The 120,817-nt window shown below is 38.9% G+C and overlaps 4 protein-coding genes and 8 gene segments (V, D, J or C); all 12 read left to right on the forward strand.

Moving 5' to 3' along the window:
* Nucleotides 1-10,456: 10,456 nt before the first annotated feature.
* LOC120300479 lies at nt 10,457-10,944 on the forward strand. The segment is given in 2 exon segments: nt 10,457-10,519; nt 10,634-10,944. Coding segments are annotated over 2 exon segments (360 nt in total).
* A 1,503-nt stretch (nt 10,945-12,447) lies between these two features.
* Nucleotides 12,448-16,476, forward strand: LOC120300484. Its single transcript, XM_039326588.1, has 4 exons — nt 12,448-12,528; nt 12,643-12,969; nt 14,948-15,328; nt 16,463-16,476. The coding sequence occupies exons 1-4, from the start codon at nt 12,480-12,482 to the stop codon at nt 16,474-16,476; spliced, it is 771 nt and encodes a 256-aa protein (XP_039182522.1). The 5' UTR covers nt 12,448-12,479.
* Nucleotides 16,477-16,610: 134 nt separating this feature from the next.
* Nucleotides 16,611-17,227, forward strand: LOC120300489. The segment is given in 2 exon segments: nt 16,611-16,673; nt 16,788-17,227. Coding segments are annotated over 2 exon segments (489 nt in total).
* A 12,921-nt stretch (nt 17,228-30,148) lies between these two features.
* Nucleotides 30,149-42,918, forward strand: LOC120300495 (immunoglobulin alpha-2 heavy chain-like). The gene is made up of 5 exons (XM_039326612.1): nt 30,149-30,170; nt 30,285-30,398; nt 31,853-31,972; nt 42,075-42,418; nt 42,685-42,918. Exons 1-5 carry the CDS (start codon nt 30,149-30,151, stop codon nt 42,826-42,828), a joined length of 744 nt encoding a protein of 247 aa, XP_039182546.1. The 3' UTR covers nt 42,829-42,918.
* A 390-nt stretch (nt 42,919-43,308) lies between these two features.
* On the forward strand, nt 43,309-45,525 carry LOC120300887. The segment is given in 2 exon segments: nt 43,309-44,806; nt 44,920-45,525. Coding segments are annotated over 2 exon segments (447 nt in total).
* A 1,991-nt stretch (nt 45,526-47,516) lies between these two features.
* LOC120300499 lies at nt 47,517-48,091 on the forward strand. The segment is given in 2 exon segments: nt 47,517-47,592; nt 47,682-48,091. Coding segments are annotated over 2 exon segments (462 nt in total).
* Nucleotides 48,092-55,310: 7,219 nt separating this feature from the next.
* LOC120300895 lies at nt 55,311-55,981 on the forward strand. The segment is given in 2 exon segments: nt 55,311-55,509; nt 55,625-55,981. Coding segments are annotated over 2 exon segments (399 nt in total).
* A 2,724-nt stretch (nt 55,982-58,705) lies between these two features.
* Nucleotides 58,706-59,229, forward strand: LOC120300901. The segment is given in 2 exon segments: nt 58,706-58,757; nt 58,873-59,229. Coding segments are annotated over 2 exon segments (399 nt in total).
* Nucleotides 59,230-61,951: 2,722 nt separating this feature from the next.
* On the forward strand, nt 61,952-62,475 carry LOC120300909. The segment is given in 2 exon segments: nt 61,952-62,003; nt 62,119-62,475. Coding segments are annotated over 2 exon segments (399 nt in total).
* Nucleotides 62,476-90,056: 27,581 nt separating this feature from the next.
* Nucleotides 90,057-90,635, forward strand: LOC120300501. The segment is given in 2 exon segments: nt 90,057-90,149; nt 90,235-90,635. Coding segments are annotated over 2 exon segments (438 nt in total).
* A 2,600-nt stretch (nt 90,636-93,235) lies between these two features.
* On the forward strand, nt 93,236-101,649 carry LOC120300504 (vomeronasal type-2 receptor 26-like). The gene is made up of 7 exons (XM_039326655.1): nt 93,236-93,393; nt 93,936-94,227; nt 95,108-95,129; nt 96,237-97,093; nt 98,427-98,576; nt 99,873-99,999; nt 100,748-101,649. Exons 1-7 carry the CDS (start codon nt 93,236-93,238, stop codon nt 101,647-101,649), a joined length of 2,508 nt encoding a protein of 835 aa, XP_039182589.1.
* Nucleotides 101,650-117,422: 15,773 nt separating this feature from the next.
* On the forward strand, nt 117,423-118,322 carry LOC120300510 (vomeronasal type-2 receptor 26-like). Its single transcript, XM_039326668.1, has one exon. The coding sequence runs from the start codon at nt 117,423-117,425 to the stop codon at nt 118,320-118,322; it is 900 nt and encodes a 299-aa protein (XP_039182602.1).
* Nucleotides 118,323-120,817: the final 2,495 nt, after the last annotated feature.

A 120,817-nucleotide genomic window follows, 5' to 3' on the forward strand; every position in this document is an offset into this window, starting at 1 on the left:
CCAGTATAAGTATATGCTGAGGCACATGGAATGCTGCTACCTTCCCATTGAAGTGGTACCCATTTATCTACTTGCATTTGAAAGGTTTAGAACTGCTATGTAGACAGAAGCTAGGGCAAGTAATGGGAGCTCACCCCATAACATGGTGCTCAGATCTTGAACCTGGACTGCCAGCTGGCAAGGTTAGCATCTTTAACTGCTGCACCATTGCACCCCCAAAACTGTTGTAAGTTGATTGAAATTCATCAGCAAAATGGGAACTGCATGTATTTCTGGAAGAAAAGTGTCCCACAGGGTGGGAACATCCAGAAAAGGCCCGCCATTCTACCACTCCCAACATACCTTGTAATGAAGGAGGATGTAGAATAAGTCTTCTCTAGATGACTAGAACAGATGAACAGATTCAATTTTTCATGAAATTGCTTAATAGATTCTGGTGTGTTGCCATATATATGGCTTCAAAAGTAATAATTACTACTCTGAATTGGGCCTTGAAACCTACTAACCACTAATGCAGAAACTTGAATATAAGTGCAATTTTACCTTGTTGCTTATCACACCAGAAACCTGGTTGCCACATAACAAAGATGTTCTCTACATCTTCACCTTTTTTGTTTAGATGAAGATCTAGTTATGTACATTCAGAACCCAACAGCAAAGTCCAGATGCCCTTATAAAAAGAAGACTATGCAAATTAGTTGAACCAATTCACCTTCTTAAAGAATGATGTTTCCAATCCAACCTTGCAGTCTCCAAAACCAATAAGCCTTCAGATCTGGAAAATTAAACAGATGAAACCTCACAGTCTTCCTCCCAACCCAGTCGGGGAGATGACATTTTGGATAAAACTTCTCCTGCTCTCTGCTGCTTTCTCGGGTAGATCCTTTTTTCCCCCAGAATATTCAGTATAAATTGTACATTTTCTGCCCGTTTCTCCTGATGCTCATTAGGCTTCTCGTTTTTAGGCTGCCACTCTGAAATTCAGATGATACAATCTGGAGGAGGGATTAAAGCACCTGGAGGTTCACTCACCATCGTCTGTAAGACTTCTGGATTTGGCTTTACAAACTATTACATGAGTTGGGTTCGTAAACAGCCAGAGAAAGGACTGGAATGGCTATGCCGAATGCCTAGTTTGGGCACCAACCCTTGGTACAATCCTGCAATTGTAGGAAGATTCATCCAAACTAGAGATAATGCCAAAGCTTCAACCACTCTGCAGCTGAACGACTTAAAGCTTGAAGACTCTGCTGTCTATTATTGTACCAGAGACACAGTGAGACAATCTGCATTCCCACTTGTACAATAACCTCAGAGGACTCTTCAGAGCAGAAACCAGAGGCCAAAAGTCCATTCCTGCTGCCTCTGCAGCTGGATAGAGGAGACAGACAAGTAGTCAAGGTCTTAAATAGCCAAGCACTGAGAGAGTCCAAGAATGAAGATGAAGGGAGAAACCCAGCAACTTAAAAGTCAATGGATGCTTATATTCCCTATAAATTATTTGTCTATGACATTATTTCCCTCAACTATCTTTTTGATTGAAGACATGTTGTCATTTGTTAATAAAGGAGTGGTTTTCTACTGAAGACCTCAAGCAAAATTATATAGTATTGGATTTTCAACAAACAAAGTGTTGTCCTTTTTCACTTGAGAAAATTTGAGCTACACAACAGTGTTGCATACTAATAAGATATAAAACATAAATTACAATAATACTTTAGCTGTATAACCTGTGATGATGTTTCATTTTGGAATGATGGTATATTTGTCATAAACATTGTTCTGTGGGGTCCTTAGTACTCTCTGAATTTGCCTATTTTCCTAAAGACATTTAATTGCCCAACTGGGAAATGCATATCAGTGCTGGAAGATGGTGGTGGTGGTGGTGGTGGTGGTGGGAGGAGGAGGAGGAGGAGGAGGAGGAAGACTGTGGAGTCCTTGGTGCTCTCTGAGCTTGGTTGTTTTCTTACAAATGTTTCATTACCAACTAAGTAAAATCATCAGTGCTAGGAGGGGATTGGTATTATATTGTTCTTTGGCTAAGCAGTGTACTGGGTGGCTTATAATATAATATTATATTCATATTAGGATTAGAAATAAGAAAATACATAAAACATACATTTTCTTATGATTGTTTTTATTTAAGAAAGTTGGGTATGTAAGCCAAGTCAACAATTGGAGTAACATATATACTTAGTAAAATGGATTTTTTCTAGTAATAAGCTTTAAAATAATAGCATATGAAAGATCACAATTGTTAACCTCAGTAAAGAGATAAGGGAAAAGAAAATGGAAGGAAAACTAAGGACATACAGTAAATGGTAAAACTGAGTAAAAACAGGAGTGAAAATAAACATTCCATCTTGACATGAACATCCTAGATTTTCTCTGTCAATTTTACTGTTTCAGTTCTCCACAGATTGGTCTGTGATTGATGTTCTGACATACTGGTCAAAACTCACCTACCTATATCTTTCATGTGTTAAAATGATGGAGCCAGGAACAAAGTGAATGAGATCATCAACCATTCCAGGTCTTTGTCCACAAAGAGTCACTTAGAAGGGGTGGACAACTTTGTCTCCTCATGGAAGGCATGAACTTGGAGAGTGAGGAGCTGCATACAATGATACACAAATGGGGCTAAGTCAGTATTCTGAAATGGGATCTTAAATCACCTATCATTGATTGAAGAGAAAGACATTGAACATAGAATAATAGATTTGGAAGGGACCTTGGAGGTCTTCTAGTCCAAACACCTGCTCAAGCAGGAGACTCTATACCATTTCAGACAAATGGTTGTTCAGTTTTTTTTTTTGAATGCCTTCAGTGATGGAGCACCCACAACTTCTGGGTTCTCCATCACTGGAGGCTTCCACAAGATAGAGACAGAGATGAAAAGATCCATGATCAAGCTCTTATTTTACTTCTCATCAGCCCCTGGAGGAGGAGCTCATGCAAATTCCCACAGAAGTCACTAGAAACATTCCACCTGAAAAAGAATTTCATGCAGAAGGACAGCTTGAATTCATCTTGAGTTGAAAGGCTTCACTGAAACATCTTGACATCATGCCACTATGGCTATTTGTATTATCTTTCACAGTACTTCCAAGATGTAAGCATACAGTTATTGTAGGAAACGAAGAAACATTTGTTTGGTTAATGATGTGGTCTGTTGACTGAAAATTGTTCTTTTTCATTTTATCTGTTTTGTTACATAATTATAAAATATATCTTTATATTACATTAATTATATTGTATTATTTTATACTTTTATTATGTTATATTATGTTTATTTTATGTTATGTTATGTTACATTACATTATATTGCATTGTTATGTTATGTTATGTTGTGTTGTGTTGGGCTGGACTGGGCTTGCTAGGTTAGGCTAGGCTAGGCTAGGCGAGGTGAGGCTAGGCTAGGCTAGGCTAGGATAGCATAGGATAGGATAGGATAGGATAAGTTAGGTTAGGCTATGCCATGCCATGACATGCCATGCCGTGCCATACCATGCCATGTCATGTTATATTCTGGAATCAGGAAGGGCATCTGGCCAATAAATGATCAGCTCCGTCCAGCCTTCCTGACTTTACCCTGAATTAAGGGATTACAGAGTCATAAAAGGGAGTTTTATATTATATTATTATGATGGTATTTATGCAGTATTGAGTATTAACACTCTAATGTTTACATAACTTAGACTCTTAAAGAGGGGGGGGGAGATAACCATTTTTTGTAAGTGTGAATTATGTTTTGAAATGTCAGTGTTAATCAGCCTAGGAATGTTTAGCTTTTACACCCAAAGCTGAATACATCACTAACAAACAACTGCAAATTACAATAAAAAATTTGTTGTGAAACTTTCTACCTTAAGCCAAAATTTCAATGCCAAAGTTTCCACTGTATAGTGACTTATTGTTTGGGCAAAAAATGTTCAAAGCAAAATTGGTGACAGCAACTAAAAAAAGGAAGAAAGCAAAAAGGAACAAAATAGACTGGTTTCTAACTTTCTAACTTCTCCTGATTTTTGTGTTTCTCCTAATTTGTAATGTTTATAAGCAACTGCTGTCTTTTTTTTTCCCCAAGGGGTCTTATCAAATATTCAGTTCACTGAATCTGGACCAGCGGTGGTGAGACCTGGAGATGTTCTCAACTTAGTTTGCAAAGTGACAGGTGTCTTAATCTCTGTGCCTATTGAATGGCATTGGGTGAGAAAGCCACTTGGGAAGGGTCTCGAATGGGTCTCAGCCATAAATGTCAACAGTGGAGGCAAATGGTATGCTGCCTCTGTAAAAAACCGGGCCACAATTTCTGCAGATGAGACCAGAAATGAATTCTACCTCCAGATCAATTCTGTGACAGCTGCTGACTCATCTCTGTATTTCTGTACCCGGCTCTGCACATTGAGACAAAAGCTATTGGAGCTGTGTAAAAAATGATGAAATAGATTCAGCAATACAAATTTTATCCCACAAGGAAGGAGTGGGCCATGAAGATGGAACAACTTGCTGAAATTGCTATATTGACTTCTTTGATTAGGGAAAGAAAAAGAGCTGCTTTTATAAAGAACCGGAAAGCCTTGATATGTTTTTTTTTTCCCCCTGAAAATGGATAAAAACGAATGACAATTTCTGGATTTACCAATTTAAAAGGGTTGTATCAGGGAAAGGGGGAATTATATAATTTAATTCCGAGGGGAGGAAATGTATCAAGCAGGTTTATAATGGCTGAACAGAAGATCAGAAGATACTTCTTTAGCTATCCTTTTCTTTGTTTTATATTGTTTTGAATACATTTTTCTTTATCGATCTCTCCTTATTTTCTTCTACCGTATATTCCGGTGTATAAGACGACTTTCTAAGACGTAGAAATTGGGGGTCGTCTTATACGCTGAGTCGTCTTATACACTGGAAATAACGGTAGTTTCCAGCGTATAAGATGACTTTCTAGGCATGCAACTCGGCACTGAAGTCAGAGGTCGTCTTATATTCCGGGTCGCCTTATATGCTGGAAAATACGGTACATTCTTTTTGTGTTTATATTTTAATTTTGTAAAGAAAACATCTTTATAGACACATATACAAAAATAAACATTTTACCATATATATGTCATGGTTCCGATAAATGAGACCAGTAGAAATAAGAACTCTGAGGCAATTGCTTTCCTCAAAGAACACTTTTAATGGCTATATAATATCAGCATGAACACAAAGGTGAAGCAAAGCTTGAAAGTCCCCCCCCCAAAAAAAGTTACAAACTAAAAGTTGAACTTCCCATTTGTTTAGTGTGTCATACTGTAAATCACAATCCCCAATTAAGACCTTTGGTGAGCTTTCTAATGGTAGCTCCAGCCCGCCAAACACTAAGGCTACTTGACCTTGGTTCCCACAAGAAAGTTATTGTTTTGACTAAACTATAAGAATGCATCTCTCCCCTCCCATTGCTGTGGCAACCGAAAAATGAAAAAAAATGTGGCTGAATTCAGAGTGTTTTGAAGATTTGACAGTATACTAATATATACCAAAAACCTGTGAGAAGAGGACTCAGAAAACTATCCAAAAAAAGGTCTCATATTGGAAAATGGGATGATGTATAGAACATTTGATGGATATTGGCTGAACAATTTAAGATGTTTAATGAAATAGACGTACTTTTCATTTTTAGTTCAATATCTTGAAAAGTAGCATGCATATTACTTCAACATTGTTGATCAGTATTAGCTGCTTATTTTATCACCCTAAATTCTTTGTATTTTGACAAACAAAATTCCAGGAATTGGATTAACTATTTATTTATTTATTTATTTATTTAATTTATTTATGAGACTTATATACCGCTTTAAGTGCAAGCACTCTCTAAGCGGTGTACACCAGTAAGCAATGTATATATATATTTACATTGCCCCCAACAATCTGGGTCCTCATTTTACCTACCCCGGAAGGATGGAAGGCTGAGTCAACCTTGAGCCGGTGAGATTTGAACCGCTGACCTACTGAACACAGTCAACTAAAGTGGCCTGCAGTACTGCACTCTAACTGCTGCGCCCCCTCGACTAGGGGGAAACATCCCACTTATTCTTTCTCCTCTATTTCTTTTGAAAAATAATACAGTGTATTTTCATGGATATCCTTGTAAACTGAACTAATACTTCAGGTTCTAAATTCTATGTTGTGTTTGTTGTTTGTTTTTCAATCCATGGTAGAAGAAAACTCAAAAGAATTCTCCCCTTTAGAAGCTAGGCTAAAAAGTCACTTTCAGGTCATTTTGTCTTTAATTCAAAGTTCTGTACAAACCTCTTTTACTTTAGGTTTCATTGAATGATTTGAGGGCTTGATGCTTTCCTGGTAGCTCAAGGAAAGGAGTAGAAGCTTTTTGTGTGATATCCCTTGACTTTTAGTCCAGTACAAAGTTCTGATATTTCCTTATAGGACCCTGTCTATAGTTCTATCATCTGCAACAGAATTTTTCTTTCAATTTAAGCAAAGAAATTGCCTTCTGTGGCAAATGAATCAATACAAAAAATGATCAAATCAGTTTGGGACATTACTTAATTTCTTTTATAATGAAAGGGAGAAGTTTGGAATAGATATCATCTGCTTTGGAGCGCATCACACATATTAGAAGTATTGAGATTTCACAACTTTGGGATTGTTTCTTGTGATCTTCCCTAAAGTAAATCCAAAAAACTCTAATGTTGATTTTCTTTTCTCTCCATTATGTTTTTACTTTCCTTACCTTCCCCAAATGATGTAAAAACATAACACTGATTCATGCAGATATGACTGAAGGATCTGCAAATAAAATTTGATTAGGGACATCAAATAAGATGTGAGGTTCTAATTTCTCTCCATCTCAGTTTATCAAAAGAAACAGAAAGAGTTCATGACCTAACCTTGTAATAAAGTCTGGTTTTAAGACTGAATTTATTTTTCTGCCATGCAATGGAGGAGGAGTTCATGCAAAACTTTATGAAGATGTAGTGCTGATGCTTCTCTTCAAAATAATCCTATCCAGTATGAGTTCCTCACTTCCTTTGAAGTTCAGAGACCTCACTGGGACATCCTAAATGGCCATCATGGCATTGTGGTTCTTTGCACTTTGTTTTACAGCTCTCCCAAGATGTAAGAATATTTAATGGAAAATTAGGAGACCTTTATTTGGTTAGTGATGTTGTTTAGTGATCACAATCCTTTATTTTTTTTTTCAAGGGGTCTTCTCGGACATTCAGCTTGTAGAATCTGGGCCAGGACTGGTGAGACCTGGAAGTCAACTCAACCTACTTTGTAAAGTCTCAGGTTCCTTCATTGCTTCTTCATCAGCTGCTTGGCATTGGGTCAGGCAACCATCTGGAAAAGGTCTTGAATGGGTCTCAGCAATACATCCCAGCAGTGGGGGCAAATGGTATGGCAATTCTGTAAAAGGCCGTGCCATCATCTCTACAGATCAGTCCAGGAATGAGATCTCTCTCCAACTGAATTCTGTCACAGATGCAGACTTCTCTGTGTATTTCTGTGCCCAAGACTACACAGTGAGACAGGATCTATTTGGACTCTGTAAAAAAAAAAAAAAAAAAGAGGAAATTGTATTCACAAAGCTTAATGCTATGCAAATGGAGAGGGAGGGAGGATGGCAGACTTAGAGAAATGGTTGACAGAACAATGTAAAACTAAAGTCATTTTGAAAAATGGAATTAGTTTTATTAGTTCAATATTGACAGAGCTTTATAGAGATAAATCTGAAGTTTCATGTAGATAGACACATACTAACTTTATTTTCAATGAGAAGATGCTGAAAGGTACTTTTCAGTTATTAAAGAGCCACTGATCTCTTTTAACATTATCACATTTATTGTTTTGCAGGCAAGATAAATGGGAAGGGACTTAGTCAGGAATATTCCTACATGTTCTGTCCTTCGTCTGTCTTGTAAAATAACCGGGAGACACTGAGTGACCATCATTGACTGAGTGACCATCATTGTGAACTGGAGAAAGCCTTTAGGATCTTGGTTCTAGAGGGTTTATTAGAGAAATTAAACATTAAATGAATACAAAAAATAAAGTCCCACACTTTATCAGTGGAAAAGTATTTACTTTCACTAGTATTTTCATAGAAGAAAATGTTAATAACACTCTCAATTTAAGAGCCCTTTACATCTATACACTAAAATGGCCCATCATATCTCCTGGACATTGTAACTTTCTTTGGCTCCAAGCAGGGGCTTTCACAGGTGGAGTGGTGGTTTCACTGACTTTTTCAAAGTTACACCTCTCAAACAAGCCTATGTCATTCCACCACAAAGCAGTAAGTAAGCTCAAAAACCAAACCTATTTCCCTCTCTCCTCCTTTAAAAAAAAACCCTCTAGGAAATTGATTGGCAGGGCTGTCTTCACTTCCATACTTTTACCGAAATAATTGAATGGGTGTATCTAGGGATTTACCAGGAACTCCACCAAGAAGTTTACCTTCTGATGCAATAGATATATATAGGTTTATTTTTCTAGAAACCAGAAGGAACTGATTGGAAGCTTCAGGATGAAAAAAAGCAAACAAAAACATAATAATAATAATAATAACAACAACAACAACAACAACAACAACAATAATAATAGTAAAGTTGGAAGGGACCTTGGAGGTCATCAGATCCAACCTCTTTGTTGGGGCAGCCCCTGAGATATTGGAAGACTGCTATCATGTCCCCCCTGGTCCTTTTCTTCATTAGACTAGACATCCCCAATTCCAGCAGCCGTTCCTTATATCTTTTAGCCTCCAGTGCCCTGATCATCTTTGTTGCTCATGGTGGAGAAGGAAGAATTGCCCTTTGCGAAGCCTGAATTGCAAGGAACACCCAGGTCATTTTTTTCCCTCTAACACTTCACCATTTTTTTCAGTCTATGATTTTGAATCTGCCATGCTTTCCTCCAAATTTAGATTAAATTTGAACTCTGACATTTTTTGGCTTAGAAGGATTATATTCCTTTATTCCTTTATTTATTCTGCAAAAGTACCATTCCTTCTTACGATTTCTTTACATATCCAGTGCTGCTGTTGTTATCTCTTCTCATCCTCATATGATATCCATTTCTCTTTTACAGGGAATGAGAAAACAGAGCATCAAATACAAGTTACCCAAGACTTCAGATATCTGTTCAAAATATGTAGGTAGTCTTTGACTTACAACAGTTCATTTAGTGACCTTTCGAAGTTACAACAGCACTGAAAAAGTGACTTACGGCCATTTGTCACACTTAAAACCATTACGGCAGCCCCATGGGCATGTGATCAAAATTCAGATGCTTGGCAACTGACTCATATTTATGACATTTTCAATATCCCAGGGTCACATGATCCCCTTTTGTGAACTTTTGTCAAGCAAGGTCAGTGGGCCAGCCAGATTCACTTAACAACCATGTTACTAATTTATCAACTGCAGTGATTCCCTTAACAACAGTGGCAAGAAAGGTTGTAAAATGGGGCAAAACTCATTTAACAAATGTCTCACTTAGCAACATAAATTTTCGGCTTAATTGTGGTTGTAAGTCAATAATGTACTCTCTTTGTAGAATAAATTAGCTTTTAGTTGTCAATGCCTCTGGATATTAATGTCATAATTATGTAGGGCTCATATGGATTTATGAGAAGCAGACATTTTTTTCATATCTCATTTAATTTTGGGAGATAAGGAATAAAAGAATCATTAATTAGGTAATAGGTAATAGTAGTAAAGTTGGAAGGGACCTTGGAGGTCATCTAGTCCAACCCCCTGCTCAGACAGGAAACCCTACACCATTTCGGACAAATGGCTGTCCAGTCTCTTCTTAAAAACTTCCAGTGTTGGAATATTCACCGCTTCTGGAGGCAGGTTGTTCCACTGGTTAATTGTTCTCACTGTCAGGAAGTTTCTACTTAGTTCTAGGTTGCTTCTCTCCTTGATTAATTTCCACCCATTGCTTCTTCTCCTGCCTTCAGGTGCTTTGGAAAATAGCTTAATTCCCTCTTCTTTATGGCATATCATATCAGAGATCATTAAGCCTAAACCACAAAATGAGGAGGGCATAAAATTTTGTCTTTAAGTCCTGAGTTTTTTTTACTGATGCTACACATGACCATATCCAAAAATTGTTGCAAAACTTCATTTTAACCAGAAATGCTTTCTTATTCATAAAATTGGCATATAAATACCTAAGGAATGGGCATTCATAAGAAATGGATGAATCCTTTTATTCCATCATTATCCTTGTATATATGTATATATGTATGTATGTATGTATGTATGTATGCATGCATGTATGCATGCATGCATATATGTATGTATATATTGCCTACTAGATTTGAATTCACTTTTGGACTTCATCTCATATTTATACAGGTCCTGGCAAAATTTATGCAAAGTCAACAAGACTTTCACTTTCTATTTAAACTGAGTCACCTTCTTCAGTCTCATTTGAAAACACATCCCTCCAAACTTCTACACAATGACACCCCATTTCTTAACTCTCATCATGCTGGCTGCCTTCTCCAAAGGTCTGTAATTTGGTCCATACTAAGCTTTTTCTAGCAGTCAAGAAAATTTCATGTCTTAATTATTGCTCTTACTTTCTAACTGTTATCCAATTGTGTGTTGTCTTTTCTCATTAGGAGGCTTCTCCCAGGTAGTCCTGACCCAGTCAGATCCAGTGCTGAAGAAACCCGCAGAAGCCCATAAACTGACTTGTGCGGCCACTGGATTCAATGTTAACAGCTACAGTATGTATTGGATCAGACAGAAACCTGGCCAAGGACTGGAATGGATTGTTAACTATTATTCATCTAGTGACAATGCTTATTCGCCAACAATCCAAGGACGATTTACTGCCTCCAAAGACAGTTCCAACCTCTATCTGCAAATGAACAACCTAAAAGCTGAGGACACGGCTGTCTATTACTGTGCAAGACACACAGTGAAATAGATCTTAAGGGATCTCATGCAAAAACCTTTCCTTTAATTACTGAAATGTCTCCAGAGGTGGCACCAGAGAACCACAGAATGAGTTGTCTACCATCTGGAACAGAATCATCCAAGCCAAGAAGAGATGGAAATGAAAAGGCAAAACAAAAATAGCCCAAAAGATAATATTACTCCATAGTTAATGTGGTTGAACATCTTTCACTTATTGATTTCTAACAAATTTGCTCTGGTGTCCTCCTCCTACTCTTCTTCTTTTCTTCTTTCTTCTTTCTTTTTCTATCTTTGCCAGAAGACATCTCCAAGTCTGCTGTTTCCCTCTTCAAGTATTCGTTTCAGAAGGATTCCTGGGATTTCTTCCATTAGAAGCCATTTTTGTCTTTAAATGTTTTGACTGGTATGGGATTTCCTCTCCTGCTGTTTTCCCAAGTGAAGTTATATTTTGAAAAGATATAGTGGACATAACCAATATAAAGAAAAGACAGGCAGCTTTGAACTATAGCTCTCTTTTCTCAATGTAAAAACCAACCAACCAAACAAACAAACAAACCAAAAAAACTGAAATAGCAAAATCTTCCCAGCCTGATCCTGCTATACTTCTCATCCTCCTTACTCCCCAGGGAAACAGGGGGGGTACTTGTCTGAATTGTTTTCTGAATATTTGATGATCAATCCTGATCCTCAAAATACCTTTCAGCTCCATTTTCCATTTTGACAGGTTTTGTTTAATTCTATCAAAGTGACATTTGCATTGATACTTTCATTGCTTCTTCTTTGCAAATTTTCCTCATTTTTAGATTAAGTGACTGCATCCGTATACAGTTGTTCTCAGACCTCCAAGTTAGACAGATTAGGAAACCAAAGCCATGTAGAACAATACTGGTTTTGTTAGAAGGATATAGCAATAGTGTCTTTCAAATCCCAATGCTTTTGCCCCACCCTCCTTTTAGCTTTGTGAGATGGAGGGGGGTGGGTTTGCCTGAGATGTTTTCTCAGGTGACACTTCTGGAACCAGACTCAGGTTTCTTTTCTCTGATTCTTATCCTGTTAGTAGCTCCTCTTCCTACCATTCAAGACCATTTCCTTCACCCTCTGCAGTTGGATTACTGTATAGTACTCTGCCTGGGACAGCCCTTGAATTTCTAATCTGAATTGCTCCAGAATGGAGAGGGATGGGAAGTTTGGGCAATATAAAACATCTGATCTCCGACTACCACTTCTAAGTGACCAAATGTTGTTTGAATTCTTTCCAGTCAAGCAGATACTTCTACTTACGACAGCATTGACTTACTACCAAAATTATGGTCCAAATTATGGTCAAAAGGTGAGGACTGCCTGCATTCAGATACACTCCACTTTTTTGTGAAAAAAAAATAGTCTACTAGATTTCTAAACAGTCCTGGACTTCATCTCAAATTTATACAGGTCTCAGCAAATTTTATGCAAAACCAAGATGACTTTCACTTCCTATTTAAACACTCATTATCCTTCTTCAGGCTACCTCGAGGTGTAAAAGTCATCCCTCTAAATTTCTCCACAATGACACCCTACTTCTTGAGTCTCATTATGCTGGCTGCCTTCTCCAAAGGTCTGTAATTTGGTCCATATTAAGCTTTTTCCAGCACTAAAGGAAATTTCATATCTTAATTATGGCTCTTCCTTTCTAACTGTTACCCAATTGTGTGTTGTCTTTTCTCATTAGGAGGCCTCTCCCAGGTAGTCCTGACCCAGTCAGATCCAGTGCTGAAGAAACCCGGAGAAGCCCATAAACTGACTTGCGCTGTCACTGGATTCGATGTTAACAGCTACACTATGTATTGGATAAGACAGAAACCTGGCCAAGGGCTGGAATGGATTGTTTACTATTATTCATCTAGTAGCAATGCTTATTCGCCAACAATCCAAGGACGATTTACTGCCTCCAAGGACAGTCCCAACTTCTATCTGCAAATGAACAACCTAAAAGCTGAGGACACGGCTGTCTATTACTGTGCAAGAGACACAGTGAAAGATCACTTAAGGATGTCAAGCAAAAACCTTTCCTTTAAATAACAAGTGAAATGTCTCGTGAGGGATCAGCAGAGAACCACAACATGAGTTGTGAATCATCTGGGACAAAATCACCCAGGCAGAAAAGAGATGAAACAAAAAAGCGAAACAAATATACTCCCAAAGATATTATTACTCCATATTTAGTGTGGTTGAATATCTTTCACTTATTTGTTTCTAAATATTTTGCTGTGGTTTCAGGTTCTTCTTCTGCCAGGGCCAGATGACACCTGAAAATGTCTTCCCTTCCCTCTTCAGGGATTCAGTTCAGAAAGATTCCTGGGATTTCTTCCATGAAAGGCCAAATTCTCCATTAATTGTATGGAATTTCATGTCCTGCTGTTTTTCCCAAATCAAGTTCTATTTTGAGAAGATCTGCTAGACCCAACAAAGTATAAACCAAAGGCAGGCAGTGTGAATTCTAGCTCTTTTTTAGGATTGCAAAGGAAGGAGTCAGCTAAAATAGCAGAATCTTGCAAATCGGATTCTGCTGTACTTCCCATCATTCTTATACCTCAATCAATCAGCAGGGAAGTTGTCTGAATTGTCTCCTAATATTATTCTGGTCCTCAAAATATGTTTTGGCTCCCTTTTTGTGTAATTCTGTCAAAGTCACATTTGCATTTACATTTGCCTTGTTTCTTCTTTGCAAACTGTTTTCATTTCAGGATCAAGTGACTCCATCAGCTTCCAGTTGTTGTCAGACCTTCAAGCTAGAACAGACTAGGAAACCAAAGCCATGTAGAGCAATGTGGATGTTAGTAGAGAGACATGGTAGTAGTGCCTTTCAAGCCTCAATGTGCTTGCCCCATCTTTCTTTCATTTTGTGAGAATGAGGGAGGCTTTTGTCTGAGATGTTTTCTCAGGTGACACTTCTGACCCAGACTCAGGTTTCTTTTCTCCTACTGTTATTCTGGTAGTGGCTCTTTCTCTTTTCCCGCAAGACCATTCTCATAGCCATCTGCAGTTGGATTACTGTAAAGTACTCTGCCTGGGACTGCTTTGGCAGATGATTTCTAATCTGCATCAGTCGAGAATGTGGGTGGATAGACAGTTTGGGTATTATAAAACTTCTAATCTATGAGTTGTCTGAACTCTCACTTCACAGTGCTGGTTATCAGCTATACATCTCTTCATGCCATAGGGCCAGTTTACCTGCATGGCTTCTTTCTCTCTGATTATCTCCTAATGCTCGGTAGATCTGGCTGCAAAGGCATTCTACAGGATGGGACATGTGCAGGATAGGACCAATCTGCAGAAGAAAGGATCAGATCATTGATGTGTGGCATCTTTGCTTATATTCACATGGAAAGGATAATGTTGGGTATACAATAGATCTAATAGGTCTAGGATGCATCACAAATTTGGAGATAATGAGTACTCCCAATTACAATTTCACTTATTTGAGATTATTTTTATTTTATGATTGCTCCTGAAAGTAAGCCTCCCAAAACATTAGGTGTTGGTATTTTTGCTCCAGAATATTCTTACTTTTTCTCTTCCCCCACATTAGGCCAAAAGGTAAACTGATTCATGCTGATATGACTGAACTGTCTACAAATAAAATTTCATCAGGAACCTCACACAGACCCAAGATTTCAATTTCTGTCCATATCAGTTTATCAAAAGGAAGAGACAGTTGCTCATGAGCCAACCTTGTAACAAAATCAGGTTTTAAGACTGAATTTATTTTTCTACAGTCAATATAGGAGGAGCTTATGCAAAACTTTATGAGACACAGTGCTGAAGCTTCGCTTCAAAATAAATCCATTCAGTATGAGATTCTCATTTATTTTGAAATTCAAAGACCTTCCTAAATGACCACCATGGCATTATGGTTCTTTGCATTTTGTTTTACAGCACTTCCAAGATGTAAGAATATTTAACAGAAAATTAGAAGATCTTTATTTGGTCGGTGATGTTGTTCACTATTTGCAATCCTTTCTCTTTTTTTCAAGGGGTCTTCTCGGAGATTCAGCTTGTAGAATCTGGTCCAGGATTGGTGAGACCTGGAAGTCAACTCAACCTAGTTTGTAAAGTCACAGGTTTCTCCATTGCTACTTCTTCATCTTATGCTTGGGATTGGGTCAGGCAACCACCTGGGAAAGGTCTCGAATGGCTTGCATCCATAAATGTCAATAATGGAGGCAAGTGGTATGGAAACTCTGTAAAAGGTCGTGCCACCATTTCTGCAGATCAGTCCAGGAACGAGTTCTCCCTCCAACTGAATTCAGTCTTAGCTGCAGACTCATCTGTATATTTCTGTGCCCGAGAATACACATTGAAACAACCTCTATTTGGACTCTGTACAAAAAAAGAGGAAATCATTTTCATGAAGTGTAATGCCAAGCAGATGGAGAGGGGGAGAGAGAAGGAGGAGGAGGAGGAGAGAAAGAGATAGAGGCAGAGATGGATAGATAGATAGATAGATAGATAGATAGATAGATAGATAGATAGATAGATAGATAGATAGATAGATAGATAGATAGACAGATAGAAATATGATATAGATGTTCTGGAAGAAGATGACTAGATGATTCAATTATTAAAGAGTTACTGATCTCCATTACCATCACCACTTTCATTGTTTTGCATGCAAGGCAAATAGGAAGCTGTTTAGCCTGCAAAACTCCACCTGTCCTGTCCTTCCTCTTTGTTCTGAAAAAGATGGGAGGACACTGAATGGCCATCATTGGGAACAGGACAAAGCATTTAGGATCTTCATTACAGAGGTTTTACAAAGTGTTTGTATCTAAGTTGGTCTGTGATATTTTCTTGTCCAACTTGTTTAAATTTGTCCCAAGCAAGGGATTTGATGTGGAGGAAGGGGTGTCATTAGCTTATTCAAAGATACTCACTTTATATAAGCTTAAGATAATTTACCATACAACAGCAAATAAGCTTCAAAATCTCCTGATTTCCCCATTTCCCTCAAAAAGGATCTAGGAATTCTATCGATGGGGCTGCTATCACTTCCCAACTTTTGCCAAAATAATTGAATGAATGTATCTATGGAGTCACCAGGAATTGACTTCACCTTCTTATATAACAGATGTAAACACGTGTAACATCACGGAAACCAGAAGGAGCTGATCTGAAAAACTTCGCGGTCTTTGTTCAAGAATAAAAGCAACTTTGCCACTATTTTAAATGATTGTAGTTAGTTTCAGAAATACATAGATAAGCCCTGATCATTTTGTGTGACAAATCCTATTAAACCGGTTCTCAGTCAAGTATTTCTTCTAGACCCTGGGTGTCAAACACACGACATCATGTGATATGTCGTGACATATCACAACTTTTTCCCCATTGCCGGCAATGGAGTGGTCAAGGTTTTAACTTGACACATCCAGCCCATGGGCCCGTAGATGACAATCCTGTTCTAGACAGTCATGACTTACTACCAAGCTTGTGATGAAATTGCAGTCATACGTTTACTTGTATCTAGATACACTCCATCAATTTTGTGAAAGGTATTCTCTACTAAATTCAAATACATTTCTGGACTTCATTTCATATTTATATTAGTCCCAGCAAGATTTATGCAAAGCAAACATTACTTTCACTTCCTATTTAAATTCACAGTCACCTTCTTCAGGCTCATCTCAAAACTCATCTCTCTAAACCTCTTCACAATGGCAACCCACTTCTTAATTCTCGTCATGCTGGTTGCCTTCTCCAAAGGTTTGTAGTTTGGTCCATGTTAAGCTTTTTCTAGCATTTAAGGAAATTTCATATCTTAACTATGGATCTTACTTTCTAACCCTTATCCAATTATGCTTGGTGCTTTTTCATTAGGTGGTCTCTCCCAGGTAGCTCTGACCCAGTCAGATCCAGTGCTGAAGAAACCAGGAGAATCCCATAAATTGACTTGCGCTGTCACTGGATTTGACGTTAACAGTGATTACATGGACTGGATCAGACAGAAACCTGGCCAAGGACTGGAATGGCTTGTAGACTATTACGATTCTAGTGAGAATACTTATTCACCAACAATCCAAGGACGATTTACTGCCTCCAAGGACAGTTCCAACTTCTATCTGCAAATGAACAACCTAAAAGCTGAGGACACAGCTGTCTATTACTGTGCAAGAGACACAGTGAAAGATCTCTTAAGTGATCTCAAGCAAAAACCTTTCCTTTATATAAGTATTGAAATGTCTCAAGAGGGGTCAGCAGAGAACCACAAAATGAGCATCTGGAACAAAATCACTCAGGCAGAGAAGAGATGTAAATGAAAAGACAAAACAAGAATACCCCCAAATATATTATTGTTCTACACTTAATGTGGTTGAACATCTTTCACTCAATGGTTGCAGTGGTTTCCTGCAGGTTCTTCTTCCGATGCCAGATGACATCTCAAAATGGGTTCCTTTCCCTCTTTTGGAAGTATTCCTGGGATTTTTTCCATGACAAGCCATATTCTTCATTAAATGTTTTGAATTGTATGGAATTTCCTTTCCTGCTTCCCCTCCCCCCAAATCAAATTGTATTTTGAGAAGATCTGCTAGATTGTGCAAAGTATAAACTAGCAGGGGTGTCAAACTGCTGGCCCGCGGGCTGGACTCGTCATTCGGAAGCTGCACCCAACCTATTGCCAGCAATGGCAAAACCGTCCCAATATGTTGCGCAACGTCACGTGATGTCGCGGGTTTGACATGTCTGAACTAAAGGAAGGCACCGTGAATTCTATCTCTCTTTTGGAATGTTATAAAAAAAGTCAGCTAAAATTACAAAATGTTGCAAGTCTGACTCAGCTATACTTCCCATACTTCTTTTTTTTTATTACTAAAAAAATAGTAATAAAAGCTGATTACAGGGTTAAAAATAAACAATCATAATCTCAATAAAATTACCCAACTATATTAGCAATCAAGTCCATAACATACTTTAACTCCTTTTCAAGATAAATATTAACAAATTCAAAAACAAAAATAATAATATAATTAAATCATAATGCTAGAAATAATATAAATTCAACCATATTAAACTATTAATAATAATCTAAAATTTACTCATAAGCTAAATAGTACTTCCAATACTTCTTATTACTCCAGTGAATCAACAGGGTAGTTGTCTGAATTGCTTCCGAATATTATCTGGTGATTCTGGACATCCAAAACTGCTTCAGATCCCTTTTTCCTTTGTAACAATGATGGTGTAATTTTGTCAAAGCATTGATGGTTGCATGGCTTGGTCTTGGCGGCAAACCAAACTTATGTCTGAATCAGGTGACTCATACCTTATTTAACATCCACTTGTTATACTCCAACCTAGAACAGATGAGAAAACAGAACCCATACATAGAGCAACAGTATTTTCATTAGAAAGATACAGTAATAGAGTCTTCATCTCTGAATGCACTTTCCTCTTCCTCCTTTTACATTGTGAGAATGAGGAAGGGTCTTGTAAGAAGTTTTCTCAGGTGACCCTTCCTGCACACACTCAAGTCCTTTCCTCTGATTGTTGTTCTGGCAGAGGCTGCTCTTGAAAGTGATTTTTAATCTGCATTGTTTGAGAATTTAGAGGGATGTGCAGTTTGAACATTATAAAATTTCTAATGTGCCAGTTGCACTAGCTTCCACTTTCAAAGCAGTAGTTATTACCCATAATGCTGTACAATAAGATTACTTTCCTTACTTCATTCTCTTTGATTGTCGCTTAATGCCCACCTGAACTGACAGTGCAGGCCTGCTCCAGGACGGGACCTAGATTCTAGTATTTGTGTCACAACTTCAACCTAATGGAACAACACTCCCTAGGATATCTGAATGGCCCTAATTTCATTGATATTGTAAGAAATAAACATGAAAGCCAGAATTTTCCCATGGAATTTTGGTTCTAAGAATTAAATGAGTCTGTTCTTAATTACTTAATATCCACATCAAGTTTTAGACTAGGAGGGAAATGATTTTGGATCTCATGATTAGTATTGTTGTATCTTGAAAAAGGCTGAGAAGCTAAACATTCTTTATTTTGGGGTTAGAGAATTATCAGGATTCCTAGGGCCCAGTTGTGAATTTAAATTAAATTTTCACTTTATCTGCAAGCATTAGACAAGGTTTGTCTGCACAGACTGAGTTACATTTTATTTCTTCAATTAAATTAAAAACTTCATTGATTTTTAAAGAAAATAACAAAACATATGAATGTAATATTAGGCAGAGCTTTTTTTTTTGTCACTGAACGCACGGAATGGCGTTCCGGCACCTTTTTTCAACGGAATTTGTGGAACTAAAAAAAGTTCAGTCAGACCTTCCAACTTCTTGTGAGAAAAAATAAGATCTCACAAGGAGTTGGAAGGTCTGACTCAACTTTTATTAGTACCACAAACTCTGTTTCACTAAAGCAGAAGTTTAATGAACAAATCCCTAATTCTCTTTCCTAATTTAGGAGCATGAAAAATGCTGTACACATCACTTTAACATTATTGATTAGGATCACCTTTGTATTTTTTCACCCCAAATTCTTTATATTTTAAACAGAAAAACTCAAGGAATTGGATGAACTAAGAAACAATCCGACCTGTCCATTCTCCTCTATTTCTTTAGAAAAAGACTGTAGTGTTGTTTAATGCATATCCTTCCCTTTTGTTGAAAACCAATCTACAATATACAATCCCTTAGTGGGTTGTATATTTACTTATTTTCTTTTTATAAGGAAATAAATATGTTGGGTAAGCAGTAGATGTGGTCTGTTTACAGATGCATCACAAATATGGGAGATGTTGAGTTTTCCTAGTCATTGTTGTTGTTGTTAATTGCGAAGTCGTGTCCGACCCATCGCGACCCCATGGACAGCGTTCCTCCAGGTCTTCCTGTCCTCTACCATCTTCTGGAGTCCATTTAAGTTCACACCTACTTCTTCAGTGACTCCATCCAGCCATCTCATTCTCTGTCGTCCCCTTCTTCTATGGCCCTCAATCTTTCCCAGCATTAGGCCCTTTTCCAGTGAGTCCTTCCTTCTCATTAGATGGCCAAAGTATTTGAGTTTCAACTTCAGGATCTGGCCTTCTAAAGAGCAGTCAGGGTTGATCTCTTCTAGGACTGACCAGTTTGAATGCCTTGCAGGAGTCTTCTCCAGCACCATAGTTCAAACGCCTCAATTCTTTTGCGCTCAGCCTTTCTTATGGTCCAACTTTCACAGCCATACATTGCAACTGGGAAAACCATGGCCTGGACTATACGCACTTTTGTTGGCAGGGTGATATCTCTGCTTTTTAGTATGCTGTCTAGATTTGCCATAGCTTTCCTTCCCAGGAGCAAGCGTCTTTTAATTTCTTGGCTGCAGTCCCCATCTGAGGTGATCTTGGAGCCTAGAAAAATAAAATCTGTCCCTACCTCCATTTCTTCCCCATCTATTTGCCAGGAATTGAGTGGGCCGGATGCCATGATTTTGGTTTTCTTAATGTTGAGTTTCAAGCCAACTTTTGCACTCTTCCTTCTTCACCCGCATCAAGAGGCTCTTTAGTTCTCTTCACTTTCTGCCATTAGAGTGGTATCATCTGCATATCTTAGGTTGTTGATATTTCTCCCGGCAATCTTAATTCCAACTTTTGATTCATCTAGCCCTGCCTTTCTCATGATGTGCTCTGCATATAAGTTAAATAGGCAGGGCGACAGTATACAGCCTTGCCGGACTCCTTTTCCAATTTTAAACCAATCAGTGGTTCCGTGTCCAGTTCTCACTGTTGCTTCTTGACCCACATATAGGTTTCTCAAGAGACAAATGAGATGGTCTGGTACTCCCATCTCTTTAAGAACTTGCCACAATTTGTTGTGATCCACACAATCAAAGGCTTTAGCATAGTCAATGAAGCAGAAGTAGATGTTTTTCTGGAACTCCCTAGCTTTCTCCATGATCCAGCGTATGTTGGCAATTTGATCTCTAGTTCCTCTGCCTCTTCGAAATCCTGCCTGTACTTCTGGTAGTTCTCGATCCACATACTGCTGGAGTCTAGCTTGTAGGATTTTAAGCATAACTTTACTAGCATGTGAAATGAGTGCAATGGTGCGATAGTTTGAACATTCTTTGGCATTGCCTTTCTTTGGAATTGGAATGTAAACTGACCTTTTCCAATCCTGTGGCCACTGTTGAGTTTTCCAAATTTGCTGGCAAATTGAGTGTAGCACTTTTACTGCATCGTCTTTTAAGATTTTGAATAGCTCAGCTGGAATACTGTCACCTCCACTAGCTTTGTTGTTGCTCAGATTTTCTAAGGCCCATTTCACTTCACATTCTAGGATGTCTGGTTCGAGGTCAGTGACCATCTCATTGTGGTTATCTGGGATGTTAAGCTCATTCTTGTATAGTTCTTCTGTGTAGTTTTGCCATCTCTTCTTAATCTCTTCTGCCTCTGTTAGGTCCCTGCCATTTTGGTCCTTTATCATGCCCATCTTTGCATGAAACGTTCCCTTCATATCTCCAATTTTCTTGAAGAGATCTCTGGTCCTCCCTATTCTGTTGTTTTTCTTCTATTTCTTTGCACTGTTCATTTAAGAAGGCATTCTTATCTCTTCTAGCTACTCTCTGGAATTCTGCATTCAATTGGGTGTATCTTTCTCTTTCTCCCTTGCCTTTCACTTCCCTTCTTTCCTCAGCTATTTGCAAAGCTCCTCAGACAGCCATTTTGCTTTCTTGCATTTCTTTTTCTTTGGGATGGTTTTAGTTGCTACCTCTTGTACAATGTTGCAAACTTCCATCCATAGTTCTTCAGGCACTCTGTCTATCAAATCTAATTCCTTAAATCTATTTGTCACCTCTACTGTATATTCATCAGGAATATGATTTAGTTCATACCTGAGTGGCCTAGTGCTCTAGTACTAGTACTAGCCCTCTGCTCTTCCCCAGTAGCATATTGGACACCTTCCGACCTGAGGGGCTCATCTTCCAGCGTTATATCTTTTTGCTTTTTAGTACTGTCCATGGGGTTGTTTCTATTTTTTCTCAATTATATTTTCCCTTTCTTCCCTTTCATAAATTAAACATGACAACAGCATGACAACAGAATAGAATGGGATACAGTGGGACGGAGTGGGAAAGGATGGAATGGAACTGGAGAGAAGAGAAGAGAAGAGAAGAGAAGAGAAGAGAAGAGAAGAGAAGAGAAGAGAAGAGAAAGGCAACACAACCAGGACAGGACTGGACAAGACAGGATAGGATAGGATAAGATAGGATAGGATAGGATAGGATAGGATAGGATAGGATAGGATAGGATAGGATAGGATAGGACAGGACAGGGTAGGGTAGAGTAGGGTAGGATAGGGTAGGGTAGAACAGAACAGAACAGAACAGAATAGAATAGAATAGAATAGAATAGAATAGAATAGAATATTTGGCCAAGTAATAACAACAACAACAACAACAACAACAACAATAACAACGTTGGAAGGGACCTTGGAGGTCATTTAGTCCAGCCCCCTGCTCAGGCAGGAAACCCTATACCATTTCAGACAAATGGCTTTCCAGTTTCTTCTTAAGAACTTCCAGTGTTGGAACATTTACACCTTCTGGAGGCAGGTTGTTATAAGTATTGTGAAGATTAGATGCTCAGCAGAGTGATGGCACAAGTGAAAAACTGCCCCTGTGTCTAGTTGTTTTTGCATGTAATGCTATAGGACAGGGGTGTCAAACTCGCCACATCACAAGATGTGTCATGACATATCATGACTTTTTCCCCATTGCTGGAGCTGGGGTGGGCGTGGTTTTGGCATGATGCATCCAGCCTGCAGGCTGGCAGTTTGACACCCCCGCTATAGAACATGAAGTGTCTGCATGAACGTAATGCCCTATATTCATGCAGACATGAAGTGTCTGCATTTAATATTTCATCAGGGACTTCATGCAGAACTGAGATTTCAATTTCTCTCCATCTCCCTTTATCATAAGAAAGACAAAGAGGTCCATGAGCAACTTTGTAACAAATTCAGGTTTTAAGACTGAATTTATTTCCCCCCACTCAATAGAGGTGGAACTCATGCAAAGTTTATGAGATGCAATGCTGATGCTTCTCTTCAAAATAAGCCTATCCACTATGGGTTCCTCACTTCCTTTGAAGTTCAAAGATCTCACTGGGACATCCTAGATGGCCATCAGGGCATTGTGGTTCTTTGCATTTTGGTTTACAGTGCTTCCAAGATGTAAGAATATTTAATGAAATATTAGGAGATCTTAATTTGGTCAGTGATGTTGTTTATTGATCACAATCCTTTCTGTTTTCCTAAGGGGTCTTCTCAGCCGTTCAGCTTGTAGAATCTGAACCAGGAATAGTGAGACCTGGAAGTCAACTCAACCTACTTTGTAAAGTCACAGATTTCTCCATTGCTACTTCTTCACAATACGCTTGGCATTGGATCAGGCAACCAAATGGAAAAGGTCTCCAATGGCTTTCAGCCATAAATGTCAATAATGGAGGCAAATGGTATACTAATTCTGTAAAAAGCCGTGCCACCATTTCTGCAGATCAGTCCAGGAATGAGTTCTCCCTCCAGCTGAATTCGGTCATAGCTGAAGATTCATCTGTGTATTTCTGTTTCCGAGAGCACACAGCGACATATCTTCTATTTGTGGTCTGTAAAAAACAAGAGGGGGGGGGAAGAGAAAGAGAGAACTGATAGAACAATGTATAAGTATTTTCTTTTTATAAAATGGGATTAGTTTTATTAGATCAAAATTTACAGAGTTTCATAGGGAGACACCAGAGGTCTGGTGGGAATAGATGCATACTAATTTTCTTTTCTTTTCTAATATAAGAGGCTGAAAAGTGCTTCAATTTTTAAAGAGTTAAAGTTCTCCATTACCATCACCCCTTTTTTTTTTTTGTTTGCAGATAAGAGAAATAGGAAGTTGTTTAGCCTGGAAAACTCCTACCTGTCCTGTCTTTCCTCTTTCTTCTGAAAAAGCAGAGAGGACACTGAATGGCCTTCCTTGGAACTGGACAAAGCCTCTAGGAGCCTCATTGCAGAAGGCTTGATATTTTTTGCTATTTTTTTTCTCTATTATATTTTTACTTCCTTCCCTTCCACAAATTAAGCAAAAACAAAGTATTGATCCATGCTGATATGACAATAGACTAGACTAGACTAGACTAGACTAGACTAGACTATAGACTAGACTAGACTAGACTAGACTGGAATGGAATGGAATGGACTGGAATGGAATGGACTGGAATGGACTGGAATGGAATGGACTGGAATGGAAGGAAAGGGAAAGGAAGGGAAGGGAAGGGAAAGGAAGGGAATGGAATGGAATGGAATGCAACGGAACGCAATGGAATGGAATGGAATAGAATAACAAGAGAGAAGAGAAGAGAAGAGAAGAGAAGAGAAGAGAAGAGAAGAGAAGAGAAGAGAAGAGAAATATGATGGGATAGGATAGGATAGGATAGGATAGGATAGGATAGGATAGGATAGGATAGGATAGGATAGGATAGGATAGGATAGGATATTTGGCCAAGTGTGATTAGACACATAAGGAATTTGTGTGTGGTTCAGAAGCTTTCAGTGTACCTGCAAGGCAACAGAGTTATAATAATCATAATAATGTCACCGATAAGAGAGGTATGAGAGAAGATGACAAGGAGAATAATGGTACAACCATGCAATAGGAGTGAATATATTTAGATATAAGACAGTATTATAAGGATTAGGTGCTTAGCAGAGTGATGGCAAAATGGAAAAAACACCTGCCCCTGTGTCTAGTTGTTTTGGCATATAATGCTACAGGACAGGAAGTGTCAGCATGAATGTAATGACCTATGTTCATGCAGACATGAAATGTCTGCACGTAAAATTTCAACAGGGAGTTCATACAGAACTGAGATTTCAATTTCTATCCATCTCACTTTATCAAAAGAAAGACCAGGAGCCAACCTTATAACACATTCAGGTATTAAATCTTCATTTATTTTTTCACCACTCAATAGAGGAGGAAATCATGCAAATTTTATGAGATGCAATGCAAAGCATCCAATATGAGGGGCTCATTTCTTCTGAAGTTCAAAGACCTCACTAAGACACCCTAGATGGCATTTTCCACGAGAAGCCATATTTTTTCATTACATGTTTTGAATTGTATGGAATTTCCTCTCCTTCTGTTTTTTTCTCCAAATCAAGTTTTATTTTGAGAAGATCTGTAGACACAGCAAAGTATAAATTAAAGGCAGGCAGTGTGAATTCTAGCTGTCTCTTAGAAATATTAAAAAAAAATCAGCTAAAATAGGAACATCTTGCAAGTCTGATTCTGCTGTATTTCCCATCCTTCTTATACCCCAAAGAATCAGGGGGTAGTTGTCCCAATTGTTTTTGAATATTTGAGGAGTGATTCTGGTCCTCAAAATAACTTTCAGTTCGCTTTCCAATTGTAACAGCTTCTCTGTAATTCTGTCAAAATTACCAGCACCAAGATACAATCTTCTTTGCAAAAAAATGAAATGAAATAACCAGTCACAGTGCATGGCAGTCATTTGAACTATTTTTTGCCAGTCTCTGACATTTTTGGCCAGTTTTGGATTTGCTTCACAACTGAAAGACTCTCTTATCAATCACTGAAAATAATGGTTGAAAAAATGTGCCCAACAATGTGGTTGCCTCTATTTATGACAGCACTGACTTACAACCAATATTCCGGTCGATGTGTCAAGGACTACTTGCATCCAGATACACTCAATTATCTTTGTGAAAATAGCAGAGAATTCTCTACTAAATTTCAGTACACTTCTAGATTTCATCTCATATTTATACAGGTCCCAGCAAGATTTATGCAAAGTCAGCATGACTTTCACTTCCTATTCAAACTCTCATTCATCTTCTTTACACTTAACCCAAGGTGCAAAAGTATTTTCTACTAAATTTCACAACACGTAAGGACTTCATCTCCTATTTATACAGGTTCTGGCAAAATTTATGCAAAGCCAACATGACTTTCACTTCCTATTTAAACTCTTGTTCTCCTTTTTCAGGCTCAACTTGAGGTGTAAATCTTATCGTTCCAAACTTCTTCACAATGGCAATCCACGTCTTAATTCTCATCATGCTGGCTACCTTCCCCAACGGTTTGTAGTTTGGTCCATGCTAAGCTTTTTTTAGCACTCAAGAAAATGTCATATATTAACTATGGATCTTACTTTCTAACCATTACCCAACTGTGCTTTCTCTTTTTCATTAGGAGGCCTCTCCCAGGTAGTCCTGACCCAGTCAGATCCAGTGCTGAAGAAACCTGGAGAAGCCCATAAACTGACTTGTGCTGCCAGTGGATTCGATGTTAACAGCTACACTATGTATTGGATCAGACAGAAACCTGGCCAAGGGCTGGAATGGATTGTTTCCTATTATTCATCTAGTAGCAATGCTTATTCGCCAACAATCCAAGGATGATTTACTGCCTCCAAAGACAGTTCCAACTTCTATCTGCAAATGAACAACCTAAAAGCTGAGGACACAGCTGTCTATTACTGTGCAAGAGACACAGTGAAAGATCTCTTAAGGATCTCAAGCAAAAACCTTTCCTTTAAATAACTACTAAAATATCTCGAGCGGGAACAGCAGAGAACCACAAAATGAATTGTGAATCATCTGAAACAAAATCACCCAGGCAGAAAAGAAATGAAACAAAAAGGCGAAACAAATATACTCCCAAAGATATTATTACTCCATATTTATTGTGGTTGAATATCTTTCACTTATTTGTTTCTAAATATTTTGCTGTGGTTTCAGGTTCTTCTTCTGCCAGGGCCAGATGACACCTGAAAATGTCTTCCCTTCCCTCTTCAGGGATTCAGTTCAGAAAGATTCCTGGGATTTCTTCCATGAAAGGCCAAATTCTCCATTAATTGTATGGAATTTCATGTCCTGCTGTTTTTCCCAAATCAAGTTCTATTTTGAGAAGATCTGCTAGACACAGCAAAGTATAAACCAAAGGCAGGCAGTGGGAATTCTAGCTCTTTTTTAGGATTGCAAAGGAAAAAGTCAGCTAAAATAGCAGAATCTTGAAAATTGGATTCTGCTGTACTTCCCATCATTCTTATACCTCAATCAATCAGCAGGGAAGTTGTCTGAATTTTCTCCTAATATTATTCTGGTCCTCAAAATATGTTTTGGCTCCCTTTTTGTGTAATTCTGTCAAAGTCACATTTGCATTTACATTTGCATTGTTTCTTCTTTGCAAACTGTTTTCATTTCTGGATCAAGTGACTCCATCAGCTTCCAGTTGTTGTCAGACTTTCAAGCTAGAAGAGACTAGGAAGCCAAAGCCATATAGAGCAATATGGATTTTATTAGAAAGACATGGTAGTAGTGCCTTTGAAGCCTCAATGTGCTTGCCCCATCTTTCTTTTATCTTTGTGAGAACGAGGGAGGCTTTTGTCTGAGATGTTTTCTCAGGTGACACTTCTGACCCAGACTCAGGTTTCTTTTCTCCTACTGTTATTCTGGTACTGGCTCTTTCTCTTTTCCTGCAAGACCATTTCCATAGCCATCTGCAGTTGGATTACTGTAAAGTACTCTGCCTGGGACTGCTTTGGCAGATGATTTCTAATCTGTATCAGTCGAGAATGTGGATGGATAGACAGTTTGGGTGTTATAAAATTTCTAATCTATGAGTTGTCTGAACTTCCACTTCACAGTGCTGGTTATCAGCTATACATGTCTACGTGCCATAGGGCCAGTTTACCTGCATGGCTTCTTTCTCTCTGATTATTTCTTAATGCTTGGTAGATGTGGTCATGAAGGCATTCTATAGGATGGGACCTATGCAGAATGGGACCAATCTATAGAAGAAAGGATCAGATCATTGATGTGTGGCACCTTTGCTTATATTCTAATGGAAAGGATAACATTGGGTATACAATAGATCTAATAGGTTTAGGGATTCATCACAAATTTGGAGATAATGAATATTCCCAGTTATAATTTCACTTATTTGAGATTATTTTTATTTTATGGTCACTCCTGAAAGTAAGCCTCCCAAAACTTTAGGTGTTGGTATTTTTGCCCCCACAATATTCCTACTTTTTCTCTTCCCCCACATTAGGCTAAAAGGTAAACTGATTCATGCTGATATAATTGAACTATCTACAAATAAAATTTCATCAGGAACCTCACAAAGACCCAAGATTTCAATTTCTGTCCATCTCAGTTTATCAAAAGGAAGAGACAGTTGCTCATGAGCCATCCTTGTAACAAAATCAGGTTTTAAGACTGAATTTATTTTTCTACAATCAATATAGGAGGAGCTTATGCAAAACTTTATGAGACACAGTGCGGATGCTTCACTTCAAAATAAACCCATTCAGTATGAGATTCTCATTTATTTTGAAGTTCAAAGGCCTTCCTAAATGACCACCATGGCATTATGGTTCTTTGCATTTTGTTTTACAGCACTTCCAAGATGTAAGAATATTTAACAGAAAATTAGAAGATCTTTATTTGGTCGGTGATGTTGTTCACTATTTGCAATCCTTTCTCTTTTTTTCAAGGGGTCTTCTCGGAGATTCAGCTTGTAGAATCTGGGCCAGGATTGGTGAGACCTGGAAGTCAACTCAACCTAGTTTGTAAAGTCACAGGTTTCTCCATTGCTACTTCTTCATCTTATGCTTGGCATTGGATCAGGCAACCACCTGGGAAAGGTCTCGAATGGCTTGCAGCCATAAATGTCAACAGTGGAGGCAAGTCGTATGGAACCTCTGTAAAAGGCCGTGCCACCATTTCTGCAGATCAATCCAGGAACGAGTTCTCCCTCCAGCTGAATTCAGTCTTAGCTGCAGACTCATCTGTATATTTCTGTGCCCGAGAATACACATTGAGACAACCTCTATTTGGACTCTGTACAAAAAAAGAGGAAATTGTTTTCATAAAGTGTAATGCGAAGCAGATGGAGAGGAGGAGAGAGGAGGAGGAGGAGAGAAAGAGACAGAGGCAAAGATAGATAGATAGATAGATAGATAGATAGATAGATAGATAGATAGATAGATAGACAGATAGACAGATAGACAGATAGAAATATGATATAGATGTTCTGGAAGAAGATGACTAGATGATTCAATTATTAAAGAGTTACTGATCTCCATTACCATCACCACTTTCATTGTTTTGCATGCAAGGCAAATAGGAAGCTGTTTAGCCTGCAAAACTCCACCTGTCCTGTCCTTCCTCTTTGTTCTGAAAAAGATGGGAGGACACTGAATGGCCATCATTGGGAACAGGACAAAGCATTTAGGATCTTCATTACAGAGGTTTTACAAAGTGTTTGTATCTAAGTTGGTCTGTGATATTTTCTTGTCCAACTTGTTTAAATTTGTCCCAAGCAAGGGATTTGATGTGGAGGAAGGGGTGTCATTAGCTTATTCAAAGATACTCACTTTATATAAGCTTAAGATAATTTACCATACAACAGCAAATAAGCTTCAAAATCTCCTGATTTCCCCCTTTCCCTCAAAAAGGATCTAGGAATTCTATCGATGGGGCTGCTATCACTTCCCAACTTTTGCCAAAATAATTGAATGAATGTATCTATGGAGTCACCAGGAATTGACTTCACCTTCTTATATAACAGACGAAAATATGTGTAACATCATAGAAACCAGAAGGAGCTGATCTGAAAGACTTCACCGTCTTTGTTCAAGAATAAAAGCAACTTTGCCACTATTTTAAATGATTGTAGTTAGTTTCAGAAATACATAGATAAGCCCTGATCATTTTGTGTGACAAATCCTATTAAACCTGTTCTCACTCAAGTATTTCTTCTAGACCCTGGGTATCAAACACACTACATCATGTGATATGTCGTGACATATCACAACTTTTTCCCCATTGCCGGCAATGGGGTGGGCACAGTTTTAGCTTGACACATCCAGCCCATGGGCCCATATTTTGACAATCCTGTTCTAGACAGTCATGACTTACTACCAAGCTTGTGGTGAAATTGTAGTCATAAGTTTACTTGTACCCAGATACACTCCATCATCTTTGTGAAAGGTATTCTCTACTAAATTCAAATATATTTCTGGACTTCATTTCATATTTATATTAGTCCCAGCAAGATTTATGCAAAGTCAACATTACTTCCACTTCCTATTTAAACTCACAGTCACCTTCTTCAGGTTCATCTCAAAACTCATCTCTCTAAACGTCTTCACAATGGCAACCCACTTCTTAATTCTCGTCATGCTGGTTGCCTTCTCCAAAGGTTTGTAGTTTGGTCCATGTTAAGCTTTTTCTAGCATTTAAGGAAATTTCATATCTTAACTATGGATCTTACTTTCTAACCCATATCCAATTATGCTTGGTGTTTTTTCATTAGGTGGTCTCTCCCAGGTAGCTCTGACCCAGTCAGATCCAGTGCTGAAGAAACCAGGAGAATCCCATAAATTGGCTTGCGCTGTCACTGGATTCGATGTTAACAGCTATACCATGGGTTGGATCAGACAGAAACCTGGCCAAGGACTGGAATGGCTTGTAGACTATTACGATTCTAGTAGCAACGATTATTGACCAACAATCCAAGGACGATTTACTGCCTCCAAGGACAGTTCCAACTTCTATCTGCAAATGAACAATCTAAAAGCTGATGACTCGGCTGTCTATTATTGTGCAAGAGACACAGTGAAATAGATCTTAACGGATCTCATGCAAAAACCTTTCCTTTCAGTACTGAAATGTGTCAAGAGGGGACAGCAGAGAACCACAAAATGAGTTGTCTAGCATTTGAACAAAATCACTCAGGCAGAGAAGAGATGGAAATGAAAAGACAAAACAAGAATACCCCCAAATATATTATTGTTCTACACTTAGTGTGGCTGAACATCTTTCACTCAATGGTTGCAGTGGTTTCCTGCAGATTCTTCTTCCGATGCCAGATGACATCTGAAGATGTGTTCCTTTCCCTCTTTTGGAAGGATTCCTGGGATTTTTTCCATGACAAGCCATATTCTTCATTAAATGTTTTGAATTGTATGGAATTTCCTTTCCTGCTTCCCCCCAAATCAAATTCTATTTTGAGAAGATGTGCTAGATAAACTAGCAGGGGTGTCAAACTGCTGGCCCATGAGCTGGACGTGTTATTCGGAAGGTGCACCCACCCCATTGCCGGCAATGGCAAAACCATCCCGATATGTTGTGCAACGACACGTGATGTCACAAGTTTGACATGTCTGAACTAAAGGAAGGCATCATGAATTCTATCTCTCTTTTGGAATGTTAGAAAAAAAAAAGTCAGTTAAAATTACAAAATGTTGCAAGTCTGACTCAGCTATACTTCCCATACTTCTTATTACTCTAGTGAATCAAGGGGGTAATTGTCTGAATTGCTTCCGAATATTATCTGGTGATTCTGGACGTCCAAAACTGCTTCAGATGCCTTTTTCCTTTGTAACAATGATGGTGTAATTTTGTCAAAGCATTGATGGTTGCATGGCTTGGTCTTGGCGGCAAACCAAACTTATGTCTGAATCAGGTGACTCATACCTTATTTAACATCCACTTGTTAAACTCCAGCCTAGAACAGATGAGGAAACAAAACCCATACATAGAGCAACAGTATTCTCCAGCATGATTGGATGGAGAACCCACGGATGGGTTGTCTTAATCTATCTGCTCCAATTGGACTAAGTCTGAAATTGGTAACGCCCCCTCTGTGCCAAGTGCACCCCAGTTTTAGACTTAGTCGTTTTGCTCTAAGACGCGTTTTGTCTTCGCTCCTGGAGCAGAAGACTGTTTAATTCTATTTAATTACTTAGCTCAGGCTATTATTATTGTTATTTTATTATTGATTCAGAATCGATTATATCTAGAAGAAAGATCAATTATCCCAGTCTGAAGCCTATTCAGGCTGACAGACTCACAACCCTCTCCCTCTGGGGGGGGGGAAAACTTTCCCCTTGTTTGTTTTCCCTCAGTTAGGGACAGCAAGATCAAACCTTCGATTTAAGGAGCCTCGTCAGGCCTGCAGGGAGCCTTCCCAGGTACCTCAGCCCCAGCAGACAGCAGCAGGTGAGAATTTGGGCCTGTCAGGCTTTGGACAACAGCTTTTCCAGCCGGCCTAATCACATGCCACCAGCTGCTTTAGGAGCCCAGCGATTCACCCGAACGAGGGCTCGTCGCAGCTTAGACCATAGGCCTCAAGGCCTTCTTCCGGTGGCCATTTTGGGTGTGGCTGAAGCCCCCGGAGGCCATTTTGTATGTGGTTGAGGCCCTCAGCGGCCATTTTGTGAGTGGCGGAAGTCACTGGCGGCCATTTTGTGTGGGGCTGAAGCCTCGGCGGCCATTTTGTTTGTGGCTGAGGCCCTCGGCGGCCATTTTGAGTGGGGCTGAAGCCTTGGTGGCCATTTTGTTTGTGGCTGAAGCCTCGGCGGCCATTTTGTTTGTAACTGAAGTCATCGGCGGCCATTTTGTGTGTGGCTGAAGCCCTCGGAGGCCCTTTTTGTGCGTGGCTAAAGCCCTCGGCGGCCATTTTGTGTGTGACTGGGACCCAGACTGCCTGGAACTTTCTCCTGAAGGCAGTATTCGATCATCGGTGGCCAGCTCTTCGAGAGAGCAGCTTCGACCGGGGAGGGCCTGATCGATCCCAAGTGATCGGGGTGCCCATCAATTCCCTGCCCTCCCCCCTCTTGGGCTGAATTATCTTTGTAGACTCCCTTGGTGAAGTACAGCACCAAGGGGGGGCGTTTTGCCAAGGTTGAGACCAGAGCAACTCATCATGGCAGAGAGAGGCAGCGAGCCGGCCAAGAGGAGTCTCCAATCAGAGGCAAGTGGAAAGAGCACCACGAAGCGAGCCCGGCCAAGCAGGGAGCCACAGAGGGAGGAAGGGTGCCAAAGACTGAGAGCGGTCTCCCCAGATCTGGCAGGCACGATGGGAAGGTCTATTTTTGAGCCCCTTTCTTCACATAGTGCCTCAGCCCCAGGGGCTTGGTCTCCCCCCAGGGGAATTCCTGAGTCAGATTCAAACCTAACAGTGGCTTCAGGGAGGTGTATAACCGGTCAGGACACCTCAGGGCCCCAGGCCACATTCACCCCCACTGCATCAGGGCTTCGCCCTCCTGAGAACCAGGCCCTGAACTCGAACTTCCTCCAGTCCATGATAGCCCAGGCTGTGGCTCAATTTATGGCCTCCAACACCCCACAGCCACCCCCCCAGACCACAAATCATGCACAATCTCCGGACTGGATGGATGATCCCACATCAGATCTGGAATCTACAGGAGCTGAACAACCTGGCCTGATTTTGTCTGATGACGAGGGCCTCGCCCCATCCGAACCCACCCCTCCTGTCGGTCTCTTTGACCATTCCTTCTTCAATTCCCTGCTACTCAAGGCCTGCACTACTGCAAACCTCGCTCAAGAACAGGAGACCCCACCAACATCCCAGGGTCCCCATGCCATATACACTGAGCCCTCTGTCTCACAGAATCATATTCCCTGCCCTCCCCTTTTTCTAAATATAGTCCAGAAACAATAGGAGAACCTAGGATCCCCCTCGAGCCCTGGTGCAGTAGAGAGAACATTGTTCAATGTTGCTCCTTCCCTGTCCTCCCTTTTGGAGATTCCTGAGATTGATGAGCCCTTGAACTCATTGTTTCCCAAGTCCAACATCCCTGGGGACATAAATGAGGCACTAAGGGCAGAGGACAAGAAGATCTAGTCCGCCCTATGCAGAGCCCACCAGGCATCAGCCTGGGCAACGAGGGCAGCAACCTCCATGGCCTTCTTTGCCAGGGCTTCGGTCCTGTGGTTACGGGAGCTCCAGGACATGATCCCTCTGGACCAGCTCAGAGCCCACCAGAATCTGGGTAAGTTGGTGGCCACGTCCCAGTATCTAGTCGATACCTCCTTACACACGGCCAGATACACTGCCCGGACCATCGCGGCAGACATTTCAGCACGAAGGCTCCTCTGGCTCAGAAACTGGCGAGCAGACACCAAGGCCAAGTGGCATCTGGCCTCTAAACCTTACACAGGTGGACATCTCTTTGGTAAGGCGCTAGAGCCATACCTAACCGAAGGTAAGGATAAACGCAAGACCTTGGTTAATACATCAAGGAGGGGAGATAGACGTTGGGGGAACTTGTCACAGAGTAACTACTGAGGGCAGCCCTTTCGGCCAGCGCCATCCTGGGACTGGGCCCAGGCTTCTCGCCCCTCCTTTCAGAGACAGGAACGACAACAAGATCGCTCAGCATACAGAGGCAGATCACAGTTCCAGACCAAGCGGTCCTTTCGAGGCACAGGGAGCCGCTCCTTCAAGCGAGGCAAGTGAACCTGCAGCCTAACCTCCCATAGGAGGCCGGCTGGCCCTCTATTCCAGCATTTGGGCGGCCACTACTACGGATGCATGGGTGTTAGACATTGTCTCCCAAGGTCTGAGACTAGAATTTTGTTCCCATCCACCTGACAGGTTCCGCTCTTGTCCTATTTCAACGAACAGGGCCAGAGCTGAACTTATGTCAGAGGCAATAGCCCACTTATTGCAGATACAAGCAATTGAACCAGTTCCACAAGAACAAGAAGGACGAGGGTTTTACTCAAACCTCTTCGTCATTTCCAAGACTTCAGGGGGCTGGAGGGCAATCTTGGACTTAAAAGGTCTAAACTTCTACTTGAAGTATAAAAAATTTAAGATGCAATCACTTCAATCAATCCTGGCTAGCGTCAGGCGAGGTGACTTTCTTACCTCCATAGACCTGACTGAGGCATATTTGCACATTCCCATTTTTCCTGGACACCACAAATTCCTCAGATTCAGTTATGCCCGATGCCACTACCAGTACAGAGCCCTTCCATTTGGCCTCTCATCTGCACCGAGAGTATTTACAAAGGTACTGGCAGTGATTGCAGCCCACCTTAGACAAATTCCCATCAGAGTTCAATGCTATTTAGATGACATTCTAATTCAGTCATCATCATGGCAAAGTGCCCAAGCAGACCTCGCCCTAGCCATCAAAGTTTTGCAGGAGCATGGTTTTTCTGTTAATTTCCAGGAAAGTCATACTGTACCAACAACTCGGCTCCTCCATTTGGGTGCAGTTATAGACACAGACAACTGCACGGTCTACCTATCTCAGGACCGACGGAACTCTATCCAGACTCTTCTACGTCGGATCCGAAGGGACAGAGTAGTCACAACTACTAGGGAAGATGGTGTCCTGCATGCAAATTGCGCCATGGGCACGTCTCCATGCCAGAGAATTACAGTGGCTTCTCCTTCCATTCCAGAGACTTCATACCAGCACATCCCACCAGAAGGTCCGAGTTCCACAGTCGGTGTTGAACTCCCTTTGTTGGTGGGACTCTCCGGCACTGTCACGGGGAGCAGAATTCAAAGAACCAGACAGGATCACCATCACCACAGACGCAAGCCTATTTGGGTGGGGGGCACACCTCCATACACACTGGGCCCAAGGTCAGTGGTCCAGGCAGAATCTAAAGAACAATATAAACTGGCTGGAACTAAGAGCCATACACATGGCCCTAAAGAGATTCAGCAGCTTAGTACAGGGCCAGCACGTCCTGGTCTTAACCGACAACATCACAGCCAAGGCCCATATCAACAGACAGGGGGGAACAAGGTCCAAGCCTCTCATGCAGGAGGCCAGATTGCTGGGGTCTTGGGCGGAAATGAATCTTGCCTCCATCAGGGCGGAGCACATATCCAGAGTGGCCAACCAGCAGGCGGACTCACTGAGCAGAGCCACCGTGGACCATTCCGAATGGCAGCTGAATCCGGAGATCTTCAGAGAGATCGTGGACAGGTTTGGTTCCCCAACCCTAGATCTGTTTGCCTCCCCAGCCAACTCACAGCTTCCCAGGTTCCTTTCCAGGTTCCCGTCTCCATCAGCGGAGGGAACAGATGCACTCCGCAGTCCCTGGCCCAGGGAACTGCTCTATGCCTTTCCTCCCCTGCCCCTTCTACCTGCCACGATCAGGAAGATCCTTCGCGAACAAGCAGAGGTCCTCCTGGTCGCCCCGCATTGGCCGAGACGATTTTGGTTCGCCGACCTGATGGAGCTCTCCGCATCCCCTCCATGGAGGATTCCAACCAATCGGATCTCCCTCATTCAGGGGGAGTTACATCATCTGGACCCTCAATGGCTCCAGTTAACCGTCTGGCACTTGAGAGGCAGGCCTTAGGCCTAGACGCATATTCGTCAAGGGTCATAGCCATGATCCAGCAATCCAGGCGACCCTTGACAAATAGAATATACGATGCCATGTGGAAAAGCTTCTGTAATTGGTGTTTAGCTCACAAAATTGAACTCTTACAGGCTGCAGTGCCAGTTATCTTGGAGTCCCTGATGGGTGGTCTGGACAAAGGGCTTTCCACAAGCACCATCCGTAGGCAGGTAGCAGCACTTGCCACAGTTATTTCCTGTGGCAAGGAATCCTTAACACAGCACCCTATGATACGCTCCTTCCTAAAGGGAGCTAACAATGCCAGACCACCAACGGTACATAGGTATCCCTCCTGGGACCTTCATCAGGTTCTACAGGCTCTTGTCTCACCACCCTTTGAGCCTATTGACACTTGTTTGCTCAAACAATTATCAATGAAGGTAGCATTTCTGGTTGCTATAACTTCAGCCAGAAGGATCTCTGAGCTGGCTACCCTGTCAGTAAGAAAGGACCTGTGTATTTTCCATATGGACAGGGTTACTCTCAGGTTAGATCCCTCTTTCGTGCCCAAGGTCAACTCCTTGTATCATAAGTCCCAGGACATAGTTTTGCCGGACTTCTGTCCGAACCCATCTAATGACACAGAGGCTCAGTGGAACAGATTGGATGTTCGCAGGGCCTTATATTGCTATATACAGAGGACCTCATCCTTCCGCAAGACTGAGGCTCTGTTTGTGTCATTTCACCCTTCGTCGTTAGGACAAAAGGTTTCCTCACCCACTATAGGCAGGTGGATTAGAGCTTGTATTTCTTTGGCATACCAGACTCAGTCACTTCAAGCTCCCAGCCATATCACGGCCCATTCCACCAGGGGCGCAGCCACTACAGCAGCCTGGTCTACCCAGGCATCCATAGAGGAAGTTTGTAGGGCAGCAACATGGGCATCGCCCTCCTCCTTTGTCCGTCACTACAAGATGGATGTATACGCATCTTCTACGGCTTCATTTGGCCACAAGGTACTAGAACACGCATTAACATTGGATAGGACCCAGGCCCAATCTAATTCCCCACCCTAGGGACACAGGGCTTTGGTATGTCCCATCCGTGGGTTCTCCATCCAATCATGCTGGAGAAAGGGGCGTTGTCTTACCTGAACGCCTTTTCTCAGCATGATGATGGAGAATCCACTCCCTCCCATTAGGTCAGTTGGCCTGGTTCCCATTTGTTCAGACGCGTCGGTCTAAAGTCTGGGTATCGCCTTAGTCTAAAACTGGGGTGCACTTGGCACAGAGGGGGCGTTACCAATTTCAGACTTAGTCCAATTGGAGCAGATAGATTAAGACAACCCATCCGTGGATTCTTCATCATCATGCTGAGAAAAGGCATTCAGGTAAGACAACGCCCCTTTTTCATTAGAAAGATACAGTAATAGAGTCTTCATCTCTGAATGCACTTTCCTCTTCCTCCTTTTACATTGTAAGAATGAGGGAGCTTGTAAGAACTTTTCTCAGGTGACCCTTCCTGCACACACTCAAGTCCTTTCCTCTGATTGTTGTTCTGGCAGAGGCTGCTCTTGAAAGTGATTTTTAATCTGCATTGTTTGAGAATTTAGAGGGATGTGCAGTTTGAACATTATGAAATTTCTAATGTGCCAATTGCACTAGCTTCCACTTTCAAAGCAGTAGTTATTACCCATAATGCCATACAATAAAATTACTTTCCTTACTTCATTCTCTTTGATTGTCGCTTATTGCCCACCTGAACTGACAGTGCAGGCCTGCTCCAGGACGGGACCTAGATTCTAGTATTTGTGTCACAACTTCAACCTAATGGAACAAAACTCCCCAGGATATCTGAATGGCCCTAATTTCATTGACATTGTAAGAAATAAACATGAAAGCCAGAATTTTCCCACAGAATTTTGGTTCTAAGGATTAAATGAGTCTGTTCTTAATTACTTAATATCCACATCAAGTTTTAGACTAGGAGGAAAATGATTTTGGATCTCATGATTAGTATTGTTGTATCTTGAAAAAGGCTGAGAAGCTAAACATTCTTTATTTTTGGGTTAGAGAATTATCAGGATTCCTAGGGCCCAGTTGTGAATTTAAATTAATTTTTTACTTTATCTGCAAGCATTAGACAAGGTTTGTCTGTACAGACTGAGTTACTTTTTATTTCTTCAATTAAATTAAAAACTTCATTGATTTTTAATGAAAATGACAAAACATATGAATGTAATATTAGGCAGAGCTTTTTTTGTCATTGAATGCATGGAATGGCGTTCGGGCACCTTTTTTCAACGGAATTTGTGGAACTAAAAAAAGTTCATTCAGACCTTCCAACTTCTTGTGAGAAAAAATAAGATCTCACAAGGAGTTGGAAGGTCTGACTCAACTTTTCTTAGTACAACAAACTCCATTTCCCTGCAGCAGAAGTTTAATGAACAAATCCCAAATTCTCTTTCCTAATTTAGGAGCATGAAAAATGCTGTACACATCACTTTAACATTATTGATTAGGATCACCTTTGTATTTTTTCACCCCAAATTCTTTATATTTTAAACAGAAAAACTCCAGGAATTGGATGAACTAGGAAACAATCCCACTTGTCCATTCTCCTCTATTTCTTTAGAAAAAGACTGTAGTGTTGTTTAATGCATATCCTTCCCTTTTGTTGAAAACCAGTCTATAAAAACATGATCAGTTCCTCAATGGATTCTATATTTACTTATTTTCTTTTCATAAGGAAATAGATATGTTGGATAACCAGTAGATGTGGTCTGTTTAGAGATGCATCACAAATATGGGAGATATTGAGTTTTCCTAGTCATAACTTCTCTTATTTGTGAATGTTTTCTATGAACACCCCTCAATGTAATTTTTTAAAAAAAAGTTATTTGTATTTTTTCTCTATTATATTTTTACTTTCTTCCCTTTCATAAATTAAGCATACAACAGCATGACAACAGAATAGAATGGGATACAGTGGGATGGAGTGGGAAAGGATGGAATGGAACTAGAGAGCAGAGGAGAGGAGAGGAGAGGAGAGGAGAGGAGAAGAGAAGAGAAGAGAAGAGAAGAGAAGAGAAGAGAAGAGAAGAGAAGAGAAGAGAAGAGAAGAGAAGAGAAAGGCAACACAACCAGGACAGGACTGGACAAGACAGGATAGGATAGGATAGGATAGGATAGGATAGGATAGGGTAGGGTAGGGTAGGGTAGGGTAGGGTAGGGTAGGATAGGGTAGGATAGGATAGAGTAGGGTAGGGTAGGGTAGGATAGGGTAAGAATAGAACAGAACAGAACAGAACAGAACAGAACAGAACAGAACAGAACAGAACAGAACAGAATAGAATAGAATAGAATAGAATAGAATAGAATAGAATAGAATAGAATATTTGGCCAAGTATGATCAGAAACACAAGCAATTTGTCTTTAATTCAGCAGCTCTCAATGTAGATGCAAGGCAACAGTGTAATAATAATAATACTGAATAACTCAGGACATGGTTATCAAACATCAAAAACATCTGCTAGACTATCCCACCTCCTTTACATGGATGATCTGAAGCTGTATGGAAAAACATCATCTGAAATAGAATCGCTGCTCAACACTGTCCGTATATATAGCAAGATATTGTAATGGAGTTTGGCTTGGACAAATGTGCCACACTTACTATCAAACAAGGAAAAATAGTGAAAACTGAAGGAATCAAGATGCCCCACGAAAATAACATTAAAAGTCTGGATGAGGAAGAGTACTACAAATACTTGGGTATCCTTCAAGCTGACAACATCAAGCACACTGAAGTCAAGAAAAAGGTTAGAGGTGAATACATCAAGAGAGTGAAGAAGATCTTAAAGTCCAAACTCAATGGAGGAAATACCATAAAGGCAATCAACACCTGGGCAATCACAGTCATTAGATACACAGCTGGAATAGTGGACTGGACTCAAGCAGAACTAAAAGCAATGGATAGGCAGACCAGAAAAATAATGACAATGAATCACGCCCTTCATCCACGCAGTGACATTGATAGACTTGATCTACCAAGGCAAATAGGTGGGCGTGGAATGCTACAAGTACATCAGATGGTTGAAGAAGAAAAAATGGCTTTGGAAGATTATCTGAAGAACAATGATGAAGATGCACTGAAATTAGTATATCAGGAAGGCTTACTGACTACTGGAGAGACCAAACTGGCCTACAAGAAAGACCAAATGAAGAACAGAATAGAGGCATGGGAAGACAAAGCACTACATGGCCAATACATTCAAAAAAATAGCTGGGAAAGCAGATAATAACAAGACCTGGCAATGGCTAAGAGCAGGAAAATTGAAGAAAGAGACCGAGGGACTAATTCTGGCTGCACAAGACCAAGCCTTAAGGACAAATGCATACAAAGTCAAAATTGAGAAGACAGCAACAGACAGTAAGTGCCGCCTCTGCAAAGAAGCTGACGAAACAGTGGACCACTTGGTAAGCTGTTGCAAGAAGATTGCACAAACTGATTACAAGCAGCGGCATGACAAAGTAGCAACAATGGTGCATTGGAAGATCTGCAAAAAATATCATTTGCCTGTAAGCAAAAACTGGTGGGATCATAAAATAGAGAAAGTCATAGAAAATGATAAAATTAAACTGCTCTGGGACTTCAGAATTCAAACAGACAAGCACCTGCAACATAAAACACCAGACTTAACAATTGTCGATAAGAAAGACAAAAAAGTCTGGATAGTGGACGTGGCAGTGCCTGGAGACAGCAGAATAGAAGAGAAAGAACTGGAGAAGATAACAAAATACAAAGACCTACAAATAGAAATAGAAAGACTGTGGCAAAAGCAAGCAAGGGTCGTACCAATAGTCATAGGCTCCTTGGGCGCAATCCCAAAACAACTGGAGCACCACTTGAACACCATTGGCATTGACAAATTTGATATTAGTCAATTGCAAAAGGCGGCCTTATTAGGAACTGCTTCCATCCTGCGACGATACCTGTAATACCATCAAACATCCACATCTGCCTATCCCAGGTCCTGGGTAAGGACTCGATAGGTAGACAAAATACCAAATCCAGTCTGAACATCTGGCTGACTGTGCGATGATTGAGAATAATAATAATAACAACAACAACAACAACAACAATGTTGGAAGGGACCTTGGAAGTCATCTAGTCCAGCTCCCTGCTCAGGCAGGAAACCCTATACCATTTCAGACAAATGGCTGTCCAGTCTCTTCTTAAAAACTTCCAGTGTTGGAACATTCACACCTTCTGGAGGCAGGTTGTTATAAGTACTGTGAGGATTAGATGCTCAGCAGAGTGATGGCACAAGTGAAAAACTGTCCCTGTGTCTAGTTGTTTTCGCATGTAATGCTATAGGACAGGGGTGTCAAACTCGCCACATCACACGATGTGTCATGACATATCTTGACTTTTTCCCCATTGCTGGAGCTGGGGTGGGCGTGGTTTTGGTATGATGCATCCAGCCTGCAGGCTGGCAGTTTGACACCCCTGCTATAGAACATGAAGTGTTTGCATGAACGTAATGCCCTATATTCATGCAGACATGAAGTGTCTGCATTTAATATCTCATCAGGGACTTCATGCAGAACTGAGATTTCAATTTCTCTCCATCTCACTTTATCATAAGAAAGACAAAGAGGTCCATGAGCAACTTTGTAACAAATTTAGGTTTTAACACTGAATTTATTTCCCCCCACTCAATAGAGGTGGAACTCATGCAAAGTTTATGAGATGCAATGCTGATGCTTCTCTTCAAAATAAGCCTATCCACTATGAGTTCCTCACTTCCTTTGAAGTTCAAAGATCTCACTGGGACATCCTAGATGGCCATCAGGGCATTGTGGTTCTTTGCATTTTGGTTTACAGTGCTTCCAAGATGTAAGAATATTTAATGAAATATTAGGAGATATTAATTTGGTCAGTGATGTTGTTTATTGATCACAATCCTTTCTGTTTTCCCAAGGGGTCTTCTCAGCCGTTCAACTTGTAGAATCTGAACCAGGAATAGTGAGACCTGGAAGTCAACTCAACCTACTTTGTAAAGTCACAGATTTCTCCATTGCTACTTCTTCACAATACGCTTGGCATTGGATCAGGCAACCAAATGGAAAAGGTCTCCAATGGCTTTCAGCCATAAATGTCAATAATGGAGGCAAATGGTATACTAATTCTGTAAAAAGCCGTGCCACCATTTCTGCAGATCAGTCCAGGAACGAGTTCTCCCTCCAGCTGAATTTGGTCATAGCTGAAGATTCATCTGTGTATTTCTGTTTCCGAGAGCACACAGCAACATATCTTCTATTTGTGGTCTGTAAAAAACAAGCGAGCGAGAGAGAGAGGGGTGGGGGAGAGAAAGGGAGAACTGATAGAACAATGTATAAGTATTTTCTTTTTGTAAAATGGGATTAGTTTTATTAGATCAAAATTTACAGAGTTTCATAGGGAGACACCAGAGGTCTGGTGAGAATAGATGCATACTAATTTTCTTTTCTAATATAAGAGGCTGAAAAGTGCTTCAATTTTTAAAGAGTTAAAGTTCTCCATTACCATCACCCCTTTTTTTTTGTTTGCAGATAAGAGAAATAGGAAGTTGTTTAGCCTGGAAAACTCCTACCTGTCCTGTCTTTCCTCTTTCTTCTGAAAAAGCAGAGAGGACACTGAATGGCCTTCCTTGGAACTGGACGAAGCCTCTAGGAGCCTCATTGCAGAAGGCTTGATATTTTTTGCTATTTTTTTCTCTATTATATTTTTACTTCCTTCCCTTCCACAAATTAAGCAAAAACAAAGTATTGATCCATGCTGATATGACAATAGACTACACTAGACTAGACTAGACTAGACTAGACTATAGACTAGACTAGATTAGACTAGACTAGACTAGACTGGACTGGAATGGACTGGACTGAAATGGACTGGACTGGACTGGAATGGAACGGAATGGAATGGAATGGAATGGAATGGAAGGAAAGGGAAAGGAAGGGAAGGGAAAGGAAGGGAATGGAATGGAATGGAATGCAACGGAATACAATGGAACGCAATGGAACTCAATGGAACGCAATGGAATAGAATAACAAGAGAGAAGAGAAGAGAAGAGAAGAGAAGAGAAGAGAAGAGAAGAGAAGAGAAGAGAAGAGAAATAGGATAGGATAGGATAGGATAGGATAGGATAGGATAGGATAGGATAGGATAGGATAGGATAGGATAGGATAGGATAGGATAGGATAGGATAGGATATTTGGCCAAGTGTGATTAGACACATAAGGAATTTGTGTGTGGTTCAGAAGCTTTCATTGTACCTGCAAGGCAACAGAGTTATAATAATCATAATAATGTCACCGATAAGAGAAGTATGAGAGAAGATGACAAGGATAATAATGTTACAACCATACAATAGGAGTGAATATATTTAGATATAAGACAGTATTATAAGGATTAGATGCTCAGCAGAGTGATGGCAAAATGGAAAAAACACCTGCCCCTGTGTCTAGTTGATTTGGCATATAATGCTACAGGACAGGAAGTGTCAGCATGAATGTAATGACCTATGTTCATGCAGACATGAAATGTCTGCACGTAAAATTTCAACAGGGAGTTCATACAGAACTGAGATTTCAATTTCTATCCATCTCACTTTATCAAAAGAAAGACTAGGAGCCAGCCTTAAAACACATTCAGGTTTTAAATCTTCATTTATTTTTTTCACCACTCAATAGAGGAGGAACTCATGCAAATTTTATGAGATGCAATGCAAAGCATCCAGTATGAGAGCCTCATTTCTTCTGAAGTTCAAAGACCTCACTAAGACACCCTAGATGGCATTTTCCACGAGAAGCCATATTTTTTCATTACATGTTTTGAATTGTATGGAATTTCCTCTCCTTCTGTTTTTTTCTCCAAATCAAGTTCTATTTTGAGAAGATCTGTAGACACAGCAAAGTATAAATTAAAGGCAGGAAGTGTGAATTCTAGCTGTCTCTTAGAAATATTAAAAAAAAATCAGCTAAAATAGGAAAATCTTGCAAGTCTGATTCTGCTGTATTTCCCATCCTTCTTATACCCCAATGAATCAGGGGGTAGTTGTCTTAATTGTTTTTGAATATTTGAGGATTGAGTCTGGTCCTCAAAATAACTTTCAGTTCCCTTTCCCATTGTAACAGTTTCTGCGTAATTCTGTCAAAATTACCAGCACCAAGATATAATCTTCTTTGCAAAAAAATAAAATGAAATAACCAGTCACAGTGTATGGCAGTCATTTGAAATATTTTTTGCCAGTCTCTGACTTTTTTGGCCAGTTTTGGATTTGCTTCACAACTGAAAGACTCTCTTATCAATCACTGAAAATAATGGTTGAAAAAATGCGCCTAGCAATGTGGTTGCCTCTATTTATGACAGCACTGACTTACAACCAATATTCTAGTCGATATGTCAAGGACTACTTGCATCCAGATACACTCAATTATCTTTGTGAAAATAGCAGAGAATTTTCTACTAAATTTCACAACACTTAAGGACTTCATCTCCTATTTATACAGTCCTGGCAAAATTTATGCAAAGCCAATATGACTTTCACTTCCTATTTAAACTCTTGTTCTCCTTTTTCAGGCTCAACTCAAGGTGTAAATCTTATCCTTCCAAACTTCTTCACAATGGCAATCCACTTCTTAACTCTCATCACGCTGGCTGCCTTCCCCAAAGGTTTGTAGTTTGGTCCATGCAAAGCTTTTTTTAGCACTCAAGAAAATGTCATATATTAACTGTGGATCTTACTTTCTAACCATTACCCAATTGTGCTTTGTCTTTTTCATTAGGTGGCCTCTCTCAGATAGCTCTGACACAGTCAGATCCAGTGCTGAAGAAACCAGGAGAATCCCATAAATTGACTTGCGCTGTCACTGGATTCAATGTTAACAGCTACTACATGGATTGGATCAGACAGAAACCTGGCCAAGGACTGGAATGGCTTGTTCACTATTACTCATCTAGTATCAACTATTATTCACCAACAATCCAAGGACGTTTTGCTGCTTCCAAGGACAGTTCCAACTTCTATCTGCAAATGAACAACCTAAAAGCTGATGACTCGTCTGTCTATTATTGTGCAAGAGACACAGTGAAATAGATCTTAAGGGATCCTAACGTAAAAACGTTTCACTACTGAAATATCTCAAGAGGGGACACCAGAGAACCACAAAATGAGTTGTCTAGCATGTGGAACAAAACCACGCAGGCAGAGAAGAGATGGAAATGAAAAGAGAAAACAAAAATACCCCCAAATATATTATTACTCTACACTTAGTGTGTTTGAACATCTTTCACTTATTGGTTGCTGTGGTTTCCTGCAGGTTCTTCTTCCAATGCCAGATGACATCTCAAAATGGGTTCGCCATAGGTTCACAACCACTGATCTATAATGCCGTATAATCAGATTACTTGCCTTCATTTTGTTTGATTGTCATTATTTTTACTATTTTCAAAACTTTTTGCTTTATTGCTCTTTCTTAGTTTTCTTTTATATTCTATTTTACATTTATCCTTTAAATTTGCATCAAAATCAGTGAGAGGGGGGGGAGAGAGGGAGAGAGAGAGATTTGTACGTACGTATGTACGTATGTATAGAATTGCTACACTAATGATGGCGAATCTTTTAGAGGCCGAGTGCCAAAAATGCAACCCATAACCCACTTATGCATTGTCAGGTGCCAGGTGTGTGGCCCATTGGCTGGGTATGGCCAATTGGGTGGGAGTGGCTGTGGTGGTAATGGCAGACTTGGTGGGACTAAAAGTTCAATCAATCAATTCTAACTTTGCAAGATCTTTTTTTTTTTTGCCCACGAGAAATTGAAATTGACTGATTGAACCTTTTTTTTTTTTTTTTTGCACATAGCAGCGGAGGCCTAAAATGAAAAGGTTTTATAAAACCCAGGTGAAGGCCTAGGACTGGGGCAACAGTGTGCGTGCCCACAGAGAGGGCTCTGAGTGCAGCCTCTGGCACCCTTGCCATAGGTTTGCCACCACTGGGCTACACCAACTAATATGAAAAACCTATGAAAATAGAATTCAGTGAATATCTGAAAGATTCTTATATTGGAAAACGGGATTACATATTAGATGCCTAATAATTATTCACTTAGCTTAATGCTATTTAATGAAAACATACCTAGTTCACTAATTCAGGAGTATGAAAAATGTCCTACACATCACTTTAACATTATTGATTAGTATCACTTTCTTATTTTTTCACCCTAAATTCTTTATACAGTATTTTAAGCTGAAAAACTCCAGGAATTGGATGAACTAGGGAAAAAAAAACCTTCACCTGTTCTTTCTCCTCTGTTTCTTTAGAAAAAGACTGGGGGCTGCCCTTGAAGGTGATTTCTAATCTGCATTGTTTGAGAATTTAGAGGGATGTGCAGTTTGGACATTATAAAACTTCTAATGCAGTGGTTCTCAACCTTTCTAATTCCGTGACCCCATAATACAGTTCTCTATGTTGTGGTGACCCCCAACCACTTATACATCACTGGGTGCCAGGGGCGTGGCCAAAGAAAAGGGGAAAAAATGGCTGACAGCCTTGTTTGGCGACCCACAGGTTGAGAACCACTGTTCTAATGTATCAACTACACTAGCTTCCACTTCAAAATTCTAGTATTACCTATAGAACAGTAGGATCAGATTATTTGCCTTACTTCATTGTGTTAGATTGTCGATTAATGACTACCTGAACTGACAGTACAGGCCTCCTCCAAGATGGGGCCCGGATTCTAAAATGTGTGTCACCACTCCAATCTAATGGAACAACATTCCCCAGGACATCTGAATGATCCTAACTTCATTGACATTTTAAAAAATAAACATGAAAATCAGAATTTTCCCACATAATTTTGGTTCTGAGGATTGAATGAGTCTGTTGCTTAATTGTTTAATATCTACTTTGAATTGTAGACTAGGAATAAAATGAGTTTGGGCTTTGTGATTAGTATTGTTTGATCTTGAAAAGGCTGAGAAGCTAACAACTCATTATTTTTGGGTGAGAGGATTATCAAGATTCCCAGGGCCAAGCCTATATGGACACTTTTGAATTTAAATTAATTTTTCAGTTTATCTGTGAGCCTATAGATTGAGTTAAATTTTATTTCTTAAATTAAATTAAAAAGTTCATGGAGTTTTAATGAAAATGACAAAACATATGAATTTAATATTCTCTTCAGTATCTTTATCTAAAAGTGCCAAGTTACAGGAAAAGGAGTTAGTTCGGTTGACCTTAAGCTGAAAATGTTCTCCTAATTTTGCAGTCCCCAAGAAAGGACCACATCCTTATAATATGGAGATGATGCAAATTAATTCCACTGCTTCATCTTCTTAAAAGCAGTTCTTGCAAACTTACATCTGCAGAGCCAATCATTAGTTAGCCTCAAGAAAGTCAAGCGGAATGGTAGATATGCTTCTTTGGGCTTTCCTCCTGTTCCTTCTTCATCTTTCAGGTAGATCTCCTCTCATAACGAAAAGTAGGAGGTAATAAACGTTACTCCTCAGGTTTCCTTCTGATTCCCTGTTGATGTTTGATTTTCAGGCTGCTACTCAGAGGTGAAGTTGGTGGAGACTGGAGGAGGTGTTGTAGTCCCTGGAGGTTCCCTCCGCCTAATCTGTAAAGCATCTGGATTCAACTTTACTGGCTATACAATGCACTGGATCCGTCAGTCTCCAGGAAAAGGATTGGAGTGGGTGGCTGGTGTAAGCCAACCAGAAGGAACTAAACAATGGTATAACTCTAAAGTGGAGGGAAGATTCACTGTCTCTAGGGACAATTCACAGACTTCAGCTTATCTCCAGATGAACAACTTGAAGCCTGAAGACTCTGCCTTGTATTATTGTGCAAGGCGCACAGTGATTCCATCTGCTTTCCTCCTTGTACAATTTCTCTATGGGTCTCTTGCAAGGAGAAGCCGAGAGCAAAAAGCAGAAACATTCAGCCTTCTTTAAGAATCTTTTTGTTTTGTTTTTGTTTTCCTTTTTACTGTTTTTAATACTTGTTTTTTTTATTGCTGTTTGTTTTCTATCTTTCTTCCATATTCTATTTTGCATTTACCTTTTAACTTTGCATAAAAGTCATGTGTACATACTGTGAGAAGTTTTATATCAAAATATATTTTATTTTTATACTTTTTCCATTTTCCCTTAAAACATTAACAGAATCCACAATGGACTGAGAACCTGTGTTTCCACTAGATAATTGACAATCAAGCTAAAACTAAATTAATCAAGTAAAAATAGCAAACAGGAGAAAATCTTTAACTCAAACTTCCTCAATCCCCCAAATAAGTTATCCAGACAAAATCCACATATCAAAGGATAAGGTTTGTAAATACAAATAGTGTGAATTAAATTAGATTTCCCAGTGGAACTGCATGTTTAAAAGAATAAACATCATAGACATACCTACACACACACACACACAAACACACACACACACACACACACACAGAGAGAGAGAGAGAGAGAGAGAGAGAGAGAGAGAGAGAGAGAGAGAGAGAGAGAGAGAGAGAGAGAGAGAGAGAGCTCAAGTGTCATCTTAGAATCAGGATGTAGACACTTCCACATCAGGACAACCTCCCCTATATGTCTGTTGCTGTTCCCCATTTCTTTGCAACTGCCCCTAAAAGCAAACTCTTTGCTTTTAGGAATAAATATTATTTCTTCTTCTTCTTCTTCTTCTTCTTCCTCTTCTTCTTCTTCTTCTTCTTCTTCTTCTTCTTCTTCTTCTTCTTCTTCTTCTTCTTCTTCTTCTTCTTCTTCTTCTTCTTCTTCTTCTTCTTCTTCTACAGTTGTCTGGATCTCATTTTTATTCATTCTTGTGCAACTCTGTCTCAGGTTGGAATCCCCAATTATTCTTCTGAAAATATAAATTCAGAAAAAAATAGTAAGTGTTGGTATTTTGTTCTCTATTATATTTTCCCTTTGTTGCTTCCACAAATTAAGCAAAAAGGTAAGCACTGATTCATTCTGATATCAAAATAGAATGAAACAGAACATAATGGAATGGAGAGGTTAGAAAAAAAGAGAAGGTAAGGGAACATGACTATTTAGGATAGGATAGGATAGGATAGGATAGGATGGGATGGGATGGGATGGGATGGGATGGGATGGGATGGGATGGGATGGGATGGGATGGGACGGGACCGAACGGAATGGAACAGAAAGGAACAGAACAGAACAGAACAGAACAGAATAGAATAGAGTAGAATACTTTATTGGCTAATATGATTAGACACATAAGGAATTTGTCTCCGATTCAGAAGCTCTCTGTGTAATGCAAAGCAACAGAGTAATAATAATTCATAATAATGATACAAATAAGAGGAGATAGTAGAGAAGTTGAGAAAAAGAAGAATAGAGCCATACAACATGGGTGAATATACTTAGACATTAGAGCCATGGTGGTGCAGTGGTTAGAATTTAGAATTGCAGGCTGATTCTGCTGTCAGCAGTTCGATTCTGGCTGGTTCAAGATTGACTCAGCCTTCCATCCTTCCAAAGTCACTAAAATGAGGACCCAGATTATTGGGGGCAATATGCTGACTCTGTAAACTGCTTAGAAAGGTTGTAAAGCATTGTGAAATGATATATAAGTCTAAGTGCTATTGCTACTGTGAGGGTTAGGTGCTCAGCAGAGTGATAGCTCAATGAAAAAAACTATCCCGGTGTCTAGGTGTTTTGACATGTAATGCTATAGGACATGTAATGCCCTACATTCATGCAGACATAAAATGTCTGCAAGTAAAATTTCATCAAAGACTTCATGCAGAACTGAGATTTAAATTTCTCTCCATCTCACTTTATCAAAAGAAAGAGAAAGAGGTCCATGAGCCAACCGGGTAACAGATTCAGGTTTTAAGTCTTCATTTATTTCTCACCAATCAATAGAAGAGGAACTCATGCAAAGTTTATGAGATGCAATGCTGATGCTTCTCTTCAAAATAAGCCTATCCAGTGTGAGTTCCTCACTTCCTCTGAACTTCAAAGACCTCACTGGGACATCCTAGATGGCCATCATGGGATTATGGTTCTTTGCATATTGTTTTATAGTCCTCCCAAGATGTAAGAATTTTTAATGGAAAATTAGGAGATCTTTATTGAGTCAGTGATGTTGTTTACTGATTGCAATTCTTTCTTTCTTTTTTTCCAAAGGGGTCTTCTCAGAAATTCAGCTTATAGAATCTGGGCCAGGAATGGTGAGACCTGGAAATCAATTCAACCTAGTTTGTAAATTGTCAAGTTCCTCCATTGTTAGTTCTTCATCTTATGCTTGACATTGGATCAGGCAACCACCTGGGAAAGGTCTTGAATGGCTTTCAGTCATAAATGTCAACCATGGAGGCAAATGGTATGCCAATTCTGTAAAAGACCATGCCACCATTTCTGCAGATCAGTCCAGTTCAGTTTTCCCTCCAACTGAATTCTGTCACAGCGGCAGACTCATCTGTGTAATTCTGTGCCCAAGAACGCATAATGATAAATATTTATTATGGTGGGTCAAAACAGGGTTTTGTTATGGAGGAAACACAGCGAAATAGGTCTTAAGGTAACTTGTGCAAAAACATTTCCTTTAATTACTGAAATGTCTCAAGAGGGGACATCAGAGAAACACTAAATGAGTTGTCTAAGCATCTGGAACAAAATCATCCAGGCAGAAAAAGGATGGAGGTCAAAAGACAAAACAAATATACTCCCAAATATATTACTCCATATTTACTATAGTTCAACATCATTCATTGAGTGGTTTCTTATTAGTTTGCTATGGTTTCCTGCGGTGTCATCTTTTTGCAGCATCAAAAGACAGCTCAAAACAAGTTCCTTTCCTTCTTCAGGACTTTCTTTCGGAGGGTTTCCTGAGTTGCCTTCCATGGGAAGCCATATTTTTCATTAAACATTTTGAATTGTATAGAATTGCCTCTCCTTTTTTCACCCCCAGATAATTTTAATTTGAGAATATGTGCCACACAATAATAATGTACAAACATAAGGCAGGCATCCATGCACTTTAGCTATCTTTTCAGAATAAATGAATTAATAAATAAAGGAGGGAGGGAGGAAGAAAAGAGGGAGAAATGAGGGGAAAAGAAAGAAAGAAAGAAAGAAAGAAAGAAAGAAAGAAAGAAAGAAAGAAAGAAAGAAAGAAAGAAAAGATCAGCCACAATAGCAGAAGTCTGATTCTGGTGTGGTTCCCACCCTTCTTATTGTATATCCCAATGAATTGGAGAGCTTCTTGTCTGAACCACTTCCAAATATTATTTGGCCATTCTGGACTTTACAAAATTGTTTGGTTCCCCTTTGTAACAGTTTCTGTGTAATTCCACCAAAGTTACCTTTCCCTTTCCCTTTACTTTTGAGAATGGGAGAGATGAAGCCCAAGACCACCCTATTTTGAGAGCAGGTAACAGGATTTCATTTTTAACGTGGGCCAGTGTGCTCAAAGCAAAAAATGACAGTAAAGGTTATCTTATCTTATGTCTTATCTAGATGTCTTTGTTAGTGACTGTCTGGCTGGCAAATTCAATATTGAAGAAACTCTATGGTCTTGAGATGCCATAAGAGATCATCTTTATTGAATACACCTCGCAGTAATGAAGAAGCAAAATCAACTCTAGTTTTCCCATGTGAAAATCTGGTTAGTTAACAATAGCTTTTCATAACTCCCACCCACCAAGTGTTCACATTGCCCAATCACATCTCTTTGTTTGTTATGGGAACAATCCACTTCTCTGTCTGACACCTGCTTTCGACGACCTTGGGTCTCCCGGTCCGTGGATGGCTTCTTGAAACTCCCATCTTTTTTCCAGGTTCTCCCTCCCCTCTGTTTCTATGGCAAGTTAAGTAGCAACAGAGATTAGCAAGCATCTTAGCAATTCAACCTTGTTAAGGCATCTCTGCAGTCACCAAGAGTCAACTTTGCCATTCATCTCACATTTATACAGTTTCCACCTGGCTTTATGCAAAATCATCCTCACTTTCACTTCTCATTTAAACCTTCAAAGGTTCCCCTCTCTGGTAAACAGAAAAGTTCCCCTCACAGAAGCCTTCAGAGAGCCAGCCATTCTTCTACTATGTTGTCCTTCTTTCCAGTTCTGCTCACACTGGCAGTCTTCTCTTCCCGTGTGTTCATTTTGCCATTTTATTCTATTTCCTTCAATGAAATGAACTGTCAGTTCTTAACAATGGCTATCATGTCTTCACTGTCATCCAGTTCTGTTCTTTCTCCTCTGTTTAGGAAGTGACTCCCAGATATTCTTGCCCCAGTCGAATTCAGTGAATAAACCAGGAGAAGCTCATAAACTGACTTGCGATCTCACTGGATTTGATGTTAACAACTACTGGATGAGTTGGATCAGACAGAAACCTGGTCAAGGACTGGAATGGCTTGTTCACTATTACTCCTCTATTAACAACTATTATTCACCGACAATCCAAGGACGCTTTACTGCCTCCAAGGACGGATCCAAGTTCTATCTGCAAATGAACAACCTCAAAGCTGAGGACACGGCTGTGTATTATTGTGCAAGAAACACAGTGAAAGAAATCCTAGGAAATTTCATGCAAAAACTCTTCCTTTAAATTGCTGAAATATCTTAAAAGGGGATGTCAGAGAACCACTCAATGATTTGCTTAGCCTATGAAACAAACTCAGTGAGGCAGAGAGATGTGGGATAAAAAGACAAAACAAATACACAAACCAGTGAAAGATTATTCACCCACACTTAAAATGGTTCAAAACCTTTGCTTGTTAAGCTCCATCTGGACTGCTGTGGCTTTTGTGGTCATCAGCTCCAGATTTCTTTATAAAACAGAAAATAATTCTCACTGTAACTGTTGCTTTATGGACAGTTTGTTTTTGTTTTATTTTTGAATCCTCAATTTTGGTATTTTAGTAATCTCTATAATCTTATTTCTGTTCATAATCTCTATCTTCTTATTCATGCCGAAATACCATAGATTGGGACATCAGCACGATGTTCTGCATCCTATGGTAATTGAGGATGGATAGGAGAAAATAGAAAAGTGTGGGCAGAATTTGAAGAAGACAAATGGAAATAGTCTGTTCCTTGTGGGAGATTAACAGTAAGAAAATTCATACATCCACACTATATATGCTGTATATGCCACACTATATAAAAACAGAAGAATGAAGCTCATATTTACAATTCCACTCACTTTTAAATAAGAATATGGAAGTATCCTGTGTCCAGAAGTATATGATCACATGCACTTCAAAAATGCCATCAGACCCTGGCTTGCATTCGCAGGGCAACAAAATAAAAGAGGGTCATATGTCATTTCCTCAAGGATGGAGACACCAAGAGATATACAGAGATTTACCCTATATTATCAGGCTGACATTCAGTTACAATATAATGAGAAATTGGGTAGTGAGAGAGCATTAGGTCCTAAGGACATTCCAAACACATTACACTATAATTAAATAGCATATGGAACACAAAGAAAGAACAATTTAAGAAAGGAATGATCAAGTCAGATGCATCTTGGGGATTGGGAGAAAACATTGATGGAAAGGCACAAAATGAAAAAGTTGTGGATTCATCTTGTATTTATACAGTTCACATCTGGATTTATGCAAAACTGGCATCACTTCTTCTTTTCATTTAAACCATGACAACTTCTCAGCTCACACAAACTGACAGGCTTATTTCAAAGAAGGCCTCAAAAATCCAGCCATTCTTCCACTATGGTGTCCTTCTATTCAGTTCTCCTCACACTGGTCATCTTCTCTTCTCGTCCATTTCTTTTTCCATGTCATTCTTTGTGGCACTCCATTGAAGCTGAGTTCCTCAGCCGTAGCTGTGATGTTGTAACCCCCCTCCAATTCTGTTGTTTCTTCTCTGTTTAGGTGGCCTCTCTCAGAAAGTTCTGAACCAGTCAGATCCAGTGCTGAAGAAACCAGGAGAAGCTCATAAACCTACTTGATCTGTCACTGGATTCAACATTCACAGCTACGGGATGGATTGGGTCAGAAAGAAACTCAGTCAAAGACTGGAATGGATAGTTTACCATCACACCTCTAGTAGCAACCTTTATTCTCCCACAATCCAAGGAAGGTTTACTAGCTCCAAAGACAATTCCAACTTCTATTTGCAAATGAACAACCTAAAAATAGAAGAGACAGCCATATATTACTATGCAGGGGAGGCAGAGTGAAAGGAGTCCCAAAAGATGTCATACAAAATCTCTTCACTGTATTAATAATGTGACCCTAAAGGGGTCACCAGAGATCCACTAAATGATTGCTTCACATTTGGAAGTGAATCACCAATGAAATAGCTAATCAAAAGAAATTACAAAGAAGAAATATTATAGTGCACATTTAATATGGTTCAATAGCTTTTACTTATTGATTTCCAACTAGACTGCTGTGGTTTTTCTTTTCTAATGCAAGATGTCATTTCAAATTGTGTTTATGTTTGCCTTCATGCTTACATCTGTGTTTAATCTGTCTTTGAATTCTCTTCCTTCCTTCCCCAAACTATGGATAAGTTTAATTATAACTATGCCAAAGGTACTTTTTCACGAGGCAACTGGACTTTCTGACTTTTCAAGAAAGTCCAGTTGCCTTGAGAAAAATCACATTTGGGGTAACCATGACCTCAATGACTAAGAATCTCCATAGATGTTCTAATATAACTACTGTATTTCATTCTGGGCCTTCCCATCATTATTGTATCCCAAAATGACTTCAATCTTGGCTGGAGACTCTTGAGAATTCTAGAGTTGTACTCTACATTGCCAAGCTGAAAAACTTCTCATGGAAAGAGAATGGCAATCCATTTCCTTAGAATTGCCTAAAACCCTGCAGGATTGTTTATACACAATCACTGAAGAGTTAAAGTCAGCTGTAGTTTTCTGTGCACATTGATTCAATAGGACTTCAAAATAAAATGGTGGACTTTCTAAGTTTAGCATTTAGAAATCTTGGTGACTATGTAAAAAGAGGCTAGCTAGTTTAAGATAGAGAATTTAAGCTCAAGCACCCCTATCTTGGACCCTAAGGGAACACATTCTAAAATACATTACATTACACTTAAATAAGAAATGAAACAAAATGTACAATTGTGTCATCTGGGTGGATATGTTAAAATAGTGCAATGGCTTCAATTTGCAGAAGAGATTAGTGTATACTGGGCAAGACACCCTGATATTCATCTCAGATTTATACAGTTTCCATCAGGATTTATGCAAATTTGGCATCATTTTCACTTCTCATTTATATCCTCAGAGCTCCCCATCTCACTAGACAGATTCACCTCACAGAAGCCATCAAAGATCTAACCATTCCTCCACTATGCCGTACTTCCTTCCAGTTCTCTTCACATTGGCTGTCTTCTCTTCCCGTGTGTTCATTTTGCCATTTTATTCTATTGCTTTTATTCCTTGAAGTGAAGTTTCAATTCTTAACTGTGGCTGTGATGTCCTAACTCTCCTCCAATTCTGCTCTTCTTTATTTAGGAAGCCTCTCCCAGATAGTCCTGACCCAGTCAGATCCAGTGCTGAAAAAAACAGGAGAAGCCCATAAACTGACGTGTGTTGTCACTGGATTTAATGTTAACAGCTACTGGATGGGTTGGATCAGACAGAAACCTGGCCAAGGACTGGAATGGCTTGTTTGGTACTATGACCCTAGGAATACCATCTATTATTCAACAACAATCCAAGGACGCTTTACTCCCTCCAAGGACAGTTCCAATTTCTATCTGCAAATGAACAACCTGAAAACTGAAGACACGGCTGTGTATTATTGTGCAAGAGACACAGTGAAAGGAGTCCTAGGAGAACTCATGCAAAAACCCTTTCTTTAATGACTGAATTATCTTGAAACAGGATGCCAGAGAATCACTCAATGATTTGTCTAGTCTATGAATGAACTCAGCCAGGCAGAATGGAGTGGGATAAATAGGCAAAAAACATACATGAAACAGAGAGAGATTAATCATCCATACTTAATATAGTTCAGCAACTTTTGCTTATTAGTCTCCATCTGAACTGCTGTGGCTTTCTTCTTCAGATGCAAAGAAGCAACACAATACACGTTCTTTATCATCTTCATGCTTCCAACTAACCGTGTGCATGTGTCTTCTTCCATGTGAATTGTTATCACTCATTAAACATTTGGAGTTATGTAATCTTTTGTTTCTTGCCATTTTCCGTGTACCAAGTTGTATTTCTCAAAAGCGTGGTGCGCAGTTATGAATTATATCCAAACATTTGTGGTCATAAGACCTAGAATTTTTTTTTGTATTATAAAACATCAAAAAATTCTTACTATACCATTCATTTATGGACAAATATTTTCTTTCTATCCTCAGTTTTGGCATATTAGTGGTTGATTTTCTCTCTACTTTTTTCATAATGATCTTTTTGTTTTTCCCTATGTTCTCATTCATGTCAAAATACCAGCAATGGGTGGAGGAAAGATTATTGCTTTTTATGTTTTTATTTTTGGTTTTTATCCTTGTAAACTGCCCAGTATCATTGAGAGGGAGTTGGTTGGACATAAACATTTAATTAAATAAATACTTTATGGAGACCAGCAGAGAAATCCAGAGATGTTCCCTATGTTACCAGGCTGACATTTAGCTACAGTGCAAATAACAAGGTGGATAGTTGAAGTGAGAGAGCATTAGATCCTAAGGACATTCCCAAGCACATTACATTTTAATTAAATAGCAAACGGAAGAAAAAGAACAATTTAGAGAAAGGAGTTATCCAATCAGATGTATAAAACATTTAATAGCTTCTTTTGCAGATCAGATTAACTTAGATATTTTAATACTCTTGGCTATTCATCATGCATTTAGACAATTTCCATCTGGTTTTATGCAAAGCTGGCATACTTCCACTTTTCATTTAAACCATGACAACTTCTCAGCTCACATAAACTGACAAACTCATTTCACAGAAGCCCTCAAAGATCCAGCCATTCTTCCACTATGGTGTCCTTCTGTTCAATTCTCCTCACACTGGTCATCTTCTCTTCTCGTCCATTTCTTTTTCCATGTCATTCTTTGTGGCACTCCATTGAAGCTGAGTTCCTCAGCCGTAGTTGTAACCCCCCTCCAATTCTGTTGTTTCTTCTCTGTTTAGGTGGCCTCTCTCAGAAAGTTCTGAACCAGTCAGATCCAGTGCTGAAGAAACCAGGAGAAGCTCATAAACCTACTTGATCTGTCACTGGATTCAACATTCACAGCTACGGGATGGATTGGGTCAGAAAGAAACTCAGTCAAAGACTGGAATGGATAGTTTACCATCACACCTCTAGTAGCAACCTTTATTCTCCCACAATCCAAGGAAGGTTTACTAGCTCCAAAGACAATTCCAACTTCTATTTGCAAATGAACAACCTAAAAATAGAAGAGACAGCCATATATTACTATGCAGGGGAGGCAGAGTGAAAGGAGTCCCAAAAGATGTCATACAAAATCTCTTCACTGTATTAATAATGTGACCCTAAAGGGGTCACCAGAGATCCACTAAATGATTGCTTCACATTTGGAAGTGAATCACCAATGAAATAGCTAATCAAAAGAAATTACAAAGAAGAAATATTATAGTGCACATTTAATATGGTTCAATAGCTTTTACTTATTGATTTCCAACTAGATTGCTGTGGTTTTTCTTTTCTAATGCAAGATGTCATTTCAAATTGTGTTTATGTTTGCCTTCATGCTTACATCTGTGTTTAATCTGTCTTTGAATTCTCTTCCTTCCTTCCCCAAACTATGGATAAGTTTAATTATAACTATGCCAAAGGTACTTTTTCACGAGGCAACTGGACTTTCTGACTTTTCAAGAAAGTCCAGTTGCCTTGAGAAAAATCACATTTGGGGTAACCATGACCTCAATGACTAAGAATCTCCATAGATGTTCTAATATAACTACTGTATTTCATTCTGGGCCTTCCCATCATTATTGTATCCCAAAATGACTTCAATCTTGGCTGGAGACTCTTGAGAATTCTAGAGTTGTACTCTACATTGCCAAGCTGAAAAACTTCTCATGGAAAGAGAATGGCAATCCATTTCCTTAGAATTGCCTAAAACCCTGCAGGATTGTTTATACACAATCACTGAAGAGTTAAAGTCAGCTGTAGTTTTCTGTGCACATTGATTCAATAGGACTTCAAAATAAAATGGTGGACTTTCTAAGTTTAGCATTTAGAAATCTTGGTGACTATGTAAAAAGAGGCTAGCTAGTTTAAGATAGAGAATTTAAGCTCAAGCACCCCTATCTTGGACCCTAAGGGAACACATTCTAAAATACATTACATTACACTTAAATAAGAAATGAAACAAAATGTACAATTGTGTCATCTGGGTGGATATGTTAAAATAGTGCAATGGCTTCAATTTGCAGAAGAGATTAGTGTATACTGGGCAAGACACCCTGATATTCATCTCAGATTTATACAGTTTCCATCAGGATTTATGCAAATTTGGCATCATTTTCACTTCTCATTTATATCCTCAGAGCTCCCCATCTCACTAGACAGATTCACCTCACAGAAGCCATCAAAGATCTAACCAGTCCTCCACTATGCCGTACTTCCTTCCAGTTCTCTTCACATTGGCTGTCTTCTCTTCCCGTGTGTTCATTTTGCCATTTTATTCTATTGCTTTTATTCCTTGAAGTGAAGTTTCAATTCTTAACTGTGGCTGTGATGTCCTAACTCTCCTCCAATTCTGCTCTTCTTTATTTAGGAAGCCTCTCCCAGATAGTCCTGACCCAGTCAGATCCAGTGCTGAAAAAAACAGGAGAAGCCCATAAACTGACGTGTGTTGTCACTGGATTTAATGTTAACAGCTACTGGATGGGTTGGATCAGACAGAAACCTGGCCAAGGACTGGAATGGCTTGTTTGGTACTATGACCCTAGGAATACCATCTATTATTCAACAACAATCCAAGGACGCTTTACTCCCTCCAAGGACAGTTCCAATTTCTATCTGCAAATGAACAACCTGAAAACTGAAGACACGGCTGTGTATTATTGTGCAAGAGACACAGTGAAAGGAGTCCTAGGAGAACTCATGCAAAAACCCTTTCTTTAATGACTGAATTATCTTGAAACAGGATGCCAGAGAATCACTCAATGATTTGTCTAGTCTATGAATGAACTCAGCCAGGCAGAATGGAGTGGGATAAATAGGCAAAAAACATACATGAAACAGAGAGAGATTAATCATCCATACTTAATATAGTTCAGCAACTTTTGCTTATTAGTCTCCATCTGAACTGCTGTGGCTTTCTTCTTCAGATGCAAAGAAGCAACACAATACACGTTCTTTATCATCTTCATGCTTCCAACTAACCGTGTGCATGTGTCTTCTTCCATGTGAATTGTTATCACTCATTAAACATTTGGAGTTATGTAATCTTTTGTTTCTTGCCATTTTCCGTGTACCAAGTTGTATTTCTCAAAAGCGTGGTGCGCAGTTATGAATTATATCCAAACATTTATGGTCATAAGACCTAGAATTTTTTTTGTATTATAAAACATCAAAAAATTCTTACTATACCATTCATTTATGGACAAATATTTTCTTTCTATCCTCAGTTTTGGCATATTAGTGGTTGATTTTCTCTCTACTTTTTTCATAATGATCTTTTTGTTTTTCCCTATGTTCTCATTCATGTCAAAATACCAGCAATGGGTGGAGGAAAGATTATTGCTTTTTATGTTTTTATTTTTGGTTTTTATCCTTGTAAACTGCCCAGTATCATTGAGAGGGAGTTGGTTGGACATAAACATTTAATTAAATAAATACTTTATGGAGACCAGCAGAGAAATCCAGAGATGTTCCCTATGTTACCAGGCTGACATTTAGCTACAGTGCAAATAACAAGGTGGATAGTTGAAGTGAGAGAGCATTAGATCCTAAGGACATTCCCAAGCACATTACATTTTAATTAAATAGCAAACGGAAGAAAAAGAACAATTTAGAGAAAGGAGTTATCCAATCAGATGTATAAAACATTTAATAGCTTCTTTTGCAGATCAGATTAACTTAGATATTTTAATACTCTTGGCTATTCATCATGCATTTAGACAATTTCCATCTGGTTTTATGCAAAGCTGGCATACTTCCACTTTTCATTTAAACCATGACAACTTCTCAGCTCACATAAACTGACAAACTCATTTCACAGAAGCCCTCAAAGATCCAGCCATTCTTCCACTATGGTGTCCTTCTGTTCAATTCTCCTCACACTGGTCATCTTCTCTTCTCGTCCATTTCTTTTTCCATGTCATTCTTTGTGGCACTCCATTGAAGCTGAGTTCCTCAGCCGTAGTTGTAACCCCCCTCCAATTCTGTTGTTTCTTCTCTGTTTAGGTGGCCTCTCTCAGAAAGTTCTGAACCAGTCAGATCCAGTGCTGAAGAAACCAGGAGAAGCTCATAAACCTACTTGATCTGTCACTGGATTCAACATTCACAGCTACGGGATGGATTGGGTCAGAAAGAAACTCAGTCAAAGACTGGAATGGATAGTTTACCATCACACCTCTAGTAGCAACCTTTATTCTCCCACAATCCAAGGAAGGTTTACTAGCTCCAAAGACAATTCCACTTCTATTTGCAAATGAACAACCTAAAAATAGAAGAGACAGCCATATATTACTATGCAGGGGAGGCAGAGTGAAAGGAGTCCCAAAAGATGTCATACAAAATCTCTTCACTGTATTAATAATGTGACCCTAAAGGGGTCACCAGAGATCCACTAAATGATTGCTTCACATTTGGAAGTGAATCACCAATGAAATAGCTAATCAAAAGAAATTACAAAGAAGAAATATTATAGTGCACATTTAATATGGTTCAATAGCTTTTACTTATTGATTTCCAACTAGACTGCTGTGGTTTTTCTTTTCTAATGCAAGATGTCATTTCAAATTGTGTTTATGTTTGCCTTCATGCTTACATCTGTGTTTAATCTGTCTTTGAATTCTCTTCCTTCCTTCCCCAAACTATGGATAAGTTTAATTATAACTATGCCAAAGGTACTTTTTCACGAGGCAACTGGACTTTCTGACTTTTCAAGAAAGTCCAGTTGCCTTGAGAAAAATCACATTTGGGGTAACCATGACCTGGATGACTAAGAATCTCCATAGATGTTCTAATATAACTACTGTATTTCATTCTGGGCCTTCCCATCATTATTGTATCCCAAAATGACTTCAATCTTGGCTGGAGACTCTTGAGAATTCTAGAGTTGTACTCTACATTGCCAAGCTGAAAAACTTCTCATGGAAAGAGAATGGCAATCCATTTCCTTAGAATTGCCTAAAACCCTGCAGGATTGTTTATACACAATCACTGAAGAGTTAAAGTCAGCTGTAGTTTTCTGTGCACATTGATTCAATAGGACTTCAAAATAAAATGGTGGACTTTCTAAGTTTAGCATTTAGAAATCTTGGTGACTATGTAAAAAGAGGCTAGCTAGTTTAAGATAGAGAATTTAAGCTCAAGCACCCCTATCTTGGACCCTAAGGGAACACATTCTAAAATACATTACATTACACTTAAATAAGAAATGAAACAAAATGTACAATTGTGTCATCTGGGTGGATATGTTAAAATAGTGCAATGGCTTCAATTTGCAGAAGAGATTAGTGTATACTGGGCAAGACACCCTGATATTCATCTCAGATTTATACAGTTTCCATCAGGATTTATGCAAATTTGGCATCATTTTCACTTCTCATTTATATCCTCAGAGCTCCCCATCTCACTAGACAGATTCACCTCACAGAAGCCATCAAAGATCTAACCAGTCCTCCACTATGCCGTACTTCCTTCCAGTTCTCTTCACATTGGCTGTCTTCTCTTCCCGTGTGTTCATTTTGCCATTTTATTCTATTGCTTTTATTCCTTGAAGTGAAGTTTCAATTCTTAACTGTGGCTGTGATGTCCTAACTCTCCTCCAATTCTGCTCTTCTTTATTTAGGAAGCCTCTCCCAGATAGTCCTGACCCAGTCAGATCCAGTGCTGAAAAAAACAGGAGAAGCCCATAAACTGACGTGTGTTGTCACTGGATTTAATGTTAACAGCTACTGGATGGGTTGGATCAGACAGAAACCTGGCCAAGGACTGGAATGGCTTGTTTGGTACTATGACCCTAGGAATACCATCTATTATTCAACAACAATCCAAGGACGCTTTACTCCCTCCAAGGACAGTTCCAATTTCTATCTGCAAATGAACAACCTGAAAACTGAAGACACGGCTGTGTATTATTGTGCAAGAGACACAGTGAAAGGAGTCCTAGGAGAACTCATGCAAAAACCCTTTCTTTAATGACTGAATTATCTTGAAACAGGATGCCAGAGAATCACTCAATGATTTGTCTAGTCTATGAATGAACTCAGCCAGGCAGAATGGAGTGGGATAAATAGGCAAAAAACATACATGAAACAGAGAGAGATTAATCATCCATACTTAATATAGTTCAGCAACTTTTGCTTATTAGTCTCCATCTGAACTGCTGTGGCTTTCTTCTTCAGATGCAAAGAAGCAACACAATACACGTTCTTTATCATCTTCATGCTTCCAACTAACCGTGTGCATGTGTCTTCTTCCATGTGAATTGTTATCACTCATTAAACATTTGGAGTTATGTAATCTTTTGTTTCTTGCCATTTTCCGTGTACCAAGTTGTATTTCTCAAAAGCGTGGTGCGCAGTTATGAATTATATCCAAACATTTGTGGTCATAAGACCTAGAATTTTTTTTTGTATTATAAAACATCAAAAAATTCTTACTATACCATTCATTTATGGACAAATATTTTCTTTCTATCCTCAGTTTTGGCATATTAGTGGTTGATTTTCTCTCTACTTTTTTCATAATGATCTTTTTGTTTTTCCCTATGTTCTCATTCATGTCAAAATACCAGCAATGGGTGGAGGAAAGATTATTGCTTTTTATGTTTTTATTTTTGGTTTTTATCCTTGTAAACTGCCCAGTATCATTGAGAGGGAGTTGGTTGGACATAAACATTTAATTAAATAAATACTTTATGGAGACCAGCAGAGAAATCCAGAGATGTTCCCTATGTTACCAGGCTGACATTTAGCTACAGTGCAAATAACAAGGTGGATAGTTGAAGTGAGAGAGCATTAGATCCTAAGGACATTCCCAAGCACATTACATTTTAATTAAATAGCAAACGGAAGAAAAAGAACAATTTAGAGAAAGGAGTTATCCAATCAGATGTATAAAACATTTAATAGCTTCTTTTGCAGATCAGATTAACTTAGATATTTTAATACTCTTGGCTATTCATCATGCATTTAGACAATTTCCATCTGGTTTTATGCAAAGCTGGCATACTTCCACTTTTCATTTAAACCATGACAACTTCTCAGCTCACATAAACTGACAAACTCATTTCACAGAAGCCCTCAAAGATCCAGCCATTCTTCCACTATGGTGTCCTTCTGTTCAATTCTCCTCACACTGGTCATCTTCTCTTCTCGTCCATTTCTTTTTCCATGTCATTCTTTGTGGCACTCCATTGAAGCTGAGTTCCTCAGCCGTAGTTGTAACCCCCCTCCAATTCTGTTGTTTCTTCTCTGTTTAGGTGGCCTCTCTCAGAAAGTTCTGAACCAGTCAGATCCAGTGCTGAAGAAACCAGGAGAAGCTCATAAACTTATTTGATCTGTCACTGGATTCAACATTCACAGCTACGGGATGGATTGGGTCAGAAAGAAACTCGGTCAAAGACTGGAATGGATAGTTTACCATCACACCTCTAGTAGCAACCTTTATTCTCCCACAATCCAAGGAAGGTTTACTAGGACCAAAGACAATTCCTACTTCTATCTGCAAATGAACAACCTAAAAATAGAAGAGACAGCCATATATTACTATGCAGGGGAGGCAGAGTGAAAGGAGTCCCAAAAGATGTCATACAAAATCTCTTCACTGTATTAATAATGTGACCCTAAAGGGGTCACCAGAGATCCACTAAATGATTGCTTCACATTTGGAAGTGAATCACCAATGAAATAGCTAATCAAAAGAAATTACAAAGAAGAAATATTATAGTGCACATTTAATATGGTTCAATAGCTTTTACTTATTGATTTCCAACTAGATTGCTGTGGTTTTTCTTTTCTAATGCAAGATGTCATTTCAAATTGTGTTTATGTTTGCCTTCATGCTTACATCTGTGTTTAATCTGTCTTTGAATTCTCTTCCTTCCTTCCCCAAACTATGGATAAGTTTAATTATAACTATGCCAAAGGTACTTTTTCACGAGGCAACTGGACTTTCTGACTTTTCAAGAAAGTCCAGTTGCCTTGAGAAAAATCACATTTGGGGTAACCATGACCTGGATGACTAAGAATCTCCATAGATGTTCAAATATAACTACTGTATTTCATTCTGGGCCTTCCCATCATTATTGTATCCCAAAATGACTTCAATCTTGGCTGGAGACTCTTGAGAATTCTAGAGTTGTACTCTACATTGCCAAGCTGAAAAACTTCTCATGGAAAGAGAATGGCAATCCATTTCCTTAGAATTGCCTCAAACCCTGCAGGATTGTTTATACACAATTACTGAAGAGTTAAAGTCAGCTGTAGTTTTCTGTGCACATTGATTCAATAGGACTTCAAAATAAAATGGTGGACTTTCTAAGTTTAGCATTTAGAAATCTTGGTGACTATGTAAAAAAGAAGCTAGCTAGTTTAAGATAGAGAATTTAAGCTCAAGCATCCCTATCTTGGACCCTAAGGGAACACATTCTAAAATACATTACATTACACTTAAATAAGAAATGAAACAAAATGTACAATTGTGTGATCTGGGCGGATATGTTAAAATAATGCAATGGCTTCAATTTGCAGAAGAGATTAGTGTATACTGGGCAAGACACCCTGATATTCATCTCAGATTTATACAGTTCCCATCAAGATTTATGCAAATTTCGCATCATTTTCACTTCTCATTTATATCCTCAGAGCTCCCCATCTCACCTAGACAGATTCACCTCACAGAAGCCATCAAAGATCTAACCATTCCTCCACTATGCCATACTTCCTTCCAGTTCTCTTCACATTGGCTGTCTTCTCTTCCCGTGTGTTCATTTTGCCATTTTATTCTATTGCTTTTATTCCTTGAAGTGAAGTTTCAATTCTTAACTGTGGCTGTGATGTCCTAATTCTCCTCCAATTCTGCTCTTCTTTATTTAGGAAGCCTCTCCCAGATAGTCCTGACCCAGTCAGATCCAGTGCTGAAAAAACCAGGAGAAGCCCATAAACTGACTTGTGCTGTCACTGGATTTAATGTTAACAGCTACTGGATGGGTTGGATCAGACAGAAACCTGGCCAAGGACTGGAATGGCTTGTTCACTATTACGATCCTAGCAATACCATCTATTATTCACCAGCAGTCCAAGGACGCTTTACTCCCTCCAAGGACAGTTCCAATTTCTATCTGCAAATGAACAACCTCAAAACTGAAGACACGGCTGTGTATTACTGTGCAAGAGACACAGTGAAAGGAATCCTAGGAGAACTCATGCAAAAACCCTTTCTTTAATGACTGAATTATCTTGAAACAGGATGCCAGAGAATCACTCAGTGATTTGTCTAGTCTATGAATGAACTCAGCCAGGCAGAATGGAGTGGGATAAATAGGCAAAAAACATACATGAAACAGAGAGAGATTAATCACCCGTACTTAATATAGTTCAGCAACTTTTGCTTATTAGTCTCCATCTGAACTGCTGTGGTTTTCCTCTTCAGATGCAAAGAAGCAACACAATGCACATTCTTTATCATCTTCATGCTTCCAACTATTTTTTACGTTTTTATTTTTGGTTTTTATCCTTGTAAACTGCCCATTATTCCTTGAGAGAGAGTTAGTTGGACATAAACATTTAATTAAATAAATAATTTATGGAGACCAGCAGAGAAATCCAGAGATGTTCCTTATGTTACCAGGCTGACATTTAGCTACAGTGCAATAACAACGTGGATAGTTGAAGTGAGAGAGCATTAGGTCAACATGAAACATAAAACATCAAAAAATTCTTACTGTACCCATTCATTTATGGACAAATGTTTTCTTTCAATCCTCAGTTTTGGAATATTAATGGTTGACCTATTTTCTTTTCACAATGGTCTTTTTTTTTTCTAGAGTCTCATTCATGCCAAAATACCATAGATGGGTGGAGGGAAAGTTATTGCTTTTTTATTGTTCTTATATTCACTTTTTAGCCTTCAGAATTACTGAAAGTGAGATGGGTGGACATATACATTTAATTAAATAAATAAAAATAAAATATATTTGATCACCTGGAAAATATTCTGCATCTTATGGTAACTGAGGGTAGATAGAGAAAATAGAATAGTGTGGGCAAATGCTGCAGAAGACAAATGAAAATTATAAGTTCTTCTTCAGAGATTAAGTTTCCAGTAACAAAAATGCATGCATGTATACTGTATTTATCATTCTATGTTCATAAAAAAAGAGGAGGAAAAAAGAGTAATATAAGGAGATGTAAGAGAATGGAGAAATCGGTGAAGGAAATATAAGAATAGAAGGTTGAGTTGGATGAAAGGAAGGAAGGAAGGGATAGAGGGAGGCAGTTTTAAAAGAGAGATTTGGAGAAGCCAGAAGAAAAAATAAACATCTTAACATTTAAAATTTAAAATCAACCCAGAATAGGCAGTAGAAAAGCACAATATACACTGGATAGTAATTTGACTGAAACTTGCAAACAACCAACAGAATATTCCACATTTTGGAAAAGGAATACAACAGGTGAATCAAGAACAGTTAAAAAAAACCTATTTATTATATTGATTTTTCAAGAAAGTCCAGTTGCCTCATGAAAAAGCACCTTTGGGATAACCATAACCTGGATGACTGAGACTCTCCATAGATGTTCAGTTATAACTATTTCATTGTGTTCTTATCATTGTTTTTGTGTCCCAAATTACTTCAATCTTGGATGGAGACCCCTGAGAATTCTAGAGATGTATTCTACATTGCCAAGCTGAAAAACATCTTACACTCCTGGCCAAGGAATAGAGAATGGCACACATGTTCCTAAAGCATTAAGTTTTATTTTCAGGAAAAAAAAACCTCCTGTATAATAGCAACATGGAAAGAAAAGCCTACTTTTAGAAAAGAATAGAATAGAGCTGGAAGGGACCTTGGAGGTTTTCTAGTCCAGCCCCCTACTCAAGCAGGAGAACCTGTACCATTTCAAACAAGTGACTGTCTAGTCTCTTCTTCAAAAGTGATGGAACACCCACGATTTCTGAAGGCAAGTGGTTCCATTGGTTAATTGTCCTCACTGTTAGGAAGTTTCTCCTTAATTCCAGGTTGTTTCTCTCTTTGGTCAGTTTCCAACCATTGTTTCTCATCCTGCCCTCTGGTGCTTTGGAGAATAGTTTGACCCCCCTCTTCTTTGTGGTAACCCCTCCAATACTGGAATAGTGCTATCACATCACCCCTATTTCTTCTTTTCTTTAGACTAGCCAAACCCAAGTCCTGTTCTTTGTATGTTTTAGTCTCCAAGCCTTTGATCATCTTTTTGCTCTTCTCTGAACTTTTTCCAAACTCTCAACATCTTTTTTGTAGTATGGTGACCAAAGTTGGTTGCAGTATTCCAGGTGTGATCTCACTAGCATTTTATAAAGTGGTACTAATACATTGCCTGATCTTGATTTTATGCCTCTGGTTATACAACCCAGGATTGTATTAGCTTTTTTAGATGCTGCTGCACACTGCACAAACTTCTCAGGGGAAGAGAATGGCAAGCCACTTCCTTAATATTGCCTAAAAATCTGCACAATTGTGTATATGCAATCATTGACAAGTTAAAGTCAGCTATAGATTTCTGTACACAAATCTGATTCAATAAGACCTCAATATGAGTTGGTGGTCTTTCTGAGTTTAGCACTTAGAAATATTGGTGACTATGTAAAAAGAAGCTAGGTAGTTTGGACCCTAAGGGAGCACATTGTAAAATATATTACATTACAATTAAATAAGACATGAAACACAATGTACAATTTACACTAGAAAGTGATCTGGATGGATATGTTAAAATAGTGCAATGGCTTTAATTTGCAGAAGAGATTAGTGTACATTGTGCAAGTCACCCTGATATTCATCTCATATTTATATAGTTTCCATTAGGATTTATGCAAATTTGGCATCATTTTCACTTCGCATTTATATCCACATAGCAAGATTCAGCTCACAGAAGGCTTCAAAGAGCTAACCATTTCTCCACTATGCCATCCTTCCTTCCAGTTCTCTTCACATTGGCTGTCTTCTCTTCCCGTGTGTTCATTTTGCTATTTTATTCTATTGCTTTTATTCCTTAACCATGGGTATGATGTCCTAACTCTCCTCCAATTCTGTTCTTCTTTGCTTAGGAGGCTTCTCCCAGATAGTCCTGACTCAGTCAGATCCAGTTCTGAAGAAACCAGGAGAAACCCATAAACTGACTTGTGCTGGCACTGGATTTAATGTTAACCACTATTGGATGGGTTGGATCAGACAGAATCCTGCCCAAGGACTGGAATGGCTTGTTCAGTACTATGATCATAGGAATACCATTTATTATTCACCAACAATCCAAGGACGCTTTACTCCCTCCAAGGACAGTTCCAATTTCTATCTGCAAATGAACAGCCTCAAAGCTGAAGACACGGCTGTGTATTATTGTGCAAGGCACACAGTGAAAAGAGCCCTAGGAGATTTCATGCAAAAACTCTTCCTTTAATGACTGAAATATCTTGAAATGGGATTCCAGAGAACCAGTCAGTGATTTGTCTGGCCTATGAAACAGCCTATGAAACTCAGTGAGGCAGAGAGGATAAATAGGCAAAAGAAATACATGAAACAGAGAGAGATTATTCACCCATACTTAATATGGTTGAACAACTTTTGTTTATTAGGCTCCATCTGCTGTGGTTCTCAGCAGGTTTTTCCTCTTCACATGCAAAGAAGCATTGCAATATAGGGTTCTTTTGATCTTCATGGTTTCATTTCATCTAACAGTGTACATGTCTCTTCTTCCATGTGAATTGTTATCCCTCATTAAACATTTGGAGTTATAGAATCTTTTGTTTCTTACCCTTGCCCGCATATCAAGTTCTATTTCTCAAAAGTGTGATGCACAATTATGAATTATGCCCAAACTTTTGTGGTCAGAAGATCAAGATTTTTTTGTATTATTAAACATGAAAGAATTCTCACTGTACCATTCATTTATGGATGAATAGAATAGAATAGAATAGAATAGAATAGAATAGAATAGAATAGAATAGAATAGAATAGAATAGAATAGAATAGAATAGAATAGAAGGAACCTTGAAAGTCTTCTAGTCCAGTGCCCTGCTCAAGCAGGAGAAACAATCCCATCTCAGACAAATTACTGTATAGCCTCTTCTTGAAAACCTCCAGTGATGGGGCACCCACAATTTCTGGAGGCAAAGCTGTTCCACTGGTTAATTGTCCTCAGTGTCAGGAAGTTTTTCCTTAATTCCAGGTTGTTTCTCTCTTTGATCAGTTAAAACAAAATTACAAAATGTTTTCTTTTAATCCTCAGTTTTAGCATATTAGTGGTTGGCGTTCTCCCTACTTTCTTTTCCCAATGATTCATCATCATCATCATCATCATCATCAAGTTGGAAGGGACCTTGGAGGTCATCGAGTCCAACCCCCTGCTCGGGCAGGAAACCCTACACCATTTCAGACAAATGGCTGTCCAGTCTCTTCTTAAAAACTTCCAGTGTTGGAGCATTCACCACTTCTGGAGGCAGGTTGTTCCATTGGTTAATTGTTCTAACTGTCAGGAAGTTTCTCCTTAGTTCTAGGTTGCTTCTCTCCTTGCTTAGTTTCCACCCGTTGCTTCTTGTCCTGTCTTCAGGTGCCTTGGAGAATAGCTTGACTCCCTCGTCTTTGTGGCAGCCCCTGAGATATTGGAACACTGTTATCCTATCCCCCCTCGTCCTTCTCTTCGTTAAACTAGACATACCCAATTCCAGCAACTGTTCCTTATATGTTTTAGCCTCCAGTCCCCTAATCATATTTGTTGCTCTTCTCTGTACTCTTTCTAGAGTCTCAGCATCTATTTTACTTCGTGGTGACCAAAACTGGATGCCATATTCCAGGTGTGGTCTTAACAAAGCATTCTAAAGTGGTATTAATACTTCACATGATCTTGATTCTATCCCTCTGTTAATGCAGCCCAGCACTGTGTTGGCTTTTTTGGCAGCTGCAGCACACTGCTGGCTCATATTTAAATGATTGTCCACTAGGACTCCGAGATCCCTCTCACAGTTACTACTATTGAGCAAGGTACCTCTTATACTATACCTATACATTTGGTTTTTCTTGCCTAAATGTAGAACCTTACTTTTTTCACCATTGAATTTCATTTTGTTAGCTAGCACCCAGTGTTCAAGTCTGTCCAGATCCTCCTGTATCTTAAGTGTAAAACCTGAGACAAAATTTAGAAGGAAGAGGTTCACACTTTTATAATGCCAGAACTATGCAAATGAGTTGAAGCCTTCCATACCCTTAAATGCAGCTCATAGAATTATAGCTCTGCAGAGGAAGTTAATAAATTATCTTCAAGAGACATCAGCACATTCATAGTTATGATGCTTTGCCTCTTCCTTCTCTTCTTCCTCAGTCTTTCAGGTAAAGATGTTTTCTCGTAAGCAAAAATGGCAAAGGATAAATTTGTCAAGATTGACAAAAGAAGCTAAAAGAGGGGGGGATGGGTATGATTGGAATGTCTGGGAGGGGGGAATGGGAATTTACGTGAGTCATCTACAGCCTGAGAACCACTTGCAGACTCCAAGATCATCCCATGAGAACTCTCATAGACAGTTTCCCAAAACAAAACGAGCAATCTGGATTGATGCACCATGGAGAGTGATGGCCCAGGGGAAAAAACCAAGGGATTTTGCTATGCTGTTTTGCACCAGTTCTTCAGAACTGGCTTCGCTTCTGCTTGTGCTTATATGGACCTGTCAGTAAAGTTTTACTCTTGGTAATAAAAATGTCCCAAGAGTTTTCTTTTGCTGTGCATGCCAACGGGACACGTGACAAAATTCTCCTTTTCAAGTTTGCCCCTAATCCCTTCTTTATCCTTCCTTCTCAGACTGCTTAGATGTTCAGTTGGTGGAGACTGGAGGGGGTGTTGCAGCCCCTTGAAGTTCACTCAGCCTATCCTGTAAAACATCTGAATCTGTCTTCATGGAACTTGGCATACACTGGATCTGTCAAGCTCCAGAGAGATGACTGGAATGGGTGGCTAGAGTGGATGATACAGGAATTAGCAAATAGTACAACTCCAAAGTCTCTGGAAAATTCACCATCTCCAGGGATGATTCCAAAAAAACAGCTTATCTCCAGATGAACAGGTTGAAGCCTGAAGACTCAGCCTTGTATTGTTGTGTAGCAGAGATATATGGTACCCAGTGACTCAATGTTCCTTCCAACTTGAAAAAATTCTCCAGGGGTCCCTTGAGAGGAGAAGCTGAGGAAGAGGTCCAACCTTACTGGTCCTTTCTCTCAGTTTCTTCTCCCATGGGACCTTCAAAAATATTGTAAAGGCCCAATCTAGCAGACACTGCCTCAGATGTGCAGCCTTCAAAAAGGGACAAGTTCTCATAAAGTATCAGTAGCCAGATATTATTCTTGGGGTTGAAATGCTCTACCAAAAATTGATCTCATGGTCTTCACACTTTAGGTGACTATCTACAATGTATTCATTGAGCAGATTGCTATGTTCTGTTGCTCATTCATCTGAGGAGTAGGATATTCTGGGTGAATCTTTGAAAAATGCACAAGGAAATCATAGCCACCATTGCTTTGCCATGAAGGTGTGGTGTTGAAAAAACACTCCAGAAAAAGCAAATGCTGAATAACTTGTTTACTATAAAAAGAAAAGAACCCAATTATGTCCAGTAATTTATTAGCAGCTGATTTCACAATTTGATAAACAATATCCCCATAATAATTAAGAAACTCAAGTTTCTTGGGTGACTTTCAAGTCTGCCTTCAAGAGCTAAATTATCTTTCTTTTAGATGCTTTCATTTGTTTCTCTTTCTATAAATTTAATTAAAATTCATTCACTCCAGTTTCATAGCTTTAATTATTCAGAAAGGCATTGATATGAAATTAATATGTGATCATTAATTTTCCCACCATAGAATTGATGGGCACGGAAGTACCTAAACCTGGTAGAAGAATTTGAGATGTATTCACACTGTTTTATCAACCTCATTACACTTTACACTGTAACTGTTTTCTTCACAATACGCATAGAAAACTCTCTGAAAATTTGCTCAATTAACAATGGAACCATTATTCTTGACCTGAAGCTGGAAGGTTATTAACACTTGTTCCTCTTTTGATGAACAATATACCCATTATAATTAGGAAACCAGAATTACTTGGGTGTCTTTCAAATATATCTCTAAGAACTAAACTATCTTTAGAAAAAAGAAAGAAAAAAATATTCCATTTAAAAATATCCCAAATACCATATTTCTAGTATGGAAAGAAAAAACATTTCTTGTTGTAACCATAGGCCTTAAGGAGATCCCATATAGAATCTAGATTTGGATGCCTATATCCATTTGTGAATTTGAAATAACTTTTCATTCTGTGTTTGTGTCTGTACAAATTGAATTCAAATTTATTCACAGCAGTTTTATATCTTTATTTTTCAGAAAGGTACAGATGCAAAATTAAGGGGTAATCATTAACCTTTCCACCACAGATCTAAAGAAGATCAAAATTCCTAAACCTGAGGTAGAATATTAGAAGTGTGTGAACTGTTTTATGCACTTAATTTTCAGTTATCTTCACAAAATATAGACAATTTTCTGTCTATCAGAAAATTGCTTTGGCTGCCAATGCAAGTATCTAACTTGACCTTAAGCTCAAAACCATGAAACAAAATTTAACTCCAGAAGGACTTCCATGAATTTGTAATAGCAATGTGAAGCAAATTAATTGAAGCCTCTCACATTTTTAATGCAGCCCTTAGAAAGCTCTGCAGAAGAAGTCAAGAAATTAGTTTCAAGAGAGACCACCAATCTCACAGTTGTGATGCTTTGTGTCTTCCTTTTTGTCTTCCTTAGTCTTTCAGGTAAATGTTCTCTCCTGACCAAAAATGACAATGGGATAACCCCTCCTTTTCAACTTTTCCCCTGACGTTTTCTTTATTTTTCCTACTCAGGTTGTCACTCAGAGCAGTGGTGGGATTCAGATATATGAACAACTGGTTCTCTGTCTGGATGCCACTTCTGAAAGTCTGTTCTGGGCCTAGGCAACAAAAAAGTAGTTACCGGTTCTGCCGAACTGATGCAAACTGGCTGAATCCCACCACTGACACACAGGTTCAGTTGGTGGAGACTAGAGGGGATGTTGTAGCTCATGGTGGTTCCCTCCACCTAACCTGTAAAGCATCTGGATTCATCTTCACAAATTATCACATAAACTATTCCATATAGCTCCTAACAAAGAACTGGAATAGGTGGCTGGAGTAGATGATTCAGGAAACTTTTAGGAGGGATAGAAAATGATTATTTAAATCTTTTTTATAACTATGTTAAGAATAGGACTAGATTCAAGGATCCAGGCGACTGATCAAAATAGAGAGACTTAACTGAGACACTTACCGTATATGCCGGCATACAAGGCGATCCGGCGTCTAAGACGACCCCCGTCTTTATCGTTGAGCCGCATTCCTAGAATATCATTTTATACGCCAGAAACTACCAGTATTTCCGGCGTATAAGACAACTCGGCATATAAGACGACCCCTGTCTTTGGTGCCGATTTTAGCGCTTGTGGAAGTCGCCTTATACGCCGGCATATACGGTAAGCGTAAACTGAAGAATTTGAACTTTGTATAGCTATAATCCTTCTTAGTTGATATCCATCTGAAAGATAGGACATCATCTATCTCCAGTCCACAACACAGTCCTTTCAGCAGTGCCAATGAAGCTCCACACACATTTGCACCCCTCAGGTCACCCTGTAGACACAGATTTATTTATTTATTTATTTATGAGACTTATATACCGCTTTAAGTGCAAGCACTCTCTAAGCGGTGTACATCAGTAAGCAATGTATATATATATATATATTCAATAATGATGGTGAAAATGCGACTCCCGGGCATAATTATAAATGGAATGAATGAAGCGCGTTCACCAGGAGAGTTTAAAGTTAAAATACTTTAATTAAAGTATTTTACTATATTAAAAGGTTGCCAAGCTTTCGTTGGGAAAACTCCCCAACATCTTCAGGGCTGAGAGACCGTTTCTAACAAGGTGATTCAAACGGGTTCCATAGACGTCTGCACGTGGTTCCTAGACTGTGCTAGCATTCCCTGCTGAACAGCTGATAGGTGGGAGGGGGAATCGGAGTAAAGATTTCTTCTGTCATTCTCTCGAGCACTTTTGTTCACATTTCCGTCGACCTCAGGGGGTATTGTTAAAGTTATGTTCCGCCCTCTCCCGGCAGTACTGGCTCTCGTTGCAGTGGGGGGATTTAGTTTGATGTCATTGTGTATCCTACCATGGAGGCGGGGCTTCATCGGCTGCAATTTAACATCTTTCCTCTGCTGCGTGCTCCCGTATTTATCTTCGCTCGCATGTACAAGCATCAACTGGATGTGGTATTTTTCAATGTTTGAATCATCCTCCTCCATCATGGTGTCCCCCATGCTCATCTTTCCTCGTAGGTCAATATTCAAGTTAAATCCCCCCCATTTCTGTGAGCAAAAGTCTGTTGGTATTTGGGCAGATTCCCCGCTCATGTTATTTTCCCTTTTATCAAGCGAACGGGTCGTCACATGTTTTTTCTCCCCTCTCTGTGTGGGATATCCACCTTTATTATTATTATGGGTAGTGCTAAATTTAGTGGTTCTAAATTTCTTAAGCGCTCCAATGTCATTATTGTTGTTTTCTCCAATTAAAGGGGGTGTGGTTTCCCCTTGATATTGTTGGGGGGTTTCTGGGTAGTCTATATCAGATTGTTTCTGGTAGGGAGGAGGTGTAGCTCCTGGTTTAGAATGTTGTGGATGTTGATTGTAAGGTTTGTGATATAAAGGATGATGGTTTGAGTTCCATTTTCGTAGCGCTTGTTGTGCTGGGTGCAAGTCAATGTGACGATTGATTGAGTTGTTATTCGAGAACCAGGCTTCTTTTAGCAGCCGACCTCCCTTCGTGGCATCACTGGCTATGATAAGGGTGTTATTGAAGTCAAACTGATGGCCTTGTTGTGCCATATGCATCCAAAGTTGTGAGTGTGGTTCGCCTCGTTTTATGGCCAGTTTGTGTTCGTGGAGGCGGGTTTTCAAGCGTTTGGCTGTTTCTCCCACATAGTTGCCTTCGCAGTTTTTGCAGTTGATCTTATAAACAATAGCAGATTTCTCCATGGTAGGTAGGGGGTCCTTTGGACGCATAATTTTTGATCGTAGGGTTTGGTTAGGTTGTGTTTTTTCCCAACGAAAGCTTGGCAACCTTTTAATATAGTAAAATACTTTAATTAAAGTATTTTAACTTTAAACTCTCCTGGTGAATGCGCTTCATTCATTCTATATATATATATATATATATATATATATATATATATATATATATTTACATTACCCCCAACAATCTGGGTCCTCATTTTACCTACCCCGGAAGGATGGAAGGCTGAGTCAACCTTGAACCGGTGAGATTTGAACCGCTGACCTGCTGAACAGAGTCAGCTAAAGTGGCCTGCAGTTCTACACTCTAACTTCTGCGCCACCTCGGCTCAGCAGTTAGAGTGCAGGTGGCCTCAACAACTCTCCAAAAGAATGCAAATGACCAGCTATCTATAAATCCTTTCATTCCCCACCGTCCAGTCGGAGCTGAAGAAGCTTCTTGGATGAGAAGCGAAACATCTTCAAAGAAAAAAACAAAAAAAGTCCAGTTTCCTCATAAAAAAAGCACCTTTGGGATATCTGAGAGATTTGATCTCTGGTGGAAAAAATATCTAGTAATATAAAAAAATCCTTGAAATAACAGTGGAAAAAATAATAATTAACGTGAATCTTTTTTAAAAAAAATAAGGTATATAAGAAGCTAGTGGATTTGGACTATGAGAATATTTGTATGATCACCAGGCCTAGATGGAATCCCGGTCAAGTCCTATAAAAAATACGAGAGTTACTACAATGAATAATGTTGGAAATTTAAAATGAGGTGTTGGTAGAGGCGATATGTGTATAATAATGTATAATAATAATAATATGAATTATTCCTAGCAAGTAGTAGAATATGAAAGAAGGAAAACATAAATAAGAAACAATGGGGCAATAAGGACAAATATTTCAGAGAAGAATGAGGGGAGAAATATAAATAATAGAAGAGTACTGTTACAAATTGCTGTTAACAAAAAAGGATATATTATGTGTGTATGTGTGTAATGTTTTGTTGTGTTTTGTTTTGTTGGTCTAAAATAAAAATTAAAAAAAAAGAAATAACAGTGGAAAAACAGAGGGGCAAGTTCAAGAGTGAACAAACATGATGAAATTAAATAGGGAGGTTGAGTGTGTTCTTTTAAAAATATAAGATGGCCATGAGAAATAAAAGAGAAATGAGAAGAGGCTTTTCTGCTGAAAATCGTTACCATAAAAGCAACAAAATTAGTGGGAAAGATATGGGATATAAAATGTCCATACAGAAGCACATACAAGTTATTTTGACTTTTAAAAAGTGATGTTAATTACATTATACTTGTGCTATGTTTCTACTACCTTATTTGTAATATAGTAAAGATGTGTAATCTAAACGAGAAATATATTGGTTTTGTATCTTTAACATAGGTGACTAAAAGAGGTGCTGGTACAAAAACAAAATTAATTTCTCTGGAATAAATGAAGAAATTTTAAATTGTACCAAGGGTGTCTACATCTGAAAGAGAAGAAATCCAGGATTTTGATAAAGAAATCTGTAATCCTTCAGATGTAACCTGAACTGCAATACAACTTTCATTGTTAAATATTGCACACTGAGAGTAGCATTACAGTATCAAAATTCTGAAATATATTAGATGTATGCCTGGTAATTGCTCCATTTATATAAAGACCACTATTCTCTAATTCACTTATTGAAAATTAATATATATATATATATATATATATATATATATATATATATATATATATATATATATAGGTTGCTAATAAAGAATAAAGAGAGAACTGGTATAGCTATTTCGAGTTCCATTAACTCTCTTCAGCCAGACTTACTCTTCTGAGATTCGAACCTGGGCTAATCTGCATGTTAGGCAGTTGTTATAACCTCTAAGCCACAGGCTCTCTCCCACTCTGTTAGCTATCAATATATATATATTAAAATCTTGGGCTCAGGAAATATTGCTTGAAACCATGGGATGAATTTATAGTCTGAATGGAAGGAACATGTTCTTATAATATGGGGGACTATGCAAATTGGTTAATTTCTTTTACATCCTTAAATGCAGCCGTTGAGATCTTCACTCTGCAGAGAAAGTCAAGAACTTAGTTTCAGGAGACACCAGCACTGCCACAATTATGTTTTACATCGTCTTTATTTTCTTTCTCAGTTTTTCAGGTAGTCGTTCTCTTCAACCAAAAATGGCAGTTGGTAAACTCCTTTTCTACTTTTTTTTCTGAACTCTTCTTTATCTTTCCTTCTCAGGCTGTCATTCACAGGTTCAACTGGTGGAGACTGGAGGGGGTATTGTAGCCCTGGGAGGTTCCCTCCATCTAAGTTGTAAAGCATCTGGATTCACCTTCACAAGCTATCACATGCACTGGTTCCGGCAGGATGCAGAGAAAGAACCAGAGTTTGTGGCTGGACTGGATACTTCAGGAAGTAGTAAATGGTACAACCCAAAAGTCAATGGAAGATTCACCATCTCCAAGGATAATTCCCAAAGTTCACTTTATCTGCAGATGAACAACTTGAAGGCAGAAGACTCTGCCTTGTATTATTGTGCAAGGGAAGACACAGTGATTCAAACTTCCTTGCAGCTTGTACAATTTCTCCAGTGGTCCCTTGGGAGAAGAAATTTCTCCAGTGGTCCCTTGGGAGAGACGGAGGCTGCAACTCATCACTTCTTTCTGAATACTTTCAAACAATGCATACTTATGATTGAATTCCATCCAAGAGACTTCATCTCTTTAATGGAGGGAAAAGATCCTGTAATGCAGGAGTTCCCAATCAGGGGTGCTAGATGATATTCCAGGGGGTACAAAAACTTGGGTTTAGAAGTTTCAAAATTATAATGTATATGCATAATTCATTTTGAACTTTTGTAAGAGGTGTGAGAATATATCAGTTATAACTGTGCAGCTTCTGCCATGGAGCACCACAGGACTGGATTCACTGATGTTCTTAAATATGGGTAGCCAGATGTTATCCTACCTGATTCAAAGACTTAATCGGGAATTGAATTCATGGTCCTTCATTTCTTAGATGACTATACAGTGCATTATTTGAACAACTTTCCAGGCCCTGGTACTCATTAGTCTCAGAAAGAGGATACAATGACAGAATCTTTGAAAGAAACATAACCTGAACACAACCTGAATAGCAGATCTCTACCAAAGAATGGAATGAATGTATTGTTGAAATCCACACCAGAAAATATGCATGTAGTCTCCAACTTATGACCACACTCGAGCCCCAAATTTATGTTTTTAATTAAACATTTATTAAGTGAGTTTTTGCCCCATTTTATGTCTTTTCTTGCCACAGTGTTTCTTGCAGATGTTAAGTTAGGAACACAGTTTTTAAGTGAATCTGGATTCCCCCATTGACTTTGCTTGTTAGAAGGTCACAGAAGTTGATCATGTGACCTCAAGGCATAAATATGAGTCAGTTGCCAAGTGCCTGAATTTTGGTCATGTGACTCCGGGGATCCTGTGATGGTGTGAAAAACGGTCATAAGTCATTTTTTCAGGTGCATTGTAACTTTGAACTGTCACTAAATGAACTGTTGTAAATAGAAGACTATTTATAATGTAACTCACTGAACACAATCATGAATTTCTCTTTTTTCCCAGGAACCAAGTTCTTTCACATTTTAAAGAGAAGTTCATGATTGTTTTCAGTGAGTTAATAGTAGCTGAATTCCCTATTTGATAAACTATACCCCTATAATAATAAGGAAACCAAGATATCTTTCAGGTCAAGGAAAGGAAGGAAAAACCACTAAGGAAAAACAATCCCAACTATTGTATTCCAACTGCTATATTGTATTAAGGATGGGAAAAGATTTCTTATGTAACCATAGGCTTCATGGAGATTCCAGAGTAGTCAATCAAACAGAATAGAGCTGGAAGGAACCTCAGAGGTCTTCTAGTCCAACCCCCTGCTCAGGCAGGAGACCCTATTCCATTTCAGATAAGTGGTTGTCTAATCTCTTCTTTAAAACCTCCAGTGATGGAGCACCCACTACTTCTGGTGGCCAGCTGTTCCACTGGTTAATTTTCCTCACTGTTAAGAAGTTTCTCCTTAATTCCAGGTTGCTTCTCTCCTTGATTAGTTTCCATCCATTGTTTCTTGTGCTGCCCTCTGATGTTTTGGAAAATAAGTTTTATGGCAACCTCTCAAATACTGGAAGAATGCTATCATGTCCCTCTTAGTCCTTCTTTTCTCTAGACTAGCCAAACCTAAATCCTGCAATCATTCTTCATATGTTTTAGTCTCCAAGCCTTTAATTATCTTAGTTGTTCTTCTTTGCACTTTTGACAAACTCTCAACATCTTTTTTGTAAGGTAGTGACCAAAACTGAACGCAGTATTCCAGGTGTGGCCTTAGTATCCATTGGTGAATTTTAAAGTTCTTTTCATTTTTTCTCTGTGTATAGAAATTCAGTTTAAATGTATTCACACCAAATTTATAGCTTTAATTTTTCAGAAAATTGAAATGAAACTAAAGCGTAATCATGAATCTTTCCACTGCAGAATCAATAGGCATTAAAGTACCAAAACTCTGAGGCAGAATATTAGAAATATGCACACTGTTTTATCCACATCATTAAAGTCCCATTTTCTTCACTAACCTTACACAAAACTGTCTATCTGAAAATTTGCTTAAATACCTTTGGAACTATCATTCTTTTTATCATTGTGTCACTTTGAGGAGCTGTGGTGGCACAGTGATTAGAATGCAATATCAAGCTAACTCTGCATTCCACTGCCAGGAGTTCAATTCTGATTGGCTCAGGGTTGATTCAGCCTTCCAAGATTGGTAAAATAAAGACCCAGATTGTTGGGGGCAATAGACTGACTCTGTAAACCACTTAGAGAGGGCTGTAAAGCACTATGAAGTGGTACATAAGTCTAAGTGCTATCGCTATTCTGGACCTTAAGCTGGAAATCTTGAGAGAAATGTTAACTACAGAAAGGGGTCCATAAATTCATAATATCAGAAGTAAGCAAATTGGATGAAGCCTTTCACACCCTTAGAAAGACAACTCTGCAGAGAGAGGCAAGAAATTAGCTTCAAGAGACTCTCCCAGTTTTGCATCTTTCTTATCTTCTTACTCAGTTTGTTTACTGGTCTCAAGCTAGTCTGTTGAGTTTTCCAAAAGGCTCTCCTTTTCCAGGATAGAATAGAATAGAATAGAATAGAATAGAATAGAATAGAATAGAATAGAATAGAATAGAATAGAATAGAATAGAATAGAATAATAAATTATAGAATAGATTAGAATAGAATAGAATAGAATAGAATAGAATAGAATAGAATAGAATAGAATAGAATAGAATAGAATTAGAAGGGACCTTGGAGGTCTTCTAGTCCAACCCTCTGCTCAGGCAGGAGAAACCTATACCATTTCAGACAAATGGTTCTCCAGCCTCTTCTTAACAACTTCCAATGTTGGATCATTCACAACTTCTGGAGGCAAGATGTTCCACTGATTAATTGTTCTAACTGTCAGGAATTTTTTTCTTAGTTCTACAGTAGGTTGCTTCTCTCCTTGATTAATGATTTACAGGTAGTCTTCAACTAACAACCACAACTGAGACCAGCTTTCCCTTGTTAAGCAAGGCAGTCTTAACTGAATCATACCTTATTTTGTAACTTTTTTACCATGGTTATTAAGTGAATCACTGCAGCTGTTGAGCAATTAATGCGGCAATCAAATGAATCCAGCTTCCCCCATTGACTTTGCCTCATTCTTGAGCTTAACCTGGAAACTTTGTGACAAATTTTAAATCCAGAAGGTGGTCCACAAATTTATAATAAGAGAAATATGCAAATTGGCTGAAACCTTTCACACCCTTGAAAGCAGCTCTTTCAAATGCAGCTCCGAAGAAGAAGTCAACAACCTAGTTTCACATATTTGAATCCCAACACTGGGTATTATTACTAACTGATTTTCACAATCAGCTTCATGGTCAACTTCCTGAAGTTATTTTTTTATGATTGTCTTCTATATCTGAAGAGTTTATCCTGTATTTTACCAGTTATATTCAAGCCCAATGCACAGGTTGTAGAAGGAAAGCTCTCAGTCTTGAAGAACAATAGGAGAAAATAATATTGTCTGGGAGTGCAGAAAGATGTTTCTTCTTTCTAGAAGTAGTAAGATATGGGATTCTTTGATTCTTCAAAACGATCATATTAGTAGTCCAGACACTGATTTATGCAAAACCAGAATCACTTTCATTTCCCATTTAAATTCTCAAAGCTTCTCGTGAACACATGAACTTTGCCTATAGACCAGCCAAAGTTTCTTCAAGATTTAGCTGGTGCTTCTACTATGTCATCTTTCTTTGTATTACTCATTGTGGTGGGCACCTTCTCATGTATGTTGGGTTTAAAATTTCAGTACTAACATTTGGTGATAAGAGTTCCCATCCCACCTTTTCACTTCTATTTATTCTTTCCAACCAGGTGGTTTTGCACAGATAGGTCTTACTCAGTCAGGCCAAGTGATGAAAACACCTGGAGAAACCGTATCATTGACGTATGTGGCCACTGTTTTGATATTAACCGCTATTTTATGGACTGGATTAGGCAGGAACCTGGAAAAGGACTGGAATGGCTTGTTAGCTATCACACCCCTGCACATAATTTTTATTCTCCTGACATTAAAGGGAGATTTGCAGCCTCAAAAAGTGGCTCCAATTTCTACCTGAAAATGGATCATTTAAAGGAAAATGATACAGCCACTTATTATTGTACAAGGAACACAGTGAAACAGATCAAGCAAAAAAATCTTGACAGTGTCAAATTTTGAAAAAAAAAAAACGACTCTAAAGGGGGCAGTAAATACCTGTTGGATGAACTAGGAAAACATTTCAAGACAAATCAGATGAGTCAAGCGAAGAAAGCGTATTTTTAGAGATAAACAGCTGTTGTTCTTTCATCCGTGTCCATATCATTACAGGCCTGTCAGGTTCTTCCTGTTGATTTATGACAATGAATGAAAATAGTTCCTCTTTCTAACACATTTTTCCATCTCAGCAAATTTAAGATCTCCATGTTGTCAAGCCTTTCTGTTAAACATCTTTAAAAATCCCAAAGAAATCAGGTGAAGATATAAATGATTCAATCCTATCAAGATCACACGAAGTATTTATAAAGCCTTAGTAAGACCACACCTGGAATACTGCATCCCATTTTGGTCAACTCAATATAGATTTAGATATAGATTCTGGAAAGAGTGCAGAGAAGAGCAACAAGGATGGTTAAGGAGGCTAAAACATGAAGAATGGTTGAAGAACAGTTGCAGAAATTCGGTATGTCTAGTCCAGTGAAACAAAGGACTAAGGGAGACATGATAGCAGTGTTCCAATAAATAAGGGCCTACCACAAAAAAGAGGGGGTCACTCTATTTCCAAAGCACTGAAGGCAGGACAAGAAGCAATGAATGGAAACTAATCAAGGAGAGAAGCAACCTAGAACTAAGAAGAAATTTTGTAATGGTGAGAACAATCAATCTGTGAAATGACTTGCCTTCAGAAGTTGACAAGGTGTCCCATTGCTGGTAGCTTTTAAGAAGAAACCAGACAGGCATTTATCTGAAATGTTACAGGGTCTCCTGCTTGAGTAGGGGTTTGTACTAGATGACCCGCAAGGCCCCTTTTAACTCTGTTATTATTCTATGTTATTCTATCTGATTCTTGACAATTCTATGGACCATCTCTCTCCACATTTTCTGATCTTGTATGGCTTCTCTTAGTTGTTTTATGCTCTGACTGCTTCAGCTTTGGTGGTCTTAAACCATTGTACTTTTTGGTGACCTTGTTTCCTTTACTGCTGATCAATCGAAGCATAACTGCCTTTTCCAGCAAATTCAATTGCATGGCCTGTTCAAAACAAGCAAGGTGGAATTTTGTGATTTTGCCTTCCAGTGATGCATCTGATTTTACACGGTGCAGTACTTCCTTGTCAACTTTGCTGTCCAAGAAATATGCACCACGGCAACACCATAGCTGGAATGAGTTGATTTTCCTCCTATCTAGTTTTTCATGGTCCAATAGGTCCCATAGGTAGTCATCAGAAATGCTTGCTGGCTAATCTGCATTTAGTTGCCAAGCTGATGGTCTTGCTTTTCCATACTCATGCCTATCAATGCTGTGTGACCCAGTGTGATTCAATACTTTATTTCTAAACTGTATTTACTGCTTTAGACAAACCACAATCCTAGTGAAGAAAAAGAGAAGGAAGAAGAAGAAGAAGAAGGAGAAGGAGAAGAAGAAGAAGAAGAAGAAGAAGAAGAAGAAGAAGAAGAAGAAGAAGAAGAAGAAGAAGAAGAAGAAGAAGAAGAAGAAGAAGAAGAAGAAGAAGAAGAAGAAGAAGGAAGAAGAAGAAGAAGAAGAAGAAGAAGAAGAAGAAGAAGAAGAAGAAGAAGAAGAAGAAGAAGAAGAAGAAGAAGAAGAAGATGATGATAAACTTTGGACAGTTTCTTCTCTTTTTTGTTAAAGGTATTTATTTAAGGGTCTTCCAGAAGAGATATGTGTTAATGTTAAGTTTTCATGTAATAAACTTTTTATGTTTTCATTATAGGAGGGCCATCTGCAGTACAATTGGTGGAGTCTGGAGGGGATGTGAGACAGCCTGGAGAGTCCCTCCATCTCTCCTGCCAAGCCTCTGGATTCACCTTCAGTGACCATTGGATGAATAATAACAGATGAAGCAAACTCCTCGAAAAAGCTTGGAATGGATTTTGTATATAGGTATCTCCTGTCTCTCCAATTTACTACTCGGATAAAGTCAAGAGACACTTCACCATCTCCAGAGATGATTCTTGCAGCCACCTTCATCTGCAAATGAACAGCCTGAAACCAGAGGATTCAGCACTTTGTTACTGTGGGAGAGTCACAGTGAGAAGAAGTGACTATGAAACCAAGCAAAAACATTTTTTTTCTTCTAATAAACTCTCTTATCAGGCCTCCTCTGTAGAGTTTTCAGTGGATTAGCTCTCAAAGAAAAGTGACAGGAAATCTTCATCTCCTACAACTGAAGCTAATAAGGTCTGCTCAGCAGAGACCAATGTTTCAGATAATAGTAATAATAATAATCCCCCAGTGAGGCACTACCTTGACATGGTTGTGGGGCTTGTGTACTCTGAGGAAGATGAGAGCTATGCCAGAGGTTCAACCATACTGGACAGGTCTCATCAGAGGAGTCAGACAAAGAGTGTCTCTCCCATAAAAAATATGATGAGACGTAAATTGCAGAATGCCATACCGGCTTGGACGTCGCCCGGGTTAACAAGGTCCGCACTAGATATTGGAGTTCCTGGATATCTGGTGAAAAATGGGTTACAGGACTCAGGACTGTTGGCTGAGCAACCAGGGCCAGCAGCTGCAGACCTACTGGAAGAAAAGATGTTTACCCGTCACAGATACACAGTGATTGAAAACAAAGAAATAATGATCTGTTACTACAGATCAAGTCCAACAAGAAGAGGATAACACAATTGGCATTGACAAATTCGCTATTAGTCAATTGCAAAAGGCGGCCTTATTAGGAACTGCTTCCATCCTGCGACGATATCTGTAATACCATCAAACATCCACATCTGCCTATCCCAGGTCCTGGGTAAGGACTCGATAGCTAGACAAAATGCCAAATCCAGTCTGAACATCTGGCTGACTGTGTGATGATCGATAATAATAATAATAGGGACTAATTCTGGCTGCACAATACCAAGCCTTAAGGACAAATGCATACAAAGTCAAAATTGAGAAGACAGCAACAGACAGTAAGTGCCGCCTATGCAAAGAATCTGAAGAAACAGTGGACCACCTGGTAAGCTGTTGCAAGAAGATTGCACAGACTGACTACAAGCAGCGGCATGACAAAGTAGCAACAATGGTGCATTGGAAGATCTGCAAAAAATATCATTTGCCTGTAAGCAAAAACTGGTGGGATCATAAAATAGAGAAAGTCCTAGAAAATGATAAAATTAAACTGCTCTGGGACTTCAGAATTCAAACAGACAAGCACCTGCACCATAACACCCCAGACTTAACAATTGTCGATAAGAAAGACAAAAAAGTCTGGATAGTGGACGTGGCAGTGCCTGGAGACAGCAGAATAGAAGAGAAAGAACTGGAGAACATAACAAAATACAAAGACTAGAAATAGAAATAGAAAGACTGTGGCAAAAGAAAGCAAGGGTAGTACCAATAGTCATAGGCTCCTTGGGTGCAATCCCAAAACAACTGGAGCACCACTTGAACACCATTGGCATTGACAAATTCGCTACTAATCAATTGCAAAAGGCGGCCTTACTAGGAACTGCTTCCATCCTGTGACGATATCTGTAATACCATCAAACATTCCCATCTGCCTATCCCAGGACCTGGGTAAGGACTCAATAGGTAGACAAAATGCCAAATCCAGTCTGAACATCTGGCTGACTGTGCGATGATCAATAATAATAATAATAATAATAATAATAATGATGATGATGATGATGGAAGGGACCTTGGAGGTCATCAAGTCCAACCCTCTACTCAGGCAGGTAACCCTATACCATTTTGGGAGAAATTACATATTCATCTTAAGCTGTCTTTTCTTTGGGCCTCTTTGAGCAGTCACTCTGAGACTAGCCTATGAACAATTTTTATTTTGATAGGACAAGTAAATATGTGGCTAAATTCAATATGTGGCTAAAGGAGTGGTGTAAAGGGGAAGGCTTCGGATATATTAGTCACGATGTCAGTAGCTGGTCCAATCAAAAGATGTACAAAAGAGATGGTTTGCATCCATCAAAAAAAGGGACTGAGTTACTCGGCTATAAATTCACAGATTTTCTGGAGGGAAATTTAAACTAAACAGCGGGGACAGGGAGTTAAGTGATACGGAACAACCCTGTCCCCGGCAATTTAAAAACTATAGGGCTATCAGTCCATGTAGCACAGATGTGTGTGTGGACAAGAATACCAACCTTGCTACCAATCACAATGAAGCCTCTAATAGCGAGTGCCATATAAAGTGCACTAACCAAATAGGTGGTAAGACAATAGGGGAACTCAGGCACCACACAGGTTATGTAGAAAGGAAAAACAGGGCCACCCACAAAGGACTCAAATGTTTATACACCAATGCACAAAGTATGAACAGCAAACAGGGTGAACTAGAAATTCAGGTTAATGAGGGCAGATACGATATTGTTGCCAGTTACGGAAACATGGTGGGATGAAACTCACACATGGAACACACAGCTAGAGGGATTTAAATTATTTAAAAGAAACAGACCAAATAAAAGAGGAGGTGGAGTTGCTCTATATATAAGAAATAACTACATCTCCACAGAAATAGAGTACAACAATGATAAAAACTGTCTTGAATGCATTTGGGTCAATATAAAAGGGGGGGAAATGACATTGCCATAGGTGTATACTACAGACCACCCAACCAAACAGAGGAAATAGATGAACTTTTTGCTAGTCAGCTAACTAAGGTATGTAGGAAGCAAATCACAATAGTAATGGGGGACTTTAACTACCCTGACATCAACTGGGAGACAAACTCTACACCAAGTGGAAGATCAAACAGATTCCTGACAAACCTAGCAGACAACTTTGTCTCCCAAAAAGTAGAGAAGGGAACTAGGGGATTAGCATTTGGATCTAATTCTCACTACAGAGATGAAATGATAGAAGGTCGTTGAAGCCATAGGAACCGGAGGAAAGTGATATGCAATATAAGGAATTCACAAGCATTATAGAAGCACAAAAACCAATAGAACACAGTCAAACTAGAGTCGTGGACTTCAAGAGAGCTAATTTCAATAAACTTAGAGAGGGCTTGGGAAGGATTCCATGGATGAGAATCCTCAAGGGGAAAACAACTCAAGAAGCTTGGAAAATTTTGAAAAATGAGATAATAAAAGCACAGTCTAGCACAATACCAACAAAGAGGAAAAATAACAGCTCTCAAAAGAAAACAGCATGGCTGCATAAAGAACTCTCTGACAAATTGAAAGATAAAAAGGACAAGTACAGAAAGTGGAAAGAGGGGAACATAACTAAGTCAGAATATCAGCAAATAGCCCGAGTCTGCAAAGATGAAGTGAAGAAAGCCAAGGCTCAAAATGAACTAAGGCTTGCGACCAAAGTCAAAAATAACAAAAAAAGCTTCTTTCAACATGTAAAAAACAAGAAAAAAGTGAAGGAAATGATTGGTCCATTAGTGGGTGGAAGTGGCAAGAAGGTGACAAGCAACAGGGAGAAAGCAGAACTATTTAACTCATTTTTGCATCTGTCTTTACACAAAGGGAAAAAACAGACCAACCTATCAAAAATAGTGCCATAAAAAACAAAATAGAAACACAAGTTAAGATAGGCAAGAAAATGGTTAGGGAGCACCTGTCCAGCCTAGATGAGTTCAAATCGCCAGGACCAGATGGATTACACCCAGAGTTCTCAAGGAACTGGCAGATGTGATATCGGAGCCACTGAACTATATTTTTCAAAGATCCTGGAACACAGGGGAACTACCAGAGGACTGGAAAAGAGCTGATGTAGTTCCATCCTCAAAAAAGGAAAAAAAATGGATCCAGGAAATTACAGACCTATCAGCCTGACCTCAATACCTGGGAAGATCCTGGAAAAGATAATCAAACAACGAATCAAACGAACACCTAGAGGCAAACAAAGTCATTACTAAAAGCCAACATGGGTTTGTCAAAAATAGATCATGCCAGACAAATCTTATTGCATTCTTTGACCAAGTGACAAAATTAGTGGATCAGAGGAATGCTGTGGACATAATTTACTTGGACTTCAGTAAGGCATTTGATAAAGTAGATCACAACCTACTACTTGACAAGATAGAAAAATGTGGGTAGACAGAACCACCACCAGATGGATCCGTAGCTGGCTGACCGGCCGTACTCAGCGAGTGGTCCTCAATGGAACTGCATCTATATGGAGGGAAGTGTGTAGTGGGGTGCCCCAGGGCTCTGTTCTGGGCCCAGTACTCTTCAACATCTTCATCAACGATTTGGATGAAGGGATAGATGGGGAACTCATCAAATTTGCAGATGACACCAAGCTGGCAGGAATAGCCAACACTCCAGAAGATAGGCTTCAGGTACAGAAGGATCTGGACAGACTTGAACACTGGGCACTAACTAACAAAATGAAATTCAATGGTGAAAAAAGCAAGGTTCTACATTTAGGCAAGAAAAACCAAATGCACAAGTACAGCATAGGTGGCACCATGCTCAATAGTAGTAACTGTGAGAGGGACCTCGGAGTCCTAGTAGACAATCACTTAAATATGAGCCAGCAGTGTGCTGCAGCTGCCAAAAAGGCCAACACAGTGCTAGGCTGCATTAACAGAGGGATAGATCACGTGAAGTATTAATACCACTCTTCAATGCCTTGGTAAGGCCACACTTGGAATACTGCATAAGTTTTGGTCACCACGATAAAAAAAAGATGTTGAGACTCTAGAAGAGTACAGAGAAGAGCAACAAAGATGATTAGGGGACTGGAGGCTAAACATATAAGGAACGTTGCTAGAGAATTGGGTATGTCTTTTAACGAAGAAAGCAAGGGGGGACATGATAGCAGTATTCCAATATCTCAGGGGCTGCCATAAAGAAGAGGGAATTAAGCTATTTTCCAAAGCACCTGAAGGCAGGACAAGAAGCAACGGGTGGAAACTAATCAAGGAGAGAAGCAACCTAGAACTAAGGAGAAACTTCCTGACAGTGAGAACAATTAATCAGTGGAACAGCTTGCCTCCAGAAGCAGTAAATGCTCCAACACTGGAAGTTTTTAAGAAGAGACTGGACAGCCATTTGTCCGAAATGGTGTAGGGTTTTCTGCCCGAGCAGGGGGTTGGACTAGATGACCTCCAAGGTCCCTTCCAACTTTACTATTATTATTATTATTATAAGTAGAAATAGGAAGGACTACACATGCTGCTGTAAGCTCCTCAATGAAAATTTAGGAGACAGAATTTAAATTTAATCAATCAACCAATGCAAACGCGTGTGCATGAGATCAGATTCCATAAAATAATTCATTGCATTAATTTCAGAAAAATGAAATGCGTACAAAATGAGGCAGAGTTTCACCAAATGATTTCTAGAGCATTGGGATGACACAAACAAACTGCAAATATTTCTGACCAATCTTTGTGATTGCAAATTGAAAACAGGGGTTGTTTTAAACTTTCAATTTATCTCTCTAAACAGTCTTACATTAAGCAGCTTTTTCCTTGCATCCTTGTCTGTTTAACAACACAATAAAATAAAGGTTAGAACAATACATATGTTTAGTTATCATGGGTCAACTGCTCTTTTATCCTGTAGCATATGCAAATATGTTGGCAGTTTACTCTACAGCCTTGGCATATAGTTTCTCTGCCCCAGTTAGCATAAGCTGTTGTGCCTCTGATTCTTTTATCACTCTACAGCAGAGCAAAAATAGGGTAAAAAATGATTTGGTTTCTCCTCTGTTTCTCCATTCTCCAAGGTAATTTATGTTTGTTCAGCAGGAATGATGCATGATAACTTTGAATCTTCCTAAAACATTTTTTTACATAAATTATTTGTTCCAGGGGTGCAATTGATCAAATTGGAGGAGTCTGGAGGGGCTGTGAGAAGACCTGGAGAATCGCTCCATCTCTCCTGCCAAGCCTCTGGATTCACCTTCAGCAACTACTACATGGAGTGGGTGAGACAGGCTCCAGGGAAAGGACTGGAATGGGTGGCCCGCATAAGTACAGGATCATCTAGCACTTACTATCCAAATAATGTGAAGGGACGCTTCATCATCTCCAGAGATGATTCCAATAGTCTGTTGTATTTGCAAATGAACAACCTCAAGCCAGAAGACACAGCAATTTATTACTGTGCAAGAGACACAGAGAAAGGAAGTGAATCTGAAGCCAAGCAAAAACTTTTTTCAGTTCCAGGAAATTCTGTGCTCTGCTACATTTCTTGGGTCTTAAAAAGATAACATAAGATAACATAACATAAGCTTAAGAGAGGGCTGTAAAGCATTACGAAGCAGTATATAAGGCCTAAGTGCTAGTGCTATTGGCATTCAGGTTCTATGAATATAACTGTCAGGGGCCTCATTTTGCTATATTGTTTGTAAAACCAGATTCATTTCTATAGCATCCATGATCTTGCCATAAATTATTCTGTTCAATTGGCTATTAACTAGATACTCTGCTTAGTGATTGTAATAAAATAAGGAAGAAAGATCTTGACATCAAAAGTCTGAATACCAGGGTCATAGATTTCAGTGAAAACAAATTATAACTTTATCAGAATTTCCTTCCTTCCTTCCTTCCTTCCTTCCTTCCTTCCTTCCTTCCTTCCTTCCTTCCTTCCTTCCCTCCTTCCATTTGTTTTCTGTTATTCAGTTGAGGCTCCAATAAAATTATGTAGCATTTAGAGAAAAAGCTGCATCTCAGTAATGCATTCTTTTCCATAAGATAGAGAAGACTGCATTACTGGTTACATAAGATAGAGAAGACTCCTGCAAGACCCTTGGCAAGGAGAGAAGGGAAAAAAGAGGCATAAGAAATCTCTTCCCCAAGCCATTCATTCTTATTAATCCTTTGCTCAGTTATTTTCTCATATTTTTAGAGCCCCTCTGTTTTAATGTACCATATATGCCGGTGTATTAGGCGACCTGGCGTATAAGATGACCCCCGTCTTTATAGCCGGACCGCATTCCTAGAACGTCGTCTTATACGCTGGAAAGTACCAGTATTTCCGGCGTATAAGACGACTCGGCGTATAAGACGACCCCCGTCTTTGGCACCGATTTCAGTGCTCGCGGAAGTCGTCTTAGACGCCGGCATTTACGGTACATAATTTTATTATATCCCATCACCCTGCCAACAAAAGTGCGTATAGTCAAGGCTATGGTTTTCCCAGTTGCAATGTATGGCTGTGAAAGTTGGACCATAAGAAAGGCTAAGCACAAAAGAATTCAGGCCTTTGAACTATGGTGCTGGAGAAGACTCCTGCGAGTCACTTGGACTGCAAGGTGTTCAAACTGGTCAGTCCTAGAAGAGATCAACACCGACTGCTCTTTAGAAGGCCACATCCTGAAGCTGAGATTCAAATACTTTGGCCACCTAATGAGAAGGAAGGACTCACTGGAGAAGAACCTGATGCTGGGAAAGATTGAGTGCAATAGAAGAAGGGGACGACGGAGAATGAGATGGCTGGATGGAGTCATTGAAGCAGTAGACATGAGCTTAAATGGACTCCAGAAAATGGTAGAGGACAGGAAGGCCTGGAGGAACATTGTCCATGGGTTCATGATGGGTCGGACATGACTTCACAACTAACAACAACAACAAGATGGAGAAGACCTCCATAGCCACTATGATTTTTTTCTTGGTACTTAGGTATACTTAGGTATACTTCTAATATACTTACAAAGAAAACTAACTGCCAAATGCCAACATTCTGAAGGAGATGAACCTGGCTTCATCAAAGCTATCAGGTAGATTATGATTCTAGAAAGCCACAATGGAGCTGGCAAATGAAAGAAGGACCATATAGTCAAGGACACCATAAAATATAAAAAAAATGGAATTGAAGAATTCTTCATGGAATTGAAGAATGATTTATTTAGCTGTTGAGTACATGTCTAACTCAGGGAATGGGGATAACATTGACAACCATGCTGTAAACAAGCTTGCTTGAAAAGATCAGGAAAGAATAGTAGAGTTAAGTTTTCTATTTTCCCATGCACTTCCTCATATTGGAACCTGGCTTTCTGAACACAAGAAATTAAAAAGAAGTTTTTAGATTTGCTTATTTGCTTCTGAAAGACAGTGAGCACCTGAGAGAGATGTGCAAGTACTATAATTAGAAAGGTTCCACTGGGTATTAGTATTGTGATGCTAACTTAGTGTTATTATTCCCCCCACTCCAGATCTGCTCTGAAATCACCTCTATTCCTTCATGGCCAACAAGCAAGAATAAGATTTCAGAATATGTTCTTGAATGACCCCAACATCTACTCTTCTTTCTTCCTCTCCATCTTCCCCTCTGTCACACATTCCTTCTATTTTACAAGCTGCCACCTGTCTTTTCATGATTTATTATTACTCAATAAACATCTGAAGAACCAATCAAAAATGATTTATAATGATAATGAAATGATACACTTGGTGACAAGAGATAATTACAGGGTTAAAAAATGTATTTTCTTTATCAAACTGGGTGCTTGATGGTTATAAACTCTTCTGTGGATGCCATTTAATGTTACTGGGTTAGGAATAGTTTCTCCATTTTAACTATTAAGAATGTCATCTCTTTATTGTGTAGCTGTGAATCAAATCTGTACAACATATTTAATATTTATGAGCTGATTTTCTAATAATTCTCTTGACATTCATGATGCTGACTTTAGTTAGATTGCAGCCCATGAGCAGAATAACAGAGTTGAAAGGGACCTGGGAGGACTTCTAGTCCAACCTGCTACTCAATCAGGTTGATCACAGGAGAATCTTCACTTAAGAAGATCCCTCTCTGTCTAGTATCATAATTCAATTTAAAAGAGTTTCTACAGCATATTAACTAGTTAAAATGAAGTGTCCTGCAACAAAACCTCTCCCTGTTCCTCATGAGAGGTATCAATCAGGTGATATTTTCATTGGGGGGATGCTCTCTCAGATATTGTATCTTTTAAGTGAAGTTAACTACATGGAACATCCCTTGCAGGAGATAAGTTTTGATCTTCCAGTGTAAGTTTTATTTCCAATTCAACATTTGTAATATAAAAATGGGTTTCAGCCACAGTTTATTCACAGTGTTGGAGGAATTACAATGATTAGATGGTAGTGATATAAAAGATACTCATAATTAACTCTGTAGATGGCATAGCTAGTAAGTTCATGGAGCTCCCATTCACAGTACGAAGGAAATTGCTTAGAAAGAGGACTCTGTTTACATCCTTTCCAGAATTCTGATTGTGTAATATTAGTTTTTGTATATAGTCATGGTTTAGATATCTGACCAAATTGGTTTATTATTCTGCTTCAAGCCTTTTCTAAGAAGCATATTACAATAAATGCAACATAGATTACACCACCACATGAATGTACAAGAAGGTGAATTTCAGAGGTAGATACAAATGTAAGGCATACAATTGGGCAGAGTGTCTGTATTTTATTTTAGAATGGAAATATATAGAGGGATTGAAAGAGAGTTCAATAAAACAAGCATTTGTTTTGCACAGTACAAAGGTGAAAATTACTAAAACTGCAATATATTTCTCTGTTGACAGCATGATCACCAAGTTCTACCAGCACCTGCTGGCCTTGGTTTTTTGTGTAAATGAGATCAATAAGGATACTCACCTTTTGCCCAACATCACCCTTGGATTCCATATTTATGACAGCTATTATGATGCAAGGATGGTCTATCGCAATATCTTGGATCTGCTCTCAAAAGTTGACCAGTTTGTTCCCAACTTCCAATGTGGGATGGAGAAAAATCTCATTGCTGTCATTGGGGGGATTGGCTACGATGTTTCCATGGACATGGCAGTTATCTTAAGCCTCTACAAAATTCCACAGGTAAAACATTCCAGTAAAGGAGAATATTTGTAGTTGAGGGTTGAAATAAGGCATCCTTGGTGCTCTCTGAGCTTGGTTGTTTTCTTGCAGAGGTTTTGTTACCCAAACTAGGTAAAATCATCAGTGCTAGTGATGTTGGTAGTTAGCTTGGGTAATGAAACCTCTGCAAGAAAACAACCAAGCTCCAGAAAGCACTAAAAAAAATCAGAGACAATTGGACATTTCTTAAACCCGCTATTTCCTCTTTTTCTTGGCATTCCCAAACTTGTTGTGGCAGAATTAGCAGCACATATCTGAATGAAAAATGAATTATTTACTACCCTCATATCTAAAGACATGAGTGGTCATTTTATTTCCTTTTGCTAACATTTTTTTTGTAAAAAAAATATTTTTAATTTTACATTACATTCATAAAAAATACTTCAGATAAAGAGTAAAATAAATTTATACACACAACTTTCGGTATTGCTCACCCATTTCCCCCCAAACCTTTTGCTAACATTTTAAAGACTATGCAGTGTGTAACATAACAGGCTGGCCAACTGCTTTATCTCTTGTCTTCTAGAGCTAGGCAGCAATCAAGCACAAAATGGTTGAGTGAATCCCTCTTTTTCTGTTGATACTTCTCCATGCTCTCACTTTAGTACTTATGTGACTATCCCAGTCAATTTCATGTCTTCCCTTCAGCTTTATTTACAATGAATTCTCTTTGGCCCTTCAACTGCACTAGAGGAGTCCAAAAATACATTTTTCATCTCCTCTGCTCAGGGTATCTGCATCAGAAATGTGTCCCTTATACAGCCTGACAGAAATAATAAGAGGGTATTTTATGAGTCTCTGGGATTATCTTAGTAGAGCTTTGTCTTCTATATTAATATAGTCAATTTTTGAACAATGGGCAGGCAAGTGACTGATTTTGGGGAAAATATGTAGACTGTCAAAAATAAGAAGCTCATTTTTCTTGAGCTCACATTGCTTCTGTGAAAAGAAGGTCATTAGAGGTTTTTAAAAAGAGATTGGACAACCATTTGTGAGAAATGGTATAGGGTTTTCTGCCTCAGGAGGAGAATTGGACTAGAAGATCTCAAAGGCCAAACCAGCTATTCCATTATTCTGTTACCTGCATATTTCTCCCAAATCTTCAAGAAACTGAACTGGAAAGGAGAAAAATATATATTCCGCATCTTAGTGATACAGAGAAAAGAATCCCATATACTGTTTAGATCAATAAGCATTGTACAAATATTAAATTAAATTAAATTAAATTAAATTAAAATACTCATGGAAAGAGATCTAATATGATTAAAATGTGTTTGAATATTAGTAGTTCGGGATGGTAGTTGGACTGTTGGTTTGATATACGAGCTTGAGGATTTGGTTGCAAACGTTTCATCTCCATTAGGGAGGCGGGTATCTTCAGTGCACTTTGAATTGTGCTGCACTGAAGATGTCCACCTCCTCCCGAATGGAGATAACATGTTTGCAGCCAAAGTGCCATACTCAGAGATCAAATCAAAAGTCCAGAGATCTAATATATTATGTATTATGACAAATTAAATCATACTGCTTATATGAGGGGAGCATGTAGAGATCATTATGTTAATTTCCTAAGGTCAGTGAAGTATATAAATATTCATTTATAAAGGTATTTCAAATGATGTTGGTAATGTAAATGTAAAGAAGGGACTTTTTATCATTTATGGTGGACATGTGATAAGGCAAAGAAATATTGCCTTATTCATATATTAATGCAGAAAATTCTTAAAGCGAACATAAAGATTCAACCAGAAACTTTCCTTCTGGGTCTAATGGAAAGAGAACTGGGAAAAAAATTGGAACTCTGATTTTATACATGGTGACAGCAGCAAGATTGCTCTATGCACAAAAGTGAAAGGATGCTTTGATTCCCACCGTGGACAATGGTAAAAAAAGCTAATGGAATTAGCAGAGTTGGCCAAATTTTTTGTGTTGACTTTCTTGCATAATTTTATTTATTTGCTTTTTTGTAGATTACATATGGCTCTTTTGTCCAGAAAAGAAGTATAAAACTCCTTCCTTTTACCGCATTGTCCCTAATGAAGCCCATCAAGGTTTGGGGATTATCCATGTGTTACAACATTTTGGATGGACTTGGGTTGGCCTCTTCATTGTAGATGATAACAGTGGGACACTTTTCCTACAAAGCTTGCAGTCCTTGTTTTCCAAGAATGGAATCTGTTCAGACTTCATTGAAAGAACTCCAAAACAAGCTTATATTTCCAACTATGAATATACATGGGAAACAGCTGAAAAATATAATCTACATATGGTGCAAGGAAAAGTCAAAGTCTTTATTGTTTATGGAGAAACAAGTTCATTTATTTGGTTGACCTTAATGGTAGAAACAGTCAGTAGTCTACCCGAAGAACTTACTCCTGGTGGGAAGGTGTGGATCATGACAGCTCAGATTGATTTTGCATTAATGAGCTTCCAGAAAGGATGGCGTTTGCAGAAATTCAGAGGAGCCATTTCTCTGACAGTTCAGTCCAATGAAGTTCAGGGGTTCCATACATTTCTTCAGGGGCTCCAGCCATTTGGGACAAGAGAAGATACTTTTCTCAAGGAGTTTTGGGAACAATCATTTGGGTGTCTTTTCACAAATTCCACTGGGACATTAACGGTCAATAAGATATGCACTGGAGAGGAAAAGATAGGGAGTCTTCCTGGCTCTTTTTTTGAAATGCCCATGGCTGCTCATAGTTACAGTATTTATAATGCCATGTACGCAGCAGCACATGCTTTACATAAAATCTATTCATCTCAATCGAAAAGGAAAGCAAAGATGGGTCACCAAGATACTAATCTTCAGAAACTAAAACCCTGGCAGGTAATTTATCTCCTATAGGATTAATTAAGTGGTACTAAGATATCAGAATAACAGAGTTGGAAGGGACTTTGGAGATCTTCTACTCTAACCTCCTGCTCAAGCAGGAAACCCTATACCATTTTAGACAAATAGTTGTCATGTCCTTTCTTAAAAGACTCTAGTGTTGGAGCCCCCATAACCACTGAATGCAAGCTGTTTCACTGGTTGATTGTTCTTGCTGTCAGGAAACTTCTTCTTAGTTCTAGGTTCATTCTGTCCTTGATTAGTTTCCATCCATTGCTTGTCTTGCCTTCAGTTGCTTTGGAGAATAGGTAGACTCTTTTTTCTTTGTGGCTGTCCCTCACATATTGGAACACTGCTATCATGTCACCCCTAATCATCAATATTAAGGATGAAATGATGTAACCTCCATAGGAACTGAAAATACTTTAATCCTATAGAAAACTCTGCTATAAGTTATGAATAGTGGATGTAGATTCACAATGCTTATTTATTATATTAATAATTTATTGGTTGTATATGGTGTCCTTTATTCAGAAGCTTTTCTTTATTCGAATCAGAAGCACCTTCAAATTATAGAGATATAACATTCAACACTGAGCAGGTACAATAGGTATAAAATGGGTCATAGAAACATAGCATGTGTAAAAAATATATAAAATAAATAGGATAAATGACATTCTCCCAGTGTCATGACACACTGACAATATTTTCTTTCGCCAGCGTGAAGTCATCCTCCACAGCTGTTGAAGGACATTATATGTAGCATAACATATGTGAGATGGGTTGTTCTTCTCCATATTCCCACAGATTATCTTCTACAGGGATGTCCCATTCTCTTAGATTGTCCTTTGAACTTCCTGTTTCGGCACACGGTCCCATTCAGAAGCTAAATGCAACATTATGTTCCTTCCTCCAATTTATCTTAACAACATTGCTCAAACTGACATGCAGAGGGATTAGCTCAGTCACCCAATGTGCTTCCAAAGGTTCAAGTAAATCAGGTCTTCCCAATCTTGTCCCAAAGTTTAACCATATAGGATCCTGACTTGTCTTCAAAAGTACCAATAGCTCTTTAGCAGATTACCTTTTATGGATCTATAGAATGTAGTGTGGGAATTTAGTCTGGTTTCTGAGAAATAAAAATGTGATCAACAATTAATTCATGTAAACATTAATACAGCTTACAATGTACAGAATATCAATAAAACAATAAAAAATATATAGGGCATTATACTATAAATCATTATTTTATTTTATTTTTTTTTAAAAAAAAAACCCTGCCACATAGAAAACCGAAGGTGACTAATGTTTTTCCCCTGCTTATAACTAGCTTCATCTATTTCTTCAAGACATTTCGTTCAATAATTCTGCCGCAGATACTGTCTTCCTGGATAAGCATGGAGAAATGCCAACTGGTCTTGAAATTACAAACTTGGTTGTCTTTCCAAACAACTCCTTCCGCGGGGTTAAAATTGGAAGGGTAAATCCTTACACTTCTGATGGGAGATATTTAACTGTAGATGAGGATAAAATGGTTTGGCACCAAGGATTTAACCAGGTGAAGTATAGTAGATTCCAGAGGTTCCTAAATTCTCATGTATCCTTATGTTCATTTTCAGAGACAGAAACAATTCTGGATATATCCATCCATAACAGAATAACAGATTGGAAGGAACATTAGAGGTCTTCTAGTCCAACCCCTTGCTCAAGCAGGAGATCCTATACCTTTGCAGACAAGTGGGTGTTTATTTTCTTCTTAAAAGCCTCCAGTGATGGAGCACCCACATCTTCTGAAAGCAACTTGTTTCACTGATTAATTGTTCTCACTCTCAGGACATTTCTCCTTAGTTCTAAGTTGCTTCTCTCCTCGATTAGTTTCCATCCATTCATGTCTTGCCTTCTGTGCTTTGTAAACTAGATTTATTTCTCCAAGAAATAAAAACCAGACCTGAAACTACATACCAGAAAGGGTCTCATAATACTACCAGTTTGTTGCTCGTGATTTATTAGATTCCATCAGGAATACCCTAGCCTTTTGTTATAAGGTAGAACAAGAAGCAATGAATCAAAACTAGTCAAGAAGAGAACCAAACAACCAACCTAGAACTAAGGAGAAATTTCCTTACAATTAGAACAATTAATCAGTGGAATAACTTGCCCCCAGAAGTTGTGGATGCTCCATCACTGGAGGTTTTGTTTGAAATGGTATAGGATCTCTTTCTTTGCCAGGGGTTTGGACTAGAAGACCTCAAAGGTCCATTCCAACTCTGTTATTCTGTTTGGTTAGTCTTTCCTATATCTATCTTCTTTCCTACCATTGACAGCAGAAGAGTAACTGAGTCCACATTTTTGTTTTATAGTTATACCTTATTTACTTTTATTTTATTTGGCACTTGGAATCATGTTTAGGAAGATAGAAAGCCATTGATGCAGTGATAAATTGATTAAAATACAACAAAATACAAGTTATGTAAAATTATGACTCTATGGATTTATCTGCTGCATTTCTTCCTAGGCATGTCGGCGCCATGGGTGTCTAGTTACCTATGATTTATACTGGTTTATCTCTTTTAATTCGTTAGAAGAAACCACAATTGCAGGGGAAAGAATATTACACTATAAAATTTTTGTGCTAGTAAATGAGGAATAGTTGTATCTCTATTTCCTTTTTTAGCTATATCTGCTCAGTCAATAGTAGCTGTCTGAAAATTGTAAAAATGAAATACTATTCTTCACCATTTGTCCAGTCCTGAAACCCTTTTTCTTTTTTGGTTAGATACGGCCCATTTCTGTATGTAACCCTGCCTGTCTGCCTGGTTATCGAAAAGAAAAGAACGAAGGAGAGAAATTTTGTTGTTACAGTTGTGTTCATTGCCCAGAAGGGAAGATTTCAAACCAGAAAGGTAAGAAATTTCTAAATATAGGTAGCCTCTCCATTCTACTCTTCCAAGGAAATGCCTACTTCATTTCAATGGTATTAATATGTAGGAAGGGGAGGGGAGAAGGGGAAAGTGTACTGGAGAAAACCAGCCAGGGTAAATATCTGTCTACAATTTGAGCACCACATTTCCAGCAGGTTATTGACAGGCTGGAGAAGTCTTAGAATAAAGATATAATGAGGATACAGGGACTTGAGGACGCCTTCTGAGAAGAGGGGATAGACTAGAAACCTGGATGAATTACAATTAATCCTCAACTTACAACCACAATTGAGCCCAAAATCTCTGTTGCTAAACAAAACATTTGTGAAGTGAGTTTTGCCCCATTTGCAACAATTCTTGCCACAGTGGGTACTGTAAGTGAATCAGTGAAGTTGTTAAGTTAGTAACATGGTTGTTAATTGAATCTGGGTTCCCCCACTGACTTTGCTTTTAAGAAGGTTGCAAAAGGGGATTGGGGGACACTCAACCATCAGAAATATGAGTCAGTCGCCAAGAGTCTGGATTCTGGTCACGTGACCATGGGGATACTCCAAAAGTCAGAAGTGTGAAAAAAGATAATAACTCACTTTTTTCAGTGCCATTGTAACTTTGAATGATCATTAAATGAACTGTTGTAGGACTACCTGTATAGCAAATGTTTGGGCCGATAAAGGACTGACCAATGGAGAAAGAAACCAGAAAATGTATGACTTCTTGTTATTTTCCTCAGATATGAATGACTGCTTCAAATGTCCAGAGGATCAATATCCAAGCAGACACCATGACCACTGCATTCTCAAAACTATGATTTTCCTATCTTATCAAGATCCTTTAGGGGCTTGTTTAGCATCTCTTGCTCTATTTTTTTCTCTCCTCACGCTTTTCTTGCTAGGAATTTTCATAAAGCACAAAGATACGCCGATTGTCAAAGCGAACAATAGAGAACTCACTTACACCCTCCTTGGGTTCCTCCTTCTTTGTTTTCTCTGCTCTTTTTTATTCATTGGACAACCTGGGACAATAACCTGCCTACTCCAGCAAGCAACGTTTGGCTTCATCTTCTCAGCAGTGGTATCCTGCCTCTTGGCCAAAAACATCACGGTTGTTGTGGCTTTCATGGCCACCAAACCAGGATCCAGCCTGAGAAAGTGGGTGGGGAAAAGATTGGCCAGAGGTATAATTCTTTCTTGCTCCCTTTTGCAAGCAGCTATCTGTGTAGTATGGTTGGCCATCTCTCCTCCTTTCCCAGATCTGGACCATAACACTCTAATCACTGAAATTATAGTCAAATGCAATGAAGGTTCTTCCAACATGTTTTATTTTGTCTTGGGTTACCTGGGCCTTTTGTCCATCATCAGTTTCATAGTGGCTTTCCAGACTAGGAAGTTGCCAGATAGCTTCAATGAAGCCAAGTTTATCAGCTTCAGCATGTTGATTTTTTGCGCTGTGTGGTTTTCTTTCATTCCAGCCTACTTGAGCATCAAAGGGAAGTATACAGTAGCTCTGGAGATCTTCTCCATTTTAGCTTCCACTTTTGGACTATTTGGTTGTATATTTTTCCCCAAATTTTATATTATTGTGCTGCGGCCTGAGTTGAATTCCAAGGAGAACTTAATAAAAATGAAGACTTAAACACCTTTCATTTGTGTCCCTTTATTTTGAAAGATTGGACTCTACAAGGAGATAATGTAGGTATCATGGTTGCCATTTTGCTAAGCTATACATTGCAAACTGACAGCCTGACATCAGTAACAGGGGGAGGGAGCAGTGGAGGTAGGGACACAGGGAAGGCACCAAAGATTTTCAAAACCAAGCAATACTGTCCCTTGAGAAGCATCAGTTATCTCAATGCCATACTAAAAGAATGTGGAATGGTCAGCACGCAAAGACAGGAACTGTTTCCCAAACAGGTTGTTAATACCCAGTTGGACATTGACTGATAACCAAGGGATTGGCAGGAAGCAAGGGAATGTTAACTGTATCTTTTGTGCACAAAAATCTCAGATCCAGCTTTGCCACTTCTGAAACCACTTTGGCTTTGGTGAAGTGTGCTTTTGGCTAGTCATGGGCTGGGAGTCTTTCTTTACTGGCTGACCAAGTTGGGACAGTTGACAGAAGGGCTGAATGCAGATGAGGAATGAAGGCAATTAACTGAAAAAAAGATGCTCATTCAAGAATGAGTATGATCAACCACCAAGAGCAATAAGGAATGTTCATAATGACTATTGCCTCATTTTTTTTCTATCTCTATCTCTCCATCCCTCCCAAACTCACCATTCATCTGAAAAAGCTATATGGAGTTCACAAATAGTGGTTTCATTTAACGGTGGTCAGAGTAGAAATATTTATATAGATTAATAAAGTCAGTTTAATAAACACAATAGAGTTATCCTTTCCTCCATCTATGCTAGTCACAGGACAACTATAATACACTTTCATCAGCACAAAATGTAGATTATTGTCACTTGAGATCACTTTACAGAGATTTGATAAATTCACAAAGGATACATGCAACAGTGGCTAATATTTCATGAAAATATCATTCAGCCAAATGAAAAAATTGTTCAAAACCATATCAGCTTAGCTCAAGTTGGGGCTTCCCTTAGAGCAGTGGTGCCGAACCTATGGCATGGGTACGAGAGGCGGCCCTCCGAGCCCTTTATGTGGGCACACGTGCCATTGCCCCAACCTTGCCTCCCCCTGCGACTCCCTCCTCTCCAGCGGCCCCCCTGAAGGAGAGTCGTCCTCGAGCATGGCCCACATGGAGCAGCGCAGACAAGGACATGGCAGCCACACAGAATAGAAAAGACTCTGCCCTCACACCCCATCATGCAGTTGATGCTGCAGGGGCACGGGCAGAGGGTGTGGCTGTCATAGCGCTGCTGGGCTGCCTAGGCAATCTGCGGCGGGCTGTGGAGGCAATGAGTGGTCCTGTGGGCAGGGGGGGGCAGGGAATGGGAGGGCAGAGCAGGGGCAGGGTGGAGTGGAGGCGGGGCCAGTTTTTGGGCACTCAGTCTCTAAAACTTTCACCTTCACTGCCTTAGAGAATATTCAGAAAATACAGTAGGTTCAAATTGCATCCCTCAGGCTCCTGACAACATAATACAAGTTTTGCAAAGGTCTCTAATTGGTTTCCAGATCCAATTTAAGGCACAATTCTGACCTATAATGCCCTCCATGAAATGGCATCCAGATAGGTATGGACAAGCTTTTCTGGCCAGATTTGGCTCTATCAATTAGATTAACCTAGTGAAAATTTGTTGACAATCCCTTATTCTAAAGAGGTTTGGAGAGTTTAGGTAAGGAGAGAATATTGCAGAACTAAAACTGTAGAATAGTTTTGTTGGCCTATGAAAACTGTTGAAAACCCAGATGTTTTGGAGAATCTTTTTGCATATTTGATTTGATTTGATCTTGTCATCTCTCCTATCTCAGATCCCACACATGACATGATCAGTTGCACATTCAGTTGCAAGAAACCTCAAAATCAAAGTGACAAGAGTTTCAGGAGCACAATAATGGTTCAACTGCAACAAGGGAAACAGACTAGCTGTGGCTTATAAATAGAATTCATGTGTCAACACTGCAAATACTGTATATTCTTGCTTTGAAAATATGCAGAACTGTCTGGTATTTTGGGGGTTAATACAGAGCAAAAGAAGGTGGGGGTAAAGCCCAGGAAAGAAAGAGGAAGGGAACCTTTGACCTTCACACTAATTGGATAATGTGATATAAGACAACTAATTTAGGGAGGGAACATGCTGATAATTTAACTGCTCAGAGGAAGAGAACTTAGATCTTAGCATAGACCCCATTAGGCCTGTGCCGACATTTTGAATCAATAAAAGACTTTTAGGGAAATCAATGCCTGGAAGTTCTTTGAAGTGTTTCATTAGCCGGAACGATAACAACAAGTTGGTGAGCCTAATCAATGCTTGGAAAACATCTGGTGTTTAACTAGTCAGTAGTCAGACCATTCTGCTTTTTTCCCCCATTACATAAACCCTACTCACATGAGGGACCATGTTAGGCAGAGCTGGATATAACCTAATATTCTGAGTGTATCATCTTTGTATTGCTGTAATGTTTTTATAGTTCTCTTGGATATGCTTTATATTGTATTTTTTCTATGTGAGCTGCTGAGAATTGTGATACAATATGATATGGGATAAATATCAACTGAAAACTATCTGTTTCTTAAGAGAATTCCTGAAGAAAATAATAATTTATCCATGAGTGATTTAGGGCCACCAGTAGAGAAATGATATGACCTCTTTAGAGCAAGGATGCTAGATAAGATGGGTATTTGGTCTCAACTAAAATGACTCTCTAATTAAAATTGTATCTCTAGTCAAAATGTATTGACTGTGAATATCATGCTTTTTGCAAAATACATGAATGTATATGTGAATGACAAATTACTCAGTCATTTTCCTTATTAAGTGTTCCCTGTTGTTTACTTTAGGTCTAAATACAATGATATAGCATTTAGGGAAAAAGATACAGCCTAGGAGCCCAGCACAAGAACATGAGATGGAGACGATCTCCACAGCCACCATGGCTTTTCCTCTAGTGCTTCCTCTAGAAGACCCACACACTACAGAAGGCCAACATGCTAAAGGTGATGAACTTGGCTTCATTAAAGCTGTCAGGCAGTTTACGAGCATGTAAAGCTACAATGAAGCTGGCAAGGGCCAAGAGACCCAGATAGCCCAGAATCTAGTAAAACATGGAGACTGATCCTTCATTACATGGTCTATATGGGTCGGACATGACTTCGCAACTTCCTTCCTTCCTTCCTCTGGATTCACCTTCAGTGACCATTGAATGAATAATAACAGATGAAGCAAGCTCCTGGGAAAAGCTCGGAATGAATTTTGTATATAGGTATCTCCCGTCTCTCCAATTTACTACTCGGATAGTCAAGGGACACTTCACCATCTCCAGAGATGATTCTCGCAGCCACCTTCATCTGCAAATGAACAGCCTGAACCCAGAGGATTCAACACTTTGTTACTGTGGAAGAGTCACAGTAAGAGGAAGTGACTATAAAACCAAGCAAAACCTTTTTTTTCTTCTAATAAACTCTCTTAGCATGCCTCCGCTGTAGAGTTTCCAGTGGATTAGCCTTCAAAGAAAAGTGACAGGAAATCTTCATCTCCTACAACTGAAGCTAATGAGGTCTATTATTAATATTTCAAATAATAATAATAATAATAATAAAGTTGGAAGGGACCTTGGAGGTCATCAAGTCCAACCCTCTACTCAGGTAGGTAACCCTATACCATTTTCAGACAAACTACATATTCACCTAAAGCCCTCTTTTCTTTGGGCCTCTCCAAAGTGACTTTGAGCAGTCACTCTGAGACTAGCCTATGAACAATTTTTATTTGGATAAGACAAGTAGAAATAGGAAGGACTACACATGCTGCTGTAAGCTCCTCAATGAAAATTTAGGAGTCAGAATTTAAATTTAATCAATCAACCAATCAACCAATGCAAACGCGTGTGCATGAGATCAGATTCCATAAAATAATTCATTGCATTAATTTCAGAAAAATGAAATGCATACAAAATGAGGCAGAGTTTCACCAAATGATATCTAGAGCATTGGAATGACACAAACAAAGTGCAAATATTTCTGACCAATCTTTATGATTGCAAATTGAAAACAGGGGTTGTTTTAAACTTTTAATTTATCTCTCTAAACAGTCTTACATTAAGCAGCTTTTTCCTTTCATCCTTGTCTGTTTAACAACACAATAAAATAAAGGTTAGAACAATACATATGTTTAGTTATCACGGGTCAACTGCTCTTTTATCCTGTAGCATATGCAAATATGTTGGCAGTTTTCTCTACAGCCTTGGCATATAGTTTCTCTGCCCCAGTTAGCATAAGCTGTTGTGCCTCTGATTCTTTTATCACTCTACAGCAGAGCAAAAATAGGGTAAAAAATGATTTGGTTTCTCCTCTGTTTCTCCATTCTCCAAGGTAATTTATGTTTGTTCAGCAGGAATGATGCATGATAACTTTGAATCTTCCAGAAACATTTTTTTACATAAATTATTTGTTCCAAGGATGCAATTGATCAAATTGGAGGAGTCTGGAGGGGCTGTGAGAAGACCTGGAGAATCTTTCCATCTGTCCTGCCAAGCCCTTGGATTCACCTTCAGCAGCTACTACATGGAGTGGGTGAGACAGGCTCCAGGGAAAGGACTGGAATGGGTGGCCCGCATAAGTACAGGATCATCTAGCACTTACTATTCAAATAATGTGAAGGGACGCTTCATCATCTCCAGAGATGATTCCAATAGTCTGTTGTATTTGCAAATGAACAACCTCAAGCCAGAAGACACAGCAGTTTATTACTGTGCAAGAGACACAGAGAAAGGAAGTGAATCTGAAGCCAAGCAAAAACTTTTTTCAGTTCCAGAAAATTCTGTGCTCTGCTACATTTCTTGGGTCTTAAAAAGATAACATAAGATAACATAACATACACTTAAGAGAGGGCTGTAAAGCATTATGAAGCAGTATATAAGGCCTAAGTGCTAGTGCTAGTGCCATTCAGGTTCTATGGATATAGTTATCAGGGGCCTCATTTTGCTATATTGTTTGTAAAACCAGATTCATTTCTATAGCATCCATGATCTTGCCATAAATTATTCTGTTCAACTGGCTATTAACCAGATACTCTGCTTAGTGATTGTAATAAAATAAGGAAGAAAGATCTTGACATCAAAAGTCTGAACACCAGGGGTCATAGATTTCAGTGAAAACAAATTATAACTTTATCAGAATTTCCTTCCTTCCTTCCTTCCTTCCTTCCTTCCTTCCTTCCTTCCTTCCTTCCTTCCTTCCTTCCTTCCATTTGTTTTCTGTTATTCAGTTGAGGCTCCAATAAAATTATGTAGCATTTAGAGAAAAAGCTGCATCTCAGTAATGCATTCTTTTCCATAAGATAGAGAAGACTGCATTACTGGTTACATAAGATAGAGAAGACTGCTGCGAGTCCCTTGGCAAGGAGAGAAGGGGAAAAAGAGGCATAAGAAATCTCTTCCCCAAGCCACTCATTCTTATTAATCCTTTGCTCAGTTATTTTCTCATATTTTTAGAGCCCCTCTATTTTAATGTACATAGTTTTATTATATTCCATCACCCTGCCAACAAAAGTGCGTATAGTCAAGGCTATGGTTTTCCCAGTTGCAATGTATGGCTGTGAACGTTGGACCATAAGAAAGGCTAAGCACAAAAGAATTCAGGCCTTTGAACTCTGGTGCTGGAGAAGACTCCTGCGAGTCCCTTGGACTGCAAGGTGTTCAAACTGGTCAGTCCTAGAAGAGATCAACACCGACTGCTCTTTAGAAGGCCACATCCTGAAGCTGAGATTCAAATACTTTGGCCACCTAATGAGAAGGAAGGACTCACTGGAGAAGAACCTGATGCTGGGAAAGATTGAGTGCAATAGAAGAAGGGGACGACGGAGAATGAGATGGCTGGATGGAGTCATTGAAGCAGTAGACATGAGCTTAAATGGACTCCAGAAAATGGTAGAGGACAGGAAGGCCTGGAGGAACATTGTCCATGGGTTCATGATGGGTCGGACATGACTTCACAACTAACAACAACAACAAGATGGAGAAGACCTCCATAGCCACTATGATTTTTTTCTTGGTACTTAGGTATACTTAGGTATACTTCTAATATACTTACAAAGAAAACTAACTGCCAAATGCCAACATTCTGAAATCACCTCTGCTCCTTCATGGCCAACAAGCAAGAATAAGATTTCAGAATATGTTCTTGAATAACCCTAACATCTACTCTTCTTTCTTCCTATCCATTTTCCCCTCTGTCACACATTCCTTCTATTTTACAAGCTGCCAGCTGTCTTTTCCTGATTTATTATTACTCCAATAAACATCTGAAGAACCAATCACAAATGATTTATAATGATAATGAAATGATACACTTGGTGACAAGAGATAATTACAGGGTTAAAAATGTATTTTCTTTATCAAACTGGGTGCTTGATGGTTATAAACTCTTCTGTGGATGCCATTTAATGTTACTGTGTTAGGAACAGTTTCTCCATTTTAACTATTAAGAATGTCATCTCTTTATTGTGTAGCTGTGAGATCAAATCTGTACAACATATTTAATATTTATGAGCTGATTTTCTAATAATTCTCTTGACATTCATGATGCTGACTTTAGTTAGATTGCAGCCCATGAGCAGAATAACAGAGTTGAAAGGGACCTGGGAGGTCCTCTAGTCCAACCTGCTGCTCAATCAGGTTGATCACAGGAGAATCTTCACTTAAGAAGATCCCTCTCTGTCTAGTATCATAATTCAATTTAAAAGAGTTTCTACAGCATATTAGCTAGTTAAAATGAAGTGTCCTGCAACAAAACCTCTCCCTGTTCCTCATGAGAGGTATCAATCGGGTGATATCTTCATTGGGGGGATGCTCTCTCAGATATTGTATCTTTTAAGTGAAGTTAACTACATGGAACATCCCTTGCAGGAGATAAGTTTTGATCTCCCAGTGTAAGTTTTATTTCCAATTCAACATTTGTAATATAAAAATGGGTTTCAGCCACAGTTTATTCACAGTGTTGGAGGAATTACAATGATTAGATGGTAGTGATATAAAAGATACTCATAATTAACTCTGTAGATGGCATGGCTAGTAAGTACATGGAGCTCCGATTCACAGTACGAAGAAAATGGCTTAGAAAGAGGACTCTGTTTACATCCTTTCCAGAATTCTGATTGTGTAATATTAGTTTTTGTATATAGTCATGGTTTAGATATCTGACCAAATTGGTTCATTATTCTGCTTCAAGCCTTTTCTAAGAAGCATATTACAATAAATACAATCATAGATTACACCACCACATGAATGTACAAGAAGGTGAATTTCAGAGGTAGATACAATTGTAAGGCATACAATTGGGCAGAGTGTCTGTATTTTATTTTAGAATGGAAATATAAAGAGGGATTGAAAGAGAGTTCAATAAAACCATGCTGTAAACAAGCTTGCTTGAAAAGATCAGGAAAGAATAGTAGAGTTAAGTTTTCTATTTTCCCATCCACTTCCTCATATTGGAACCTGGCTTTCTAAACACAAGAAATTAAAAATAAGTTTTTAGATTTGCTTATTTGCTTCTGAAAGACAGTGTGCACCTGAGAGAAATGCACTGGGTATTAGTATTGTGATGCTAACTTAGTGTTATTATTATTCCCCCCACTCCAGATCTGCTCTGAAATCACCTCTGCTCCTTCATGGCCAACAAGCAAGAATAAGATTTCAGAATATGTTCTTGAATGACCCCAACATCTACTCTTCTTTCTTCCTGTCCATTTTCCCCCTCTGTCACACATTCCTTCTATTTTACAAGCTGCCAGCTGTCTTTTCATGATTTATTATTACTCCAATAAACATCTGAAGAACCAATCAAAAATGATTTATAATGATAATGAAATGATACACTTGGTGACAAGAGATAATTACAGGGTTTAAAAATATATTTTCTTTATCAAACTGAGTGCTTGATACATGACCAAAACTGGTTATAAACTCTTCTGTGGATGCCATTTAATGTTACTGTGTTAGGAACAGTTTCTCCATTTTAACTATTAAGAATGTGAACTCTTAATTTTGTAACTGTGAGATCAAATCTGTACAACATATTTAATATTTATGAGCTGATTTTCTAATAATTCTCTTGACATTCATAATGCTGACTTTAGTTAGATTGCAGCCCAAGAGCAGAATAACAGTGTTGAAAGGGACCTGGGAGGTCCTCTAGTCCAACCTGCTGCTCAATCAGGTTGATCACAGGAGAATCTTCACTTAAGAAGATCCCTCTCTGTCTAGTATCATAATTCAATTTAAGAGTTTCTACAGCATATTAGCTAGTTAAAATGAAGTGTCCCGCAACAAAATCTCTCCCTGTTCCTCACGAGAAGTATCATTCAGGTGATATCTTCATAGGGGGGATGGTCTCTCAGATAATGTATATTTTAAATGAAGTTTACTACATGGAACATCCCTTGCAGGAGATAAGTTTTGATCTTCCAGTGTAAGTTTTATTTTCAATTCTACATTTGTAATATAAAAATGGGTTTCAGGCACAGTTTACTCACATTGTTGGAAGAATTACAATGATTAGATGGTAGTGATGTAAAAGATACTCATAATTAACTCTGTAGATGGCATGGCTAGTAAGTACATGGAGCTCCCATTCACAGTACGAAGAAAATGGCTTAGAAAGAGGACTCTGTTTACATCCTTTCCAGAATTCTGATTGTGTAATATTAGTTTTTGTATATAGTCATGGTTTAGATATCTGACCAAACTGGTTTATTATTCTGCTTCAAGCCTTTTCTAAGAAGCATATTACAATAAATACAATCATAGATTACACCATCACATGAATGTACAAGAAGGTGAATTTCAGAGGTAGATACAATTGTAAGGAAATATAAAAAGGGATTGAAAGAGAGTTCAATAAAACAAGCATTTGTTTTGCACAGTACAAAGGTGAAAATTACTAAAACTGCAATATATTTCTCTGTTGACAGCATGATCACCAAGTTCTACCAGCACCTGCTGTCCTTGGTTTTTTGTGTAAATGAGATCAATAAGGATACTCACCTTTTGCCCAACATCACCCTTGGATTCCATATTTATGACAGCTATTATGATGCAAGGATGGTCTATCGCAATATCTTGGATCTGCTCTCAAAAGCTGACCAGTTTGTTCCCAACTTCCAATGTGGGGTGGAGAAAAATCTCATAGCTGTCATTGGGGGGATTGGCTACGATGTTTCCTTGGACATGGCAGTTATCTTAAGCCTCTACAAAATTCCACAGGTAAAACATTCCAGTAAAGGAGAATATTTGTAGTTGAGGGTTGAAATAAGGCATCCTTGGTGCTCTCTGAGCTTGGTTGTTTTCTTGCAGAGGTTTTGTTACCCAAACTAGGTAACATCACCAGTGCTAGTGATGTTGGTATCTAGCTTGGGTAATGAAACCTCTGCAAGAAAACAACGAAGCTCAGAAAGCACTAAAAAAAATCAGAGACAATTGGACATTTCTTAAACCCACTATTTCCTCTTTTTCTTGGCATTCCCAAACTTGTTGTGGCAGAATTAGCAGCACATATCTGAATGAAAAAATGAATTATTTACTACCCTCATATCTAAAGAGATGAGTGGTCATTTTATTTCCTTTGCTAACATTTTAAAGACTGTTTTTTTGTAAAAAAAAAAATATTTTCAATTTTACATTACATTCATAAAAAAATACTTCAGATAAAGAGTAAAATAAATTTATACACACAACTTTGGTATTGCTCACCCATTTCCCCCCAAACCTTTTGCTAACATTTTAAAGACTATGCAGTGTGTAACATAACAGGTTGGCCAACTGCTTTATCTCTTGTCTTCTAGGGCTAGGCAGCAATCAAGCACAAAATGGTTGAGTGAATCCCTCTTTTTCTGTTGATACTTCTCCATGCTCTCACTTTAGTACTTATGTGACTATCCCAGTCACTTTCATGTCTTCCCTTCAGCTTTATTTACAATGAATTCTCTTTGGCCCTTCAACTGCACTAGAGGAGTCCAAAAATACATTTTTCATCTCCTCTGCTCAGGGTATCTGCATCAGAAATGTGTCCCTTATACAGCCTGACAGAAATAACAAGAGGGTATTTTATGAGTCTCTGGGATTATCTTAGTAGAGCTTTGTCTTCTTTGTTAATATAGTCAATTTTTGAACAATGGGCAGGCAAGTGACTGATATTGGGGAAAATATGTAGACTGTCAAAAATAAGAAGCTCATTTTTCTTGAGCTCACATTGCTTCGGTGAAAAGAAGGTCATTAGAGGTTTTTAAAAAGAGATTGGGCAACCATTTGTGAGAAATGGTATAGGATTTTCTGCCTCAGGAGGAGAATTGGACTAGAAGATCTCAAAGGCCAAACCAGTTATTCCATTATTCTGTTACCTGCATATTTCCTCCCAAATCTTCAAGAAACTGAACTGGAAAGGAGAAAAATATATATTCCGCATCTTAGTGATACAGAGAAAAGAATAGCATATACTGTTTAGATCAATCAGCATTGTACAAATATTAAATTAAATTAAATTAAATTACTCATGAAAAGAGATCTAATATGATTGAAATGTGTTTGAATATTAGTAGCTCGGAATGGTAGTTGGGCTGTTAGTTTGATATACGCGCTTGAGGATTTGGTTGCAAACGTTTCATCTCCATTCGGGGAGGCGGGCATCTTCAGTGCACTTTGAATTGTGCTGCACTGAAGATGTCCACCTCCTCCCGAATGGAGATAAAATGTTTGCAGCCAAAGTGCCATACTCAGAGATCAAATCAAAAGTCCAGAGATCTAATATATTATGTATTATGACAAACTAAATCATACTGCTTATATGAGGGGAGCATGTAGAGATCATTATGTTAATTTCCTAAGGTCAGTGAAGTATATAAATATTCATTTATAAAGGTATTTCAAATGATGTTGGTAATGTAAATGTAAAGAAGGGACTTTTTATCATTTATGGTGGACATGTGATAAGGCAAAGAAATATTGCCTTATTCATATATTAATGCAGAAAATTCTTAAAGCGAACATAAAGATTCAACCAGAAACTTTCCTTCTGGGTCTAATGGAAAGAGAACTGGGAAAAAAATTGGAACTCTGATTTTATACATGGTGACAGCAGCAAGATTGCTCTATGCACAAAAGTAGAAGGATGCTTTGATTCCCACCGTGGACAATGGTAAAAAAAGCTAATGGAATTAGCAGAGTTGGCCAAATTTTTTGTGTTGACTTTCTTGCATAATTTTATTTATTTGCTTTTTTGTAGATTACATATGGCTCTTTTGTCCAAGAAAAGAAGTATAAAACTCCTTCCTTTTACCGCATTGTCCCTAATGAAGCCCATCAAGGTTTGGGGATTATCCATGTGTTACAACATTTTGGATGGACTTGGATTGGCCTCTTCATTGTAGATGATAACAGTGGGACACTTTTCCTACAAAGCTTGCAGTCCTTGTTTTCCAAGAATGGAATCTGTTCAGACTTCATTGAAAGAACTCCAAAACAAGCTTATATTCCCAACTATGAAGATACATGGGAAACAGCTGAAAAATATAATCTACATATGATGCAAGGAAAAGCCAAAGTCTTTATTGTTTATGGAGAAACAAGTTCATTTATTTGGTTGACCTTAATGATAGAAACAGTCAGTAGTCTACCCGAAGAACTTACTCCTGGTGGGAAGGTGTGGATCATGACAGCTCAGATTGATTTTGCATTAATGAGCTTCCAGAAAGGATGGCGTTTGCAGAAATTCAGAGGAGCCATTTCTCTGACAGTTCAGTCCAATGAAGTTCAGGGGTTCCATACATTTCTTCAGGGGCTCCAGCCATTTGGGACAAGAGAAGATACTTTTCTCAAGGAGTTTTGGGAACAATCATTTGGGTGTCTTTTCACAAATTCCACTGGGACATTAACGGTCAATAAGATATGCACTGGAGAGGAAAAGATAGAGAGTCTTCCTGGTTCTTTTTTTGAAATGCCCATGGCTGCTCATAGTTACAGTATTTATAATGCCATGTATGCAGCAGCACATGCTTTACATAAAATCTATTCATCTCAATTGAAAAGGGAAGCAAAGATGGGTCACCAAAATATTAATCTTCAGAAACTAAAACCCTGGCAGGTAATTTATCTCCTATTGGATTAATTAAGTGAAACTAAGATATCAGAACAACAGAGTTGGAAGGGACTTTGGAGATCTTCTTGTTTAACCTCCTGCTCAAGCAGGAAACCCTATACCATTTTAGACAAATAGTTGTCAAGTACTTTATCTAAAGGCTCTAGTGTTGGAGCCCCCATAACCACTGAAGGCAAGCTGTTTCACTGGTTGATTGTTCTTGCTGTCAGGAAACTTCTTCTTAGTTCTAGGTTCATTCTGTCCTTGATTAGTTTCCATCCATTGCTTGTCTTGCCTTCAGTTGCTTTGGAGAATAGGTTGACGCTTTGTTCTTTGTGGTTGTTCCTGACATATTGGAACACTGCTATCATATCACCCCTAATCATCCATATCAAAGATGAAATGATGTAACCTCCATAGAAACTGAAAATATGTTATTCCTATAGAAATCTGCTATAAGTTATGAATAGTGGATGTAGATTCACAATGCTTATTTATCATATTAATAATTTATTGGTTGTATATAGTGTCCTTTATTCAAAAGCTTTTCTTTATTCGTATCAGAAGCACCTTCAAATTATAGACATATAACATTCAACACTGAGCAAGTAAAAATAGGTATAAAATGGGTCATAGAAACATAGCATGTGTAAAAATATATATAAAATAAATAGGATAAATGACATTCTCCTAGTGTCAGGCCACATTGACAATATTTTCTTTCGCCAGCGTGAAGTCATCCTCCACAGCTGTTGAAGGACATTATATCTAGCATAACATATGTGAGATGGGTTGTTCTTCTCCATATTCGCACAGAGTATCTTCTACAGGGATGTCCCATTCTCTTAGATTGTCCTTTGAACTTCCTGTTTCGGCACACGGTCCCATTCAGAAGCTAAATGCAACATAATGTTTCCTCCTCCAATTTATCTTAACAACATTGCTCAAACTGACATGCAGAGGGATTAGCTCAGTCACCCAATGTGCTTCCAAAGGTTCAAGTAAATCAGGTCTTCCCAATCTTGTCCCAAAGTTTAACCATATAGGATCCTGACTTGTCTTCAAAAGTACCAATAGCTCTTTAGCAGATTACCTTTTATGGATCTATAGAATATAGTGTGGGAATGTAGTCTGGTTTCTGAGAAATAAAAATGTGATCCACAATTAATTCATGTAAACATTAATACAACTTACAATGTACAGAATATCAATAAAACAATAAAAAATATATAGGGCATTATACTATACATCATTTAAAAAAAAACCCTGCCACATAGAAAACCGAAGGTGACTAATGTTTTTCCCCTGCTTATAACTAGCTTCATCTATTTCTTCAAGACATTTCATTCAATAATTCTGCTGCAGATACTGTCTTTCTGGATAAGCATGGAGAAATGCCAACTGGTCTTGAAATTACGAACTTGGTTGTCTTTCCAAACAACTCCTTCTGCAGGGTTAAAATTGGAAGGGTAAATCCTTACACTTCTGATGGGAGATATTTAACTGTAGATGAGGATAAAATTGTTTGGCACCAAGGATTTAACCAGGTGAAGTATAGTAGATTCCAGATGTTCCTAAATTCTCATGTATCCTTATGTTCATTTTCAGAGACAGAAACAATTCTGAATATATCCACCCATAACAGAATAACAGATTGGAAGGAACATTAGAGGTCTTCTAGTCCAACCCCTTGCTCAAGCAGGAGATCCTATACCATTGCAGATGTTTAGTTTCTTCTTAAAATCCTCCAGTGAAGGAGCACCCACAACTTCTGAAAGCAACTTGTTTCACTGATTAATTGTTCTCACTCTCAGGAAATTTCTCCTTAGTTCTAAGCTGCTTCTCTCCTCAATTAGTTTCCATCCATTCATGTCTTGCCTTCTGTGCTTTGTAAAATAGGATTTTTTTTCTCCAAGAAATAAAAACCAGACCTGAAACGATATACAGAAAGGATCTCATAATACTATCAATTTGTTGCTACTGATTTATTAGATTCCACCAGGAATACCCTAGCCTTTTATTATAAGGTAGAACAAGAAGCAATGAATCAAACCTAGTCAAGAAGAGAACCAAACAACCAACCTAGAACTAAGGAGAAATTTCCTTACAATTAGAACAATTAATCAGTGGAACAACTTGCCCCCAGACGTTGTGGGTGCTCCATCACTGGAGGTTTTGTTTGAAATGGTATAGGATCTCTTGCTTGACCAGGGGTTTGGACTAGAAGACCTCAAAGGTCCATTCCAACTCTGTTATTCTGTTTGGTTAGTCTTTCCTATATCTATCTTCTTTCCTACCACTGACAGCAGAAGAGTAACTGAGTCCACATTTTTGTTTTATAGTTATACCTCATTTACTTTTATTTTATTGGGCACTTGGAATCATGTTTAGGAAGATAGAGAGCCATTGATGCAATTGTAAATTGATTAAAATACAAAAAAAAGTTATGTAAAGTTATGACTTTATGGTTTTATCTGCTGCATTTCTTCCTAGGCATGTCAGCTCCATTGATGTCTAGTTACCTATGATTTATACTGGTTTATCTCTTTTAATTCATTAGAAGAAACCACAATTGCAGGGGGAAGAATACTACACTATAAAATTTTTGTGCTACTAAATGAGGAATAGTTGTATCTCTATTTCCTTTTTTAGCTATATTTCCTCAGTCAATAGTAGCTGTCTGAAAATTGTATCACAGAGCTACTGAATAACTTAAAAATGAAATACTATTCTTCACCATTTGTCCAGTCCTGAAACCCTTTTTCTTTCTATGGTTAGATATGGCCCATTTCTGTATGTAACCCTTCCTGTCTGCCTGGTTATCGAAAAGAAAAGAAAGAAGGAGAGAAATTTTGTTGTTACAATTGTGTTCATTGCCCAGAAGGGAAGATTTCAAACCAGAAAGGTAGGAAATTTTTAAAAATAAGTTGCCTCTCCATTCTACTCTTCCAAGGAAATGCCTACTTCATTTCAACGCTGCTCTTAATATATAGGAAGGGGAGGGGAGAAGGGGAAAGAGTACTGAAGAAAACCAGCCAGGGGAAATTTCTGTGTACAATTTGAGCACCACATTTCCAGTAGGTTATTGACAGGCTGGAGAAGTCTCAGAATAAAGATATAAAGAGGACACAGGGACTTGAGGACGCCTTCTGAGAAGAGGGGATAGACTAGAAACCTGGATGAATTACGATTAATCCTCAACTTACAACCACAATTGAGCCCAAAATCTCTGTTGCTAAGCAAAACATTTGTGAAGTGAGTTTTGCCCCATTTACAACAATTCTTGCCACAGTGGGTACTGTAAGTGAATCAGTGAAGTTGTTAAGTTTGTAACATGGTGGTTAAGTGAATCTGGGTTCCCCCACTGACTTTGCTCTTCAGAAGGTCGCAAAAGGGGATTGGGGGACACTCAACCATCAGAAATATGAGTCAGTTGCCAAGAGTCTGGATTTTGGTCACGTGACCATGAGGATATTCCAAAAGTCATAAGTGTGAAAAAAGATAATAACTCACTTTTTTCAGTGCCATTGTAACTTTGAATGATCATTAAATGAACTGTTGTAGGACTACCTGTATAGCAAATGTTTGGGCCGATAAAGGATTGACCAATGGAGAAAGAAGCCAGAAAATGTATGATTTATTGTTATTTTCCTCAGATATGAATGACTGCTTCAAATGTTCAGAGGATCAATATCCAAGCAGACACCATGACCACTGCATTCTCAAAACTATCATTTTCCTATCTTATCAAGATCCTTTAGGGGCTTGTTTAGCATCTCTTGCTCTATTTTTTTCTCTACTCACGCTTTTCTTGCTAGGAATTTTCATAAAGCACAGAGATACGCCGATTGTCAAAGCGAACAATAGAGAACTCACTTATGCCCTCCTTGGGTTCCTCCTTCTTTGTTTTCTCTGCTCTTTTTTATTCATTGGACAACCTGGGACAATAACCTGCCTACTCCAGCAAGCAACTTTTGGCTTCATCTTCTCAGCAGTGGTATCCTGCCTCTTGGCCAAAAACATCACTGTTGTTGTGCCTTGCATGGCCACCAAACCAGGGTCCAGCCTGAGAAAGTGGGTGGGGAAAAGATTGGCCAGAGGTATAATTCTTTCTTGCTCCCTTTTGCAAGCAGCTATCTGTATAGTATGGTTGGCCATCTCTCCTCCTTTCCCAGATCTGGACCATAACACTCTAATCACTGAAATTATAGTCAAATGCAATGAAGGTTCTTCCAACATGTTTTATTTTGTCTTGGGTTACCTGGGCCTTTTGTCCATCATTAGTTTCATAGTTGCTTTCCAGACTAGGAAGTTGCCAGATAGCTTCAATGAAGCCAAGTTTATCACCTTCAGCATGTTGATTTTTTGCGCTGTTTGGTTTTCTTTCATTCCAGCCTACTTGAGCATAAAAGGGAAGTATACAGTAGCTCTGGAGATCTTCTCCATTTTAGCTTCCACTTTTGGACTACTTGGTTGTATATTTTTCCCCAAATTTTATAATATTGTGCTGCAGCCTGAGTTGAATTCCAAGGAGAACTTAATAAAAATGAAGACTTAAACACCTTTCATTTGTGTCCCTTTATTTTGAAAGATTGGACTCTACAAGAAGATAATGTAGGTATCATGGTTGCCATTTTGCTAAGCTATACATTGAAAACTGACAGCCTGACATCAGTAACAGGGGGAGGGAGCAGTGGAGGTAGGGACACAGGGAAGGCACCAAAGATTTTCAAAACCAAGCCATACTGTCTCTTGAGAAGCATCAGCTGTCTCAATGCCATACTAAAAGAATGTGGAATGGTCAGCACGCAAAGACAGGAACTGTTTCCCAAACAGTTTGTTAACACCCAGTTGGACATTGACTGATAACCAAGGGATTGGCAGGAAGCACGGGACTGTTAACTGTATCTTTTGTGCACAAAAATCTCAGATCCAGCTTTGTCACTTCTGAAACCACTTTGGCTTTGGTGAAGTGTGCTTTTGGCTAGCCATGGGCTGGGAGTCTTTCTTTACTGGCTGACCAACTTGGGACAGTTGGGCTGAATGCAGATGAGGAATGAAGGCAATTAACTGAAAAAAAGATGCTCATTCAACAGTGAGTATGATCAACCACCAAGAGCAATAAGGAATGTTCATAATGACTATTGCCTCATTTTTTTTCTATCTCTATCTCTCCATCCCTCCCAAACTCACCATTCATCTGAAAAAGCTATATGGAGTTCACAAATAGTGGTTTCATTTAAAGGTGGTCAGAGTAGAAATATTTATATAGATTAATAAAGTCAGTTTAATAAACACAATAGAGTTATCTTTTCCTCCATCTATGCTAGTCACAGGACAACTATAATACACTTTCATCAGCACAAAATATAGATTATTGTCACTTGAGATCACTTTACAGAGATTTGATAAATTCACAAAGGATACATGCAACAATGGCTAATATTTCATGAAAATGTCATTCAGACAAATGAAAAAATTGTTCAAAACCATATCAGCTTAGCTCAAGTTGGGGTTTCCCTTAGAGCATGGTGCCGAACCTATGGCATGGGTGCCAGAGGCGGCCCTCGGAGCCCTCTCTGTGGGGACACGTGCCATTGCCCCAACCTTGCCTCCCCCTGTGACCCCCTCCTCTCCACTGGCCACCCTGAAGGAGAGTCGTCCTCGAGCATGGCCCACATGGAGCAGTGCAGCCAAGGACATGGCAGCCAGACAGAATAGAAAAGACTCTGCCCTCACACCCCATCATGCAGTTGATGATGCAGGGGCACGGGCAGAGGGTGTGGCTGCCATAGCACTGCTGGGCTGCCTAGGCAATCTGCGGCGGGCTGTGGAGGCAGTGAGTGGTCCTGTGGACAGGGGGGGCAGGGAATGGGAAGGCAGAGCAGGGGCAGGGCAGGAGGGTGGAGTGGAGGCGGGGCCAGTTTTTGGGCACTCAGTCTCTAAAAGGTTCGCCTTCACTGCCTTAGAGAATATTCAGAAAATACAGTAGATTCAAAATGCATCCCTCAGGCTCCTGACAACATAATACAAGTTTTGCAAGGGTCTCTAATTGGTTTCCAGATCCAATTTAAGGCACAATTCTGACCTATAATGCCCTCCATGAAATGGCATCCAGATAGGTATGGACAAGCTTTTCTGGCCAGATTTGGCTCTATCAATTAGATTAACCTAGTGAAAATTTGTTGACAATCCCTTATTCTAAAGAGGTTTGGAGAGTTTAGGGAAGGAGAGAATATTGCAGAACCAAAACTGTAGAATAGTTTTGTTGGCCTATGAAAACTGTTGAAAACTCAGATGTTTTGGAGAATCTTTTTGCATATTTGATTTGATTTGATCTTTCATTTCTCCTATCTCAGATCCCACACATGACATGATCAGTTGCACATTCAGTTGCAAGAAACCTCAAAATCAAAGTGACAAGAGTTTCAGGAGCACAATAATGGTTCAAATGCAACAAGGGAAACAGACTAGCTGTGGCTTATAAATAGAAGTCATGTGTCAACACTGCAAATACTGTATATTCTTGCTTTGAGAATATGCAGAACTGTCTGGTATTTTTGGGGTTAATACAGAGCAGAAGAGGGTGGGGGTAAAGCCCGGGAAAGAAAGAGGAAGGGAACCTTTGACCTTCACACTAATTGGATAATGTGATATAAGACAACTAATTTAGGGAGGGAACATGCTGATAATGTAACTGCTCAGAGGAAGAGAACATAGATCTTAGCATAGACCCCATTAGGCCTGTGCCGACATTTTGAATCAATAAAAGACTTTTAGGGAAATCAATGCCTGGAAGTTCTTTGAAGTGTTTCATTAGTCGGAACCATAACAACATGTTGGTGAGCCTAATCAATGCTTGGAAAACATCTGGTGTTTAAGTAGTCAGTAGTCAGACCATTCTGCTTTTTTCCCCCATTACATAAACCCTAGTCACAGGAGGGACCATGTTAGGTTTAGGTTGTTGAAGTGCTCACTCTATCCTCAGGTTGATTTCAATCTGGCTGTCTCAGAGCAGGTTCCTTGTCACAATCCTCTGAGTCAGAGCTGGAT

Source organism: Crotalus tigris, unplaced genomic scaffold (assembly GCF_016545835.1).
Source record: "Crotalus tigris isolate CLP2741 ecotype Arizona unplaced genomic scaffold, ASM1654583v1 scf7180000017614.5298720, whole genome shotgun sequence".
Taxonomy (NCBI): Eukaryota; Metazoa; Chordata; class Lepidosauria; order Squamata; family Viperidae; genus Crotalus; species Crotalus tigris.

Bases quoted from the DNA above. Each gene is read 5' to 3' on its own strand.
- LOC120300495 (XM_039326612.1), top strand. From the start codon at position 30,149: ATGCTGGTTGCCTTCTCCAAAG. The intron at 30,171-30,284 runs GTTTGTAGTTTG...TTTTTTCATTAG, and splicing joins GCTGGTTGCCTTCTCCAAAG to GTGGTCTCTCCCAGGTAGCT. The intron at 30,399-31,852 runs GTTGGATCAGAC...GGGGGGGGAAAA, and splicing joins TGTTAACAGCTATACCATGG to CTTTCCCCTTGTTTGTTTTC.
- LOC120300484 (XM_039326588.1), top strand. From the start codon at position 12,480: ATGACACCCTACTTCTTGAGTCTCATTATGCTGGCTGCCTTCTCCAAA. The intron at 12,529-12,642 runs GTCTGTAATTTG...TTTTCTCATTAG, and splicing joins GCTGGCTGCCTTCTCCAAAG to GAGGCCTCTCCCAGGTAGTC. The intron at 12,970-14,947 runs GCAAAAACCTTT...CTTTTTTTCAAG, and splicing joins AGATCACTTAAGGATGTCAA to GGGTCTTCTCGGAGATTCAG.
- LOC120300510 (XM_039326668.1), top strand. From the start codon at position 117,423: ATGAATGACTGCTTCAAATGTTCAGAGGATCAATATCCAAGCAGACAC.
- LOC120300504 (XM_039326655.1), top strand. From the start codon at position 93,236: ATGAAGTGTCCTGCAACAAAACCTCTCCCTGTTCCTCATGAGAGGTAT. The intron at 98,577-99,872 runs GTAAATCCTTAC...TTTTTTGGTTAG, and splicing joins GCGGGGTTAAAATTGGAAGG to ATACGGCCCATTTCTGTATG. The intron at 100,000-100,747 runs GTAAGAAATTTC...TATTTTCCTCAG, and splicing joins GAAGATTTCAAACCAGAAAG to ATATGAATGACTGCTTCAAA.